Source organism: Aulonocara sp. 'chitande type north' Nkhata Bay, linkage group LG5, assembly GCF_057382095.1.
Source record: "Aulonocara sp. 'chitande type north' Nkhata Bay isolate Kocher_YH1m ecotype deep benthic linkage group LG5, A_spYH_male_GT1.1, whole genome shotgun sequence".
Lineage (NCBI taxonomy): Eukaryota > Metazoa > Chordata > Actinopteri > Cichliformes > Cichlidae > Aulonocara > Aulonocara sp. 'chitande type north' Nkhata Bay.
This window is the reverse complement of record NC_141348.1, coordinates 37,472,050-37,616,228: the sequence shown is the minus strand read 5'-3', so window position 1 is coordinate 37,616,228 and position 144,179 is coordinate 37,472,050. Positions and strand designations below refer to the sequence as shown.

The window sequence follows — 144,179 nt, the reverse complement described above, 5'->3', positions numbered from 1 at the left end:
GAACCTTCAACACATTAGAAGTCTGGTAGAGCTTATTAGCAAGCTGTGGTCTGAAGGAGGGATTTGACATGTCAGAAAGCTTTCTATACCATAGGTGTTAACTTCTCAGGGTATTCATGTCTTATATAACCTGCAATGCTCCTCTATCCTATTAAAGCTGTATTATCAGTGTTCTTATTTTTCTTGTAATCCGTTGCAGTTTTCTTAAGCAAATTTTGTTTTGCAAAACCTGTATGAGCACACTACAAAAACCATACACAGTCGATAATTGCCACATGTATAAAGTTTTTCTGTGCCCTGTCCATTAAGAGCAGTGTGTTGTTGGTTTCTTGTTGGGGTAGACAAAAGTAAGCTTCACATTTCTATCTGTCTAAAAGGCTGAGCTACTTAATTATTATCCTGGCTTGTTATAAATTAAGAATTTTGTAAAAGCAATTTTGAATAAACTTGATTGCAACATAAATAATTTAATGCTAAAAGATGTAAAGATAGTGCTAGTGAATTTTTGCCAGGGACCGTGTCTCTATCAGAATACCATCCTTGTAAACGATTTTTTATGATTTGCTTTTGTATTATGTTGTGGAGTCTTCATTCTATCATGACCTTGTTTACCACTCTGTTATTTTTAAATAGGACACAGCAAGTCTTTAAGGTGTAATCAGCTTTGCAAAGGTAGCACTGTCATGGATAACTTTAGTTGTGACAAATGCCCACACAACCAGTACAATCATGGGCATCCAGAAGGCAAAAAAAGACCACGTCAGCCTAGAAAAAAATGAAACAATGTTATGTAAGGATGCAAATTCAGGAGATGTGAAGCCGCCTTAAATCGTTATTTTTCGTTGATATAAAAAACTCAAAACCTTGGGTCTACGCCCGCTGAACCATGGCAGTTCGAATCATTTCTTACCTTTGCTCTTGTGATTTTGATTTTTTAAAATCATACATAGAAGCCGCCCTCCAAAAGCTAAATATATTGCTCTTATGAGTACCGCTCATGCATAATGTGTCAGCATAAGGAGAAGTTCAATACTGCTATTATGTTTTTGATGTTAAAACTCCATCACTGTTAGGTATCTGTCAACTTAGTCTTTTACTGTACTCAAGAATAAGCATAGGTTGTGGGGGAAAATATAGGGTTTTTTTTTTATTCCTGCTCCTCCCTTCTTCTTTCTAATCTTTCATACACTACTCAGTGTACATATTGTGAATCCATTTAAATAGCTAAACGTCTTAGGAGGATTTTTTGTGATGGTGCAGCCATTGCAGTTGGTTAAAGGTGGGCACCTGTAGCAGAAACAATTTTTCACCTAGCTCACTCGCAAGCTCAGTCAGCTTACAATCATTAATATGGTAGTGGGCTGAGACTCCGAAAATCTTTGAGCAGCCTTGAAGAAAATCCAATTATGATCTTTGATTCCTCTCCAGAAACAGATTACCTATCTCACTAATGACATTTTCCTTCCCATTCATGCCCTCTCTAAATGTGACGATTGAGAGACTGTGTGGGTGTTCCAAATGTGCAGGGATGATGATGATAATCTATTCCTTACAGGTCTATCAGATGGACAGCTCGCATTATGTATAAATGCTTTTCTTGAGATTCCCAGCTGCATGAGATGAACTTTATAAGGATTATTCAGACCTCTCCATAAATTAAGTGAGGGCAAGAGGGAAAGCGGATTTTTTTCTGTCTTTGCATGGAGTTTAATTCAAATGAAATGAGGGCAGACTGACATCCAAGCAGATTTTTATTTAAAACTATTGGGCCTGTCATCGGCTGTAACAGATGGGGAAAAGTCTGCCACTTTCACAGAGGCCTCTGTAGACAGAACTGTTTCCTTCTTTTCTTCTTTTTCCATTTTTTTAAATTAAAACAAACATTATGAATATTATAGAATTTACTTTTATTCATTTTTTAAAATTGTTAATAATATTTATGAGTGCTACCATAACTTTCATATAATGTTAAAAACAAGTTTTTAACATTATTGCTAAAAAAAAATATCACTTTTTAGCAATAAATAAATTCAAAAACCTGAGAGCATCATAATAAAAATTTGAATATTGGAAAGCTGTTTTCACAGAGGTCAGTCTAATGTTTAGTACAGCAGAGATATAACTTATCATTTTCTTGATTAAATACATTAGTCTGACACATTATTTAGTATTTCTTGCTAACCTTGTATTGTAACATATTTCATCAGGGAATAGATCCTATGGTGCTGGAATCATTCCCAGGAGATTCTGATCCGTATTGACAGCGTCACAAAATTGCTGCATCTCAAAGGTGCTCTATTGGATTTGGGATCTGGTGATCAGCATTTTCTCCCACTGGATAGTCTCTCCTTTTCAAAATATTTTCTTTACCCTAGAGATGGTTGTGTGGGAAATATTCAGGAAATCCATAGTTTTTAAAATACTTACACCAGCTTATCAGGAAACGCATTCAAAATCAGTAAAATCACCTTTCTTTCCTATTGTTTGAACTTCAGCAGGTCATTGTGACCATGTCTACATGACTACATTGACTGAGTTGCTGCCATGTGATTGGCTGATTAAATAATGAAAAGTTGGACGGGTGTACCTAATGAAGTGTTTCATCTGTACATCTGCTGTGTTCTTAGCTTCAGTATCAATGGCAGGCACACTATGTCCATAGGACTTATACATTAAACATTGAAAAGAAAAACAATTGCTGCAAATATTGAACTTTCAGAATTTTTAATTTCTTCTTGTGGGATTTCATGTCATATGTTGCTGGAGGATAGTATGTCACTCACAGTGTAGTATACCACAGTGTAAGTACAGCACCTGCACAGATAATCCTGCCAGTGTGCGCCTGATACTACCTCCAAAGCTCTGGCAACATTATGGGCACATTGGCACTCAGGTGGAGTTTTTCCTGCCAACCATTAGAGCTCCACACCTGAGGCTAAGTGAGCAGCAGTCACACAAGCCCCAAAAGAACCAGTTCAGCTTTTCCTTATGGTGACTTTTTGCTGTTTCTGCATTCAGACCACGTCTAATTAGAGTTTCTTTCTTATTCCCTGCCATTTACTTATGTGTGCCAAAATGTGTTAGTCTTACAGAACAAAAGGCTCAGTATATGTCTTTGGCGATTTCTTACAATAAATGTCAGCAGTGTTCATCTTAAAATTTTCAAAAGATAGCTCTGATTCAGCAGGCTTTCTAAGAATGAACACAAAGCCATGTAAGTTGTAGATTCAAGTGGAGAAGCAGACCAGTGGTCACATGAAAAGATGGACACATCAACGCGCAGAGGGCATGGTTAACTCCTTTTTTCTTGCTTGTCTTGAAGGATCAGGCTCTTCATTGGAATTCGGCAACGTACACGGCCGGGTAGTTAGCGTGTCTCCAAGGTTAACATTTTTAATGCAAGACTGAGGGATTCAGCGAAGTGCTCCTTTGAAGTTTCTTGTTGGAGTCAGAAGGGAGCAGGCTGCGAGGCTGTTGAAGACTGTCTGCGATATTGACATTAAAACTCAACACATAGAATGATGCCAATTGAAATTTCATAGTGTTCCCTTCGGGAAGCTGGGGAGTTGGGCATTCCAGTGTGATATGAATAATGAAACTTCCCTCGCTTTGCTCATTTTTTATTTAATGTGGAACTCTCCTTTGTTGCTCCCTCAAGTTCCACGGGGGCTGGTGTGCGAGAAATACAGGTGTAGAGAAAAAAAAAGAAAAGAGAATCAAGTTCCTATTTTATATATGCATGAAATTAGGCATGAAGGTTAAATGCTTATGACTAGTCTATTTTGAGGATTTTTGCATTACTGCTCCTTTTAGTGTAGTTTGTAGTAAAGCAAGTTTTGGAAATAGTTTGGATATTGTTTTCTAAAGGATATACAAACGATACCTCAGGGTATGATTGAGTCATACAGTGGAATACACACAGAAAGAAAATGTAGCGTACACTTTCACAGCATACTTTTGCACATTCAGGCAAACAGGAAAACTTGCTTCCTGTTAACTTACTGCTGATTTAGCTTACAATTCAGTAAGTGTAGGCACTTGAAGTTACGTGTGTTTACTTTGTTTGCTGGGTAGAGGTGGGGAGTGATGAAATAAATATACTTTGTACTTTGTACGATTTTGAATTTTCAGATATCTGTTACTTGACCATTTATTTTTCTGACAACTTTTTACTTTTATTCCTTACATTTTCAAAAAAGGCTCATTTAGGTTTAAGACAATTGAGGGGAAGTATTGATTATTTCACATCAATTTACATCTTCAGTAAGTCAGATCAATCAATCCAAATGGGAACAATAACACATAAAAGAAAATCTTGTTGGTGTAATAACCTCAGTCATAAAAAGGTATGCATTATTTATAGCACTATACTCAGGGGTTAAAACAGGCTGGAACGATCCAGAATTGTGTTTTTGGTGCAGATGTCATTATGTTGTGGTTCCAGTACTTCAACAGTTGTACCACAAAAGAGGAGCAATCATGAAGTTTTGTTTTAAGTAGCAGGTAATTTTAAGTCCAACCTTTCTAATGGCTCAACAAATATCAGCAAACTGTGTAGTTTGTCACACAATGTCTCTGTGAGCTAAAGGTGCATTTGCTGTATTTCCAGAGAGAGAAAAAAGACTGTGAGATAACTCACTCAGATGTAAAAAAGACACTTACTTAATTTCCTCCTTCATTATAGAGTTTTTTGAAGAGATACTACAGCCAACAAGATGTGTTATGAAGTTATGTCTTATAAAACAAACTGAAGTATACAAACTTTGTGTTATTCAAATGTTGCATAAAATACTAGGCAGCTTATTGGTTAGTCTGCAGCACTGTGGTGAAGTCTGGCCTGGCAGTCAAGTCGTGGCCTGTGTTACATTACGTGGCAATCAATTTAAGAATTCACACATTTACATTGTTGGTAACAGCAGTAAGATCTCATTCTTTTTAAAAAAAATAATAATAATAATACAGATGTGCAGGCTGTTAGCCCATACGGTTTTACCAGAATATTTTTGAAACACAAGTGAAGAATATCTGTTTGCTACCTCTGTTGCTGAGTACTTGTTCAGTCCATGGAAAATTGTTGTTTTGACAGCAAAATCTGGCATTCTTCTCTGCTCAGGGTCAGGCTTTGTTTTGTTGCCAAATGTATCTGAACACATACAAATAAAGGCTTTTAACCCTTTCATGCATGAATTATGAGAACCTCAGTCAAGAGTTTTTTTTTCTGAGTGATTTTATTCCTCTTTAGGCATAAACAAAAATGCAGTTGAATTTTTTGTTTTTGAACCAAAGAAAAGTCTATTTAACAAACCAATTACAGAAAATTCTAAACTGTACTTTCATAAACCTATGAAATAATTAATGTTGCTAATATGATGTATTCTCACACTTTAACATATTCCAATACTTTTCAAAATAATGCAAAAATGATGAACCTAACTCTTGACCAATGCACTGCTGACATTTTAGGATAGTTTACAAAAAAAAAAAAAAAAAACCAAAGCAGCAAAAGCCTCTTTTAGAAAGCAGCAACGTGTTTTCAGTATTACAGTCATTTACAATAGTTCCAGGGCACAAACCCAAAATAATATGTTTCCATGTTTTACAGGTGCTATAATGCCTATAAAACTACAGTATGTTGAGCTAAACAAATGAAAATCATCATCATCGTGTCCCTCTCATCTCCACTTCTCATCTATGTTGTATGAGAACTGGCAAAGTTGTTTTTCATGTGCATGTAGCATTGTGGCATCTGTTGGCACTTTTTGTAAGACTATGTGTAGTACCTGTCAATCTAGCTTTTTCAGAATGGGAAAGAAAAATAATTTCAGTGACTTTTATATTATAGCATGATTGTCAGTTCTGTGCTGATGATGAAGGTCAGAGGACAATGATTCGACTGATAGGGGGAAAGCACAACTCCAGTAGACCACACTGGGTACCACTCCTGTTAACAAAGAACAGGCAACTGTGGTGTACTGTCCTGTACTTGCATGGAGCCTCCAAAGGTTTCCCCTTACTGTCCAAAGACAAGTTCATTAGGTTTTCTTATAAAATTAAATTGGTGTGAACGACTCAATGGTTTTGCCTCTGTGTTTGAGCCCTACGACAGACATTTCAAGGGAGTACCCCACATCTTGCCTTCTGATGGCTAATGTTAGGTTCCAGATACAGCACAAGCCTGTATTTAATAAGTTGGGTGGATTATTATTAGACATGTTTTGATTTTGTTGTATCTGTTGGAGAGCACAGCTTATTATAATGGTATCTTACCCTTGTGAGAGTTGTGTGCCTATCGCAGAGGGATAAGCTGAGATGTAGACTTGGCAAAGGCGAGCTAAACCTCATGGTTAAATCAACAAGCTCTTTGCTGCGTTAGAAATCAGACTGAAACTCAGGTAGAAGAATGATTTCCAGTTGGTGATGTGTAATAATAATATCTATCCAGACAAAATAACACTTTTTTCTTTTTCTCTGTGAACAATAGTTGTTGGCTTTATGCATTCAGGCAGTGATACTGAGACTTTTGAAACATCTGTTGTTTTCCATTTGTCAGAAACACCTGCCCTACCTGCTCTCCTCTCATCCACTCTTCCTTCTTTTTCTTGTTACATATCCTGTGTTCTCTTTTTCGAGTCATCTGGCAGCGTTGCGGTGCAGCCTCCAGGGACTCCATACCCAGTTTTGAATCATAGCTCACCTCCTGAAAGCCTAATAACCTAATGAAAGTCAAGGGCATCTGTTTGAGACATGCCATGGCTGAGTGCTGGGGAAGAAAAAAAAAAACAGGAGGGAAACTGCCAGGGCATTGTATTGGATTTTGATTTAAGTAAACAGAAGTGCTCACCTATTTCAACCCCCATGTGTAGTGACAGTGAGAGCAGTGGAGCTTTTGGCTTTTGGCTTTTTTATGAGATCACAAGGTCAAGGGGCAAGGCAGTTGTTTGTGTCTCCCATGATATTGTCCATGAAATATTTGACTGTCATCGAGGTGATGTGTGCTACTACACATTATGAGAAATATGTCTGCAGGCTGTAATTTTGAAAGAAAAATTATTCCGTTAACCTTTTGTGATAAGGATGGATTCTTCGTGTGTGTCTGGTGTAGGAATACTTATAGGTATGCGCACAGTGCTACATCATGAGGTACTTTTCATTTCAGCTCCCAAAAGAGAGGAGGGCTGGCTGCTCACATTTAGGAAAATTTGGTATTAATCTAATGTCTTTGTTCGTGAGGTTTCCTCACTTTTAAAACCCTCTGAGACTGAAAATGATCCACCTGCGAGACTGTAAAATCAGTGAGTCATGCTAATTAGCAATTACATCCACAATCACCCATGTTAATTCACTTAGGAGGAAGTCAGTGTAATTCATTCTCATTTTCAGAAACTAGGACCGACATTAAATTAATGCACCCAAAGTAAGTGGCATTTAAGAAGAAGAGAATTCCACGCACACACAGTTATCTCTGTGCCATTTTAGTATTTAACACTGGAATTCCCAGCTTCTACCGTTCTACCTTTAAAAGCCGGAGAGCAGTCAAGTCAAGAAGGCTTCTACCTGAGACCCCCGCGGAGTCATCATTTTGCGTTTCTACCTTTAAAAGCCGGAGAGCAGTCAAATGCTGGAAGTGGAAGCTAAATTGGCTAGTCATTCATATGTATATTGGGTCGTTACCTAGGAATTCTGGAGGGAGGGGATTGGGGGAGAAATCAACACACATGAGTCTAGGTCCTTTGTTGCTGACATTTATTGATAAAAACAGTAGTTTCATTTCATGTTATTTCCTTTTTCATTTCAAGCAAGGAAGTGGATGTAGTTAGTAAGTAAGATATTTCAGACATTATTCTGACACAGAGGAGGAGATACTGGAATTATAATTAGTATCTATGCATGCATTTGTGATTTTGTTTGACCTTCCCATTGCTCACAATTTGAATTTGTTCACACTGCAGATGAGTGTCTCAGTCCCCAAACAAGCTCTCTTTTTCGGTGGAGAAGCAGTCTCCTCATCCGCAGTGAGTGTGGAGAAATCAACACACATGAGTCTAGGTCCTTTGTTGCTGACATTTATTGATAAAAACAGTAGTTTCATTTCATGTTATTTCCTTTTTCATTTCAAGCAAGGAAGTGGATGTAGTTAGTAAGTAAGATATTTCAGACATTATTCTGACACAGAGGAGGAGATACTGGAATTATAATTAGTATCTATGCATGCATTTGTGATTTTGTTTGACCTTCCCATTGCTTACAGTACAAAAAACCAACCATTTGTACACATATGTACTAATAATAATAAAAAGTGAGTGCAACACTGCAACCCATCACCCCGTCGTTCAGTGGTCGTTGATCAGTGGTCCATTGTGGCACCATTCAGAGCACTGGTACAATAGTACCAGCAAGATATGGGAAGACATTGCAAATGTACTTGGATTTTAGGTTGCAAGCCACCCAAAACTTGATCCCAAACTTGTCAGGTTTACTTGCAATATACTGCAGGAAACCCGTCACCCCGTCGTTCTGTGGTCCATTGTGGCACCACTGATCAACGACCACTGAACGACGGGGTGACGGGTTGCATTGTTATGTGGTCACACCCCCGTCGTTGATCAGTGGTCCATTGTGGCACCATTCAGAGCACTGGTACAATAGTACCAGCAAGATATGGGAAGACATTGCAAATGTACTTGGATTTTAGGTTGCAAGCCACCCAAAACTTGATCCCAAACTTGTCAGGTTTACTTGCAATATACTGCAGGAAACCCGTCACCCCGTCGTTCTGTGGTCCATTGTGGCACCACTGATCAACGACCACTGAACGACGGGGGTGTGACCCCGCTGATCAGTGTGACCTGACCCCACTGATCAATTGTGATCAAGGGTATATATATGATACAATCTCACTGCACTTAGCCTAACCCTTCATTGCCCTGAAGAATCCTGTGGTGTACGGACCTCCTCTCCAAGGAAAGAAAATGCAGAGAAGACTCACCACCCAGCAGGCGTTGGAAATGATCCTGGCGGAAGTCGACCCTTGTGACTCGGATGGAGAAGACCTAGAAGTTCAGCCGGATTCGGACTCAGAGCTGTCTGATCAGTCTTCCGGTTAGTTTCATTTCATGTTATTTCCTTTTTCATTTCAAGCAAGGAAGTGGATGTAGTTAGTAAGTAAGATATTTCAGACATTATTCTGACACAGAGGAGGAGATACTGGAATTATAATTAGTATCTATGCATGCATTTGTGATTTTGTTTGACCTTCCCATTGCTCACAATTTGAATTTGTTCACACTGCAGATGAGGAGACTGCTTCTCCACCGAAAAAGAGAGCTTGTTTGGGGACTGAGACAGCGAAAGATGGCACAGTGTGGCGTGAAGAACATGTGGGGACCCGTCTCCCTTTCACCCCTATAGAACCGTACGCTGCAGATGGAGAGCCAACGGCTAAGGCCAGGAGAAGTATCTTGAGTCGCCTTCAGAGCTTCCTGTGTTTCATCACTCTTGACATGCTTCGTAGCATTCAAGAATGGACTATTCAACATGCACAGCAAACGGAGCATGTTTGTTGGTTCATGGACCTCCCTGAACTAATGGCATTTATTGCTATTGTCATCTTGCGGGGGGTTTACAGGGTTCCATCTGTAAATGACTGCTGGTCAGCAAACCTGGGAAACCCACAGATAATTGGAACTATGGCACGAAACCGCTTCCAAGACATCATGCAACACCTACGCTTTGATGACAAGTCCACCCGCTGTGATCGAGCAAAGACTGATAAGTTCGCAGCAATTTCCAGTGTGTGGGGATCATTTGTCACCAACTGCATCACGTGCTACAACCCTGGTCTACATATCACCATCAATGAACAGCTTTTCCCATCAAAAACTCGGTGCAGTTTCCTGCAGTATATTGCCAGTAAACCGGACAAGTTTGGGATCAAGTTTTGGGTGGCTTGCGACCTAAAATCCAAGTACATTTGCAATGTCTTCCCATATCTTGGCAAGGACCCCAATCGTCCCACTGGGGAGAGACTTTCCGAAAATGTAGTTATGAGGCTGATGGAACCATTCCTGGACAAGGGCAGAAATGTTACCACTGACAATTTTTTCACATCGCTTTCACTTGCGCAAAAACTTCTTAGACGGAAAACCACCATCCTCGGCACAGTCAACAAGATTCGCAGGGAAATTCCTCAATCCACTAGACAGACAGATCGCAATGAATTCACCACTCAGGTATGTTGCAGGTCTTTTGTGGTTCTATGTTTATGTGTTTCATTGTGTGTAAAAGGGCTATGGAATTAACAATTTATCTTATTTCTTAGGTGTTTTCAACCTCTGCTGCCACGCTGACGGCGTATGCGGCCAAACGGAAGAAGACAGTATATATTCTTAGCAGCATGCACAGCGTGGTTCAGACCGAAAACACTACCAAAAGGAAGCCAAACACTGTCACCCTTTACAACAAGACAAAGTGTGGCGTGGATGTGATGGACCAGATGGTTCGGGAGTACACTGTCCGCAAAGGAACACGGCGCTGGCCAGTTGCCGTGTTTTATAACATGATTGACATGGCAGCACTGAATGCACATGTGCTGTATCAAGAATGCACCGGGACGAAGGAAAGACGGGTGGACTTCCTGGTAGCCCTTGCAACCGAATTGGCTCACTCTCATGTAGCTGCGAAGAAGGAAAGAAAAGAACAGTTGCTTCGGACACAACCCTCCACACCGAGCCCTGGAAAAAGGGCCACGTGTCAGGTCAAACACAGATGCAAAAAAAATCAGGCCACTGTGCGATGTGTTCACTGCTACAGGTACACATGTGGTAAATGCAGGCGACAGATACCGTGGCAGTGCCAGGATTGTGAGTGATTGCTGAAAATGTTGTAATGTACTCACTCAATTTTTGTTATTATTTGTAAACATGTGTACAAACGGTTGGTTTTTTTTCTATTTTCATCAATAAATGTCAGCAACAAAGGACCTACATGTGTGTTGAGTTCTCCCTAAGATGGCATACTGAAACACTCCAAGTGTTTGCAAGTAAACCTGACAAGTTTGGGATCAAGTTTTGGGTGGCTTGCAACCTAAAATCCAAGTACATTTGCAATGTCTTCCCATATCTTGCTGGTACTATTGTACCAGTGCTCTGAATGGTGCCACAATGGACCACTGATCAACGACCACTGAACGACGGGGTGACGGGTTGCAGTGTTGCACTCACTTTTTATTATTATTAGTACATATGTGTACAAATGGTTGGTTTTTTGTACTGTAAGCAATGGGAAGGTCAAACAAAATCACAAATGCATGCATAGATACTAATTATAATTCCAGTATCTCCTCCTCTGTGTCAGAATAATGTCTGAAATATCTTACTTACTAACTACATCCACTTCCTTGCTTGAAATGAAAAAGGAAATAACATGAAATGAAACTACTGTTTTTATCAATAAATGTCAGCAACAAAGGACCTAGACTCATGTGTGTTGATTTCTCCACACTCACTGCGGATGAGGAGACTGCTTCTCCACCGAAAAAGAGAGCTTGTTTGGGGACTGAGACACTCATCTGCAGTGTGAACAAATTCAAATTGTGAGCAATGGGAAGGTCAAACAAAATCACAAATGCATGCATAGATACTAATTATAATTCCAGTATCTCCTCCTCTGTGTCAGAATAATGTCTGAAATATCTTACTTACTAACTACATCCACTTCCTTGCTTGAAATGAAAAAGGAAATAACATGAAATGAAACTACTGTTTTTATCAATAAATGTCAGCAACAAAGGACCTAGACTCATGTGTGTTGATTTCTCCCCCAATCCCCTCCCTCCAGAATTCCTAGGTAACGACCCAATATACATATGAATGACTAGCCAATTTAGCTTCCACTTCCAGCATTTGACTGCTCTCCGGCTTTTAAAGGTAGAAACGCAAAATGATGACTCCGCGGGGGTCTAAGGTACTACCCCGAAATGACTGCTCTCCGGGGGTGTAAGTGTTAATTCAAGAATTACTCACACATTTTTGGACTCTCCCAGGTTCTATTGTTTAAAAAAACTTCTACCTTTAGCTATATTTATATCAGCATGTGAACAGTATAATAAGAAGCACTTACTTGATATACCACTTCTTTCTTTTTCAGCCAATTACAACCTCTTGCATTTATATCAACGGCAATCTTCAATAAGGGGCAAATTAATATTGCGAGTTATCGTAAATAAGATTGCTAACACCTCATCCAAAGTGTTGCCCATATAGGATTAACAATATATGTGTTCTGATTATTAATTGATTTTTCATCAGAAGCAATTTGTTTGTTTTAGAGCAGAGGTGGCCAATTAATTTCCCCCATCTATAACGCTCCTAGTTTCTCATTTGGCCCCTTGGGAAAATTAATTGCCCACCTCTGTTTTAGAGTAATTAGTTATTTAATTACTTATTTGCTTTATTACCAAAAGCTAGATGATAAAATTGGCACCGCCCTCATTCTAAATATGAAGCCACCCTATAGTTAAATACTGCATGCTTGCTGCTGAAATATGTGTCAATGGAGCCACCTTATATGGATGGGGGGGGCATGTCTTCCAATGCATGGACGACTTTTGAAGCCGAACAATACGGAATAAAATAAAAAAAACAAAAGTGTTTTTTTATACTTAAATACTTATTTTATGTCAATAATAACCATCACAGTTCTGCAATATATAATACAAGGCAGCATGGATGTGGTTAGCACTCTTGCCTCACTGCCACATAAACAAGCTTCAGCCTGTCTATGGTAAGTTTACATGCTCTCCCTGTGCCTGCATGGTTTCTATCCCGATGCTTACTCACATCATTTAAACAAGTTGTGTGTGTCCTGTCAAAATCATATTTTATACAATAGTCATGGATGGCTGATAAGTCATTTCTTCTCAGTGTCACCATCTATATCCAGCTTCTAAATTTCCATGCGTCTGTTGCTAAAATCCAAGTACAAAGGTTAACATAATTTAACTTTAAATTTTCAACTGGGTCTTACAGTTGACAAATATCATTTACATTTTCCTGATCCTTTGCCAGAATAAACTTTTCTTTATTTATATTAATTATATTTTGTTTGTTAATCACATTAGTATTAAATGTGACCCATAAAATTAAACACATTTGCTACAAAGGTAGCTGGGTTGCTTAGTTTTGGCATTTCATTTATAAGAACATCAAAAAGGAGTACAACAGTTTGGCATTTTATGCAAGTGCTGGTCAGATGCAATTGTCAGAGCAGGAGTTCTGCAGAGAAAAATCCAAAAAAAGACCCGATGTGGGATCATGAAGGTGAAGTACTTCATTTGCACATCTGCTGCTTGCCTGGTAACTGCAGAATGGCAATCAGAGTGTCTATGTGGTTACTAGATTTAAAAAATAAGTCATTATGGTTCATTTGAGATGAATAAAGAGGGGCGCACACTGTCAAGAACTGAAAAACAACCTGAAACCAATCTAAACATTTACTATGTATTTTCTGTAGCAATGCCTAATTGCAAGGACCAATTAAGAATAAATCCTGAGAAAATAAAGAAGGCGCACAATCCATCAAACCGTACTATCAAGAGATCGCTTGATAAGTTGCCCTGCCTAATCTAGTCAACATGGTAATTTTTCAGATTTCATCAATTTCCTAAATAACACCCAGTCTTTTCAATGGAGAACCAGCAACAGTGATTGCATTGAAATCCAAATTCTTCCCCTTCTGTGAGTGCCTTCTGTCTGAAAAACAGTTCATTAATAGACTTTCTCTAAAACTATATTTTTCTTACATTTTTTAAAACCAAATATTATGCTTGGTTTTCTTTTCCAATCAGACAGTATAATTATTTAAAGTTTCCATTTGTAATTTACACAGCACACATCCTAAAACATATTTCCATCTGTATTTGTAGATAAACAAAAATCCCATCAGTCTTTGCTTTTTAAGCCCAGAGTTATATTCTAGCTGACAGATTCACGGGAGATTTTCTTTGGAACCTGTGCTTTCACCATCAACCACAGAATGTGAACCAACAACCCTGGACAAGGAGTAAATTGCATCAGATGCTATCATCAATCACTATCTGTTGGCAACATGTCTTATAAACTTACTAGAGCCAAGGAGCTGTAGTTGGCTGGATTGTGTTGTATCTCAGTCACACAGGTCTCCTCAGAAAGTCTTGTGTGACGGGCCATGAAAGCTCTCATTGACAGACCTTCTGTGCTTCTAGGATTTTCAATTTAGAATTAAAAAGAACAACAAAGAAGCAACTAAATGCTGTGAAATTGTGATGGTTGTTAGTTTTGGGGGGGGGGGGGGGGGGGGGGGGTTGACGGTGGGGTGGGACGTTGTATTTGGTTTTTATTATACTCATATTTAGGAATTTGTTTCAATAAGTAATAGGCTGACTGTTGCTTTTATTTCAGGCATTTTGGAACACAAATTTTGGGGTTGTAGTCAGTCTTTCACACTGGCAGTCTCAGTATTTTTAAACTGTGATGGCATGGGGTGTACGATAACTGACCGTTAGCTCAGAAAACAGTGGGCAGAGTTTTCCAGCACTTGTGCAGCATGGTGTGCCTTAATACAGATAATACTGCATTACATGAAAAGCAGAACGGCACAAGGGTCTAAAATCTGAAAGCGATTCTCCAAAGTCACAGCTTGTTTTATAAGACAATGGTGGGTGTCCGTACATTGGGTTACCTTATAATTTCCTGTTTGTTTTATTTTGGAATTCTTGGCCTGCTTACACTGTTGTCTGTTTTGCTTCCTTCTTGTTAGTTTTTCCTTCGTTATGATTCGATGCCCACCTGTGAGTCACCTGTGTGGTGCTACCTGTGTCCAATTTATCATGTCTTTGTTTTGGCGATGACTTCTTACTGCAGGCAATGCCATCTAAGCCCAACAAACCCAGGATATCCTTCTGCTATCCAACTTCACTTACTCACTACTTTCACTAGCAACATCAGTCAGGCTAAGCGGTCACACAAGCTGCACAAAACTGTTCATCAACTCAATAAGTTAACCCAGGGTTCCACAGTCTCACATGAAAGGGGTAATGTTGTCTGACCAATCAACAGTGTTCGTCAAGTTACTTGAAAAAAGTAATCAGTAACTAATTACTGATTACTTCCCCAAAAAAGTAATCCAGTTACTTTACTGATTACTTATTTTCAAAAGTAATTAATTACTTAGTTACTTAGTTACTTTTTAAAAACACGATTTACAACCTGAACAGGTGATAAAGCAATAGATCTTTCAGCCCAATTCTACTTTTTCTACATAATCCATCATACAAAATGTAATCAAATGGAAAGGTCCCTTTTTAAAACTTGTTTTATTAGTTTTAATCTTTTAACTTTATGCATCAAGCAAAAATTTAATTATATGCAACATTCTCTGACTGGAAGAAATTTGTTTAATATTTAAACCTATTTTCTGCACATTCCAGCACATAAAATAATTTTTTCTGTGTGTGTTTACACACACTCTTTCAAATAGATGCAAGTAAAACACAGCAGAAAATAAATAAAGTCAAAGAATAGCGGTCCCTTTTGCTCTATTTTCACCTGTAAAGCAGGAGTAGGGTAGGCGGAGGTTTACCCTGGTGCAGGTGTGCGAAAGTCCGCGGTGATCTGAAAATGATGTGCCAGGAGTTGTGCCGTTCTTGGCCGCATCAGTGACCCTCGAGCTCCAGGCTAGCTATCGAGCTGGTAGGTAGCAGACGTCTCCGAAAACGTCGAAGCACTTTTGCAAATATGCGATATCTTGATAAACCGAGCAGATATTTGATGTTTACACAGCTACTTTCTCGCCTGAAAATATGTTAAAAGTTTATTTTGTGACCCAGAAAGATTAGTATGAGTAATTTTAAAACTTAGTTGCGGCCGCCATTGTTGGAAACTGGAGTTTGGCTGGGCCGCGCTATGAATTCTGGGATATGGTAGGCCACGAAGGACACACCCGACCCATCCTTCAAATTTGGGGAAAAGGAGGACGCATTTGTCGGCTGCATTCGGAGGAGTCTACGAATTTGGACAGCCTTCGGTGCGTCGCAGTGACGTAATCGGTCTACAAATGCGGCCTCAGGAGGATGCAGCCCATGAATTTGGACACGACCGATATATTGTCCGTTGTTGATCTGCACACAGCTGTTGTCACGAACGTCGCACTTGCTTACGTCACTGTCATGAGACATTCTCGCAAAAAATCACGGTTTTAGTAACGCAGTAGCGCAGCGTTCCTACGGGAAAGTAACGGTAATCTAATTACCGTTTTTGCAATAGTAATCCCTTACTTTACTCATTTCCTGAAAAAAGTAATCGGATTACAACTAACGCGTTACTGCCCATCTCTGCCAATCAACCAACCAAGGTCTATTGAGCAGAACAGCTGATTTTACTAAGGAAGATAAAATTATATTATGAGAAAAATATGAATATGAGGTAAATAAATAATGCAGGCAGAAAGCAACACCAGCATTAGAACGTGATTGCATGTGAGGGGAGATGTGCTGTACAGCAGTATAGTAATAAAAGCACTCACACACACATATTCTCAAGTAAGCCTGGAAAAGCCCTACCATATTCAAAGCCACTAAGGAAATGCTAGCTGGATACAGATCTAATATTAAGACAGATATGAAAGATTAAAGTAAGTTAATGTTTATGTGTGCATAAGACTTTACTAGTCTTGTTTTGCTTTTGTTTTGTTTTCTCAGCCTCAGTTGTATTAACGGTGTGAGAGAAAGAATAATTATAAAAATGTAATTCCAAACACAGACTTTACTTCCAAATGAAATATGAAACATAAACAGGTGGTCTGTTTGATAATCATGTATTAAGGCTTGTAAAACAGGGGGTTTGGGGGTGGGGAGTGGAATAAGGCTCTTTGTATTTCTGGACAAACATCTGAGGAATCTATCTGGATTGATGACATGATCTTCCAAAGAGCTGATTGGTCAGTAGGCAGTGATTTCTTATTTCCTGATCGCTTATCAAAAACTTAACATAAATAACATAAATGATCATAATGCAATAAATTCCAGTATTCTTGTTATCATTTTCAGTTCACATTCCACTTAATATAGTATTCATTCTTACAGCATTCACCAGACTACCATGCTTTAACAGGCATTAAGTGAGTAGTCATATGGAGACATCGCAATCAATCACTCCTCAAAGAAGTCCATAGAATTCCATAATTTCAAAGATGATGGTTGTTTCCCCCCAAAAAACAATCAGCAGTCAGATCATGAAATATGTAAACCAGTCGTGTTGTTGCACTGATTCATATGCAAATACATAAATGATAAATTGATGATATGACATGAATGATAAAGGTCATGATGAACTACGTGGCCGAATCTTCTTGATATAATAGTACAGACGTTGTTAGCTGTACTGTACTGCAGAAATGAGCATGGCTTTTGTTTCAAGTGCTCTGGTTGGAAAAGTTAATAATACTGTTTAACCTGAAGTACTGTCAAAGCATAGATCACAAGCAAAAAGCTTTTCAAAGCTTATTCTGGGCAAAAGTCAACAATCCTATTAGTCTTTTTTTATGTGGTGATATCCATTTAAATGTTAGAATATAGATGTCTTGTCTCTATTTTTTGTACTGTCCATCATTTCATTTCACTCAGGCTGACTGCTCCTTACATTTGTGATAGCTTGGGTTCATAAATATCTTACACTGTTACTTCTTTCTTCCTACACTCATTCATAATAAATTACTTACAGTGCTTGTGAAAAGAAGTATATACTGTATAGGTGTGCATGTTTATTTAGGTTTTGTGGTATTCAGCCAAAATATTTGTTATAAGAAATGTGTTTCTTAGCATCCGTTCATATGCAGCAGCTATTTCATTCATTCATAACAATCACGTCACATCAACTTTTTACATAATATGTTTATTTCTATTCTTTTCTCTGATTTATTTCCTATATAATCTAGCTTTTTCATGTCCTTTGTCTCACATTTGTCAAATTTAAATAAAAAAAGAAGTGGTGAATGCCCATTTAAATGTTATAAAAAAACACTGCCAATATACACAAAGCCCTGTCACTTTAATCTTTTGCATTTCTGCAACACATAAAAAGCATTCTGTTAGAGGTTAGGTGATAAGTTTGTATCTAAACATCTTACTTTTTTCTGTCATATGCAAAGAGATGTTATTTTGAATAGCCTGCATTATCATTTAACCTTGTGTCTACGTCATAACAATTCAAATCCTTCATCTTGTATCATCACTTATGGAAAAATACTTTTTTCCATTAAGTTCTCTGCTTTAAACAATAACAGCAGCATTCCTTTTAATCAATCTGACTTAAAAGCCCTTCACAGCACAAAAACAGCTACCCATAAGCTCACTAATGATCTACTGGCTGCCAGTGTTGAGGATTGTTCTATTTTAATCCCTCTTGATCTTAGCACATCCTTTGATACAGCTGATTGCTCCATTTTGCTTGACAAAAAATGAGCTGACACCATGGGCCCAGCGTTCATACATAAATCACTGAGAAGTCTTTCTTTCTCTGTGGTTTTGGTCAATACATTTTCATTTTTGCTTCTCACAAGTCAGGTGTTCACAAAGGTTTGATTCTAAATTGGTAATAAAATAAATACCTGATATCATGAATTCATCAATCATAGACAAATTTTAATTAAGAGCATTTATCATAATCATGTCATTTGACAAGGAAAAATCCCAACAATTCATTAATTCTAGTTTTTGAGCATTTTGTGTCACTTTTATTTTGGTCTTGAAATAAAAGGCAGTTTTTGTAACTTAACCTTAAGTTATAGGAGGCTGAGCAACAGCCGTGGCTGGAGACACTGCATTTTTTGCTATGTAAAATAATTATTTTAATACCCTCTCATCTCCTCTCAATGGTCAGTTTATATATCCGCAATTCCTCAATTCACGGACTGAAGAATGGACTGAATAGAACTTGATGGTCAAAGGAAAAAAATCGCAGTTGCCTCAAAAAGTAGGGTTTTTTTATACACTAATTATAGCAATACTTTAAGATTTACTAAACACTGTACAATGGATCAGTTTATTTGGAAAACTGCAGTATTATGAGATATAACTTTATAATTACTTTATTTTTTTCATTTACAAAACAGAAACATAAATATGCTTGCACTTGTCATATGGAGATTACTAATTTCTCTATGAGTATTTTTCACAGAGTAGTACCTCTTTTTTGACAAACTGCACCTTTGGATATTTCTGTTCTTTTCAATAGATCATTTAGTATTGATTTTTCAAGTATTAACGTGCAGACTTTCTTTAAGTTTCACTCAGTATGCATCTGTTCAACATCTGCCAGCTTGCTGCAAGTCTGAGCACTCAAACAACTGTGAGAATTTCACCAAGGTTGTCCACACGCTCGCTTTCGGTGAAATGAGGCTCAGTTCAGCAGTTACTACCTGCTCCACATTGTTACCCTGAAAGGATCAATATCCAATTCAGGCTACACTTGCTTTTGCAATAACCACCTTACAGACTGAATCACTTGTCCTAAAAAATCTGTCGCACCTCCACTGGCTTTGTCTGCGTCTGTCTGGCCTAATGAGATGTCTCTATGACAACGCCCACGCGTGCCAACATCGCCACTTTCACCATCCTTTCACCATCGTCACAGTGTCTGCATTAGTCAGATGCAGCAATAATGCTTCATCGTATGCATCCATGATGAAAATTGTGCTTTTCTTCCAAGTATTAATATATAAAACGGTCAGAAATTAGATGTAAACATGCTGTGACTAAGGGCAGGTAAAATATATCTGCATTTGTGTAGCTCATCTTATGATTTTGTTTTTGCTTTAGGCAGGGATGATACAGATGAATTCATAAAGGGAAAACAAACAACTCAGTATTCTGTATATTTATCCATAGGAACTAATTTTGGTCAAAATTAAATGACTTGTCAAACTGTAGCAAATTGCACTGCAGATGAGAGCCAATTTAGGGCTATGATGAAGAATTATTTGAGCACTTTTTAACACAATTTTTAAATTATAGAACAAAGTGAAAATGTCACACTGTATGTGGTTAAAATGATAATGGCGCTATGAAATTATGCTAATTGACTATCTGAGCTATAGAAATATAAATGGTAAAAGCTCTATTTTAATGTGAGCGGATTTGCAGAATATCTTTAGCATTTACATATTTACACACCAGCTGTCATTTAGGGCACCTGTCTGCCAGGAAGAGCAACTTGATGTTCAGCCCCTTACCCAGTAACATTGAACTGATCAACCTACTAATAAGCTGAGGTAGGTTAATGGTTATTACCTTTGTTATTAGCACTAAACCTCTTGTGTTTTTCTTTTTTTTGCTCACAGCTGCCTGCAAATCCATTACATGCTATATGCAGAAGAAGGGGTGGAATACCTTTGGTATTTTAATCATTGGCACAGGTGATACATAAAATATCAACCAGCTTCCTGTTGTGTAGGTACTTTTATTACAGCTGATTGTTTAGATAGAATTTTTTATTCTTTTTGTAAATCTCAAATGTCAATGTAAATGTAAAATTTAAAGTTGCAATAAGCACCCATAGCTTAAAAGACTTTCTTAAATTACTCAGCAGCTGAGGTGATGTAATACACATCCATCATGTGCCTCAAAAATTACACCAACTTACTTCAGATAAGCACTTGCTCGAACTTTCTACCAATATGAATCTACATATTTGCATATCATGCTTTTTTGATTGGCCATTGGACTCGTTTTGCCTAGCAGCACAGCCTTCCAGCAGCAGCTAGCCAACTACACACAACACAACTTCAACACAGAAGTTTAAATGAAATCAGGTGAGATCTGGTTGACATTAACAAGCAAGCCAAGAATGTTTAAATAAGACCACAGAATAGAGTGCAAGGATAAAACGTTTTCTTTAAAAAAAAACTAAAATACTCATCCATCCATTCATTGATTCATTTTCTTAAGCTTATCCAACACTTTGAATGCTGCTTATTACTTTTTTAGTATAAAAGGAGTTCAGTGAGCATAATAACTTCCAGCAACTATTCTTTATTTTGACATCTTGCTGTCTTGCAGGGAGCCAACACTCATAACATGGAGGGTTGCTATGAGCTTGGCTTTCTGCCTGCAGACAATACTAATGTGACAGTGTCTACTTGTATGAGTCAGTTTTTCTTCTAACTGTATTAGTTTTACATGTCATTTAATGTTAAAACACCATACTCAAAGGTTAATCTGTTCCTGAGCCCATCGTTTGAAAAATATGAAAAGAAAAGCCAAAGGTCAGCAGCATGGGGATGTAAATATTAGTTTCTTAAGTCAGTTTTCCAGCAACAGACACAGCAATGGGACAGGTGACAAATCCTTGTATGACCAAGTATTTTGACCTGGTGCAATGCAGCACAGAAGAGGCATCAGTGACCACAGGAGGGAGACAGACCGTTACATGTTAGCCGTATACGTACATTCACTTACAGTAAGGAGAAAGTTTTTACTCAGGTTAACATCACAGTTTAACATAGTTGAACAAATATTACTATGTACTATAATGATATATTACCACAACTATCCCATCCATTTAATGCTGCAATGTAGTCACAAAGACTGTAACTGTTAATGCTATAAAAAAAATTATTACACATACTGTGCTGCTCGCTCTACACTAAAACACATATTTATGTGTGCTACTGCAGAACATTACCATTATTATGCTCTTTCAGTTATCCTTTAATAAACCCTTAGCTGTTATAAGTCAGAGAAACACTTTCCTTATAGCAATGACAAGGCAAGTAACCACTTGTACTGATGGCACTGGGCTCACTGGAACTGCAATTGCAAGACAGAATGCAAGCTTTGCATCAGCACTGACATCTCCACCCAGCAGGGCATGACCTTTTAATTGAAATGCCTTTGGTGCTAAAACTAAGTCATGGAACAGGAGATTGCCTACATGCAGTTTTTTTTTCTTTGTACCGAGAACAAGTTTCAAGTTGTTAGAAAATGTTTAAATATTCTTCTGTGATTTTCAGTTTCCTCAGATAACAGACAACATATTGGGCAAGGATCTGCAGTCACTGCAGAAACATTTTTCTATAAAGCTCCTCTCGATTGCCTAATGGGTTAAGCTAATGGGTTAGATTCGTTTTGACATGTAAGAAAACAGGCCATAACCAAGTCCTTTATTGATTCAAAAGCTTAACAGGGATCCTCTTTGACTGTTTGAATAAGCTGAAATTCTAGATGACCAAAAAAACAAAAAAAAAACCTTCTACTAAATGACTAAACCAATGACTAAAGCAAAACTGAACTTGTTTTATTTGCGCCCCTAGCCTCTACAAACATCCTCACTGGGGTACTTCCTTTATTAGGATACTCTCAAACTGCAGTTAAAACTCTTGAGGTCTTTATGTATAATTTCTTATAACCCATTAAAGCCTGAACTGAATGAATGAAATAATTGGCAGAAATAATCTTTTTATTATTATTTTTGGTAAATGGAGTTGTTATAGAACCTTTGAAAAAAATACATAAATAAAATAGGATTTTATATATGAGTTTTATTTTCTATCATATTTTTCAAAGCCAGCATTTTTTTGCAATTTATTGCTTAAAAATGTTTTGTGCAACACACTGACGATTAAAAAAAAAAAAAAAAAACTCACATCAAATATAATACATGAGGAATTAGGGGTTAACTCTTAACAATCAAATCAAGAATGTTGCAAAGCCATTGCTATTAAAGCCAGATTTGTCACTAAAGGATTTAGACGTTATCCATGCTTGTATTACTCCCTTTTCATAGGATGGCCCTTTTCATAGGATGGCAGTTGATGGACTGGAATTGTTCAAAAAAACAGCAAATCACTCCTGTCTTAACTCAGCTGTACTGGCTACTTATGAAGTTTTTAATAGATTTGAACTTTAATTATTTGTGGGGGGTTTAGCCCTTTGTGGTTTAGCTCTATAGTATTTTACAGATATTTTAATTTTTGCTTTTGAGGTCCTCATTCCAACAATTTCTCTCTGTGCCCCCTTCTCACCTAAAAATGAATACAACCAGGTTATACAGCTGTTGTCCCTACACTCTAGAATATTCTGCCTTCCTATAGAAGAACCTGTTCAGCAACTGACAATTTTAAATCAGCTCTAAACAACTACTTTTAGTCACATCTGAGTTTGCTCATGGTTTGGTTAAGCTCTCTGTAACTATTTTCTATTTCTCTTTTAAATGACTGTTTTTACATTGTTAGGACTCAGTTGTGTGGGGTTTTTTTTTCTTATTTTCTGACTTCTTTTTCAGTCATTATTTTATAATGTCGACTATTTATGGGATTTCCATGTTTTGTAATTGGGATCTTGGAGACCTGGGTAGCAAATCTGGTGTGCCTGGAAAGTACTTTAGGTTACCTGTTGCTTTAAGTGTTACATAAATAAAATTGACTTGACTGGACTATGTTGATTTTTTTAGTCATAGCTGTTCTACCACTCATTAACACCAACACTGTGTATAGTCAGCCAATCACATGGCAGTATCTCAGTGCATTTGGACAGGAAGATCTGGTCAAGATGACCTGCTGAAGTACAAATTAGCATCAAAATATGGAAGAAAGGTGATTGAAAAGACTTTAAAAGTAACATCGGTATTGGTACCAGGTAGGCTGGTCTGAATATTTCAGAAACCAGTGATGTACTGTAATTTTCCCACACATCCATCCCTACAGTTTAAAGAAAATGGTCCACACCTCAAAACTTCAAAATTCCATTGAGTGGCTGTTCAGAGGTCTTATGAGAGAATGACCAGACTGCTTGAAGCTGGTACACCAACAATAACTCAAAAATTAAGTTTTTACAGCCAGGGTTTTTCAGAAGTGCATCTGGGTTACAGAAGCTGAAGGGGACACCAGTTACCATTGTTGTCAACTAAAATGGAAACAGGGCTACAGTTTGTGTAGGTTCATTAAAATAGAAAACAGAAGATGTGAAAAATATTGGCCAGTCTGATAAGTCAGCTGCAACATTTGCATCTGCAAGATCTGCAAGAGGGCCCGACTACTGATGCCCCTTTCCATTATCCGGAGGAGTCCCTTCCCTGAAAATCAAGCTGCCATTAATAAGTATTTGTCTTTAGTCCATATTTTTTACGGGGTTTAAACATTTCAAATTTATAGCTGCAAATATTAAGGAGTATTTAGCTTTCCTGTCTCAAATCATTTTCAAAGACAGAATAAATATACACCCAAACCTGTATTTCTGGAGTTGAATAAACAGCTGCAATCAGCAGCTGTTTTTTGTCAGTCTCCATACAATTTACAGGCTAATGTTTAATGGACATATCTTACATACTGTATAGCTCATTTTAGTTTTAAAAGCCCAGTCAGGCTCTTGGAAGAGGAGAAATTTGTTTTTTAACAGTTAGTGGGGTTTTTTCTTAGAGTCTCTATTTCAGCAGCTCACAGGCAGTGGCACTGGTTGTTTCAGAGATAATGTTTTTCCCAGGTGTTTTTCTGCATTTGAGAATCTTTTTTAGTGATTTTTATTCATCATAAATAGATTTCCTCTGTAGCGCTAACACATCTAACACCAGCCTTCAGAAACCTCTGTGCTAAATTATTGGGCTAGCAAAGCTTTTTTAGAGCTGACTAAATCTAAATGGGTCATTATAAATTAAGGTGAAGTTTTGACTTTAAGAAAATTGATGAGATTGAGTGAGATTCATCTTATTGTTTGATGGCATCAGATATGTAATGAATTTAAAGTTACTGTATAATTGTTATCACTGCAAAGAAACAATCCTTGACAGGGGGTATGTTACACAGGGGGGAGGGGATCTTTAGTATAACAAATACGTAGCATCGTTCTTTTCTATTTTTTACAGTGACCTTTTCAGTCAAATCCAATTCTCAGGTCCACCTCATCCCCCTGATCTCAGCAGGCTGAGGAAAGCTGGAGTCATCATCTAACACCGGCACCAGAAAGCCAGATCCTGACATTTAAATAAAAGATGGTGCTTCTCAAAGGAAATGCTGGACTTCATAGAAAATCTGATAACACCGAATGGCTTTTTCCTCGATTTCATAACGAGATTCTCACTTGAAGGAAGCATTATTTTTATCTCCTGTGCTACATTGCCAGAAAATTAAATATTTATGGGCTTCTTTCCCCATATTTACATACAATGTGTTTTATCTCTGTAGGTTACTTTTTTCAAGGGCAGTTTTGTTTTCTTTTTTTTTGTTATCATACCAATTCACTAACCTCTAAATTTAAATGTGCTGTTGGATTTCAAGTGTCTACTTGGAACTTCAGCGCTGAATGAAACAAGCACAAATTATGTAAGGTAAGTTCCCTTTCGGATTTGTGCACCTTAGACATTTGAAAGTGAGTCCATTGTCATGTAATGTCATTGTCAAAAGACAGCATCTGATGAATATTTCATCCCTCCTGCCTACAAAACCTTTTCTGCATGCATACAGATGTTCACTGCATTAAAACACTGTCGTGGCCCGCGGTGTTTCTGGTATAGAGAGTTTGGTATGTTCATGTGTGCAAGTCAGTGATAAAGCCACAGTTGGCTGCACAAAGTAAAATCTTTTTTTCAAGTTACTGAACAAACTGGGAGACCAGCCTTTGATTTGATCAAAGCAGCTGAATCTGGAAAAGCTTTTTCTTCCTTTTACAATATATGATCAAATTTATTAATCACTCAAACTTTAGTTCTGTGAAATATTTTATGAGCCAGATAATCGCACATTACCATAGCGATTTTTGACCTAATCACTATGGTCAAAACTTTGACCGTAGTGATTAGGTCAAATTTTTTCGACCCAATCACTATGTTTTCGCTATGTTTTCGAAAACATAGCTCATAAAAAGGTGAAGCATATAAGTCTCAACCCAAAATGATTCTTTGCTTGTCTACTCCTTGCTATTAGTACCAGCAATCTATTTCTGAATGTGTAAAAATGCCCTGTCCTTCTTGGCTCATAAGGAACTACTGATACATATGAGCATGGTGTCCGTTCACTGGTTTCCTCCTCTGCACCACCAGTCAGCTGCCTCATTCCCTGGAGGCCACCTTGGCATTATGAGGTATGAGAACAGCTCTTCTGGAGCCATTTGGCCTCTTGCAGAAAGGTTGCCACAAATCCGCCATGCACAGGCTGGAGAAGCTGTGAAGCAAGCCAGGATTTTACAAGAGATTTGTTGATGTCATTGTTGTTTTTTCCAAATAAATCCTCAGGCTATGAGCTGTTGTCTCATGCCTCTTTTCGCTGATGAATATTTCATGAATTCTAACTTCACTGGCCAGCGAGCACCAGGCCTTAATAAAATAACTGTGAAATGGTGAGGTAAATTACACCCTAAGTGCAGGGGCACCAATTAATTATTTATTAGGAGGGGTTTTTTTTCAGACTGTCCAGCTTCATACCATTACTGACAAAGCTTTTGACGGTAAGGTAGAATTAGCATTCAGAGGAAGTTCTCAGAGGCAAAAATAAAAGATTGCATGTACCTGTCATGGAAACAGATGTATGAAATGCAAATGACATTGCATTACAGGGTTCTTCAGTTCCTCAAAACGTTGTTTACTTCGTGTTTGGCTTCAAATTAACATTTTTATTTTCTGAAAAATGTGAAATTATTATGATGGATGTAGCTGTGTTGCACGCTACCACTTTTAATGTAAAAAGGACAAGCACATACACATTTCACACAAAACTGGTACATATTTATGTGCAGTGATGCATTCAGGATTTTAATTTAATAACTATGCTGACGCTACAGTATAGAGTGGGCTGTTGAAATAAAATGCAATGTAGAAATCTGTTTATAAATCTGAATCAAGCTTTAATTAACTACAAAAACATGTTGAAGAAACGTTTCCATGGTAACACTTCCGGCATATGAAGCGTTTTTTATTTTCGCTCTAAACTACATTCTACTTTTGCTACACTCTTCAGAATATTAATGAGAGCTTAGATGTTGATGTTATTTTTATTTTCAGCATGGACACTTGAGGTCCATTGTGGGAAGGCAGATGTACCTGTGCCACACTCTAATGCCCTGTATCTAACCATGTGAGTGAAAAGTGCAGCTACTTTGCATGGAGCAATTCTAAGTCAATTTTCCCAACTTCCTCAAGCGGAAAATGAGCCGAGAACAGATAAGATGCAAAAAGGCATTTCCAACTGTGTAGTATATCTGCTTTATGATGGCACACAGTGAAAATCCTGTAGGCTATGAGCGGGGGACTCACTGTAGTTTGAGTCACATCGCATAATTATTCTTCCATGATGTCCTTGGCAATGTACCTGGTTCATCAGACCATTTCTGGTTTTGATTCAGTTTTGTTGTCCTTTCATTGGCTATTACCCCACTATGCATAGCCCTCATTGAGCTACAATGTTAGACATTGCTGGACAAATGGATTTAGTGAAGCCAGGATAAATTCTAGTAGTAGATGACTAAAATAAATTGGTCTTTAACCCAATTAGTCAAACAATGATGACATTTGAATTATAATGAGATGGGAAAGGTTTGAACTTGACAACACCTGGATTGCTGCCAGGACCAGTAATTTAAAAAATTAATTAAATTTTTTTTTATATTCTCTGATTTTAACACTTGAACCACCAGGGGTCACTGTATACCTAAAACTACCATTGTGTGAAAACAACCCAGTATTACAATGCATTGATTTTCAAGGCCAGACTTCATTAGTCATTATGAAACACAGAAAGTAAGAAATAAAAGTTGTTGTCATTTGAGCTATTCAGAAATTGCCAGTATACAAAACTGTACTTTTCTTAAAGAGTTTACAAACTGTATGGGTTTGGGTTGGGCTTTTCGCTCCTTCATGTGTGAGTGGGTGGTATTGTGTTTGAAATACTGATTCAAACACATCACAGAGGTTCACAGAAATTAACAAGGAAAAACCCATATGTTATATCTCAGTAATTCCAAGCCATAATGTAAGGTCACAGGTGGTTAGAAAAACATAAAAAGGAAAGTTTACATTCTGTAAATGCTTTAAGCTAGAGGATTCATCTTCAAGCAGATAATGAAGATGGATCCTCTGTGCGAAAAAACAATAATAATAATAACTTTTCTGGGGATATGGACAGCCAGCAAAACCCCTCTGCTATTAGGCTTTTCTTTTTCTGCTAATTCACATTGAAGGTTAAACTGCCACCGATACGGGCTGAAGAAGGGTAGTTGGATTGTAACAAAGAGAGGGATGGTAGTCAGAACTAAGGGACTGCATTACCATAAGGCAATGCTGGACAGTTAAAATTACCTTGGAATCCCACAGGCAAATGGGAATCATGAAAAGGTCAAAGGAAAACTGGAGCACTGGGCCAGTGACCCCCAAACTGGGCAAGTGTCCCAGGAAAGACATCAGAGATCTCTGTTAAGAAGAGCACATTCCTAGGAACAGTGAAGATACTGGGCATGACACGCAAGCTAACAGGCCTATGGTACGGGACACAAGCTTGAAGGATAAAGACCATACACAGGGCATGTGGGGAATTTATAGATTCAAATTAAAACTAAACAGAGATAAGAAAAACAACAATTTAAAAAAAAAAAAGTAATTACACAAAATAAAAACAACTCTTAAGCACAGACCTTGTATAAAATCATGTATTTTCATCAATATTTTTAAGACTTGGTTCAAGACCAAATACCTCCAGGATCAACCTCAGTTTTATTTAGTGGAATGCATTTAACTAAGTTGGTGAACATGGTTATCACCCAGAGATCAGCATGTGAGTACTGTCATTGTGAGCATTTTAGCATTTAGCTCAGAGCTTTGCTGGGCCTAATTATAGCCTAACAGGGATTTATTGCTGTAGCTTGGAAGTCTTTTTTTGTGCGTTATACAACAAAGTGGGTCAGAGGAATACCTCCTTTTTGTCTGCTACAGTAGAGATTACACCAATTAATCCATCTAATACATAATCATTTCCACTGTTAACGCTGTTGCGTAAAAATTTTGTGTAATGGATTTCAAGAAAGGTGAACTACAGCACAACTAAACGAATAACAGAAGTAATGATGTCAAACAGATTTGTATTAAAGCTGAGGTGGAAACATGGTTCTTTGTTTCCTTTTGTTTACATTTTTTTGTTTTTGTTTTTTGTTTTCTAGAATAACTCTAGAAAAATAACTGAGTTTGACATTTAGTTAATCTAGAGAGACACAAACCCCTGATGGTTTCTAGTTCCAGGAGGAAAATTATGAAAACGTTTGTATAGAATGTTTAATGGTGCAATGCATAAAGTGGTATGCCCCTGCTGAGGCATGGTTTGAATACCCTGTGAAGCTAAATGCTAGCATATACATATTATTAGCCTGCTTGTCCAGTAGGACAAGGTTCAAGATGCCTCTCTTAAAATAGAGATGGGATAACTCAAACTAGGCTATAGTACTTTTCCAAGAAAATTTAAGTAACAGTAACAGACAATATAACTGCTTTATACCTAAAGTACAGTAATATAACTAAAGCAAGTTAACCTTGTAACTCTTTATGAGCCCTCATAATAGTGTATACGTGGCTATATCATTAATATTATGACAAGACACCTTCATATTATGTTAAAATGAATAATTGTATCATCACAAACATTATAATATTTATATAATACTGTATCGATACTATTGCCCAATGACAGTAGCTCCTTGGAAAAGAAAAAAACACAAACAAAAGTTGACTTTCATTTTGTTTGCACTGTTAAATAAAATCATGACCATATGTTTAGTATTTTTTTTCTATCACCTTAAATATTAGGTTATTTGTTAGGCAAGTAACACACTGAATTCACATTTTATACCCAAAATGTTATTCAGCAGCACATCTCTGAGAAGTCAGAAATGAATCAAGCTTAACCCCTAAAACAAATGTTCCAATTCAGAAAAGCAAATACCTGTAATTTAGCATCTTAATTAAAAAAAATAATTGTCATTTGGCTCATTTGTCCCAGTGCAGTGCCTGTTTAGATGTTTCATGATGATTTTGCTTTATTTAATGTTTAGACTTATTTCATGTATTATTCCTAGAACCTCTTTTTTTTATCTTTCATAGGTTGAATTTGGTATTTGCATTTTTTTAATAGTTTAATTATTCTTATTTTTAGTTCTTAGTCTCTTGTCTTAGTTAGGTCCCTCTTGTGTTCTGTTCATCTTGGTCTTGTCTCTGTGTCCTTCGTGTCCCCTGTATGTTATCAGTTCTGTCTCTGTCAACCTTTTTGTCTGTGTCTAGTGACTGTGTTCTGTACTCCCTGTCTTAGGTTGCCAGTCCCCCATTTTGTGTGTGTTACGTGCCAAGGGGTGTGGCTTTGCTTTTGTACTCTGTTTTGTGTTCTATTCATCTTTCAGGCGTCAGGCCTCCTCTGATTGGCCAGTTCGAAGTTGATTGGCAGGTGTCTATTGGCTGGACTGGGCTCAGTTGGCCAATCACACTCCAAGGAACACTACAAATGAGCCGCTCCCTGGCCAGCTGGTGGCTGCTGGCTTCTGCTTTGACAAACATTTGCGAACAAGCATCTTTATGTTGTGTGTGGTGGGAGGCTGGACAGGTAAGCCGGGGTACCCTATACACTGGTTGTAGATTTTACTCTGTTAGTCACACTAGGTTATGCGGTTGATGCCACCCTTGTATGTTTTCACTGACTTTTATCGAGTAGCTAGGTAGGCCTTTTGTTTTGCATTTTTCTTTCAGTTAGGCTAGGCCCTGGAAGCTACTGACCTCTTTTTGTTTTATTACTTTCTTTGATTTGGATCAACCGCCCAGTCCTCCTCCCCCACCTCTTTACTGTTGTTAAATTTGACTATCCAGGCAAGCACCCAATAAATCTTGCCTGATACTTAACTGTTCTGTGGTCTTCCTCCTTCATTGATTGTGGTTGTCCAGTGTTGCTGTCTCCTTCCTACCTTTGCCTCCGCCATGGTGGGGGGGGACGTAACACAAGTGGGGGCTCGTCCGGGATCTTTGTATGTGGTGGACAACCTGTATTAATGAGGACTGTGCCGTGATTTTAGGGTGTCTACGTTTCATAGTATCAGCCGGAGATGAGTTTCGACCTGCTTGGTTTTGTTAGTCAGCCTAGCGTTGACAAAGTTGACTTGTGTCGCAAAGACGACCTGTTGAGTATTGCTGCCCAGTATAACCTTTCCGTACCAAAGTATGGAGTGAAGAAGGATATTAAGCAGGCTTTGTTGGAGGGATTATTCGAGTTGGGGATTTTAATCAGCCCTGTTCCAGCTGGGGTGCCTTCTCAGGACCCTTCAGTTTCCCCTGGTGCCTCTGCTGATCTAGCTTCTCCAGAGAGAACTGATGAGCAAGCGCTGCCTGCTACACCTCCGGGTGCCCAAGTTAACTCTGATGCGGCTCCCCAAACTCTGCCTCGCTTTAAGCCTTTCACTCCAGAATCCCAAACATCTAGCAGTGATGCAAAGCTTAAGGTTCGCTTACTGCGTTTACAGTTGGAGGCACAAGAGAAGGATAAGGTGCGTAAAGCGGATTATGATCTCCGGCTGGAGGTCCGTAGGCTGGAGATAGAAGCTGAAAAGGAAGTCAGGTTAAAGCAGCTTGAAGTAGAAGCACTGAGGGTGTCATCAGGACAGAAAACAGATGCCACTAAAGAAATCCCGAAAGTCTCCCCGGAAAGTTTTAACGTTAGCAAACATATTGCCCTAGTACCTACCTTTCGTGAGACTGAGGTAGATTCGTACTTCAACGCTTTTGAAAAGGTGGCTACTGCTCTGAAATGGCCAAGAGACATGTGGCCCATATTACTTCAGTGTAAATTAGTGGGCAAAGCTCAGGAGGTAGTAGCTTCACTTTCGCTAGAGCAAAGCATGAAATACGACGTGTTGAAGGAAACAATTGTACGTGCCTACGAACTGGTACCTGAGGCCTACAGGCAGAAATTTAGGAACCATAAGAAGTCCAGCAGTCAAACATATGTGGAGTTTGCACATGAAAAAGGGGCTCTTTTTGATAAATGGTGCGCTGCTAACGGAGTTGGGGATGAGTATGAGTCGCTGCGTGAGTTAATGCTACTGGAGGATTTTAAAAATTCATTACCTGAGAGGCTCATAATGTTCTTAAACGAACAGAAGGTGACGTCCATGTCCAAAGCAGCTGTGTTGGCCGATGAGTTTGTGCTAACTCATAAGAATGTTTTTACCCCTGTTTCCCATCCAGATAGGCCCACAGCCATGCGCTCAGCACGGCTTGAGTCTAGTTGCTCTGCTGCGAGGCCAGTGAGGCCAATGAGGGGGCCCTCGCCTTCCCACGGTGAGCGTGAATGCTTTTATTGCCACAAGAGGGGTCATCTCATCGCAGAATGTCAGGCATTAAAGCGTAAACAGCAACTATCCTCACAACCAAAAGGGGTGGGATTGATTAAAGCCACAGAGACTGGGAGGGCATTTCAACCAAACACTAACCACCCTGACCCCTGTTTCAAACCATTCATTCTAGAGGGAGTGGTTTCGCTGACTGGGAATCCAAATGATCAACAACCAGTAAAAATACTGAGAGATACAGGGGCCTCTCAGTCCATCATTAGAGAAAACGTCTTACCGTTTTCTGAGGAGTCATTTTGCCAGTCCAGTGTTATTGTCCAGGGAGTAGAACTCGGATTTGTATCTGCCCCTTTGCACACTATTCACATTCAGTCTTCATTAGTCAGCGGAGTTGTTAAAGTGGCTATTCGTTCTGCGTTGCCCATACCAGGCATTGACTTCATCCTAGGTAATGACCTTGCTGGAGGCAAGGTCATACCCATTCCTGAAGTGTTAGACAGACCCGAGCTGAGCCGGGATTCTGACTCAGCCCAAGACCAGCCTGCCATCTTTCCAGCTTGTGTAGTTACGAGGGCCCAGACAAAAAAGTATGGTCCTGACTTGGCCGATTCCTTCATGAGGTCAGATCCCGTTGGTGATGTGATTAACTTTACCTCTGGATCTAAGGTTCAGGCCACAGTTCCACCTGCTGACAAAACACAACCAGTTCTGGATTTGCCAGTCTCCCGAGAGGAGTTCATTATTGCACAGAAAAATGATGTAACCCTGTCCAAGTGTCATTCCTCCACTCTCAGTCAACAGGATGCCAAAGGGAAAAAGCTGGCTTACTTCTCTGACAAAGGTCTTCTGATGCGCAGATGGACAAGTGAGGTCTCGGAAGACGCTGACTGGTCTGCAGTATATCAGGTGGTGGTACCTACTGCTTATCGTACCCAGGTACTGTCCTTAGCACATGACCATCCATGGTCAGGACATTTGGGGGTTAATAAAACATACACCAGAATTCTGAAACATTTCTTCTGGCCCGGACTGAAATCTGATGTTGTTCAATACTGCCGTACTTGCCATGTATGCCAAATGACCGGCAAGCCAAACCAAGTAATCCCCCCCGCTCCTCTCTGTCCTATCCCAGTAGTAGAGGAGCCATTTCAAAAAGTGATTGTTGACTGTGTGGGGCCTCTACCTAAAACTGGAAACCAGTTTCTGTTGACGATCATGTGCGTTTCGACCAGGTTTCCCGAGGCAATCCCACTACGGAGAATAACAGCTCAGATTGTTGTCAAAGCACTGTTGAGATTCTTTTCAACCTTTGGTCTGCCTAAGGTTGTGCAAACAGACCAAGGCACTAACTTTAAGTCTAGAGTGTTTGCCCAAGCCCTGAAAACATTAGGCATTGAACACATAACCTCGAGTTCTTACCATCCTGAAAGTCAGGGGGCACTAGAGAGGTTTCATCAGACTTTGAAGTCTATGTTAAGGAAACACTGTTATAGTTCCCAACGGGACTGGGATGAAAGTGTTCCACTTGTTTTATTTGCCTGTCGGGAAGCAACCCAAGAATCTCTGGGATTTAGTCCCAGTGAGCTTGTGTTTGGGCGTGAGATGAGGGGTCCTTTGAAGGTTTTTAAAGAGAGGCTGGCTACACCGGTTGACAACACCAAAAGCCTTCCAGAGTACGTCAAGACACTGAATGACAGGTTGAAGAGGGCTTATTCCTTAACCAGGAACGTATTAGCCACGTCACAAGCGAAAATGAAGAGACACTTTGATCAGCGGGCTGTTGACCGTTCATTTCTGCCAGGTGACAGAGTGCTCCTTCTCCTTCCGGTGCCCGGCTCCTCTCTCTCCGTTAGGTTCTCTGGTCCTTATGTTGTAGAGAGAAAACTCAGCAAGACTAACTACATTATTCAGACCCCGGATCGCAGACGTCCCACTCGGGTGTGTCATGTCAACATGATGAAGCTGTACAACTCTCGTGAACCTTCAGCTGTGCCATCTGTGGTCCAAGAGCAAGTGGTTACGTCTCCGATGGCTTCGGTGACCAAGGTGGAGATTACTCCAGATGAAGATGGGTTGGTGTTACGAGGTGCTGAGCCTCAAAGTGCTCGACTAGGTAATTCTGTGATATTGTCAACCCTAACACAATACCTGTCCCACCTTCCTGCTGAACAGAGCAATGATATTATAACACTCATATCGGGATTCCCATCTCTGTTCAGTGATATCCCGTCTCAAACCACTGTCATAAAACATGATGTGGTGCTCACTAACCCTACACCAATCAAACAGCGCGCTTATCGGGTTAGTCCTGCAAAGAGGGAAATCATAAAACAGGAAGTTGAGTATCTTCTTCAGAATGGATTTGCAGTGCCAAGCTCCAGCTCTTGGAGTTCACCATGTCTCTTAGACACTAAGTCAGATGGAAGCCCAAGATTCTGTACAGACTTCCGAAAGGTGAACTCTGTCACTGTACCCGATGCACATCCCTTACCCCTTATTGATGACTGCATTGATGAAATAGGGCCTGCAAAATACATCACTAAACTCGATATGTTAAAAGGGTATTGGCAAGTGCCTTTGACACAGCAAGCATCTGAGATTTCAGCTTTTGTCACCCCTGACCACTTCCTGCAGTATACGGTTATGCCTTTTGGCATGTGCAATGCCCCTGCAACGTTTCAGAGACTGGTTAACAAAGTGTTGGGAAACATCCCTAACTGCCGAGCATACTTGGATGACATTGTTGTGTATAGCAGTGACTGGTCCACCCACATAGCTACATTAAAAGAAGTCTTCATTAGCCTAGACAGTGCGTCTCTCACTTTGAACCTTGCCAAATGTGATTTCGCTAGAGGCAGTGTCCTCTACCTTGGCCAGCAAGTAGGTCTAGGGTTCTCCAGGAGGATACCCAGGGCATTGACCATCCTGTGAGTTACTTCTCTCGGAAGTTTGACAAACACCAGCTCAGGTATTCTACCATTGAAAAGGAGACCCTTGCTTTGTTGTGGGCCTTGCAACATTTTGAAGTCTATACAGAGTCAGGTCAGAGGTCAGTCCAAGTATTCACAGATCACAACCCTTTAGTTTTCCTCTCCAAGATGTATAATCACAACCAGCGGCTTATGCGTTGGTCACTGATTATTCAGAATTATACCCTCAAAATCCATCACAAAAAAGGTTCAGAAAACATTGTAGCAGACGCACTCTCCCGTGCTGTTTAGAGAGGTCACCAAACCCTAAGTTTGGTTTTTGAAGGGTGAGAGTGTTACGTGCCAAGGGGTGTGGCTTTGCTTTTGTACTCTGTTTTGTGTTCTATTCATCTTTCAGGCGTCAGGCCTCCTCTGATTGGCCAGTTCGAAGTTGATTGGCAGGTGTCTATTGGCTGGACTGGGCTCAGTTGGCCAATCACACTCCAAGGAACACTACAAATGAGCCGCTCCCTGGCCAGCTGGTGGCTGCTGGCTTCTGCTTTGACAAACATTTGCGAACAAGCATCTTTATGTTGTGTGTGGTGGGAGGCTGGACAGGTAAGCCGGGGTACCCTATACACTGGTTGTAGATTTTACTCTGTTAGTCACACTAGGTTATGCGGTTGATGCCACCCTTGTATGTTTTCACTGACTTTTATCGAGTAGCTAGGTAGGCCTTTTGTTTTGCATTTTTCTTTCAGTTAGGCTAGGCCCTGGAAGCTACTGACCTCTTTTTGTTTTATTACTTTCTTTGATTTGGATCAACCGCCCAGTCCTCCTCCCCCACCTCTTTACTGTTGTTAAATTTGACTATCCAGGCAAGCACCCAATAAATCTTGCCTGATACTTAACTGTTCTGTGGTCTTCCTCCTTCATTGATTGTGGTTGTCCAGTGTTGCTGTCTCCTTCCTACCTTTGCCTCCGCCATGGTGGGGGGGGACGTAACAGTGTGCCTCGTGGTCAGTTAAGTTCTGTCAGTCTCGTGCCCCCATCCTCCTGTGTCAACTCCTTTATATTTGGTCTATTTGTGTGTATATTATCCTTCAATTTAGGCATTTTCCTGTTTCCTCTGTATGTTCCCTGTCTGTCATCCCGTTGTGTCTCCTCCATCAAGTTTGTATGTTTTCATCTTGGTCTTTGTCTTCTGCTGCTTCCTGTTTTATTTTGGTGAGCTCTTGTCCCTTGTGTGTTTGAGTTTTGCTCCCTTGTCTCATTAGTTGTTGTTCAGTTCACCTGTGTTCCCATGTGTTTCCACTTCCCTTAATCACTTGCCGTTGTATTTATTGTCAGTTTTTATCAGTTTCCCTTAGTCCTTTGTCAGAAACCTCGTGGTTTCTAGCTCCTGTGTTCCCGCTACCTAGTGTTTACCTCCAGTTTAGGTTTCCATAGCAGGCCTAATTAAACAGCTTGTTTTGTATTTAACTCCGCCTACCTTTGCGTTTGGGTGATCACTCACCCCTTCATCACATAACAACAATTATGTGCTTTACAGTTTTTTCAGCTTTTTTTGTAAACCGGTGCATTTGAAAATTCAGAGATAACAGCAATTATTCTATTTCAGCATTAAAATGATCACTTTGGTCAAAGAGCTTGCTCATAATAGTGGATCAACCATTACAGAAACCTAAAAGATTTTGCTAATTACCAGTACTGTTAATTTAGGAGGGCTGTGGTATAATTACATTGGATGGTGGTCTAATAAATCTTGCAAGCACTGTATATCCCATCACAAAATTAGCCCTGCATATTGAAAAAACAATATTTATCCAGAGGTTTTAAATTTGATGTGTCGTCAGACTCTTTACATTCCTCCATATGTGATGAGTTTCTAATGACAGAGCTGTTTATTACCATAAACCCATCATATCACAGTACTGATTCCAAAGGACAACCTGCACTATGTGTAGCTGTGAGATACGAATAGTTTTAACAAAACAGCAGCATTTGATGTTCTGGAAATAGATGGTTTACCTGTCTTGGTAATAGTCAAGTATATGGAAAAAAAATAATTATTGGAATATCTTGATCCCTAAACAACAGTTGAAACAGTTTGTGGGTGGACATGGATATAACTCACAATCTCCATTGTACTGACTTGCCGCTCTGTGAAAACAGCAGAACATCTGAACTAGGCTCAGTCTACAGACCGCGCAGGAGGTGAAAATAATGAAGGGAATTCAAATGTTCTGCTGGAGCTATGCGCTTTTTCCAGCCTCCATTGAAGCTGGGGCCTGAGCCAAAGTGTCTCATAGTGTAATGGTGCTCTTGTCTCTCAAATTTTAGCGCTCAGTAGACCTGCCATCTGTCCAGTCTCAGAGGTTCAGAGAGACAGTGATCCAAAATAGAAGCAGTATTAGAAAAGGTCAGATGCTGAGTAAAGGCATCTGTAAAATTACTCTTGGCATTATTCCGTTTCACAATGACAGATTTAGTACAGGTCTTTAATGTCTTTTCTATACAGGAGGAATATGCTCAGTCACAAATGAGGGTATTTTCTTTTTACTGTTAGTAATAATAATAACATTAATGCATGTTGCCCCTACATAATCACATGTTCTATGCCCTTGATGCGTAAAATAATTGAAGGGAGCATTGAGAAAATGCCTCTTAAAAAAGATTTGATTTGGACTAGAGCCAGAGCAAGACTGCAAATAGCAGGAGATAAATCTGCTGATGCACATTTTTCTGCATCTCTTGTATGTTTTGTGCGAAAGATTTGCACAAAACATACAAGCTCAGTCATTCAAAAATGAACCTATCCTAACACCATCCACACGAAGGCATGCTCAGGCCTGAAAACTGTGATCTATGGTGCTGCAGCAGGAATTGACCCTCATCGGATAAACTGCTCCAAATTGCTTCCCTGATATATTGCTAGCCCTTGTTACCGCTCTCCCCCCTGTCAATTTCCCCCATTCCCCTCAAGGTCAGCTCTGCGTGATGTTGGACAGAGTAGGAGAACAGCGCTCCTGTTACTGCTCGCCTGCTTCACATCCAGCTCCCCAGATCTCCATCCTCCACCCCTCTGCCCCTGTGCTCCAATCACATTTCAGATACACTAATGACTACAACCACCTTACTGCAGCACCACAGGGGTTAGAGGGGAAAGAACATGTTGACAACATAAAATGGCACCAAATCAAGGAAATACAAGGTTTAGAAATACTATTAAACCCTAAAGACATTCAAGTGAAATGAATTTGAAAGTTGCTGACTGACACTTTGTCCTTTCATCCATTCACAATAGTTTACACTTTTGAAACAACAAGCTGTTTGACTGCTGTCTTTTTACAAGGACAAAAGTGTTATCTTGCACCATGAAAAAAATTCAGGTAGCATTTCAAATGGTGGACATAAGACTGACGTGACACCAGCATGAGAAATCCCTCGTGAATGTTTTCGTTCCTGTCATGAAGTGTCATTCCTTTGGTTATGTCATTTTGAGGGCAGAGTTGACACTGAGATGTTTTTGTTATAACAATTAGAGGTTTCTCTGTCATTTTCTTCCTTTGAACTATTCTCCTGCAAACCTTGAAAACCATCAAAGAAAATGTATCAGTAAATTTATACCAAACCCAGCCTTATAGAGACTTCTGTCCTGATCTAAAGATCAAAGAGTCAACGATGACGAAAGAAACATGAGAAAAAATTATTTTTTTTTAAAGTGACAAGACTACAAACAAAGAAGTAAATATTAACAGTACTGGTGACATCTGTGTGCTTATGTAACCAAGTATTATGCCCTGCTTGAGGATAATTGGCAGAAACTCACTGCGTATAACTACAAAAATAAAATATAAGACAGTTTAAAATAGCAAACTGCTGTTAAGTGATATAAAAATGTTCCCTTATGATAGCCACTACTGTAAAAATGTGTTCTTTTGGAGAAGGAGGCTCTTTATTTTTTGGCAATAACCATCGAATAGCAATTCTAAAGCTCGGATATTTAACAAGTTAGAACGTATCTTTGTAGCGTATCTATTTTTGTTCATTATTCACCTTTTGACCTTTTATATGACGTAGAGCACTTCGATATAGAGTGAAAGTATGGAGCCACCTTGTATTTCTGCTTCCAAGAAATCAGATCTTCTTGAAAAATTGTTTTGACGTAGTCTTGAGCAATTCTTTAGCCCTCCTGAAAATCTTTTAAAGTTTTTACTTTGGGCACTGGCTGATTTTAGTTTTTTTGGTAACATGTGAAATGTAACACAAGCAAAGAACTGATTTTAAATTTTATCCTTAGCTACTTTGGCAGTAGCATCCTGTAACAAAAAACATCATTCCCCTCCTTTTCTTGTTTGAATGTACAAAAAACACTAAATATAACACGTTTGACGATCATAAAAAAGTATTTTGCGCAAACAAGGTGATTCGCGAAGCTGAAAGCTTGACATTTCTTGGCATGGTGTCCTTAAAAAATTGGGGAAAACTGGACAATTGGAGAACAAAAGAAGAATTGGCAGACCTAAAACGTAACTTTATCTGACAGTTATGTCTTTTAAAAAAAATAGGAAACAAAAGAAATTGTCTTAGAACCCATTTTAAGGAAAAGGGGGAGAAAAATTTGAGGTATATAAAATTACACAAGAACTGTACTGAAAATCAGCAGCAACAGGGTTTATGGGGTGATGATGGAGTGACAATGATTTCTGTTCAAATCATGTAGCAGCAGTCCATTTTCCAATCAAAAGTAGTGCAGAGTTGTTTTGTTTTTTGTTTTTAATATTCTACAGATATAATAGTGATATCATTTTAAAGCTTCAGTTGTGCATGGTCCATTATAAGTGTTTGCGAGAGAAGCAGTGTTTTTCTCAGAAAATATCTGATGTAGCATTTGTTCATACATTAAAGCAAAAATGATGTATCATGCTATTCTGCAACCATAAGTGACAGCTGGAACATAATGATAAATCTGTCTATTCAAATGCAACAAAGGAACGTTTACTTCTCAGCACAGCTTGTTGCTTGTAAAAGGGAAACATGGCTTTTTTTCTCAAGTTTTTCCTTTAAATTGATATACGAAGACAGACCTAGGACATGTTATTGTTCAAAGAGAAATCCCAATAATTTAGCTGTAAGCAAAACAAGCACCAGGAAACAAGAATCAAAAGGGACTTTGTTGCTGTCCCTCCTTGTCTATCCCAGGGGTTCTCACATCACTTCCTAAAGTACTGCTTCATCAAACAATGGGACCCCTGCAATGAAGGAACATGCCACACCATAGGTACTTTATCTGTTTACACAGAAACCTACAGTGCTGAATGTTTGATCTGTGTGAAATCACCACCATAAGAAGAAAGACATTCCAAAGAAACCTGATATAACTCATAGAAACTTTTTTTTTTCTCTTTGTGCTCTAATAAACCATTTTTCCCACAAAAAATTAGGTTATTATGGCTGAAGGAAATCAGTTATGGATCAAAAACATTAGAGAAAGTATAAGAGGAAACTTTAAGATAAAACAGTGATATGGAGCAACCATTTTTAATAACTCTAGTAGGATTTAGATTAAAAATACACATTTTTAGTCTTTAATGTATTTGATCTTTCTTGTTTATTTGCATAACTATCTGTGCAATCTATCAAGCCAAGAAGACATTCACCCACATGTCTACTAGGCTGGGATTTCTTTGGGAATACATTTTGTATATACATACACACCAAATGCATATAGCTGTATGGATGTGTTCTCACGTTATCCTAAACTGTATCAAACACTCTTATTGTTCATTGATCATTATCAATCTCAATGCAAACAATACACCATATAAATCACATCAGACTTTTGCATATACAGGTGAAAATATGGAGTCAATTTTTTATATACATATGATCAATAGACTGAGACTATACTCTGAAGCTCACAAAAAACTTCTAATAGCACTATAGAGAAATGTTTACATAACTGGGTTTTTCTTCAAATTGCCCTGTATTTGTATAGCACTTTTCTAGTCCCTAAGGACCCCAAAGCACTTTACACAACCTGTCATCCACCCATCCACACACACACATATTCACACACTGGTGATGGCAAGCTACATTGTAGCCACAGCCACCCTGGGGCGCACTGACAGAGGCAAGGCTGCCAGACACTGGCGCCACCGGGCCCTCTGACCACCATCAGTAGACAACGAGTGAAGTGTCTTGCCCAAGGACACAACGACCGAGACTGTCAGAGCCGGGGCTCGAACCGGCAACCTTCCGATTACAAGGCGAACTCCCAACTCTTGAGCAGATCGTGGCTCAAGAGTTGGGAGTATATGGGACTGCACATTTTTAAATATGATTTCACAGTATTTCACTGATTAACAGCTGTTGTCAGTGATATTTTAAAAAGCCTGTCAAAAGCATGATAGTGAACAAGCAAGTGTGGGTGTGATCAATGGGCTTTTTTAATTATTTTAATTACAGAGGGAGAAAATCCAGGTAACACAACTGATAGACCTCGACATATAGCACTTTGTCCCAAAGGAATACTTTAATTTGAAGTGAAATGTGTATCTAGAGTATGGAAAAAAGTGCTTGTCAGATCTTAATTTAAAATGAAAGTGAGAATGTAGCTAGCAGACATGTACACGCCACATGTACAGAATGGTCCAAAGTCTTAATCTCAGGAAGTATTGTATAGCCGGATATATGTGTCCACAAAGGAGTACTTGAAGTACGCCATATGAGACAATATACTGTATGAGTGTGAGTGTGTACAGGTGTTTGTGTTTGATGAGAGGAAAGGAATCTTGTAAACCAACCAAGATCAAAACAAAGTTCATGTGACTTTTTGTTTTTCTAGTTTATCAGAATCTACTTCAGACTTGTAGCTTCTAATCATTTTACCAGTCTTTGGTGTGTTTTGCTATGTACACTGTGCATCTCAGAAGTGTGTAACAAAGTATTCAAATACAAACCAAAGACCTTTTTTGTAATTTAATATAATATCTGCAGGATGCAGGAGCTCTGGCACAGACATGGTTATTGGTCTATTTGTTCACATTAGGATGCACAGTCAGGCTTGAGCTTAGCCGCACAATTTAGTACAAATGAGAAAGATTAAATAATGTTATGACATTAATGCAGTCAGGTGTATCTAGAAACAACTGTGTGTGACTGCGAGTGTGGTAGCTATTGTAATCATTATCCAGGATATGAACCAAGAAATGCACTGTAGACATACAAAATGTAGTTGACTAGTGAAGCTTTTTCATTTTTGTCTTTAAACTTTGAAAAGAAGTATATACAAATTAAGAGAAAATTTCATAATATTGTTGCAAGTACTAGCAGTTATTTTTCCATCCTAGTTATGTAGCTGTTGTGGGCCATGGTAACATTCCACTATATACTGGTCTGAGCAGTACAAGCCAGTATACTGAATCAGAAATGAGCACACTAATATTTGTACCAGAAACTGATGGAGACAAATCAATAAAAAAGTTTGTTTTACCTACAGATCTTTTGTATCTTTTATATTTTTTTTCCAAAATAACCAACTGTATAGTACAAGTGGTTCTTCTATTATGTAGAAAAAGATTTTATTTTATTTTTTTTACCATTTGAGTTACATGTTACACTTCTTAAGGTAAGGGTTACAGAAAACACTGTAGACCAGGCAGTGTCTTGGGAATCAGTCACAGCAATGAACAAAGCACAATGCCAGTGTATGTTGTCTGAGAGTGCCCTTGTTCAAATGAGAACATATAGTGCTCTTACTACAGCTTATAAAAACTCTATATAGGCTGTGTCTCACATAGCTGAGCTAATCAATTCTAATCCCTTTGACAATGAATAAGGTATTTTACTGTAGTGCTCTCTAAACCCAAGAGTGGCCTCAGACATTTTTTTCTGCTAAACAGTGTGGAAGAATTATGACTTACAACAAAACAGCTCATAAAAGAATTATACATTATACAAGGTTTATATATTATAATTATTTATTATTATTATTATTATTATTATTATTATTATTATTATTATTATTATTATTAAATCTATCAATCATTCCGTTAACACAAAGTAAAGAATTTTTTTAACTCAGGGGATCATGCTTCACTTCATGCGTCAGTTACTCAAGCATGTGAAAAAAAATTATATAAATTAAGCAGAGTTTAAATTCATCGTTGACCACACTCAACAATATCAGCATGCTAGTCAGTTTTACTGTACGTGGCTGAAATTGCTATTATTATTACCTAAGAGTGCAAACACACTGTACTTTACTGTTGAAACTGAAATGTTGTTTGTTTTACACGACTGCGCTTTCCATTCTGTATAACCTGCAGCCAGCTTAGTAAACATAAACCCCTCGTCATGCTCAGGAACCTCTCTGCTTCTGCCTGTTTATACAATAGGATTAGAACAATTAACTCCCAAGGCAACGTCAGGTCTGACACGTAGACACAGATAACCAGATATTCTAGGATGAAATAGAAGACAGTGTGACGTCATTGTTCCTGAGCCTTTGAGTTGAGAGTTGGCTCTCTGAGAGTGATTATGCTGATAAAGGCGGCAGGTTCTGTACTTGACAGAGAATCCTATTATTTCTTTGGAGGGACTCCATAAGGAGACATAGAGATTGTACAGGCTATTGCAGGTCACATAAAAGATACAGTCAAAGCAACAAGAGAAGAGCATGTTGTGGTTTAATCTGACAGAATCACTTGAGTCCTTTTTGGACTGAAGGCAGAAAAAGCAAGTAAAATAGGCATGCTAACACCCCTGAGGGGGCTAATTCAAGTCATATATGGTGATTTTCAACATTTCCTCCTTTATCCTACTATGTGGTGCTAAATGACATTGTTCAAAAGGAACAATTAAAGCTGGAAATGTCATGAGTGTTGTAGAGATGTGGTCATAACACATTTTGAATTGATGCCAGTGTTATTCAGTCCTTATTATTTAATTCCATGATGACCATGAAAGTATAACAAAATCATTCATCATTTATTAAGAAGCTGTTGAGGTATATTTTTTAAAGCAAGAAAAAACAATATATCAGTCTTGTAGAGAAACTAAACGTTTGTTTGATTTTTTTATTTTTATTTCTCATATGATGGCAATGATGATATGCTATGTGCCAGTTTATTGTGAGATGTTTCTCTGAAAAAGTAAAAACTCCTCTATTAAACTTCATGTGGGAACAAAAACTTAATTGTACATTGTTCAAGTAATGCCATGTGCATGGCTCAAAGTGAAAGGATGCACTTAAATGTTAAAGAAAAAGTTCCTCTGTTAAGAACTGTGTATTCAGCCTTTGAACGAAACTAGCAGATACAAATTTGAATGCCTTTGTCCCCAAATCCATTTCTATTCCTCACACTCTGCTCCTGTGAATAAATACCAGCCCAGGAGAAAACACTGAATTGTAGGTGTTGCTCTATTGCATCCTCTGTTTGAAAAGCAATAAAAAGCATTGGAGGATGAAAAATGAGGTGAACTACACAAAGCAAGTTAACAATAAGAAATAATGTTTCAAGGGTGTCAAGAATTTGAAGGCATTTTGGAAGCACATGCTGTTTCAGTAACCCAGTGTACTCAGGCCTTTCCTGTCCCAAGCCCTGATACAGACTTATAAATAGTTCCTCAGGGAATCTGGGAGAAAGGCTCAACAAGGAATGACACAAAAGTCTTTCTTTCAGGTGGCTGAATAAACAATGTCCTTCATATTTGTAAAATTGATTTCCTATAAAATTCAAGTGAATGGCACTGATAACAGCATCTAATCTTCTGGAGCGCAGGCATTATTATATCCTCTTGGAGCACATACAGTCATGGATACTATAGAGTGCAGTATGTAGGGCCTTAGTCTGACCTTGTGTGTCAGCTCAGCACATGACAGAGGGGTGGAGAAAGCACCGTAGGGGCATGGCTCTACGTGTTGCATAGCCAATAAGATCTTGACTGGCCTCACCATTTAGCACCACTGTGTCCAGATTGTCCAGCTGTTTGATCTGGGCACTGAATGAACTCTACTTTATTCAGATGAAACAGTGACAGTGTTGAAACTTGTAGCCTGGCACCGACTCACTGATTTTTTGTGGACAGTCTGTGAAACAAATGTAGTGTTTCTTTTTTGTATTTTTTTAATATATATCCAAAGCCACTCAGTCCGATTCTGTGATGTCTGCACCGTGTTAACGTCCCTCAGAGACTTTATCTGCAGAGCTCATCTGTCCCTGTTCAAGAGCTCCTGCTAAGGTAAGATCCTTGATATACATATAATATTTGCCAGACATCATTTTTAAAATAATTACTTCAAGAACTAGTCTGTTTCCAGTTGGATATTCATAAAAAATGGATTGCTTTGTTAGTGTTATAACAATACTTATTATGTGAGAATGCAATATCCCTGAGCAAATATTTAACACATTATTCTCATCTATAATTAAACAGACAAATTCATTTCTGTCTAAAATTGGTACTAGAAAGCTGGGGTCAGAAAAGGCCTGAAGCGGGCAGAATGAATGAAAAGTCTTCCGCAAAAGAGCCCAATTTGGCACAAATTTAAAATTGCGTGGTTTCTCAACCATATTAAAGGTAATTTCTTTTTTATTTTCATTATTCTTAGTTTGACAATTTAATTCAGGCAACATATGGGTACATAGAGTTGAGACTAAAATTAATTACTAAGAAAAGGAGATACATTTACCAAACTTAATCTTATGAATTCAAATTAAATCAGTTGAGCCTCACATCTTTAAGCACAGGCACCAAATCCTTTTGTATATCTGCTGATGTCCTCTGCTGAGCCCACCCTGCTTTGTGCTGGTATGTGTGTTGTCAAGTGGCACTTTCAGGCCGCCCACTTTGGCTACTTTATTTAGACCTTTACAGCGTGAGGGGAGTTTGTTTTTATACCTCTGCATGTTTGTCTACTCCTTCCTGGCTTGAATGAATTGACTCTCGGCAGTTTTTACTGAATTATTTGATATTTTGCTCTTTATTTTAGAGACAGGCAGTCAATCCTTAGTGAGAACTTATCTGTTTTATTCATTATTTCTGCAGATTTACTATTCTATCCTGGGGTCCTGTCTGTCTTAACTTGTTCCTCCATTTATCATTTAATGTCAACTGCTGAATTTTTATTCTTTAAAAGTACAGATAGTCCTGTTTCTGTTGTAACAACATTTCCTGGCATATTATCCTGTTTAAGAGTCTAGACTTTATTCAATCTTTTCATTCCCTTTTCTCGTAATTTCATAGTTTCCAAAAGGAGAAGGCTCCTTGATCGATTAAAGGTTAAAACCTTTTTTAAAAAACTTTTACACTTAACCTAAACTAACTCAAATGTTATTGTTACCTACAGTGTGTTGAACAACATTGATTTTTAAAGTAGCATTTATTAAGAAAGGCCAATAAAAAACGTGGTGCAAACTTAGACATTTAGGCTTTGTAAAATAATATTGCTGTATTGTGGTCACTTCATGGAAAAATCTTTGGGCTGTCACAATGTTATTGGTAAAACATGATTAACTTTGATATGAAGCTAACCAATGGACAGGTAACATCAAACAACACTGAACTTTCTATGGATATGAAAACACAAGATTAAACTGGAAGCAACACATTAAAACAGAAAAGAAACTATGACAAAATATATATCTATTTTGAGTAGAAAACTAATACAGTTACGTTTTCTAATGCTGGTTGCAGAGAACATCATCAGAGTACAGAGCTGCAGTTAGGACACCTTTTTGTTTCCATGTTTGTGTCAGTTTGTGTATGTATTTGTCAGTGCAGAGTCTATGGATAAGCTTTTCAGCACAAAAGTTTTTCCATGCAGCCCTCCCAAAATCCCAATTGCATGTTTCTAAACATAAATGAATGCTCACTGGTTGACAAGTCGGCCAGAACATTGAAGTATGAAAAGTACAGACACAGTGCAGTTGGTTGATGGACCAATTTAATGTTCCTCAAAAACAACAGTCATTTAGCATTTTTACTTGCATAAAAAAACAAATACTCCTTGTTAGTGATAACCAATAATGTCACACACACAACTTATTTCTTTGATATGCAAAACTGATTTGATTTAGTGGCAGTGTAAGTTCTTATTTCTCTCAGTGTATTGCTGCTGCAAGATAAAGAAGGAGGCACATTTACAGCTGCACAGCAGATGCTAAAATCCCAGCTCAATAACAAAAGTTCTTTAAAACATTAAATATTCACTACGTGCTGCACACAACTGGTTTATCCAATAAGTTTTCAGAGTCCTAACCCAATTCATCAACCAAATCAAGTCCTCCTTGGCTGAAAAACGCTACATCATCAGCCATTCCAGAGCGTAGACCTGAGCTATTGAGCAGTGTGAATTCAACCTGTGTTCGTGGTCTGATCGATGTTCTCTCTGGATAGTCTCCCCTGTGTAAACAATACAGTAAGTTGTTTGACTCTGCAGATGGACTCGTATTCATCATTTCTAAAGTGAAACTGTGTGAGATCAGCGGGTGGGAGTTTAGTAAATGCATGCAGAGATCAATTCAAAGCAAAGCAAGGCCAGAAATGCCATGTTTAATCTTGAACATAGTTATTAAAGTTGGGGAAATGCTTTTGCAACATAATGAATCTTTTCATATACACATGTGGTATCGTCAAAGCAGGGTTACTCAGAAGTTATAGGTCGGTATAGAAGGTTCGTACTGTATAATGCATGACAAAGCTATATGGTGAAGTGGCCAAAAGGGCTTCCAAAGAATAGAAAAGCCTAGTTAGCGCTGAGACCAAGGAGCATGAAATGCATGAAAACATTTTGGAAAAAGGAAAATTAAAATCAAGACTGTGAGACAGTACCTGATGTGTATTTTTTCTAGTTTTCTAAAAACTAAAAAAAAAGTAACATCAACTTACTGAAGGTTAAAAAAAATAAAAGCAAATGTTTATTTGATAAACACAGTGTGAAAATGTGAAAATTACGCCTCTGGTAGAAAATTTGTTAGTTTGATTTTCCTTCTTCAGAAGCTGCCATGATAGGCAATGCCAAAGTAAAATGTACTAACAATATTACTAAACAAGAGAGGTGAGCCAGAAACAAAACCACTGCTGGTGTTTGGAAATACTGAAAACATTAAATCTGAGTTCTGTTTGCAAGGTCATACTGGTTAAGATCAACTTGAATATAAAGTTGATCTATTGCTGACGCTTTCTAGTCACAAAACTGATATAAGAATGTTTTATTGATGTCAAATGTTTCAAAGCTGAGGACAAAATATCAAGTTCAAGTAAAAGAGGACAGTAAATTGAACAATGTATCACAAATGACTGTGCAGCTGTATGAAACGGAAAAATGTTTTGTAATTTTCTATGTTTATTGATGGGTTGAATATTTATTAAGCACTTAATGAAATAAAGTTTTTTCAGCTTGTTTGCCAAAGGTCTTCTGTATTCTAATTCATAAACACAAATATCATTTTGTTAAACTGTTTTAAGAATTACAAGCAACTAATCAAAGGACTTTCTCTGTCACTTTGTTCTCTCCTAAACAGTCATTGTATCTGTAAAACTTCTTGAGTTTTAAGAGGAGATTTGCGAAGAACAATGCCACCAGCCGTCGGTGGTCCTCAAGGCTACACACCACCTGAGGGTGGCTGGGGATGGATGGTGGTGATTGGAGCCTTCATCTCTATTGGCTTCTCCTATGCATTTCCCAAGTCCATCACTGTCTTCTTCAAAGAGATTGAGGTGATCTTCAATGTGACAAGTAGCCAGGTGTCCTGGATCTCCTCCATCATGTTAGCCGTCACGTACGGCGGAGGTGAGCTACAGTACCATCCAAGACAAGCAGCTGAAATCAATACCCAGCTCTTAGCATGACCATACTACATTTATTCCTTTAGTGTTCTGTTACAAATAAGAAAAAAAATCATTTATTTTTGATGAAATACAGGCTTACTGTGTAGCTTTTCAGTCACAGAGAGATCACACATAATCATAATTACTGTGCTGAAAAAATTAAACTGGCAAAACAAAAGTTCAAGTGTTCCATTGAAATGCTGTTGCAACATTATCTTTCTCTGGAGCATATGAATGAGTTTAAGCCTTGCACACCTACCCATTCTTTTCTCTTGTGCTTTGAGACTGGAAGACCACCAGGGGTTTTGTTTGTGTTCTTGCACTGATGAGATGAATGAGACACTTCATGATGTCACTCTGGGCTGGTCAATCAGATGACGATAAAGCCCTTTTCAAGCTCACGATAAATAAACAGAGAGAGATCAGAGTTCAAAGAAGTCCTTCTTGTCCCAAAAGGCCATCTCCTCTGAAATCAAAACACTGCTGTTCTCTTTGCTCTAGTGTGTGATGAACTGGAAAAATGATGACTTAGGCATCTAGTCTCAAGGAAGCTTCGGGAAAGCTGCTTTAGTCTTCCAAACTAATGTGTGAAGTGGGAAGTGTAGCTCCATATAAAATACACTGTCAGTCAAATTTTATACATGGGGCTATGTGTAAAATTGTTTGTAAGATTTGCTAGCAGTAAAATAAAATAGGAAATACGGCCTCACTCAGCTAGCATTACACTGTGTGCATAATGGTGAACATATTGCATCAAAACATCCCAGGTGAAAACATCCCAAGAAACCAAGGTGCCACATGTCTGTTATTTACTCTGAGTATTAAGTTCCTAAGGCGAACAAAAACTTCACATTCAAGTTAAGTCCTCATTACTGTACAACAGAAGTATCGTGTTCCCCGTGGAAGAAATCAATGCTGCTTATTGTTCAGCAACACTTAACAAGCAGCTGCTTCTGGAGAGTGACATTCAGGCATGCAGGAACAATGGTTTAAGGTTATTGAGTTACACTGTAACAGTAACTGATTGTTCTCAACTTGCCTATCTTTACCATGGTGTTGCTTTTTATTTGTAACACATAATGGACCAAAGTGGATGTTTGTTAATCACTTCTTTTTGTTTCACTTGGCTCTTAGAGCCTCACATGCCCTAACAAGTTATGAGCTGCAGTGTCTTAGTATACGTGGATATGTGTAACTCCCTCAATTAATGCAAATGTTTGATGTAAATATACACAGATGAAGGCAAGCTATGCATAGTAATTGAGAACAGAGAATAAGCAAGGCAATGTTTGTCAGCGCCGTGAGCAGATGACAGCTGAGCCTCTTGCCATCTCTATGTTAAACATTCAGAACACATCAGCAGGAGAAGTTCATTAACAGCCCACTGTTGCGTACCTCTGTACTCCTTCAATTTTTGATTCATTATATTCATAATATTCTACATTGGTTTGTCTCCAACCTTTTTATCATAAGCAACCCACCCTGCAACGCAGAAGGAAAGAACTCATTGTTTGTGAGGAGACTGCCTGCATTACAATTTAAAAACCCTTTGTCTTGCACCGTGCTGGCAAATGAGTCTGGACAACCTCTAAACAAAAACTGTCAGTTTCCATTTGGGTTCATTGGCTAGTGCAGAGATTTGGCAGGAAGGCAGAAGTGTCTTCCATGTGGATCCTCATACTCATTTAGGCTGGTTGTTACATGTCTTAGATGGAGATGGTGTTTTGCGACCCGAGCCCTCAGTGCATTTTAGTCATTTGTCTACTAGTCATAGCAATTTTCCTGAGCTGATTTTGAATCCAGTATGCATGAATCTTAATAAGCTGGTTACTGTTTGCACAGTCAGTCTTTCTTTCTCTATAGCCAGTATCAAAATCTAATATTTATATATGTTATATATATATTTATATATATAACAGAAGATTCAGTGTTATTTTAACCCCAATGTACACACCAGTGAGAAAATCACCCCAGTACACTCACACAAATACCCCCACCCGCTTGTCTGAGCTGAGATATTTCTAATGATCATTTCAATTGTGTTTGGAGTACATTAAAAAGAGCTCCAAAACAAATTATTCTTCTGTCAATTTTTATGAATATCTGGATCAAATAAATGATTATTTCATTGCAGCTTTTGTGGTTTTTCTGACAGATCGCATTATTAATGGCTTGGGAGCACATCTACTGCAGTGCAGCACTGACAAAACTGATTGCTGAAGTTGTTTGAATTTGCTGAGACACAGCTGTGGCACTAGAGCCCTCTGGTGGTTAAAATTAGAATTGTGCCTTTGAATAGATGAAAAACATGTAGCGACATGATATATATGCTATATTTATATATTTACTATATTTGTTCTTTGTTTCTTTTGATTCAGGTCCAATCAGCAGCATCCTGGTTAACAAATATGGGAGTCGTCCCGTTATGATGGCTGGAGGATGCCTGTCAGGATTGGGCCTCATTGCTGCTTCTTTCTGTGAATCTGTTCAAGCACTGTACTTTTGCATAGGTGTTCTTGGAGGTACCTAGTTTTTAATATTTTCAAGTTTGTTTGTTACTAACTTGTTTTTTTTGTACACTGTTGTTTTTTCAAACACTGTTTCATGCTCATTTTTATACATATTTTTACTGAATCTTTCAGGTCTGGGATTGTCCTTCAACCTTAACCCTGCTCTCACAATGATTGGAAAGTACTTCTACAACAAGCGACCTATTGCTAATGGGCTTGCCATGGCTGGAAGTCCTGTCTTTCTTTCTACCCTAGCTCCTATTAATACTTGGCTCTTTGATCAGTTTGGCTGGAGAGGAAGTTTTCTGATCCTGGGTGGCCTGCTTTTCAACTGCTGTGTTGCAGGTTCCCTCATGCGACCTATAGGACCAAAACCCAAGCCTGCAGAGAAGACCACAGAGAGGAAGACTGTGTTGCAGACCATTAACAGCTTTATCGACCTCACTTTGTTCAAGCACCGTGGCTTTTTGCTCTACATAGTGGGAAATATTGTCATGTTTTTTGGCCTCTTTGCACCGCTGGTGTTCCTCTCTAATTATGCCAAGAGTAAACACATTGCCAAAGAGAAGGCAGCTTTTTTACTGTCTATCCTCGCTTTTGTTGACATGTTTGCCCGACCCTCAATGGGCATGGTGGCCAATACCAAGTGGGTCCGTTCCAGGATACAGTACTTCTTTGCTGCTTCAGTACTGTACAACGGCGTGTGTCATGTCCTAGCTCCAATATCAGAAGATTATACAGGCTTTACCATTTATGCCATCTTCTTTGGGTTTGCTTTTGGCTGGCTGAGTGCAGTGCTGTTCGAGACGTTAATGGACCTAGTCGGAACGCAGCGTTTCTCCAGTGCTGTTGGGCTTGTCACTATTGTTGAGTGCGGTCCTGTATTATTAGGTCCGCCGTTACTTGGTGAGTACCCCACTAATGATAATAACTACTTACTATATACTTACTATAACTACTTACTATACTAATACACTTGTATATATAAGTTATACAGTGGATTGTTAAGCCACTACATAAGTGCTTAATTTTATTTTTTAACTGGCTAGCAGAGGGCACTCCTTGAGTCTCAATAAGAAGTGCAACTGTATAAAAAAATGGCCTTGTTGGTCACTCAATCTTTTACTTCAGTAAAGACTTCGCTTATAGGTTTATGGTCTCAATCTCTAGTTTCAGCTGTTACACAACACAATATTGTCTTCATTTTGTAATTTTGATTTAGACTGCTAGATTATCCATCCATCCATTCCAGCTGTCACTGGGCGTGAGGTGTGGTCTCCCCAGACAGGTTACAAGCCCATCACAGGGGCAACACATAGACCCTTACACTGTTCCACTAGAATAGACTATCGCACATTATGTCATTGAGTGTAGTACCTTGTAAGTGAAAAGCCATGAGCATGTAGGGTCTGTAGTTTTTCAGTCAGTACCAGCCCTTGCACTACTATCAAAACACACAAAGGGTAACAGCTAAAATATCCATCTGAACAATTCTGAATGTGAGTGCACAAACCAAGACTTACATTTTTTATATACAGTTTATGCACAGAAACAAATGATCCTGTATGATGTCGTTTTGTCTTCACAGGGATGTTCAAAGATGTCTACCATGATTACAAGTACACCTACCAGGGCTGTGGGATCATCCTCATAGTTGCTAGTGTCTTCCTGTTTGCAGGAATGGGGCTGAACTATCGGCTGCTGGACAAAGAGAAAAAAAAGGAGGAGAGGAGAGGAGTGGTGGGAGTTGGAGAACAAAAGTCCAACAGGGACAATGCTGCCAAAGAGGTGGCAGAAGCTAGGAATACAGAGGACACTGTATAAAGTCCTGCATCAAGTCAATTTACAACATGGGTCAATTTATTGTCCTTAGTGAGGTAATTTTTCATCAAAAGAAACATGCTTTTTCAACAGGCAACAATAGCATTAATTCCTCATCAGTTTGATTATGCATTGTTTTTGAAGCCCACCATAGAACTCATAGCCACAATTATAAAAGTCCTTTAAACACAAATACACAATCCTCATTAAATATATACCTCTTATATTTATACTTAAACCTCATAAATATAGTAAATAAGCAATTTAAATTACGTCTGTCTTATTGGTAATAATCATTATAACATTCTTTATAACTTTATTTCCTTATTTCCAACCGGACGTGAAACCAGCGCTTAAAGAATTTTAAAGTGATGAGGAACGTTGAAGAATATATATAAATACAAGTCAATAAGTTAAGAGCATAATTAGGATCATGCTTTTGATTAAAGAGTCCCAAATAGGATAAGTTAGGGAGGTGCAGGAAAAGGTGTTTTGTTTCCTTTGCAGAAGATCTCGGCGACCACAGGAGGGGCGAGGATCCTGGAGATGTCGAGGCCTCATGGACCACAAGAGAGGGACCGAGAAAACCTAAGCTTACACATGGAGTGTTCTCGAAGGGGAGCTGGTGTTTATTACCGGACCAATTAGATGACATGAGGTTGTCTGATTTGCTGAGCGAGGACACAATGTATTGCGACCTCTGGTGTTCCAGAGGTCGAGAGAGGGAATGTGGAGCAGGGAAATTATTTTACTGTTATTGTTAAATAATTATTATCAGTACCATTGCATTGATAATATAATCTGCAGTATGATCATTGCTTTAACAATGTAACAGATAGCTTTAAGATGGCCTTAAGATGTTTATGATGATGTTAACTTTGTATTCCAGGTGCAGTTATAACTATTTTATACATATTGCATATCTGTGCTTATTTGAGTTGATGTTCAGGTTCTTTAAAGGTCTTAAGCTTCACTGACGTGACTGTTCAGGTGATACATGCTGAGGGAAAACTAGAACATAGAAGGAATTGCAATACATGCTTACAAAACACTTATATCAGGTCATTTTATATTAAGGTTTTAGTAGAGGTTCTTGGTTAAAACATTTATTTAGTAGAGGACATACACATAGTCTCAGTGAGCCTCTGGTCTGGTAAAAGGTCAGAAGTGCGAGAGGTGACATAGAGGCTGAGTGAGGTCAACACACACACATTAGTTAGATTTATTTATAGGAAAGAGTTTAGTCATGTCTGGCTGTAACTGCAAAATTGTCTCGGCAAGAAAGAGGAACAAGACAAGAACTGAAAGGTAGACAGGAAGTGCCAGCCATGAAGATAGAAGACGATGTTCTTTTTAAACTGTGTTAAAAGTCGTTGTGGTTTTGATTTGACGTATGTGTATATATCCTGTCTGTGACGCATGAAGGGGCGTCAGTAAATCAAGCCCTGACGGTATAAAATCTGTGTATGCTTTGAGGAAGTCGAAGACTACTTGCTGTCTGCGTACAGAGTGTCTTCCCACACGTGTGTAGTCATTAAAATCATTGTTTGACCAAGAGCTTCTGGACCATGGGTGGTTTGTACTCTCCTTCCTCAATTTTGAACCTTAACAATGTTAACCTTCTGAAATGTACAATCACATAATGAAAGTGTTTTGCTCTCGTTTGTTTGCTGTTACCAGTAGAAAGCTTTATTTTTAAGAGACACTTTCTCTTTTCTCACTTCTCTCTCACGACATTTATAAGACAGCATGAGCTTTCCAAGCACATCACAGCAAAGTGCAATTTTTTTTTAACTTTCAGAAGTATCACCCATGCCACTTTGTTTATTCCATAAGCACATTCATTCTCATTCTAAATTCTTTTAAATGTTATTTTTTTCTGGTTCATTGTTGATAATGCATTATGCCAATTATAAAATAATTCTGATGTTTAGCGGTTTGCCTTATGATGGAAAACATGCCACTGACTGCAAAAAAAGGAATTTTGTGGAAAAAGTCAAATAAAAGGCTGTTTAACAAGGATGTAATACTCCACTGTGTCTTGTGTCTTGTTTTTTCTTGAATCTAAGATAGAAATATGGTATGATATTTTTGTTATGTGCTAACATAATTTATTTAAAAATTAAATCTTAACGTCAGGAAAAAAAGAATAATTCTACATTATTATTTTGTTTGTAATATTTTTTACATATCAGTTTTGATACAAGAGTTCAGAGAATAATTAATATTCTCCACTATGTACCAAACTGATTGATGGTTTCAAAGATACAAAGTGCTGTTCTTATATGACATATATCACCTCCAACTGCATATCTGTGCTAAATTAGACCCTTGACTATAACGTATTACCTTCATTTTTCATTTTATAATATAAAATTTTGCTTTATTTTGCCAATTTTACACATTAAATATTAATTAAAGGGACACAGCATCCGCCCACCAAAAAAACAACTTAATTTTGTGTATATACCACTGCTACCACAAACATTATTCTTATATTATTATTATTATTATTATTATCATCAAGAAGAAGAAGAAAAATAAGATAATAAAAAAATAAAGTATGATATTTAAATAAACCTGAACGACACAAGAATAGTCTTCACTTAAACAGTTGGGCAAGAGTCCTTCCTCGCCTCGTGCAGGGTGGTCGCGTTATAACCGTTAACCAAGTTTAACAGGTAACGTTTAAAAAAAATGTCATAGTTTACACGTAGTACCTAGTAAATTACCACATTGATGTTTATTAAGTAACATTCTAAACTACTGACTATTATTATTGGTTTTTTATCTTGTATTTTGTGGGAATTAACGCTGCTCTAATATACCGGAGGTAACTGTTAGCTGTTGTCTGCGAGCCTAGTTGACTCACAAATAAAAAAGCTAATTACTGTTAGCTAACCAGCTAATGTTTAGGGTTATTTGACTTGTGAATATTAGGTAAAAAGGGAAGATAATAGTTATTTGTAGTCTTCTGGCATTTCTGTGGTGTTTATTAACGATGTCTTGGTTTAAAACACCGCATTATTAAATAACTAGGTTATTGCTGTATGGCTATTCCAGAATGGAGAGAGATCAGCGTTTTAGCTTCAAGCTGTTGGTGCCTCCCAGGGTGAATAACGGACCAATATCTGCGGTTCAACCTCAAGAAATAGTTGAAGACAGAGGCAATTTCATGAAAGCATTGCAACCTGTAAGTCAATAAATAGTTCGTTATAATTAGTTAATAATTAGAAGCTAAACAATGATGAAAAAACTCAAAGCACCACTATGCTAGCTCAGCAGTAACTATTTAACCTTAGCAATGACCATTGTATGTGTGTTGTCAGCAGCATTCTATGAGGCAGTAATTATTAACACACATGACATTAAATATTACTGCTCTTTTCCACCAGAGTTACAGTGAATGCTTTGACAAAGAGAAAAACATCCTGTTCCCCAATACAAACATGGTTGCACCAACTAAACCGCCCAAACAAGGTATTTGTGTGTCTTTGTGTTATTTAACAACACCAGTTCTATCACTTCCAACAGAAGAACTGCACTATAAATACTAAACTAATTATTGTTTCCCACTAAAGACTTTCTGAAGATGAAACTCATGCAACCAATGGAGAAAGACGGGGTAAATATTTCTATTGCACAGAAATGTGCAGCATGAATATGTCTGTGTGTGTCATTTTACTTCCTAAACTGTGGATGTTTTCCAGAATAATTGCAATCCTGGTCAGCTTTATTCAAAGCTGTTTGATGAAGTTGAGAAAATTAAGTGTTGGAAGGTTAAAGTTTATTCTGACACTGTGGAAAAGGAAAGAAGGCTCCAAGATAACAAAAGAACAATTGAAACACAGCGCAAGGCAATTCAGGAGTTGCAGGTGTGTACCCCACAGACTGATCTTATTTGATCTTATGCTTATCTCTGTCTATCTACTTATGTACAACATTTACAACAGGAAGAGATAACTTTGAATTCTTTAATGTATTTTCTGTCTGCAGTTTGGAAATGAAAGTCTCAGCATAAAGCTGGAGGAGCAGATTAGTGAAAATGAAGAACTGAGAAACAAGTATGTGTGATTTGTGAAACTAAGATAAATATGATGATCTGATTACATTTAGCTTTGTTTTGTTCCTTTAATTGTGAAATGCTAAAAACTCAATTTTTAAAATGCAGAAACAATTCAACATGGAACTTGTGCAATATACTCAAGGAAACCTTTGACTCGTCAGTTGAGAAAATACATTTATGTAAGTAAAAATTCTGGTGATCTGGAGAATACTTTTCTTTATCAGCTTTAGTAAGTGCAGAAATAAACGGTACATTGCTGTGAATGTTTTGCAGTTGAAGCTGAAAGAGAGGAAACCCACCACCTCCTTACTGAAAACAACGAAATCGTTAAGGTAAAACACCACAAAATATTTGCCAGTAGTAGCTTTTAATTTATTATATTTTGTTGACCAAAACATTGTAAAATGATGAGGTTTGATTGCCAGTTTATTACTTTTTCATTTAGAAAATGATTGCCGCATTTGAAAGCCTACGTGTCCGAGTAGAAACTGATCAGCAAGAGATGCAGAAAGGTATATATATATACATTTCTTCTTGCCGCTATTACGCCAAAATGTTATGTCTTTTACTCAATAAAATGCCTTAAATGTATTTAGGCTTTAAGTGGAACTAGATGAATTAGTGACACTTTGACCATCAACACAGCATGTTTTATTGTTTTTCAGTCAAAGAAGACTTACTGCGATTTGACCATCTACAAAAGAAATATCAGCAGGAATTTAAGATAAAACAGGAAGAGGTTGGTGGGGGCAAAAAGCCCTTCCATCAGTTTATTTGAGGAACTTTTGGCATGAAATATATTTCCACAAATTTTACAAATTTTGACACGTTAATGACTGACATGTTCTTTACAGATAACCATGCTTCAATTAAAACTTAAGGATAAGGAAACCCAACTACAGAAACTCCTGCTGGACCTCGATGAAACTCAGAAGCACTGCAATGAACTTCAACAGTCAACAAGTAACATCATAATTAGATCTGAAGATAAGCTGTGAATGTTGATTTTATAAACTTTGCTACACTGGTAATAAAAACAGTGTGTTCATAACAAGACATTTTTTAAATATTACTCAGTATTAAATATGCAGAAGTATTAGAGTCATGACAGTATATTTGGATAGATGCTCATTAACATGAGAAAAGGTGCTTAGTATAAGGTGAAAATGTTTTATTTCTTTTCCAGACTTCAGGTCAGGTTAGTACACTTTGTTTTGGGGATATTAATATTATATATGTGCTTTTATAGATCATCAATTTGAAGTTCTCAAAAGTGCAAAAGCTGAACAGGAATCTCTTCTTCAACAACTGAATATTGCTGAGCAGCGCTGCAGAGAGACTGAGGTGAGTATCTTGAGATTCTTTTCTTTGTACTGAAATTGGGCTCTTGTGTTGCATGCAATATGCTTTAACTGAAATATTAATAACCCAACAAAGAAAAATCAGGAAACTACTGCTGCAGCCTTGGAACAAAGTAAAAAAGAGTATGCTGAGGTCATCCAAAGCAAAGATCTCAGTTTACAGGAGCTCAACAGAGTCAAAAACCAGCAAGCAGAGGAGTTAGAGTGCATTCAATCAACCATTCAAGAGCTAAAGACTTCACTAGCACTAGAGAAAGAGAGGTATATTAAACTCCTTCATTCACAGTGTTTTCTAGATAAAGTACAGTGTTTCCTCATGTCATTATATTCTTGTTTTTACTTTTCTGAAGGGCCAAAGAGCTTGAGGATAAACTTATAGAAAACAACACTGAACTTGAAAGGAGAAACACAGTTTTAGGTAAGTCCCACCGGATAACATGTGTTGATATTTTTAGGTGATGTGGTTTCAAGTCGAAAGAAATATTTTACTCAACAGGGGAAACCTTTGACCAAGCTACAAAGAAAGATGGCCTAATCCAAATTCTCAAAGATGAACTGGTACGGTTTATTTGAAGGGAAAGTGTACGATTTCTCTCTAAAACCAGTCCTTGCATGCCCAAGTCTGTTACATACCTTCAAAACAATATGTGTTCTTGTTATTAGGACACAAAATCTAAATCCATTGAGTCAGTGAAGGCTAAAATTCAGTTCACTCAAGCTAAAATGGAGGAACTCATGGCTGAGCTTTCAAAGAAAACTGAAGAAATCCACTTGGTTAAGGTGATATAAGTAGATAAATAGATACATAATGCAAAAAGAAAAGACGATCTGTATCAGATAGCCTAATAAAGATACTTAAAATTGTTTGTCCTTTTTCCCTGATACAGAAAGAAGCAGAGAATGCTTTTGCTGAAAATGATTCACTGAAAAAGGCTTGTGAAGCTGCTGAAAAGGAAAAAGAACATTTACAGGAGAAGTCCACTTTGACTCAGGTATTTACATGTTTTTAATTTTGTTTCTCATCCCCTCACCTCTTATCCACTAGAGAAAGCTGTTTATGTGTTTGGTAGTAAAATATATTCATTGGGTTGAAATATACAATGCATTGCTTCTCTGCAATATACCTGCAGATCAAAGTGCAGGTGCTGGAGGAACAGCTGTGTACTGAAATGAAGAAAAATAAGGAATGCAACGTTCAGATGGAGCAGCTGAGGAAAGACATTTTGCAAAATGAGTGAGTTATTAATAGACAGCCATTTTATCATATTAGCATATATAATATTTTATTACGCTGTTGTAATATGTTTCATTTTTTATTTATGTCATTTTTAAGAGTAAAGTATGAAGAGTTATTATCAAACTTTAATGAGCTGCAGTCTGAGAAGACAGCCATTCAAGAGCAGTTTGAAAATGGATTATCTAACGTGCAAACTATTGAGGCAAACATGAAGGTTTGAATTTTATTATATTATTGTCATTTTTATTATTATTTGTATTATTATTAATTCATTTATTATATGAATCACAAATTCTGAAAACTGTTTTGACTCAGGTGAGTGAGGAGAAGGCATTAAAACTCGATGGAGAAATTCAAACGCTGGTGGAAGAAAACAAGACTTTACGGTGAATATGCACTTCAGAGGCTTAAAGATACTTTTTCCTGATTGGAATGCACAGTTTTTGAGATTTAAATATTAATTTTCCATGCAATAGAGATGAGTTAACTGCAGTCAAAACCAAAATCCTGGGGAAATGTGTACAAACAGAAACTCTGCAGAAGCAAATTGAAGAAAAGGTAAGCATCTTGACTAAATTATTAGTAGAAACAGGGCTTTATAAAGATGCTTATTCTAAACATGTTCATTATGACTTCTTTATGCTCTGTGTGAACAGTATGAGCAACTTCAGGTGAAAATCACAGAAAAAGAAAAACAGATCAAAGCTGTGGAAACAAAGGTGAGTGAAAAATGTGAAATTGCAAATACTGTTGTTATTGATCATTTTCTGGAACTAAACAAAAAATCTTTGCTTTTTAGCTGTGCAAACTCAGAAAACAATATGAAATTAAATTTAAAGCCCAGGAGGAATACAAGAAAGAGGTTTGTAATGACCATGAAACTCTAGCTATAAAAGGAGTGGAATGGTATTTATTGTCCTCACTTGTATATTTTCAGAATAAAATGCTTAAGAAACAAATGGCACAGGAGATTGCAAAATCCAGTGACCTTGAAACAACGGTATGGGGATGGTTTGCTTTGTGTTTTTATTTTCCAGTTGTTAATACGTATGTGAACTATTTAAGCTAATCAGTATTAGACTGGAAAATTAAGATGCTGCTTTAATCTTTAGATCAACAGCCTTCAAAATGAGTCCCAGAACCTTAAACAACTCAAAGGAGAAGAACATGAGAAACTGCTCAAGGCTCTTGAGTCAAAATCGACTTTTGCAGCAGAACTTGAGAAAGAGGTTACTTTTTTATTTTTCAATTTGTAATTTCAATTTAATTAACATTTACCTCCTTCAAATTGAATTTACAATAATAGAACCAATTTGTGTTGTAGGTCCAGAAACTTAGAATAACAGCAGCAGAAGCCATTAAGAACAAGGAGGCCACAGAACTTAAATGCCAGCATAAGATTGGAGATATGGTCACTCTGATGGAAAAACACAAGGTAAAGTTATTATAATGGCCTTTTTGCTGTCTGATAAATATGTCTCATGTATATTGTGTTGGAATGAACCCAACTTGTCACTACCAGAGCCAGTATGACCGGATGGTCCAAGAAAAGGACGCAGAACTTGAAGAGAAGAAGAAGAATGAGATGGAGGCGACTGCTCGTGAAAAATCACTGGTACCAAGAAACATGCTAAGTAGCACTAATAATGATTGACCAGAAAATATGTCATATCCTAACATTTGCATCACAAATTTCTCTAAATCAGGAATTGGACCTCTCAAAGCATAAGTCTGAAAATGAGAGGCTGAAGAAAGAGCTGAAGGCAGAAACAAGAGAGAAGGTATATCCTACTTTAAATCAGTTTATGTTGGATTTATGAATACAGCTGTTTGTTTGTCATACTTCTGAGAGAGACAGCTCACAATGTAACAAACACTTTGAATTTAGAAAAACCTCAGAAACAAAACAAGTGATCTGAAGCAGGAAATGTCTGTTGTGAAAAGGACTCTGCTGTCACAAGGGAGCGACAAACAGGTACAGTGCATGCAGCTCATAGGCTGCCACTAGATGGCATTCTTTGTCATTACTTTTAGTTGACCCAAAATTGTATGTGTACTACTACAGGTAGCTGCCTCAAACTATAAACAAGGGAAAAGTTCAGAGGTTCCAAAAGAGAACTCTTCAAAGAGTCACACATTTGACTTCTTCAAGGCCAAGAAAACTTCCTCCTACAGCAAAGATGGTCAGAGTTTGGCCACTCGTACAACATATGTGAGTTTTATCGACCAAAATGTTTTCAACAGATTAAGCACGTTTTGTTTCAGACATTTTTGTTTAAGGTAAGCTTAGAAAATCAGATGATTAAGGTTTTTATAACTACAGATTTCTCAAAATAGCCTTTTCTACTTCAGATATAGTACATCCTTGGTTTTGGGTATTATGAAAAATAAATACAACCCCAATTGAATTTGCTGAACTGGTATTTATTAGAAAAATAATCCATGGTACCAGGTTATAGGTAAAGACAAAAACAGAACAACATTCAGCTGAGTCAGGATCAGCCGATATTTGGTCTAAGTGATTGGTGGATCAAAACGGACAAATAGATTCATTTATTATTTTTCCATAATATTTGCGAAGATTTTAATTGCCATTTTTTGGTTTGTTTTTTTTGGTGGACATGGTGTTTTAGCCTTTCAATTTGTAGCCCTATAGCTATTCATAATGTTTATTATTCACCTGGATTTTATTTAGAGAAAGAAAAGAGATTTTAAATGTATTTATTGTGTATGAGTAAAAAAAGGTATATATTCATATGTTTGAATGAGAGTCTCAAATGTGCCATGGGAACTAAAAATGCACCAGAGTTGACAGATTTATTTAGAAACCATCAATTAACAAGAATAGCAGTGTGAATATGAGCATGGGTGTTACGCATTGGAGAAAACATTTAAATTCATGAAGAACATCTCTCAGAGATTAGTAAGCTAGCAGCTTTTATAGGGCCTGAGAATACTGGCGCCAGATACTCTTAGTCAGTTCACATGGAAGACTCTGCTAATAATTGCCTATAGCTGTAGGGAACGACTGCAAAACTTTGTGTGTGAGTGCAAAGCAGTACAATGTAACCTTATTACCACAGCCTTTTTCTGAAACAACTTTGTTTGAATTGTTGTTAAGGAATCTGCTACTGAATTTATCAGAGCATCATGTGGAACACCAAAATCCAAGGTAGACTGCAATTTAACCTATTCATAAAGTAGATATATAAAATGGCTATAGTGACAGAATAAATTATAACATAATTCATGTATCGATATGCTTTTATTTACTTTAAGTTTTATGATAAATGATTGCACTGACTTTGAATTGTAGTGCATCAGCAGTGAAGACATGAAAACCCCAAGAAGTCTTACAAACCATATTGCTGGAACAACAAAGATCAAAGTAATATAGTATACCATTCTGACATTTTCCAAAATTGAAAAAATATGAATATATTCACTGACATTTACTCCCCTATAGTCCTACAGAATAAGGACTCCCCCTTCTGAACAGTCAGCACAGTGGGGAAAGAGCGCCATTGAACTTGACCCCAAGTCTGACAGCTCAGATCAAAATGATCTCTTGGTAAGCAATGTTTTTTTGTTTTTGTTTTTTCGGGTTGGGGGGTGGGGGCTTGTTAATATTTAAAAAAAATAATGGCATAAACCTTGCAGGTTATGTGAATGTGATTTTACCATTTCTGCAAATTCGCTAGGACAGATTAATGTGTATTCCTCTGTTTCTTGTCTTGATAGACCTTTACAAATACACCTGCACATAAAAGTTCAGATTCACAATGTAAACTCCACATTCTCAAAAAGGTAATGTGCCTTTATGATCCAACAAAGTGGCATATAATATACTTACTTTGATTTTTAAAAATCCCTATATGTGTGTGTTATTTTTACAGAATCAGAGCCCACTCATTCATAAATCACCAGGAAACTCCTTAAAGCTGGCTGCAATGAAAAGAATGAGAGATGCTGGTTGGACAGCTGTTACTGGCTGTGACAAAAAAAAGAAGAAGACCAATGAGAAGATTTTTGCCTAAGTATGGCTGTTAGGTCAGATTAGCAGTAATAACAATATTGGTAGAGGTGGGTGACTTGAAATACAGTTCTATTGAGAATGAATAAATAATACACGATTGACTGAATAACAAATAGACTAAAAATAACACAAAAACATGAATGGAATATGTTTCTATGGTTCAACTAAAACATAGTGTCAATGAGAAGAAGGTTTTAGTGTTAAGATGCCAGCTTTTAGTAAGTTTATTTATGGGTGTTTAGGATTAAATTTCTACCTACTACAGAGTCAATGTCTTTACTTATGTATTACTTTGCTGTTGTGCTAATGTTTGGAATAACTCATCTTTAATGTTAACGTGAAATCTAATATGTTCTATCACAAGGTTATGTTGCTGATCTTTGACAATTTCTAGTTGTTACAAGTTACTCTGTTAATATATTTATGTATTCTGGTGTTGTAAAAATAAAAGCAATGTTCTCAAAAATCAGTTTTGTACTTGTTTGCATGTCCTACCTATTCTCATTTTCCTTTTCTAAGGACCACTTTTCTCTTATAAAGACCATCATAGGAGTTGTATTTCAGTCTTGAAAGTATATTGGTTACATTAGTTCAGTACATTGGTTTTACCCACTCCTAAACTGTAGATTTCAGACTATAGAAACTCTGTGTCTTTAATGGAGAAACTCAAGGTGGAATTGAGACTGGTCTGCAGGAGCTGTTGGTACGTTGTCGTAGATTGGATGGCCATCATAAAGTCCTCCAGAAATAACGAGTGTGTCATCATCTGCCACAAATGTATCTGTTTAAAATTAGATTAGTATTTTTAATTGCCAATAGTAAATAAAAGGGTTTGAACTAATTGTTTGATGAAGGAGAGTCCCTTACCTGTGTATTGAGCATTATTGAGAGGTTGGTGCAAGTACTGTATTTTCTGTTTGCATTTGTGAAACATAAGAAAAACCAACAACACAGCAAATGCTCCAAGTACAGTGCTGAAGACAATAGTCATATTCCTTTCAGAGACATTGAGGCCCACATCTAGCAACAAAGTAAAACAGCAAGAATTACCATAATCAGCAAATTATATAAAAAAAAAAATGAATAGTTGTTGATAAAACTGCAGATAAGAATGGAGCCTTATGCTTACCTTGTCTGGTTCTGTTCATGGTAGTATGAGTTGCATTTTCAGTTGTAATTACTGGAGTACTTGGTGTACTTGAGTTACCTACTGTGGTCTGGATTGCTGCCGTTGTTTGTGCAGTAAATGTTGACATTTGAGTGCTAGAGCTTGTAGTCCTCAGAGTTGTACTGTTTGTTAGAGGAGTCAAGGTGGTTGCTGACTGAGAAGTCTGGTAGTGACTTGTCCTCTCGGTTGTTGCCGCAGTGGTGCTAACGACAGTTTTGTTATCCAACTGTGTGCTGGTATATAGTGTTGTCTCCTCAGTCAAATTTGAGATTGGTGAAGTAGAGTCAGACTGAGTTAGTGTCGTAAGGGTCGTTAAGCTAAAGGTTGGTTGAGGAGTGCTAGTCCCATTTTCTGTTTGGGCCACACTGAACAAAAGGGCCAGATGGCAGTAAGCCAGGGCAGTAAACTTTACATCCATGGCCTTTTAATCTGGAACTAGAAAGAAAAACATTAGCTGAAATCAAGACTGAACAAGACTAGATGTGATCTTTTTAGTTAAATTACACAAACATGTAAATCCCTCTTGTGAAATTTTAAGTAAATTCAAACCGTTTAAAAAACTAATTCTAAAAAAAAAAAAAAAAGAAAGAAAAACCAGCTCACCTTGTTTAGTTAATAAGAGTGAAAACAGCAGCCTAGTTTAGTTTAATTCTCTGGTTGAAAGTGTGCCTCCATGTCTCAACTGACTGTTCACTTCCTGGATTGAGAGTGGCTGATACTATGGCAGGTGAATGTGGGCAGGGCAGTTTTACCCTTAAACTTCCTCTACTGTTTGTTACTAAGGAGACAAAGGCATTGTTGTAAGTCGGTCCAGAGATCAGCGTCTGTTTCTTTATGGCAAACATATTTTACAAGCCTTAAAGAGACAGTTACCAAAAAGACAATACAAAAGACAATACATGTATATATATATAGAGAGAGAAAAAGGGGTGTGTGTACAGTTCATGCACTAAAGTTTTTAGAGTTTTTTGTGTATGTGTGATTTAAGGGTTTTTTTTTTACTGAGTACACTTTTTTTACAAAATATTTTATTGACAAATTTGTTACCAGCTTGTACAGGCAGCTCATAAAGAGTGCAATAGTTTCCATATAAAAGCAACTCTGTAATAAACAAACAGCCATTGTTCATTGTTCAAAACACTTCCTTCAATGGAATAACAAGGTTGTCTAAGTGAACATGAAACGGGAACATCTCAGCCCATGGGGAGCAGAAGTTGTGGGCATCTGACTTGAATAAACAATGATTTCTTTTTCCATCATTGTATTAAATACACTGTTTCTGTCTTGTTGAAATATGTCAGTAACATAAATACAATGATTTCTTGAGTGATTCAATTTTAGATTTTCGACACATGATTAGTATCAATATAAATACCATTATCATCAGATGCTAATAAAGGGGTTATGCTTGTGCTTTATGTGTGTGAGTATATTTTCTTAAATTTAATTAAAATGACCCCAAGACAGAATATGTCATTGATAGACTAATATTATAGTCTTGTGTTTTTTTCAACATCTTTGCTCATCACGTCGTCTTCTTTGAATCCTGGGTTGTCAGCTCCCATGCAAATGTTTGCTGAAGGCTTCTCTGTGATGTCTGATTCCTGTATTGGGTTAAAAACATATTATATTTATAACACCAAATTTTTGTTTATTTTGGAGAGGGTTGCTGATATGTTCTTCCTTTGTTTGTTAGGGGGTAAGCATCATACCTTTGACTTATTGCACCAGCTGAAGCAGATTAAGTCATTCTTCCTCACAAACAGCTCTGAGTTCATCTTGTCTTGCTTACATCCACCTGTATATGTATAAAAAAAATACATACTCCCTCGATTTTATCCTTGTTTTGATATAATTGAAATACCATAATATTATGGACTAGATTTCTGCAGTGCTTAAAGTAAAGACTAAAAAGTAATATCTCACCTGTGATCACGCTCACAAGCAGGCCAGACACAATTGTGGTCAGAACGCCCAACAGAGAAAAGTAGACGTAAGACAGAGAGTACCAGGTGTCTGCTAAAGGAGGCCTATAACTGAAATGAACAAAAATCACTCATTTTAATATACTTAGACTATATATAAAAATTTATGTTTAAAGCAGACAACTGTTTTCAACTGTTGACAACTGTGTTATGATGATCTAATGTTGGCAGTGTTTGTTTTATGTGTGACTCCTCCCACCAGAGGATGGCTGTGGGTTTTTTCCCCTCTCTCTTAGGAGGTGGACACCTGGGCGTGCCTGGTAGTTGGGTGGAGTCTCTTCCTGTCCTTGGATTAGATAATTGGCTAATCACCTCCCGTACTTAACTACCAGATGACAGCCACCTGGCCCCCTCCTCTCTCTCCTAACCTCCACCATCCAACAAAGAACCTGTGTTTTGATTCGTTGCTGTGTAGAGTTTCTTTGACAAAGTGATTTGCAAGTATAACCTCGTGTGTGTGTCTGGCGTTAGTACCTCAATTTTGTAAATAGCTGTAAATAGATTTGTCAAGTAGCAATCGTGTATTTTGTTCACCTTGTATATATCCTTCACTGCAGCAGCCTAGTAGGCGTGAGAAGCCATTTTTGTTGATTACGTTTTCTCCTGTTTTTCATTTACTTTTTCATTTTTCATTTACTTCACTTTTTTGTACAAAAAGTACAAACTTCCAGAGAAGTTTGTACTTTTTGTAGTTGATTCGTGAGGTTTAATTATGCCTTTTTAGACAGCTATTAAACAGCTGTTGTTGTTTTGTTTTTTTTGTTAAATAAAAGTTTACTGTGATTTTTACTGTGTTGCTGAGTAGCAAAAGAAGGTTTTGCATCAGTCTTTTATGTAAAATGACTCACTCAGGCTCTGGGGTCAGAGTCACTGGACTGGTCCAGGGAGTTATTGTTGTATAGTTTTGGCCTATTGTGTTGTTGCAGCCTGCAGTGGTGAGTGGAAGAGGATTTGTCTTTTCAGCTGTTGGTGGGTAAATCTGGCCTCCGATCCCCACCCACAGAGTCAACACTAGACCAATGATCATTCCCACAAGTCCTCCCTGAAAAGTAAATATGAACACAGTGAACTACTTTCTCTAGGACGTCACATTTTTATTACTTTGGCAATATTTTTTTTAATGTGTTATCAGGTTGTGCAGTTGTGCTAGTAGAAGTCTGAGGGCAAGGAAATACTCACTATTGAGTTTGATGTGCGAAAAAACATGCCTAATAGATAGAGACCAAGGAGCGGTCCGCTTATCATGCCAAATATAGAAAGAGCAGCCTGAAAAGAAAAGGGGGGGGGGGGGGAAAAGACAAGAAAAGAAAAAAGTAGTTTACCCTGTAGTTTGCAACTTTCACCTCATGGTGAAGCTGAAGAGCAATAAATGACTGCAGTAGTTTGTGTTCATGGTGATTCAGATTACCTGCAGGACGCTTCCCATCAGGGAAGCTACTCCAGCCATTCCAATACACACTCCTCCAAAGAAAACACCTGCGAGTAGAAAAATATAAAAGATCCAGCTTACAACGTTCGCAGTGCAAATTCAGTTGTTCAGATAGGCAACATGTTTTACAGTTTTCTAGAGCAAATGTTATTATGGTTATGCACACTTAACTCTGTTTAAAAGCAAATGTTTATTTGGTTTTTTTTTCTTCATATAATTCAATTTATCATCATAACTTATGGAAAAATAAGTCCACAAAGGTGATGTGAGGCCAGTAGAAATCATGTTTTTTTCCTACCATAAATGATTTAGCACTTTAAAATGGACTGCAAGGAACAAGATCATTGTGACCTTGTGCAAAAACAGCATATTGATCCATACTAAAAACTGTCTGTATGACATAAAGAAGAAAAAGATAAGCTATGTGCTGCAAAAATATTTTCATAAATGAACGACCTACACCATAATTACACCTTCTGAAAACAGTAACAGTACCGACTGTTCTGTTAGGTCTGTTAATATAAATGATTAACAATTGTTTTTTATGACTTCATGACTTGTCTGTTTGCTGAATTGACAAGACTTCCTTTGTTCAGAGGTATTACGCAGGCTCAAATGATTATCTATGATATATTTCTAATCATTTCATAAGTTATATGGAGGAAATGCTTTGAATCCTTTGCTTAAAATAGCAAGATAAGATTGTTATCTCGATGTCACTTGCTCTCTTGCAATCTCAAAGGGTCTGGGATAATAGGAGTCTGAACAGTTGTTAGTGACTACTTATAAACAAAGAGCTGTAAAGTCTTATTATTAAGCTGCGTTATTACAGACACGATGAAGCTTTTATTCGGGGTTTTCAATTCAATTCACTTTAATTAATATATATATAGCGCCAAATTGCAGCAACAGTTGCTTCAAGGCTTTTTTGGACTATTTTGGAAGTTTTTTGTTTCTGCAACTTACTCAGGCCCATGTTCATCCAGCTCACTTGCTTCTGTGTGAGGTCTTTGTACACTGGTAGAATAAAGTCTTCTACCGTGACAGCAACTAGGGCATTAATGCTGGAAGACACTGTGCTGAAAAATATACAAAGGTAAGCTTTTAGACTTGGAACACAACAGTCAGGCTGATGCATTTAAAATGATAATTACACACAGAGAAGCTAGTTTCAGGAAACAGATGGTACTTTATGGCATTATCTATGTCTAGTAATGCAAATGCAAAAATATTATCCTGTTCACTACTTAGTGACTTTTTCTCAGGCAGCAACAAAGGCAGTTCTTTTCTAAGAATGTTAATTTATCAGGTCTTGATCCCTGCACAGCTCTAAAATAACATGTTTTTGTATGTCTAAGGCTCTCACCTCAGGGTACCACTATATGCTGCAGCCACAAACAGGCCTGGAATTCCAGGGAAGTCTGCCAGAATATCCATCACAAGGTATGGGAACAGCTGGTTGATAAATATAACCCATGTTTTGTTACACATAATGCTTTGTTGCACAATAAAAGGAAAGGTGGTGAGGACTAAAGAGAAAACTGCAGGTTTACTTACTTGGTCAGGGGTGGCAACATCACCGTTTGATAGTGGATCACAATTCTTGTAAATGGAGTACATGGTGAGACCAGAAAACACAGCCAGAGTTACAGTTATCCACAAGCCAACCATATTCACATACAGAGACCTGAAAGATGAAAAAAGACATGTCAGCACATAAAATTTTGCTCAGACTCAGCAATGTACTGTTTGTATTGAATTACAGGAACGCTCACATTTTGGCATGTCCCAGGGTTTTGCAGGAGATATAACGCTGCACCTGGGACTGGTTGATTGCGTAGATTGCCGTCCACATTATGCTACCGCCAACTACTATGCTCCAGAAAGTATGTCGTTTCAGGGGATCTGGATCAAAACTGTGATAGAAATGTCAATAATATGAAAATATATTGAAGGTTAACTTTGAGGACTTCAGCAACACAAACCTCTAACGTGGAATGGCATATAGAAGCCAATTAGCAGGCTTCCCATCCATGATATTTATTTTTGGATGCAAAATATTTTTAGTAAATTTCCTTGGAATTAGTAATCACAGTTTATGTGATTCAAAAACCCTGCCCGTTTTTTATTGTAAAATAAACTCACTCACTATTGGACATAAGTCTGCTTGTGTACTTACTCAAAAGCTTGTAGTCGGCCTCCTTCACCAGCATCTTCCCAAATCTTTGTCAGGCCTCCCTGCAGTACAGCTCCTCTAGCTATAACAGCCACAAAACCTGCCAGCATGACCACCATCTGAAGCACATCTGTCCAGATTACTGCTTTCAGACCACCCTGAAGTAAACATTGATGTTAGAGTAAGCGTCACATTGTAAAGGTTTTTTGCAGAATCTGTCGAGCTGATTCCTTAGTAAGAGTCACAATAATGTTTGGATGTGTACAATTATTAATAATCAAGGAGCCAATAACTTTATTTTCAGTCATATGTAAGTGAAAAACTGCTTATTAAAACCTCAATGAACCAAAACGTTTATCATTAGAAATACGATACCATACCACCTTTATTTATAAAGCACTTTAACATAAAACCAGAGTTCACAAAGTGCTGTACATGCTAATAGCATAAGTAAAGAAAATTAAACACAACAGAGGAAGAGCCAGACGGCGAGCCACACACACTGGCGCCATCTTGAAACTTAAAACCAGCTGAAAGCATCCTCTGGCGTAACAACGTTTTCAGTTCATGCTTCTCTAAAACAACTAGTTAAATAAATATAATACTTTTTTACATTAGATGGTACCAACCAAAGTGCAGTAGATGATGCACACCACTCCCGTAGCCACCAACACTCCCCACAGATCCAGTCCAGTGACTGAGTAATAAGAAATAAGCTTCATTATGGTTCTGTCTGCATCCTTTTTTTTTTTTTCAGTTTTTGGGTTTTGGTTGTTTTTCTAAATAAACCTTTATATAGGATAAACATGAAAGAATCATTAGTATATTAACTCAGGACTAATATTCCACTAAGAAGAAGTAGAAGTTTTATGAGCAGGTGACAGTTTAGTGAGGCTTAAAGCTAAAAGTCCTTCAATTATCAAGATGTGTTTTATTTGGTTTTTGGCTTACTTTGATTTAGAGCAAGAGCTGGAGCATAGATAACCAAACCGGTATACAGTGCCTGAGGAAAAATGTCACCATTAGCTGATTACATGGAAAAACAACAAGCATATATTTTATATTAATGCTTTCTTGGAAGTGGAAGAAACAGGTTTACATAAAGTCAAACAGAAAAAAACAGCAGGTGCTGTTTTCATTTTACCTTTAACATTTTAATCATTGGTGTTTCCTCAACTTTTCATTCCTAAATAATTTCAGTTTTAATAGTCAAAATTCATAAAGTAATTGATCATATATTTAATCATTTTAAACTCTTTGCTTACCGTCTGGACGATGTACATTGATGTCCCAATTATCCGAATGGGGCGGCTGAATCGCAACTCCAGGTACTAGAAATGAAAACGAACCCTGGATATCAATAGAAGGATCTTTTGGTCCACAAATTTGCTAGATTGCTGTACTGTGTACTGTATTTTTTAAAAATAAAACTTCCAAAAAAATACTTTAGATATTTCTTTGCATACTATGTTGAAATCACTTTTAACAAGTAATGAGTAACCTGTAATGAGTAACCTTCATTAACCAGCACCAAGCTGTGTACATTATTTTTGTTGTTTGCTTTATTGATCTTTGGCATTTTAAGTTATTTCCTGATTCATATGTTCACCAGTGTTTCTACCATCTCCCTACCTCATAGGCACTGGTGACCCCCAGTCGGTAGAAAAGAGGAACAAAGAGCTCAGCACTGATTGCAGACATGATAGCATAGGCGAAGCCAAAAATCCAGAAAGCAGATCCAAACCGGTAGGACTCAGCAGGTGTACCAATGACTGTGATGCCAGACATAAAGCTGGCAGTGAGCGACATGGCAACTGGCACAGCTGTCATTTGCCGTCCACCCAGTAAGAACTCCTCGCTGCTAGCCTCCTTGCGACCTCGGAAAGCCTGGAATAGGCCAACGCCAGCTGCCACCAGAATTATTCCAGCAAACACCACATAATCCCACACAGAGAAAGTTGCCACTGGACCTCCTGTACCCACCATGGTTGATTCAGTAGGAGAAGCAAAGGGTCTTCCTTTGACACACAATATTGAACTTCTGTCAGAATTCAATAACTTTCAATCTTGCAAATATAGTCCTTCCCCTTTAAATTATCCTGAAATTGCCCTTAAATCCAGTTGACATGCAGTGCATTTCAGAATCAATTGTCAGAAATTTAAATCCGCTGCGTAGTGGAAAAGTTATAGCTTGACCTCCTCAGATTTTACAAGAGTTTTCTTGGTTTTAGTCTTCAATTATTTGCAGCTTAGCCACTTTAACTATAAGAAAACTTTCTTCGACGGATGAGAACATTGAGGTAGTTCAACTGTCTCCCTTGTTGTTGACAGAAATCTGGTCCACTCTGGTGGTTCCTAGTGACTATAAAGATTAGTTCACTTTAGTTAATAATCTATCAAGGCCACTACACTAAGTAGTAAAGCCTTCTGTATTTTTCCTAATTGTAAAAACTGATGAGCCTCTAGTGTGTCTTCTTTTATGACACATTATCACGTGGTGTATTCTTTTCGGACAGAAAATAATGTTATTATGGTGTCACTTCTTATTAAAAAGAAATGACATGTTGACACACCTATGAGGAGTCTGTGTGCAACTCATGGTTATTCAGTATTTATTGGTCATGTTAAGAATTTCAAGAGGAGGAATGTGGGTTAAATATTTTGGGTTTTCTGACATTGTGTTTTATTTGCCATACATGTCATATGTGATTGCTAATCCCTTACTTAGCATTTCAGTATTTGATTATCTCTCCAGTAATGCATAGAAAGGCACAAAAGTCACACATCTAGTGTCAGTGAAAAGCATAGCTACAGCAAAAAAAACTGCACACTAGAGAGAAAAAGTAAGTGTAATCATTTGCACTTGCTAGTTCATTAAATATTAGCGGTTTCATGGATGGTTTCATTCAAGACGTCTTTTATGAGAGAATCAGTTACTCTAAATTCTTAAAAAGTTAATGTAAAATTCACTGTTTATGTATGTGCATTTGAACAATAGCTGGGGAGAACGAATGATCAGTTTAAGGTGGAAGCTAACATTGTATTTTACTGTTCAAATGTTCAATGTATCGTAATCATCTTGTGAGCAATATTCCTGGTCACTGATAAACTAAATGATGACAGCAGGTTAACCATGTACATATACTTTAATGGTAACTGTAATTAGAGCAAAAGCTTTTACTCTAAAAAAAAAACAACCTTTTGACTAAAATGAAAAAGAAATCAGTATATCCAGCTCCTGCTCTGTACTTCTTTGTTGTCTAATATTTTTATATTTGCATTGATCTTAGTGGGCTACAGATACACAGAAACACAACAATGGCATTCAAAACAGTTGCAAAATCACTTAACGTGTCCGAGACTTTGACTATGTTCGACAATCATTAAACTAAATTACAGATAAGGAGACACAAAGTGAAGGTGAGAATTGCACTCTTCCTTTGTTTTTTTTTAAAGATGTTATCATCAGGAATTCATTCTCTCTATCTTTACAGTAACTTTTGCTTTAGTAATACAAAATCGGGTTGTATAACCCTTTTTGATTGTGTTGTACCAGTGTCATCTCTGGACTGTGACTGTTGAGTGTTTTGAGCGACTCACATTGTTGCATGTTTTTTGGTGTCACTTTAACACTGCCGGTGTGCAACTCTGCATTATAAGAAGTTTTCAAGTTAATTTTTACATAAATGAGTAACAGATTGGCTTGTTTGGTAAAGAAAACATCTCGGGTTAAAATTTGAATGGCCCTCTAATAAAAAAAAATGCGTTCTTTAAAGCAGAAAATAAGCTTTTTGTGTGTTTTGTGACATCTAGTGTACAGTAGCTTAGACTACTTTGCACAGAGCCACATGGCTAATGCACGAACTTTGTTTACCAAGGAAATCATTATTCATGTAATCCACATAATGGACTGAAAATTCAACAGATCGTTTTTTGTCACAGATAGATAACATGCAGTTTATGTAAAGATAGATTAAGATATGTTTGTATAAATACTGCTTAGCAGAGATGTTTGGACTCAGAGCATCATTAGGCCTGAAAGTGCCCACATCTATCAAGCAGGTGACTCATGCATACAGAGGGTAAGAAAATAATATTCAAGAAACCAAACCTCTGATCTCTCTTGTATGTTGTTGACTGGTCTCTTTACCTTTTCTTCCCAAACAGGACCAAAATAGACTAAGATTGACTGAGACACATAACATGGAGGTTACAGTGTTCAACTGCTGGCTCTTTTTTCTGATGTTTAGCCCTGCTGTTCCCATGTGTTTGCCCACTGATTTCACCCTGTATGTGGAAAAGCCAGAATGTGAGTTCTGTGTTGCAATAAACACAACCATCTGCATGGGATTTTGCTACTCAAGGGTATGTATGTCTAATGTTAAAAAAAATGAAAAAGAAAAAAAGTCTACATGTTGTTTTTGGTTATTGAAAACTGGAAGTGCTTAGTAAATAATCGTTTTTCCATATCAAAAATTATATGACAAGAAATATGAAACAAAATATTAGAAAGAGATATCTAAAAGGTAGTAAGAATATGTGATTTTTGGCATATTTTTACATAGTTTTATTTAGTTTTATTTTAGCATTTTTTTTACATAGTTTTATAAATGCTTTGGAGACTTTATTTAGATGTTGGATGGGCTTTACACTGAAAGCTTACAATTTCCTTTGCGGTTTTAATGTTGTAAATTACTAAGAAATTTTTAAAAAAGCTGGCAAAAAACCCCAAAAAAAGGCACTTCATAATTTGTCTATTGCAAATATTCGACATAAATAAATAAATACATATCAAGACAGACTTCTTATTAGCCAATGTTATCAGACTTTAAGCTAGATAGTCACATAAAAAAATATTTCCAGCACTTTTTCCCCAATGTTATCTAGATTCTATGTAATCGTCATTCGTTTAGTTTGATCTCTGTGCTTATATGTGATAACCAGGACAGCAACATGAGGGATATTCTTGGCCCACGTTTCCTTGTCCAGAGGGGCTGCACCTATGATAAGGTTGAATACCACACTGCTATTCTGCCTGGCTGTCCCATTGAAGCCAACCCTGTCTTCACCTACCCTGTGGCTCTCAGCTGCCACTGCAGTGCATGCAGGACTGACACTGATGAGTGCGCACACAGAGCCAGCATGGATGGAACAAAGTGTACCAAGCCTGTTAGGCGTATCTACCCATATCCTGGCCACAGCAACTATGTTATCCCTTTTTGACTCACATGTTCTTGTTCCCATAACAAGAACACTGTTTTAGTTGTGGAAGTACATGACATCCATATTCTGAGAAAAGACAAGCGTCATCATATACTGTCAGATCTGTACCGTCTGTACCTTTCCCAATTGTACCAGCTTTTTAAATTCTGCCTTTGTTAGCCAATATGTCTGTGCTGCAGGCTTGCTTTTAACTTTACAATGAGGGTTGATCCTAGTGCATTTTTCCTGTTTTCAGCATCGTTATATATCCATTTGTACTCTCTTGTGAGCGTGACTCTCAGACTTATTGTGCTCGGAAAAGGGCAGTCTGATTACAACTGAATTAAAGTCTCTAAATAGCTCTCTGACTAAGCAGTACTTGACTTAATCACATCCTGTGTAAGACTTTAGCTTTCTGTTTACTACACAAGGCCATGACACTCACAACATCACTGACTATATTTACCTTGATAGTCATTCTGGAAAACCACGAATTGTTGACACAACTAAAGCTGTTTCCAAAAAAGTTATGACATTGTGTAAAATGTCAATGTGATAATTTACAAATCATTTAAAGCCCATATTTAACTGAAAACATTCAAAAGAAAGCATAAATGGTAAATGGCCTGCATTTGTGTAGCGCTTTACTTAGTCCCTATGGATCCCAAAGCACTTTACACTACATTCAGTCATCCACCCATTCACACACTGGTGATGGCAGCTATATTGTAGCCACAGCTGCCCTGGAGTGCAATGACAGAGGCGAGGCTGCCAGACACTAGCGCCACCGGGCCCTCTGACCACCACAAGTAGGCAATGGGTGAAGTGTCTTGCCCAAGGACACAACGACCGAGATTGTTGGAGCCGGGGCTCGAACTGATTACAAGACGAACTGCCAACTCTTGAGCCACGATCACCCGAGCATAAGGAATAAGGAAGCTGATGGTGAACACTTTAGGAAACTTCTAATAACTGTTGAGGTTAATTTGTGACACAATTGGGCATGAAAAATGCATCCCAGAGTATTCTGTGAGTCATCAGTATATCTTTCTTTTTCTTAATTGCTTATCCAGTTCAGGCACCATTAATACTCAACGCCCATACAGGTCTTGCAACACCGTCCTAACATGAAGTCTTTTTCGGGGTAAGCCAAAACAAAACAAAAAAGCTAAACCAGAGTCTACATATGTTCCAAAAGAACGCCTTAATGAAAGAAGTGACTGGGAGCTAATGTGGTAAGCCTACAGTCTATTACCATTGACCCACTAAAACCATTTTAATTATTAAACAAAAATATTGTCACCTTTAAAAGATTTGCAAACTTTTGCATTTGGTTTTTATTGACAGTTTATAGAGACAAGGGTTAAATGTCTTGTCCTTGAGGTTGTTAAAATACGTTACTAGATTTTTTTGGAAACAATATAACTAGAAGACTCAACAAAACCAAATTTAATGTGTGACTTTGTCCACTGTAACTATCAGTTTGATGCAGTGTTTATATGTGTATTTTCCAGTGCACAGTGGAAATTTTGGGGGACAGCTGCAGCTTATTTATAGCTCAGCAATTCAGAGTGTGAGAATGCATGATAAGTCTTTCATGTGGAGCTCTTTGACATTTCTCTTTCATGATCTTATATTCAGTCTTTACATATATAACAGGCTTTCTCTTTTTTCTGATAGCTTCTGTTTAAAATGTCTTTGCACTGGTGGAAGTTTTTTTATTGGCTCTGCAGCCCTCACTGATTTCAACACTTTACAACATTTTAAAGAGAAGTGAGTATAACATGAACTACAAAAGAAGTCCTGTGACCTAAAAGCCAACAAAACATCTGATTTAAAGACCTTTAAAGGCTGTTTCTCACTTTTATTCATCAACATAACCCCTTATAAGAAGTTTAACTACACTAATGGTTGACATGATTATGGTGTTTCAAATCTTGAAGTAACCTTGGAGCATTTTGAATTTTGGGGTAAGAACAGGATATGACGCTCTTATCTCTATGAAGGGAAAACAAGGAAGTGGGACACGTTTACACAACAATGACACAGGTGTTCTGAGCCACTAGTCGGCTTTGAGCTTGTACAGCTTCCCACAACCTGATACTCTGTTTAACCTTGCAAAAAGTCAGCTGACAAAATGGCGCAGTGTTATCCATTTTGGGATGAGGCATTTCAGTGTCCTGACTTTGTCACTAAATATGAAATATTGTGCTACATATGCTCCCACTCCCACCCCTCCTAATTTTGATGTGTTGAGAAGGTAAAATGTTTTTATCACATAGAGTTATCTTTGTTAGTATTAAAAATTGACCAGACATGACTCCAGAATAATCAGTCTGGTATGGCACAATGGTCTGATGTGCTTGGCTGAAAATTTGTAGTGGTGTAGTTTTGAAAACCTGAATACCCTAACGGATAAAAGCATGGAATTTGCCTCTGTCAGCATTCCAAAGCAACCAGCTATGTTGTGCACATACCGATTACGCGTTCATTCAGACAAACCATAAAGTTTTGCTTGTGTTGTGTTTATTCAGCTAGATAAAATGTGAGAACTTTTTGTAGCAATGGAATCACCAGTGGGTCCAGGAAAAGTCATTGGTGGTTGGTCTGCTTGTCAAACACTTCAGTTTAGTATAAAATTAGATTGCAAAGGTTGTAGAATCAGTCACTCTGTTCAGACCAATTCTTAAAACACATTTGTACAGAAATAGGTTTATGTGATGTTGTCTTTTTTTCGTCTTTTTATCTTCATTCAACTGTTTTGAGCATGATGAAAGAAAGTATTATGATTTGTCCTAGTGACCTTTTCCACTGACTTGCTCCTCTATTCTAAATTTACTTCTCGTTCCAAAATGACTTTGTACTTATTCTGTGAAATATCTTTATTCGTGCTATAGATATTACATATCCCCCTGACTTTGGTGATTCCTTAAGCTTTTCTTTCTTCTTATAATATAGTTTCACATCACGTTGCCTGTATAAAAGACTGTGGATTTTCTATATTACAGGTTCTCAGAAAAACTATTTTTTATTTGTTTCAATAACGCTAATATGTCTGATTGAACTTCACATTTTTAACAACACTGAGTGACCAGATGATCATCACTAGGGCATGTTGTTACAAGTTATTACAGTGAACAGTGAGCAGAGAAGAAATGACTATATAGTGGTTACGAAAGAGACAATCGCTTGCCAAAATTGACATGACATGCAAGGTATATGCACCTCCCTCTATTATTTTTTTGGCTGTAGGTGTTAGAGGTAAACGACTTCCTGGTTTGGGGATGTGTCCACAACTTTAAAGCCTCTAGATCTTTCACTCCGGAATTTTCCAAATTATGTGGTTAAAAAATACATTGTAAAAACCTGAAGCCTTGTCTGTAGAATGCACTGCTCTGACTAAAACCGGGAAACATTCCTTTGAGTAATTTGATATGCTGTCTTGTGTCTCTCATTTAAACTTTAAGGCCACGTTTATTTTACCATAAAGAAAAACTTTTATGACTATAATATGGGTTTATTGATGAAGATACCTTTTCTTCGTCAGCAAATTATGACTCTGTATCTGATTCATCCAGCTGGACACAGTCAGACCTGCTCATCACAGCATGTTCAACCTATTCTAAGACTGATAAGAGAAAGGGGTACATTTTCCCACCCACAGCTATCTTGCTGAAGGGAAGTAAAGAGAAAATCCTGACCGTGAGTGGCAATATTAGAAAATAGAAAGCAGAATTTATAAATATTTCAGTGCATGAGCTTTTATAAACAATTCATTATATTTTTTTTGAACTAATGATGCTTTTTATGTTCAACATCTTGATCTGCTCAGCAGAAAACAGTGGTTAATTGTGATTAAATAAAAGCAAGTTCAGTCATTTAAAGAAGCACCGTAGTTGCCCCTGGGTGCTAGAATAGAGTAGAATCGAATCGAATCGAATCAAATAACACCATTAGCAGTCGGACAGCACATTTCACAAATCTCAAAGCCATGGCGACTTTAATAGGATTAATCCACTTTTAACTTGAGATTATTCTGAGACATGGGGAAGGACTTCTTTACTAAGAATGGGGTAATCTCTCCCAACAAAGACCAGTTTTAAATAATCTAACAGTGAGGTTTTGGTTCTGATAAACTGAATGTTTAAACTTAACAAAAAAATAGCTTCTTTCTTTTTGGGCTTAAGCAGTGTAAAGCTGTAATTGGTGAATCAGCTAATGATTGATGTATCTACCTTCCAATCAAAATAAAGTAACAATATAGAAACTTGTGATTGGCTTTAAATCAAGCGGCAGTCAGATAAGCGCCAGCCCCTTAAAAAAAGCCAGTGGAAAATTCCAGCTACTCTGACCCTCAGCTTTATTAGCGCTTCAACTAGCGGAAGAGACAGAAGTACTGACTATTCGCTCGAAACAATCAAACAAGAACTACTGCGAGATCATTTATTTGGTAAGTTGATCCGTAATAATCTATATTCAATTAGTTTAGAAATGGTTTTAAATTCACTGCTTGATTCTTTGTCTCCAGTTTATTCGTTATTTCTCATAATGTTGACGAATGAATGGGCGTCTCAATGACAGTAGCCTTCAAAAGCCACTTTCTTTATGTGGAACTGAAAACAATGCGGTAGTCAATATCTTTTTTTTTTAACCCAAAGCGTGTATTATAAATAGTATAAACTCCATTGGCCAGTGCATTTTTTTTAAATTATATTTTTTAATGCAATTAAAATGCTCGGTAGAGGGATATATTTGCATGGAAACGTCATCTCGTATATTTGCATCGATATTATCCCTCGTAACTCACATTCATACAAAGTATCTATATTTTATGCCTCGGCCTTCAGAAAGAGTTACTTAGAAATTCAGCAGTAGCCGCCAGATTTGAATCTTAACTTTATGAAAGACGGTTACGCCCATATATGGAGTGCGGTATGTGAGCTTAAACACGCCCACGGGTTGCACTACTCATAGCGCAAGTATAGCACATCCGCTGCATCATGGTCTTGTGACTGTGCGGCACATAGATAACCTAAAGTCCCTCGTGGGTGGAATAAGCTTCTCTGTAAGGTCTGTGACTACTTGGAAACCTACTTAGTAACTCCCTTTGCTTTCTCTGTCTAGGACTCTGCTCATTCACCTCACTGAAGAACACCTGAACCTACATCACCTGATTTTTGCTTTTACTTTTTCATACATCTTCCTTTGTCACTCTTTCAAAGCTTTATCACTTTGTCATGTCTCAGCAGCAGATCAGGTAAGCTTCATGCACTATTTTATTCTGTGCATGTGTGGTCTAGTGGTACAAATGTTTTTTTTATTTTTATTTTATTTTTTTTATTATTATTTCATAATGATTAGATGAGCTTGGTGACTTATATTAGCATGATTTTTCTGCTTTTGTGTTTCATGTAATTGTAAACTGATTATCTTTGGAGTATAGCTTTTAGCCTTCTAAACAGTTTATAATCATAGTCTGTCTTTCAAAATTATAAGAATAAACACAGCATCATTAAAGTTGTGACATTATTTATTTACTTATTTATTTTTATTTTGCTGTCTCTCTTTAGCCTCCCAGCCAAACTCATTAATGGCGGCATTGCTGGCATTGTTGGGGTTACTTGTGTCTTCCCCATTGACTTGGCAAAGACCAGGTTGCAGAATCAGAGACGAGGTCAGCAGGTCTACAAAAGCATGTGAGTATTTCTGCTTAATGTTGACTTAAGCAACACACAGCCCCCAGGTATTATACCTACCACGCCCTGGTCAGTGCTATTCATACTGATCTCACAATGACAGCTGTGCATTGAATTGTAATGACTATGTAGGTTTTAAGAAATTCCTCTCTAGTGAGGTCATTTTACTCACTTTGCACTGCTTTATAGAGTGGAAATTTACTGAACTGCGTTCTCTTGTAACACTTAAATTTCCTTAGTCCACCCCCTGTTGTCTCAATGAACTGGCGTGTTTTGTCACACCGGTAATATTTACCTTGCTTTCTTCTGTAGGATGGACTGCCTTGTCAAGACAGTTCGATCAGAGGGATACTTTGGAATGTACAGAGGTAAGGCTTGTACATATTTAAATATTAAGAAGCAGTAGGATAGCAGAGGTAGAAGTTCTGCAAGAGGATTAAATATAGGAGAGGGTAAGCTCTCTGTTGTGAGGTTAACATTGATACGGTTACCACTGGCCACACTTGTTGTTTTAACAAGTACTGAGAGACTGCATTTTAGCTGTGTTTGGATGCTTTAGATATATATCTATCTCTTAGTCCAGTTGTAAAGGAGAAGTTGTCAAATGGTCTCATGAAAAGTATTACATTCACTGTAGTATAGTATGTAATATTGTACTTGTTAAAACAGAGAGCATATACTTTCATTATTAGTGTATCACTTAGAAAAGGAAACTAAGTCTGCAAAGAAATTGGAGACCTCTTAGTTTGGGTCTCTGTCTGTGTGAGGAATGTTTGTTTGCATCTGTGTTTTTCATATTACAGACTTGGGTCCCCCTGGGATATTGAAGGCTAGCCGATAAGGCGCAGCCACGCTGGAGGCAAATCATTAAATGGTTCTTACAATATTGCTCTATTTAAAACTCTAGGCTCAAGTTTTTGTTTTGCCATCTATTTGTTCTGTAATTTGACTTGTCAGTAACTACTTTGCTGTCTTCTTGCTGTCCTGTCAACTTTTGGATTATTGTTGTTTTCCAGACTATGAATTGTGTCTTTGCAGACTTTGAGCTTGCAAACAAATCTGTGGTGAACTAAAGATTAATTTTTTTGCATATTCAGTCCCACAGAACATTTAAGTTTGCTCAAAGTCTTCACACGCATAGTCAAGGACTCAGTCTGTCCTTTCTCTAATGTTTTTTTTTTTAATTTTATTTTATCTGTCATCACTAACCTACTCACTGACATGCATCCTGTCACTAAGATCTATTTCCTTTCTTGAAGTCTTCTCTACACAGTGTTGCTTGTTGTCACACCCTGATTCTGTTTATTTCATAGATTTCGTGTTTGCATCTTCCTCTGGATCTTCATTGCCCTATTGTTCCTTATGTTGTGTTGTTATGCTTGTTTCTCATTTTCCTCCTGATATTTTGTTTACTACTTTCTTTCTTTTTTTTTTTTTTTTAAATTGACATAATCCCCCTTCACAATTATTACTTAAGCTCAATTAAACTGAGTATATGTCTTGTCTGTGTGTAAATTAACTGTACAGTTAACTCTTTACATTCTGATGTTGTAATGATAGTGGCGGGGTATGTTTTTGTACATGTGCTGAATGGAAAACTGGATTCTGTCTTCAGTGCTAACTATTTTTTTTCCCCTCAGGTGCTGCTGTAAATCTGACCTTGGTTACCCCTGAGAAGGCAATCAAGCTGGCTGCCAATGACTTCTTCCGGCACCACCTTGCCAAAGACGGGTAAGCATACTCTGTGAGAGGATCTTCTTGGAAATGGGCAATATGTATTTATTATTTTTAAAGGTGGTTTATTTAAAACATGTCTCACTCTTAACAGAAAGGGGCTGACAGTGTTCAAAGAGATGCTGGCAGGCTGTGGTGCAGGCATGTGCCAGGTCATTGTTACTACCCCCATGGAAATGCTCAAGATACAACTACAGGATGCAGGCAGACTTGGTAAGAAGCATGCAAAGCCCTTTTTAAATGCATCAGTGTCAGTAATTTACATTTATAGCTGTGTTCCTCATTTATAATTATATATATCTTATGTGTGTGTGGGTTTTTTTTTTTTTTTTTTGTACAGCGGTCCAACAACAGAAACCAGTCATGATGACTCCCACAAAGCTTGTGGCCACTAATGCAGTGCTCAGTCGCTCTTACAATTCTGGCATGGTCATTTCTGCACCAAGAGCTGTGTCGGCTACACAGATTGCAAAAGAACTCCTCCAGACGCAGGGCATCCAGGGGCTCTACAAAGGTCTGGGGGCCACACTGATGAGGTAAATCACTTCTACCGCCACGATGAGAAGCTGTGTGTGAACCTGACAGGGCAGTTGAACTTCACCAGGATTTTAGTCTGAAAATATTTTGTTTACTTTCTTCCAGAGATGTCCCCTTTTCTATTGTTTACTTCCCATTGTTTGCTAATCTGAATCGCCTGGGCAAACCAAGTCCTGAGGCGTCGTCACCCTTCTATTGGGCCTTCCTCTCAGGCTGTGCTGCAGGATCCACTGCTGCGGTGGCGGTTAACCCCTGTGATGGTGAGTGGTGTTTTTATTTATTTTTGCTTTTTTTTTCCGCCCTAAGCTGGATCACCCAGTTGTCTCCTGTTGAATAGCAACACTGGAATTTTAACAATCCCCCCCCCTGCTCTCTCTCCTTCTAGTGGTGAAGACCAGACTGCAGTCATTGAACAAGGGGGCTAGTGAGGAGACTTACAGTGGAGTGGTGGATTGTGTAAGGTATGACAGTGAATCATTTTTACAGTTGCATAAATTGCACGTCTTTTTTTTTTTTCCTTTTCCTACCTTTGTGTGTATGAATAAACTCGTTCCTCTGTTTTGACAGTAAAATAATGCAGAAGGAGGGGCCTTCAGCATTCCTGAAAGGTGCCAGCTGCCGGGCTCTGGTCATCGCACCTCTGTTTGGCATTGTACAGGTTATGTACTTTGTTGGTGTTGGTGAATACATCCTTGACAACTCACCCCTACGCCTCTTAGGACCATGAGACCATATCATCTTGCTGACTAGCTATGCATGGGACCTGGTAGAAGACCTAGCTGCTACATGTATTCAGTTTACAGCAAGAAAAACAAGTAGACAGAAAGACCTATGATTTCACTATCTTTACGGTCAAAACGTGGTGTTGCACTTAAACCCTTTTGTTACTTGTTCAGTAGGCTGAAGCCAGTGTTTGCGCTTGAAGCTGTTAGCTTTACTGCATTGGGGCCTCTCTTGACCCTAAACAGTTGTTTTGTTTCCCTCTGTGAGGGAAGGGAGCTTGCTTTCTTGATCACGACTTTTCTTTTTTTTTTTCTAAAACTTGGTTTTGACGCTATTTAAAGTAGTTTGTTATGAGAGTTTGTAGTACTTTATTTATGTGTTGTTGTTTTTTTTTCCTTCTTTGCTGTCTCATGTTGCTGAGCCTTAATCTAGAAACAAAAGTCTGAAAGTTCACAGGGCCCAGTTTACACAACTTGCTGGAAAGGCTTTTTTTGTGAACTGCTTTGTGTACATGTTTACTTTAACTAATCATGAACCTTCCTAATGAAATTGGGACCATATGGCTTACCAAACCATAAGCTGTGTCCTACACTTGACATTAGTGCAGTAGTTGGTTAGTGCTATGTGAACTGTCATAAACTTGAGATGCAATCATGCACATTTTATGTTTGTCTACGTCCACACACACACTTTTTATATTTCATCTGAAATGTTATCCAGAAGGTCCTTTGTGATTCATGCCTTAACAAAGCAGTTTGAAATGTAGTTTTGATTCTGCAAGGCAAAATTGACAGAATATGAGCATTATTACAGTTACTGTGAGCTTATTTTTAAAAGGAAAAAAAAGACTGTTACATACCAATGATTGTGATGGCTTTTTGTACTTGTGTATATTAATAAAAAACTTGAAGTACCCAGTCTGTACTGTTTGACTAAGTACTGAGGGCTATGAAGGTATTCTGAATAACTGCTGTAGTTCAGAACTATTGCTTTATGACATATTCATTAATGTAAACATACTACATTCGATTTTTCTAAATGTTCCTTTACGAAGAGTTTGTTCGACTCTGGCCTCCTGCTGACATCAGTGATTTCCTTAGTAAGGCTATCTCATGCACACACTCAATCGGAAGAAAGTTGACTTGTTTCAGAGTGAATGAACTGAGGGGGTGTACCAAGGCTCACCATAAACGTATTATACAAATCAAATATCTGGAATCCCAGATGCTGAAAATGAGAAGAACTAGTCCCTTGTTTTTAGTCAAATGACAGCCAGATATTGCAGCACACAGTGCTATTTTCTTCTCTGCACATTTGTACATTCATGCAATGCAGCTGCAGTTATTTCTGTTAAAAAGGCTGTCTGAATCTGATCCACACATTCAGGAAGCTTTACTACCAGGAGGGCATCAAATCACGGTTGAGCAAGTTCACATGCTGAGGTGAATGATTTAGTCCACACTAACTAACGGCAGATTGAAGTCAGTGTAATATTTCACTTTATCGGTTCATTATTGTCTTTGAAAATTGTAAAACATACCTTGGTGTGGTGGAATTCCCCACTTCTCTGTATGAGCAAGTACTAAGCAGGCCTTGTGTAGAGACATTTTGTCCAAATCCCATGACGCTTGATATTTTCTATAAACTTGATTTATAGAATATACTACCATCACTAGTATTTTCAGTAAATAGTATTATTAGTCAATATCCTTTAACTCTTGCCTTGTATGTGACTGAAATTTGTCATCCGTGGACCTAAACAGAACATTGCTCACATGTTCAGGTACTTCACTAACCACAAATTACAATGAAGTTCTTCTCAGCTTGTTCCACTTTACAAGAAGTGCACATGTGATTCATCTCCGAGGACAGAAGCTGAAAACATCTAAATAAAAGCACCCAATGTTTTTATTACGGTTAACAGTATGACAAACTATATTATTCTATAATTCACATCTTATTGGCACACCAACAAAATTTACATCCACAATAATTCACACAAAATGCAAACTAGCTCACTGTTACATCCCAAACATGCTCCAGAAGAGGTCAGCACAAAGCATTATTTAGCTGTCAGATGAATTTGGAGATTTACAACGCCGCAGTTTATCATGAGACCATCCTAACCCTTTGGCTTCAAATCATGTCTACACTTCAGCTATTGTGCTTTACGGTAGAAATACTTGAAAGTGGTGACAGGAAGCAAGCACTGGTGCAGTGTACATATTCAAATCAAAAGATATAGGCAAACAGTCCAGTAGTAGGAGGCTTGATCGTAACTAAATAAATAGGCACATGACGGAATTTTACTCTGCAAATTTACTCTGCAAAGGTAGGCTAGTCCTCAAAACGCTAAAGCACACAAAGTGAAAATAAGGATCCATATTTACAGCAATACTCCCCAGTCACAACATTCCTGTGTCAAAGAAGGCTTTGTGTGCTGTGTTGCATCTACAACGGCAGCACTTTGGCCTTTGCGGAGCACCGGCAGTCTAACAAAGACATGTTAAAAGTGAGGCATGTCACAGAGTCGAGCTAAAAGCAAAGCATGTGTTATGGAAAAGAAGAGGGAAGTGAATTTCAGTGCTGGTGGACTCAAGAAGAAGGTGTGATGTTAACGATCCAGCGTATCGTGTTGCATGTGGTCCGTGGATAAGTGGGAGCATTGAGATTTGTTGTTCTCTCTTTGTGATACTCGGAGGCCCTCCCCCACCGCACTTGTTTGGACTAAGAGAAGTGACTGAAATGTAACTTTGGTGTTTCCCTTCTCATGCAGACAAGTTGATTATGAAGGGCTGTGTAACCATATGATCAGGCGACGGTTGGGGGGGGGGGGGGGGGGGGGGGGGGTCAGCTCACCAATTATATAACCTCCCTGCTGTTTCTGATGGCACAACACAGGACCATACTGAAGATCATTCCTATAATCTGAAATCACAGACACATATTGTGGTTACCTGAGGAATATCGGTCACAATTAATTAAAAAACTCAAACTTTTCTCACCATGACTCCTGCAATACCAATCCCTATGTATCCAATGATATACAGCTTTTCATCGAAGAAGTCTGTTATTGCAGTCAGGCAGTCCTAATATCAAGCAAAAATAGCAAGAAACATTCATATCGATCATTCTGCACACAGCAAAGTAGGTTCATCACAGCAAATAGTGCTTCATTTTAAAATGGTGTTTTACTGCCCTCATGTGACTATGAAGTGTCCCTGCAGGCAGAGGGGTTTACCTTGACGTCTTCTGGGAAGTCTGCACACACATCACTGTTTGGCTCCAATGTGGAAACTCCGCAACAGTTCAGCTGCAAATATAAAAAGAAGTAAAAACAAAACAAAACACAACATGATTTTAATGGTATTGATTGCAACCCTGAACATGATGGCGAAGTTTTACTCACAGCTTTATAATAAGTCGTTACTATTGCAGTTCCATTTGGACTAGAGTCGAGGGTGGAGCTACTGTAAAACTTTTGGACTTCTTCAGAAATCTGTTATTAAAAGAAGAAAAAAAAAAAAAGGGTTAGTTATGGGATTTAAAAAAAACGGAGAATATTTTTTGTTATTTTGTATTTAATCATCAAATAACTCCACCTGTTCCTTGTTTAGGAATCCAAACACACCAGCAGTGACTTCTGCTCCAAAGATTATCACAAGGCAAGCAAAGAACTGCAGAACAGAAACAAGGACTATTATCGCCCTCCTGACCCAGTATGAACCTTCCAGATCCCTCAGGTCATCTGGATCCGGTCTTTTATCAGTTCCCAGAGTCAGAACCAGACACGGAGAAGCTGCATTCAGCTTTTATGCTCCTTATATCTGGAACAAACTCCCAGAAAGCCTCAGATCAGCTGAAACACTCAGTTTATTTAAATCCAGGTTGAAGACTCACCTATTCTCAGCTGCATTTGAATAAAGCACCAAATCTGCACTTAAGCTTAAATTTCAAAACTTACATTTTAACTACTGATTTTATCTCTTTTGATTTTATATACTGTTTTGTTTGTTTGTTTGTTAACTAGTTAGTTAGTTTGTTTGCTTGTTTTAATCAATTTTAAATCATGCTTTTTATTTGTTTTTGTTTCTAATGTCTCTGTAAAGCACTTTGAATCACCTTGTTGTTGAATTGTGCTATACAAATAAACTTGCCTTGCCTTGCCTCTAGTGGGAGTCATCCACACACGCAACACAAAAACTAATCAGTGATTGGCCATACAATTTTGTGGGCTGTTCCTGGTGATTTCTTCTGAAATCCCTTAGAAAGAAATGTATAATTCTGCCCTTTTATACAAATGGAGAAAACAAGGGCCTTGTTGTTAAAAAAAAAAAGATTACACTAAACTAAAGTTAATATTTGTCTATTATTCATTTGTTATTAGACAGCCTAATTCTATACATCTTCGCGATCACTCATCAGAAGCATACACATCAAGTTATTTCAGTGTTAGTACCAATTTAACGGTAATATCAATTTAAGCCTCATGGAAACAAATATAAAAATAATACAAATGCAATGAGAGGTGACGCTTTGAACCCACCAATGCAAGAAGACACTGAGACTCACGAATGGCCCCAAAACAACCTAAGAACCCCACGACCATCATCAACGCACCAGCACCAAGAAGGATGTACACGGCTGAGGAGAGAGACCAGACGATAGATCAGTGCATTTAAAATGAAAAAAATGGAAAATTAATGTTTTGTGTTTTATAAACAAGAAGATTGTGAAAGACATATGAGAAGCATCTGATCGTGGTGTTCTCAGTATCACATGGCTGCAGTTTATAGTTTCCACTGAGGGTGTCAGCGTGATGCAATGGTTGCCTTTGCTGGAGCAGAATTTATAAAAGGATTGTTTGTGTTGTGTTTGTAGGTGGAAGTATCTTCGGTAGCAGAACATCTCTGAATAGACTCACACAATTCAGTCTATTTATTAGGCTACTTTAAACAATGAATTTGAAGTTTTTCATGATCTGAAACATAGAATCTCTGGCACAAATGAATTATGTTCTTAACGTTACATTATAGCATCTCTGATCACTTGAAAAAAGGTGGGTTGAACAAAACACAGTTCTGGACTCTTTCCTGCTCTGGGCAGCTACAGAAATAGCTTGAAGTCCTGTCCGTATATAGAGTAGCTGTCTAAAGCATAGGCAGAGTCTGTTCAAAATCATAATCAAATTTGAAAGAAAACTAATAGGCCTAGAGAGCCCACTGAGAAATTATGCTTCTAATTGACTCTTTTGATGCATTAGTAGGGTTTCCAGTTACTTAGACTTTGTCCATTCATGCTCCTGCAGGGTGAAGAAGCACACAGATGCCATCTGTCCTCCAAAATCTAATTTTCAGAGGGCTTGATTGCTGCAGATTTTAACTGCGTCTGCCACCATCTATGCTCTCCTCAAGCCTGAGTGACGTCACCCTCTCGGTCTACTCCCCTGCTTCTAGTCCTTGCAACTGAGCCCCCTCGCACTGTAACTATACACCAAGCAGGTCCCTTAGGTCCATGCTAAGGGCCTAATCGGTGACACAGGCAGCAACCACTGCAGCAATTTAATTAATCCACATGGGGCAAATGCAAGCTGTTGTTTTCTTGCTGTGCGACAAAAGGGAAGGTAAAGACGAGGCGAATACACTGCTGAGCTGAAGGGATCTATAGGGATACAGAGCTTCAAAGAAAGTTGTCTGGGTAAGCAATGGAAAATATAATGGACCATGAAAGCTTTCAATTTATATACAATTGTCTACACAGAAGTGATCTCAGCTGCTCATTTTTTCCCCAACACTTATACACTTACTTTAATATCTGCTCTTTGCTCTTCACTCATTAAATGCAGAGGTATCTACCATCTACCAGACACCTGCCAAGTGCACTTCCTGCTTCACGTATCTTTTAGAAATACAAATTATTGAGTATAAACATCTGTAACATCTCTCAGTTTAGCTCCATCTCTATCTTATATACACATGTAATGGCTGTTTACACACTAGAGAGTAACAAAGGTGATAGAATGGAAAATGAAACCCTCAGAGAGAATGCTGCCACTTTGCCTTATTATGGTATCACTCTGTTTAGTCTCATTGCTAGAAGTGGGAGCAACAGTCAGTTGTTTTGCCCAGGAAGCTTATAACGTTTGGCTGCAAAGGCACAAAGTTATCCTCTGCAGAACCCAAGTGTTTCCAGTTAAATGCCGGATTTATGGGCTTGTGTTGTCCATTTGCAGAAAGAGCAATTGTGGGAATTCAGCCCATGCAGAGGCTATGGAGGTGCACTTGCATGTATTTCTCCGAAAGACACTGAAGGAAACTGTGGAATTCACCACAAATAAGAAAACACACCAAAAAATAAATAAAAAATACCCCCAAAACCCACACACAAGTAATTCAGACAGTGGCTTGGTCAGCTTTCTGCTTGACTTCACTACAAAGAAATTCCTTGTATGCTATAACCTCAGTTTTTTCTAGAACAGAGACTAAGTTTAAGGGAAAACACTACAGAGTGCAGCCCGCATTGCTGGTTTATGTGGACTACCAACAAACTATCTTGGCGCCATCTTAACACAGCCACAAACATCTGCATTAGAAGGCAGGAGAAGTAGAAGATTTATATGATGGAGACATGAGTTTTGGGTTTGTGAGCCCACTAGTATTAGAGGATCCCTACTGATGATACAGTAACAACTGATATCAGGCATACAATTGGCTCATAACTGGCTGACAACTAGACCTGCCATCAGCATACTCCTCTACCCAGTTTGTGAAGCATGTTTGTCTCGTACAGTAGCCAGAAAAACAAGATTTCCAGATCACACCCACCCTCTGAGATTTTTTTCCACACAGTTACATATTAGTCATAGTCACAGCATCTCGTTTTAGAGGTGGCAATAACAAACTCTCTGTCTAGCTCTCTCCTTCCCTTCTGAAGCCTTCCAGGGTTTCTGCCAGTTTTTTAATCAGCTATTTTACCTCCAAAATATTGATCAGACCAACATATGCTCCGGTTTTAACTGCACTCCAAATGTTCTTTAATCAAGAAAATGTAATTCACATTACATTTGATTTGCTTAACCTAAAGTGAGAAATATAATCACTGCAAATGGGAAAGTGAGGAGGGGACGGTAAAGAACAGTGGGACAGAGAATTTGATTAAAATGACTCATAAAGATGTAACACAGTAACAGAGAAATTCCAGGATATTTGCATATCAAATAAAACCAAGCTGGAGAGAAGTTACCTCATCTGGAGTACACTGCATCAACAGATGACTTAAGTAACATGGTACTTTTTATTTTCTACTGTATCTTGAAACGTTTTAGGTTGTAATCTTGGCAATATGATCGTAAGTATAATCGAAAACACTGCCTTTGGTTGCCCTGTGCTGCTTCCCCCTCCCCTCTTCTTTGCTCTATTTTCATTTTTTACTAGGTTTGCAAGCAGGATATAGTCTTCTGTCACTGGCCCCACCCAACCTGCTACTCATGTCCTGAGAGAGGCAGCCAGTTCCACGAAGGCAGAGCAGAGAGCTGATGAAGTGAAGTCACCATTTTAGGTCATGGCTTAAACGGGAGTAACAAGAATAGGCTTCATTCTAATCATCGGCTCCCACACACTGTCAGAGAGAAGGCCTATTGTATGGAGTGCTGAACACTAGCTGTTTGTCTTGTCTACTGTATGTTTTAATAATCTACTGTGTGAGCTTTGCAAAGACACTCTTATACGATATTTCAGCAAACAGACAGAGCTGTTCATTAATCAGTTAAAGGCTCTCGTGCATCGTTTGTACATTTTTCTGACTGGTCGTTTTTATGTTATTTCAGTCGAATCAAAACCAAATAAGCATTTATGTCAAGATTTGAATTTCTTTGTATCCCACGAACAGGAGAATTGCCACTAATGGAAAGTTTCAATCAGTTTATCACATTTCACTTCCTCTGTGCGCATACTTTAGCCACTTTCAAAGTGAAAGTGAAGAATTGAGGGCTTCGAATGACAAATTCCTTTAAACAGGCCTAGTAACTGTGGACATGTTTTAACTTACATGTTTTATTAAACAAACTTTCCTTGTGGTTTGTGCAAAGAAGTAAAACATCTCGATGCGCTGAAGATAAAATGTGGCTGTTAAATGTCAAGCAGTACTTGAAGGGTTCTTCATACTTGTAAGGGATAACAGTACCAGACATTCGGTCTCATCCGCATGTGTAGCCTACACGTGTATTTACTTCTCTGTATGTGGGATTTTTTAGGGCACCTTTAAAATGTTACACATTGAACATTTATTTAACCCTTGTATGGTGTTCGGGTCTGTGAGACCCGTTTTCAGTTTTTCTCAAAAGAAAAATTAAACAATTAATTCTATTTTCAACCTGAAATTCATTGGCTTTGGCTTATTTTCTGTGAAGAACATAAATCCGAACTAATTTTCAATGACCTCATACTGTACCTCCCCCCACGCATTTACATTACATACAAGGTGTTGGGGTCCACTGGACCCAGGTCTAATAAAAGTGTTGAAAGTGCAGGTCCTGTGTTCCCACACTCTGTCTTCCTCCTTTCTGGTGCTGCTGATAGTGTTTTCTTCCCCTCCTGCTCCGCACAAAGTTGCAACATTGTTGAAAATTCAACTACCAACACCGTCTGCTCTGACATCTCACACATTTTACCCTCTTTCTCGAGGGATCCAAATTTTATTTTCTCATACCCTGTCCCACCTGCAAATTAGGGGCATAATACTATAAATAAGACTTTGCCAGTGTGGTTCTTTATCACAACTGATCAAGATGGCAAAAGATTATCTGCTGCGAGGGCCATCCAATTGATTTTGGAAGAGAGAGGGGCTTCGGATGATGATGTTGACAAAGAGGTTTCAGAATATTTCACATTTCTGAAAATTCAGAGTCTGACAGTGACTTTGAAGAAGAGGATGAGGTTGAGCACCATTTAGTAACAAAACGAAGACGAGTACCCCATCTGCAGCCAGCTCCAGGACCAGAACAAGCCCACCAGACAGCAAGTGAAGAAATATGGATGTCAATAACTGGTGAAATTGAATGGTCTTCTTGCACAAGAAATGAGCCACCCTGCAGAGCTGTTACTGTGATAAGCCAGGGCCAACACGGCTGACAGTTACTCATGTGCAGGACATCAAGTCTTCATTTGAGCTTTTCATCCCAGATTCCATCCAGAAAATTATTCTGGATTGCAGTAATCTAGAAGGAAGGTGTGTTTTTGGAGAGAGGTGGAAGGAGATGGACCAAATTCATCTAAGAACCCCAAAGGCCTACTTTGGGGTTCTTATCCTTGCAGGAGTTTTCAGGTCCAAAGGGGAATCGACAGAATCCCTGTGGGATGCAGAAACCGGCAAGAACCTTTCCGTGCATCAGTGTGTCTGGAAAACTTCCACAAAATTTCCAGGATTATCCATTTTGATAACCGAGACGACAGACCAGCTCGACGGCAGAGAGACAAGCTAGCTGCCATCAGGACAGTGTGGGATAAGTGTGTGCACCACCTCCCCCTGTTTTACAACCCTGGGCCTAATGTCACCATTGATGAGCAGCTGATCCCATTTAGTTGTGAAACATATTGCTTCACGTGTAAATGTGTTGTCTTTCCACTCACTCCACTTGATTATAACTGATTTATTTTTTTATAACATTTTATTTAAAAAAAAAAAAAAAAAAACGAGAAGCACATTAATTCATAAATGTGATCTAACAAAGGGAAAGGGAAAAAAATAACCATGTTTACTGTTCATATGTCTTGTAATTGGGATGAAGTAAACATCTGTTGAGTAATTTAACATAAAATTGTTTGATAGTGTTAATTTGGAAAGCCAAAACTCTAGCGGGTCCACCAGACCCATGAACACTGGCTGAGTAACAAAAATATGAACACCACACAAGGGTTAATGTAGATAAACATGTAGGGATGTTTCATCTCATTTTCAAGGGGGTCCATGTAATCAAGATGGTGTAATCAAGATCCATCAAGATGGTGAACTGCTGAGAAGAAATTGGATCCATTTTGGATTTTAGTTTTTTTTTATCCACATCCACATATATGTTTTATTCTGCAGAAGATGAGACAGGCATATGTATGAGGCTATAGAATCTCTGACATACCTATGAAGAAGGTGTAGGGGGCGCCATCGCCTGTCAGGAGGTCCACTGTGTTTGGGTCAAACCTAAGCCACAGTCCCACCGCCAGCACCAACAATCCAGACACCTGGGGATTGATAAATTATACAATCAAAATTATTTGTGACTTTATAGTTCTGTTGAATTTGATGAGTGGTAAGTAGCAGTTCTTCTGTTTGTGCAGAAATAATTTCACAGTTAAACAGTGAGCACTTTCATGTTTTCTTTTAGTCTTTATTTATCACGAGGTAGTTACGATTCTGCAGGTGATGCTAAAGTGGCTAATAATACTCATAGGCTTCCCCCCCCCCCTCCTTCTATTTAACAGGAGGGGGGGGGGGGGGGGGGGGGGGGGGGGCAAAAAAGTGTCTATGCTGAGTAGCATCTTTCCTCTCCAGGAGAGCTTGGCTTACCATAACACATTTGATTGAAACCAGGTTTTACTCTGAGAAAATGAATCATTTTAACCTCCTACATAACATTATTTAATTTAAACATCCAAAAATAAAGCCAAAACGAATAAAAGGACAAATGTGGATTAAGGGTAAAAGATATTGTCTGTGTCATAGTTATATATTAATCCTAACCATGTTCCTTATATGTTCTTTCAGGACAAGTGTCACATGTTATATGCAGATGAAAAAAAATTCATCTTCAAAATTTTGTAAAAGCATGGAATCCCAAGCAGCACATCTTCAGTAACACTCTCAGATCCTTTTCCTGACTTGCTCTTCAGATTCAGCCAAACTAAAGAGTGGAAGTGTCTTCTGTTAGTTCAATTCAGTTCAATTTTATTTATATAGCGCCAAATCACAACAAAAAGTCGCCTCAAGGCGAAGGAACAAAACTCAAGCTGCAGCTCCAACCCTCACTGCAGGAAACTCAGTCCGGACTGGGCCACTCTTTTTTTTTTTTTTTTTTTTTTTTTTTAGGAAGGTTTAGTGAGGTACTCTGACAATAAAATGATTGAAAATAAGGCCACGCTGCAACAACAGCCCATGCATCCTCATGGCCCATCAAAGTACCACATTTGAACACAAGAATTAGCATCAGAATCAGCGGTCCATCTCCCATGGTGCATTTCAGCCACAGGCTGTGCCAGCCTCACAGTGCCTGGGTGATGTAACTCACACTGGCATTGGCTGCTTGTTGGCTCTGCACCCCAAAATGACAGCGTACTGTACGCCCCTTTTGGCTACAACCACAACAGCTATGCTTTCAGTCCCAAAACTGCCGAACAAAGAGGCTGCTGTCACTTTGGATGACACAAGTGATCGTCTTACAGAGCACAAATGAGTCAATGCAGCCAGTTAAACTCACACTGTATCATTTAGCAGTAAAATATTGAGTATCTTTTGCAAAATAATGAAAACCAAACAAGAGTAAACCCAAACAGGCTCTTTGTTAATGACCTAATAAATGTATCTATTTATCTAAACACATCACTGATTGAAAATGATAATGGGGGGGGGGGGGGTTTCTTGCAGCCTCAAGTAGGGGCAAGAGTTTTCCTTGATGTTCCCAAACTCAGGGTTGATAAGTGTATGAGATACATTTGTGGGGTGAACAGAACAAAAAACAAAAAAGGCAAACCTAAAACCTTATTGGAATACTTATATTCTTTGATTCACGCAGAATATAAAAGAATACAAAAAGAATGAATCTTGATCCAATGTTTAAGGTTGCATACTACAGTCTACATGCAAACTGACAAAATATTAGAAGCTTAAAAGTACTTCTCTGACACATTTAGCCTTCTAAACACCAAGAAACTTATGTCATATGAGAAGTCACTGGCATATAATCGAAAGTGAATCTGAGTCACGGGGAATCTTATCTGAGCAGCACTGCAGACCAAAACAAAAACCTTTCATGATGTTCCCCAAATAGATTAACCCCGCATGTAAAAGAAAAACAAAAAAAAAGCACCCTTCACACGCCTGCAGCAGGAAAGTCACACCTCAACGTCAAATCATGAACTGGGATCTGTGTTGGAAAAGTAGCTCTGGTGTATTTGTTGCAGCATGTACTTGGTGCAACAATAAATCATGACCAACTCTAAAGCAGCAGCCACTAATGAACGCAGATGAAAAGAAGACTCTGGGTTATATAACTGAGGTTTGGTTTGAGAATTTTGGGAAACAGTGTGGAGTCAGAGGGAGACGGTGTGAACAGAGCAGGTGCATTGAGGCGGTCTGCCAGACAACATTAACTCCTAACTCTGTATGGAATAACAAAGGCTGCTGTATTTAAAAGCCATACCAAATAATATCAATAGACGGACTTTCAGCCTTCAGTACATTGAACGTGTAAACAAGGCTAGGAACAAACAGGTTTTTCACAAGGCAACGAAACTCCACAGTCGCTTAAAAATAAACCGAATCAATTTCACTTCCTAAAGAGAAAACAACAAAACAAATAAATAACCATAAAAAACAACAAAAACGGTGATCCGGCTTTTTCAGAGAGAAACAACGTTAATTCTTGGCAAACCGCTGCCGAAGCGGACTTACCCAGAAGATGATGTTGAAAGCGAAAAGCAGATATTTCACACATTTCATCCCACCCTGCACTTTGCTCATGATGCCACCTGATTTGTCGGAGTCTCCGATCTATTGCGCGATTCCTTCTTATTTTGCAGCGTCTTTCAGCTGGACATCAACCCATGCAATGAAGACCTGCGCCGTTACACCATCCAGACACGAAACATGCGCACAAGTGCTGCTGCACGCCATCTGCACACGCCCATAAGCGTTCGCGAGTGCTGAGGTACCCAAGGTGGGGTTCAGGGACGATCTGGGATCCCTGAGAGAGACACCAAGAGGTCTCCCAGCGAGAGCAGAGAGAGGGGTTCATTTGTGTGTTCGACACCAATGATTTGGGCTTAAAAATAAATAAATGAGGGGAAAGCCGGTGGTATGGGTTAACCAGCATTGTTACGAAGATAATATTTCTTACAACATGGTTGATCATATGTTTTGCAAGTAAAAAGAATTTTGTAATCGTGACTGAATACCGAATTACACAACAATACATGTACAACTGGTGATACAAAAACATCTGTTTGCAGTATTTATTTTAAATTCTACTTTGAAGTGAATATGGTAGATTTGAACTTCAGGTTAGTAAAGTCTTGAGGAGCTACTGCACATCTTGGCATAGTCTTGCATTACATGAAAATTATATCAGTGTGACAGTATGGCACTTTGGATTCCACTACTTATGTGTGTGACCTTTACATTAGACGTTGGGCAAGAATTTATCATGGAGACACTTTTAACATTGTCCTCTGCCAGTCACTGATATCCCTGTTTGTGTGAAAATAGCTTCTTGTGTGCACCTACAACACATAGCCAGGATTTTGGAGATGTTATTATCTGATCTCTTATGTAGACCTGTTGTTCTTGCTAGGACGGCATATTACAAAAAGTTTGGCGGTAAAACAAAGAATAAGCCATGTTTGAAAATGGGCAATAGTTTCGACTTTAAATTAGATACAAATGTAGCAGGTACACAGTCTATAAATAGAAAGATTAAGCTTTGTAATTTTAAAAGCTATGTCCAGTATGTAATCTTTCCCCACATGACTAGTCAGGTGTAAGACTAAGTAGCAGACAGTTCTCAGGAATACATTTGAAAATATGGAACGCTCTTAACAACACGTTTAATTTTGAGTGTGCCATTCATGATTCCTCTTTAGACTTGCATACCCAAATACTACCACTGATAATGTTAAAAAGAAGATAATCATTAGGCATCTCAGTATATTGACGTTTGAAAAAGAACCTATAGTATAAGATGGAACAACCATTAGGTGAAGGTGGGAAGGAGAAACTCCATTTTCACAGGAAGGAACCTCTATCAGATGGCTCGGGCAGACGCTGTCATCTGCTGTGACTGGTTGTGAGTGGGGAGAAAGAGGAGAGAAAATGGAGAATGGAGGAAGACAAGAAAAAACACAAACTATGAGGCAAGTCTGGATTTTATTTACTGTAAACCTACTAATGCTTTCACTTTGTGCGAATGTAGGACCTATCCCGGTCCTACATTCAACCATTCATTTGCTTTTCTCTTAATAACCAATATTTTTGTATGCAATGTTTTTAAGCTTTCTTCTTTTCTTACTTACTTTCTTTGTTAAATTCAAATATTTGAATATATTCTTTTTAATTTTGCAGTGCTTTTAAATAATAATACATTTTAAATCTTTGCTTATGTGTCTAAGTGTTGTTTTTTTTGTTAATTCACAACAACATACCAATAACCAAAATGATCAGCAGCAGCAGCATTGACATGTTTTTATTGTACTTTGGCTAAACACATGCAAAAGTAATGACATTGAGCCTCATGTTAAACTAACATAATAAACATCAAATATGTTATATAGTCTGTACATGATCTCAGAATTAGTGTGACAAAAGACAAATTTCTTTTGGCCTGAGATAAAGTTAATGTACTAAAATACAGATGGGTTTAAATGCTTGACCCCTACAGAGGATGTAGTTATGCTGTTGGGATCATTATGTGAGACTTTAGGACCGCTCTCTTGGCCTGGACGAGTGATTGAAAACCTTCAGCTTCGAAGTGACATACATATCTTTTACTAATCTCCAGTGGCTCCCTGTGGCTTTGACAAAACAAAGCAACAAAAAAACACAATTAAACATTTTTTTTTAGTTCTGCATCATTGTTATATGTGTATTATAGACAGAATTTTAAGAAAGAAAATAGTTTTAATATTTTATCAGCTAAAATGTAAAATCTTAGTCCCTGTCTTCAATCTTAGACTCTTAATTTTGTTTATTCTTAGTAAAGGTGCATATGGATGTACATCCTACATACAAATATCTACTCCCATGTCCCCCTATAATTTAACCACAGGCTGTAACTTTATTTAAAAGGCTATGTTACATTTACTATAAGTAAAAGTTGAATTATTGTTGTTGTTGTTGTTGTTGTTGTTGTTGTTGTTGTTGTTGTTGTTGTTGTTGTTGTTGTTGTTGTTGTTGTTGTTGTTGTTGTTGTTGTTGTTGTTGTTGTTGTTGTTGTTGATGAAAGCAGAGATTTTGTAGCAGCACACTGGACAGAGTTTTCCACTAACATCTTCAACACACCTAAAATGAAGGAATATAATTTGGAATAATCCAGCCAGATGTGGGGCTTAGAGAATCAACACCAAAGCACAATGAAGCTCTTCTTATGACACATACTAAGACACCTTAGTTGATGCTGTCTCATTCACCCTTAAATAGAATGAGTCTAAATGAACATTGCCTAAAAACAAAGTTAGAGTGAACATCTTTCATAAGTCAGTGCTTAAAACATGAACTCTTTATTAATATAATATAATATATCATATTAATAATAATGCAAGCTGATTCCTGTGAATGAAGAGTATGTATGGAGATTTGCCAGTGCTCTTCTGTGCCTTCTTTGCAGGACGGAGGGAGGTCATCTCGGGGTCACACGCTTTGTGACATGCAAGCTTCTCTTGTTTGTAGTGCCTTTGTTTGCTGCAGTGATGTGGGAGGGAAACAGCGACCCTCCCTGTATGTCTGCCAGAGTATCAGTGAGAATCAGCATGGGTGGATCATGAGACACATCACATCACTGCCTACCACCTCTATTTTCTTTCTCGCTCTCTCAAAAAAAAAAAAAAAGAAATCAAACAGGACTCAACAAACACAAGGAAAAAAGTATGACAATGACAGCAGTTCTCCTTTTTTTTATAGAGATAAACAGATGGCATTGTACACACTTGAATTACAAATGATTAATAGTTTCCATGTGACCCAGAATAAGATCATTGGACTGGATGGGTGTTAACCCGATATCAGTTCGGTTACCCAATCCTGTCATGAATTCAGGACTGTAATTATCACTGCGGAAGTGCATCCAAACTGAAACGATATCCTCAGGGTATAATGGAGCCATAATCCCATTATCCCTCCACCGACACACTGTCCTTACCTCCTCACCCTCTTCTACTGTTCTTGATATGTAAATGAGGTGCAAAAATGTAACCTGATCTCCATACGGTGCAAGTATGAGTCATCCTATGAGCCAAGAGACACCAGAGGTGAAGTGCAGTCAAATCTCACTTTATATTTTTTCTTTGAACAGGCCGTGCTAAACCTCTAATTAGAAAAATGGCCAATTACTGTTTCAAAAGACAACTTTAGTTAGAACAAATAACTGACGAAAATAGCAAAATACAGTTATCTTTAGTTCCTTTGCAATGCATATAAACAATGTCACTCAAAATATTTAAGTACATTTCCATACCCCTAATGTGCACCGCTAGAGTAAGAGAAAACCTGTACGCAACAGAAAAACGTCTATGCGTTTCATTGTCTCCATCCAGTGGACAGAGCTCGAAATATCAAGTCTCTCAGCTGTGGTTTGCAGACACTACTTATGAAAGAGGCCACTTTGTTTCGGTCTTTATGCAGTTATCTTTATCCTTGCCACAATGCTCACTTTGAATGGATCTTAAATTATAAATCTATTAGTTGATATGAACAATTTATGCATTTTAAATTTTATTCAGCCTTTACTTTTACTGGACCTTTCAAACAAATTTCAGTATCTTAGCAAGGTAGGATTACTGCGTCATACTACACAATTATATCTATGAAATTATGTAAGCTCAGGTACCTTGTTAGTACATTCATAACTTAATCCATCCTAAAAACGATATCCGGAAATAACCAATAACAAAAATAAAAGGCTCAATAATAACAACAGCATTATTTTCTTGTGTTCAGGACTAATTTTAAGACAAAAAACGTTATGAATGTATTAAGTAACAGTAGGTCAAACCATCTAATTAAATTACACCTTCTGGAAGATGTGGGTGTAATTTTTTACTGAATGGTTTTTTTTATTTTATTTCATACATTTTAGTTACACATACACAGTATTTTTCCATTTCATTTCAGCCATATTGACTCTTCTCCACTTGCCACAGGACAGCAGCTTGGGGACTCCCGTCAATTTCGCGTTGCTCAATAAAATGAAATAAACATGTTCAAAACAAAGAAGCGCTACTTTTTCCGAGGGCTTCGCATGGGCCCTGAACTAAACACGAGGCATGCGCATGGACATGCACACTGACGTCTGGCATGTGGTAACGTAAGGCTTTTTATAACGCGATTATAAAAACAAACAAACAAATATTTTCTTAGAAACCATGGAAAAACGATCTATAACAAAATCAAATTAATATTTGTCCTATTTTGTTCATTTAAGTGAGCATCAGTGCTGCTTTTAGTTTGTGGAGGTAGTGTATGAAACGTGGGGAACTAGCTACAATTTATTGCCTGAGCGGAGTCTAATATCTGTCAAATCCAACATGTTAGGAGTCACGTTTTTATTTGTGAAAGTATTATTTTTAGGAAAAATTTCATGTTTCCGTCTTGACCTCTAGGGGGAAGTGTTGCATTCTTTTTAGCAGCTGAGCCCTGTTGCTTTATCTTAAAACTCAAGGTTTCCAGGAATACAACCTCATCTGGTTTTTGTTTGCATTTCTACATTAGTTCCATGTTCGCTCAATCATATCAGACACCTCAAATACCCGATGGGACACAAAATTAGGCTGCAAGCCTACAAAAATCCCAATCGATACTGCCTGGAGAATAATTTTGTGTTCGCTGAGAGCACTGAAATATCACTGGAAAGGTATTGTATTATCAATCATTTTTGCCCTGTGTTTGTCTTTTCAGTTTTGTTTCATATGCACTGTAGAATGATAGCAAGAGAAAAACACAAAGCAAAGCCAAAAAAAAAAAAAAAAAAGAATGGCGGTAAAACGAAGCCATATGGGAATTCTCTTTTTTTCACTTCTGTCAGGGCTTTCCTTTTTGCTGAAGGAAGCAGCAAGCTTCCCAGAACACTACAGAAAGCACACAGTGCATGTTTGTAAATGTTTAATAAATAACAATATCAACAACAACATTTATTAAAAAAAACACTTTTGGTTTTATCAGGCCTGGGTCAAATTGTATTTGCAAAGTTGTGGATTGATTTAGTCTTCTTCAGTAAATGGGCTGCATGACAGTATAATGACTGGCAGAAAAGAAGCTTGACTGTGTTGTTGTGCCAAAAGTCCTAGAGGCTGCTACTCTGTCATAAGCTGAGCTGCAGTTTAAGGTTAAGGCAGGTTTAAGCCTGTGCTTTCTGGAACCAAATCACATGGTCTTTTAAACCCAAGGTCTGTGTCTGTAAAAGCTGCAGCTTTAAAATGTTCCTGTGATTTAGTCTAAACCCAGCAGGCATTAACTAAACAGCAGTGAATGAAACCTTCTGCAATTACCGAATAGCTGTCCAACATAATAAAAAATCAACGTATAAGTAAAGGACATATTTCTACTTTTAATATCTTCAAGTGTCAAACTAATGTCATAGCGCAGTTACATTAGAGGAGTTTGGGTTGGGAGATCTGTTCATAACAGCTATATATAAACTACTGCAGCATTACAAGTTCAGTTCAGGCCTTAAGCACTAAGATAGCAATTTCATCTGCATCAAAATAAAAGAGAATTATATGAGCAATATTTGTATTTATCAAAAGCGATACTAGACTACAAATGATCAGACACACACAGCATATTGTTTTAGAGGTATTTCTAAATTCTTTGTTGAGCAGTTAGTAATCAAGGAAAGTCAGACAGCTGAAACCAGTTTCCTTAATTACCATTTTCAGAGTCTGAATGACATATGGATGTTTGGAGCAGATCTTATAATCATCATTCATCATGTAAAGGTGCCATTTAGCTGTGGTTCTGCTGCATTTTAGGTCTGTATTTGTAGATGTGGTATAAGTGATAATTTGAAAGTAAAGTATAAAAGCAAAAGATCATCCGCTTGTACCTGTATGCTCTGCCTTAACGCAATGAACCAGAATTAATCTTTCATGCTTTCTTATACACTATAATGTTCTCCATTTGAATTGCACTGCATCAGCAAATTTACCTCCCGTCTGCAGTTTGGTTTGGTCTTTGTTTCCATTTCCTGTCATTATGGCATCCTGGCATTTGATTGTTGCTCCTGGATGATAAATATTTATTATGCCTCCTATTTACCTTTGTAAATGTATGGAGCTAAAAAGTTTCCATAGAGTAAGAGGGGGGAAATGCTATTGAGGCCATGTTTTATTACACTAAGCTACTACTTTTTCCTAATGTTTTAATTAGTTTGTTTCCATGTTTAGTTTATTTTTGTGGACTATTTAGGTGTATAGTCAGGTAGTATGCACATCAGACCTCCCTTCTCGCTGTTTTCTCCTTTGGAAAATTTATGCGCTTATGAGATGACTTTTTCGGGACTATGCAACGCTTGGAAAATGATGCTACAAAAATTCAATAAATTCACTCATTTGGAGCATGGCGTTGCCACTTTTACATTACTGGTTGGATACACCAAACACAAGAAGTGTATAATAGAATATAATTTTATAATCTGGAGAATTTTTACACCAACAAATTAATTCCAAGCCTTTGGCATTTAAAAGATGCACATGTTTGTGCTTGAAACATCAGATACAGCAATGCTGAAAACAGAGAGGAAATGGTTGGAATGAGCCACAGAGGAAACAGTTGTGCACTTAGTATAGCAAACATAACCCATGAATGTATGCAATATGTGTATATGTACATAAAAATATTTCCTGTCTGTATTTTAGAATATTTTTCAGTGTAATGCTTAAAAGTTATGATAAATCCAGAGCACGCACACTTGTCAAACTGAGCACGTAGCTGCGTATTGAATTTCCATAAGCTGAGTCTGATATAAACCACAACTAAAATAGATACCGGCACAGCTACACCCCCTGTAGCGTGGTACTTCAAACAGTTAAAAAAAAAAAAACCCAAAGCAAACAACCAAAACACAAAACCAGCTGCAGATACTCTTTGACCCAGGTCTGGTGTATATACATGCAGTCTTGATACTTTGACATATACTAATAATTTACTTTGTGCAGAGGTTGAGAAGTTTTTGGTGATAAATTATGTGAAAAAAAAAGTCACTTCTGCCTGCCTGTTTGCTTGTCTGTGTATGTAATGCATTTGGGTTTGTGAATCTGTGTGCGCGTGTCGTAAGTCTTCATTGCCGCCAGGACTTGCGGCTGAGCACGCACACACAGGCCACGTTAATGCGTATGTGTCTCCACGCCACCAGGTTCTGGAATGAAGTCAGCGCTCGCACAAAAGTGTGCGAATTAGTACAGTAGGAGTTCCAGTGTCTCGCATCAATTCCTAAACAGCCTGAGCTGCCTGATCGAGGGCTATGACATGTCGTCTCGAAGAAGTACTGCTTCATGTTGACATTGTTGATTTTCACGTCTGGGAGGACTGTCACCTCTCTGCCTAAGGTGTCCGTGGCTTTGGTCTTGTTGACCACCCAGACACTAATACTCTCACATACTGAGTACATCCCGCGGTGTTGAGGCTGCCCTGCTTGCCTTCGGGTCCTTCTGCCAGCACTCTGTGACCCCGATGGCTCTGCATCAGGGGGCTGAGAGCTAAAAAGCACTCTGGGTGAGAGGTAGTGGCGCTTGGTGAAGAGTTTGGGATCAACAACCGGGATAGAGTCTGGGTTGTCACTTGGAGTGTTTTCCTGTGCCGCTGTGGTGGTGGTGTACAAGTCCCCTCTGGTTGCGGCCACAGCCTGGGCACTTAAGAAGAGGAACAGGACCAGCATGGACGACCTCATGGGCACACGACCTGAGGGTGTCAATAAGAACGGAAAACACATAGATGTTACAGCGGATATGAAACATTACATATGAAACATAGAGCTTCTTCAGCAGACATGTAGTAACATCAACATTAATATGTATAGGATGCTTCCAAGTGATATTCCCTTTCTTTTGTTTTCTTTTCGGTATCCAGTAACTCCTGAGGGAACTAGGTGGTTCTTTAGCAGTTAACGCGTTTTTGTTGTGCTCACCATACGTATTATATCACTGTTTATGGGCTTCCTGAAGCCGTGACAGGTGGAGGTTTGAAAACGAAAACAATGAAAAATGCTATAATGTTCTTTAGAGTTGTGGGGAGGTGTAGAATGTAATTGATCACCAATTATTTTGTATTGTATGCAATTGACATGTATAATTTTGCAGTTTTAAAATGATGTGAATGTTCTTTTGCTTACCTAGATAAAAATAGTGAATTTTAATTTTTTTTTTTTTTTTTTTTTTTCTTTTACAATGTAGTATTAATCTCCACATGCACTTATTCAATCCTCAACATGTTGAACTGTGAGATTCCCTTTATGTACGTGTATGCTGGAGCTCTTGTTTAAAGCAGAAGAAACCCCAAACATCTTTCCTGACATTAAGTTTGATGACTTACCGTTAACAGTTTTTACATGCACTACTTATTAAAAGTCTGTGTTTGGCATTGCTAAGGGTGGAGTCTGCAAATCCTGATTAGGCAGCTGCTGCCAAGGCTGCAGAGTCCTTGAGCTGATTTATACATGTAAACAGAAAGCAGTACAATGTTTCATATCTAATTTAGCAATAATATAAAAAAATTACTAACTCAATTACATCCACAAGATGACAGTGAACTCTCTTAACAATCTGTGGCTGCCTGAAGACATTCTCTGGAGTTACTTCATGTGTACACCATTTATTGTCCCAGTGATCACTGCAGCAGGCTATGGCTATGAGTCACGCACACTGTTGTATTCCCTCTCTTTTATTTCACACAGGATGTGATAGATTTTTTAAATTGATAACATGTGAATTGTGGATATTAAGCAATGGTGAGTAAGGATAGCCCAGGAATTTCCTATCCATGAAGGTCTTAGAGATTTTTATTCTTAATTCTGAGCTATTTAAGACCACTACAACACTCGTATTTTCTTGTATTTTTCCTAGTGATAGCAGTGCACTTTAGTGGCTGCGGCAGTTATGAAGTGAGAAAGTCAGATGATGTGGTGCACAGAGCTGAATGAATGACGGTTAAGGTTGAGTTGCAGGAATGGGTGAATGGGTCAATAAAATGCCAGACTTTAATATAGAAGACTGTTGTTTGTTTACTGCAGTTCATTTCCTTGGTCAAACCCTCATTCAGTGTCTCCTAAAAGCAGTGTTTTCCAACCATTCTTATGGCACATAGGTGTGCCGTGAGAAATGATCAGGTGTGCTGTGGAAGATTATTTGGTTTCACCTGACTGGTACACCAAGCGACCGGTGTGAGTAACGGGAAGAACAATTATATTCTCTTCCACCAGAGGACAGTACAACTTCTTGCTCCAATTTAATGGGTTACCAACTGCCTTTATAACCGAAGAAGACGAATAAAAAAATTACTTAGTCATGTTGCAAGGGAGATAACTCAGCATGGAGTTGCAAAAGGTAAATATTTGAAAAGAAAAAGTAGTCAGTCTGACCTGGGTCCTGGAGAAAATTCCAACCCAGATGAAGGTGCTAGTGTGAGTAGTGGTCAGAATAAAGCAAAAAAGGTATACTGGGAGGAGACTCAAATCCAGCCTCTGGGAGTCACAAGCTACCAGGTCCAGTGATCAATGAGGAAAGAGGAAACCTTTATGGATACTTGTGATTAAGACTAAGAAAATAAGAGGAAATTCCTGCACCATCCTTACTAAATTATCATTTTGTTTGGTGATGTGCCGTGTGATTTTTCTAATGTGAAATATGTGTGTGGGAAACACTGTTCTAGAGTATGACCACTCAACAACCTGGTTTTATTTTTGTAAACCTGATACTCTTCTTTCAAGGTTTGTGAGCTGAAATGAAACTTAACTGACGTGAAAAATACTTGCTTTATTTGCCCCTTTCAGTAAGACTAATCCGTGGATACGGGTTATTTGACTTGGGTTGAAGGACTAGTTGGAGAGATTATAAGTCCCATATTTTGTACTGTCTGCTTCTTTAATTCCCAAGAGATCACCACAGTGGATAGATACACGTTTATTTGGGACAGACTTTGTGCCGGATGCTCTTCCTGACATTTCTATTTGTGTGGGCTTGGGACTAGCATTAGCTTGTGACTCCCAGAGGCTGGATTTGTGTCTCCTCCTGCAGGTTTTACATGTCACCCTGGGTCAACACACCTGAATCAAATGATTAGTTCGTTACCAGGCCTTTAGGACATGTTGAAGAGGTAATTTAGTCATTTAAATCAGCTGTGTTGCATCAAGGACACATTTAAAACCTGCAGGACACCGGCCCTCGAGGCCTGGAATTGCCCACCCCTGATCTAAATTGTCCAAAAAAATGTACACAGTACTGTTTATTAAAAAAAGGAAAACTAGACAGAAACAGTGCTGAATTAAATGGTGGAAAATTAAAGAATAACCTACCCAAAAAAACAAAATTACCCATCAGAGTAGGCGTGACACATAGGGAAATATATAATTGACATTATTGTGACGTGTTTGATGTCATTTTCTTTTCATCGTGTCATGACTCACCACAAAACACAGAACAGAACATCTGTGCTTAATGGCTTTTTTAAGTTGACAGGCTGTGTCCTTCATTTAATACAACAGGAATCACAGGCATGTCAACACCTGTGATAGCTACAATAGCAGGCTCTGTTGGGCAGGCTTATTATATGCTGTGTTTGCCTCAGGTAGCAGGGTGAGCACTTGTGGATTAAAATTGTTGGCAAAACAAATCAAAAGAAAAACTATAGCCTGTGCAACAATACATAATGTGAGCTAGAACTAAAATATTATAGGTTTTTAAGGTCTGTCTAGTTCAAGTTATTGATACCTGGTGCAACATTTTGACATGACAAAATCATTACTGCATCATTGTTGGAAATAAACAGACAAAGGCAGTGAAGATATGCCACACCTCTTTTTTCTTTTCTTTTCTGCCTTTAAGTGCCAATTTAGATTACTTTAGGGGACAGAGGAAGATCACTTTATAGCATAGCAAACATCACACAGACTAAATTAGCAAGGAAAAAGCTTAAGATGAGAACAATATCTTCCCAGGAGCAGCATTGCTTATAGTAACAAGAAAAGTGAAAGACCAGCAACAATGCGGTGTCTATGTTCTCTTTTAAATTCAAAATTATACAGACATGTCAGGGCTAATTTGACATTCGTAAACACATTAATGGCTCAAATGTACCCAATGTGTGACATGGCTTATTGGCACATTGAAATTGAGCAGAGTCAATTTTTTGTAATGTTTCAGATTTTTGGAAGTTGGGGAATAACACAGGAAAATAAGTGCTGATAAGCTTAAAAAAGAAATTTCAGAGCTGAGTGAAACAAACAAAGAAACCGCCACCGGTGCACCAGTATTGTAAAATGCCTAATCTAATACCTCCAGATGATTTCGTATTTAACCCCATTCATATCTTCTATTTTTTATACTTTGGTTATTGTCTAATATTAAAATGTGTTTAATATTATAATATGTACGTGTGGCACATATGCACACAAAAAAAGAAAAAACAGAAATGGGACAAAAACTTTTGACAGCACTATAAACCTACAGGTCTAGAAGTAGCAGCTGTTGCTACCACACAAACCGTAATTAAAATAATCTAAAAACCATAATCTCTCTTTGACATCTGGCTACATATTTTCCAGCTTTTTCTGCACATCAACGTTTAAATGAAAATGTAAACACTGGCTTTACTGGTCTCCATATTTACTTCTGTGCAAGAGCAAATGTGAGTGACGCCTTTGTTATTGTTTTTCGGCACATGCAGGTCAGTTCAGGACAGTGACCAGTTTACACTGGAATCTGATATTAGCAGCACTGAATGGATAATGTGAAAAAAACAAAAAACAAACAAACACTGAGGATGCAGTGTGAACACAGCCATGCTGAATAAGCACAGTGTTGCTAGCTTTACATATGTATTATCTACAACAGACATCTACAACAAAACAAGACAAACACATGAAAAAAACTGATCTGTTTCGAGACTTGTTTGCATTTACACATATATATACCTTTTCAGTGTATGCACGTGAACTGTACCACCTTTGTGGCTCCTAGAGGATGTGATTAGAGTTCTGTGTGTTATGGGCACCTCCTGCCATGAGGCCTGGCTGTGGCTGCCATCCAGCACACCTCTGCCTCTTCAATCCTGTTGACAGACAAGTGGAGAAATTGTCTTAGCCAGCTCGTAAACCCACTGTAAACACATTCTTTACAAGACAAATAAGGGAAGAGAACATTAATGTGTTTTCCCCTCTCACCACATCGTTACATACTGAAACATATTGAAATCAAGAAGCAGACCTCCATCATGTACATTATTCTAGGGGGTGGAAATGGCGTGTTAGTTTAACGTTAACACAATAACATTTGTCTGAATTCTTGGACACATGAGCTTTGACAGATTTTCTAGACTTAAACAGTCTTGTACCTTCAGACAGATAGCCTCAAACATTTAAACTTGAATGAATATTTACGAGTAAGTCAGAACCAGATCACTATGGAATTTGGTATTTTGTACAGTATATGAGTGCATAACAGAATATTTAGACACTCTAAGCCATTGTGATAAATCAAAACATCAGTTTTACTGTCTTGTCTCGCTCTATTTTATCACTGCATTTTATTATTGATTTGATTTGGTACAGACAGCCGCAATTCATTTTTGTGCAGTGATGAAAGGCATTTGAGCTTGATCATCCATCACACTAACCAGACGCAGAACATTTGTTCCTGTTGCCATATTACTGTACTCGTGGGTTCTAATATTAAACCTGCCAAGGAGAAAATATTTAAGAGCTCATTCCAGAAAACACTGTGTCCCGAAACTTAATTGTAAACGTGTTTTCATTTTAAGCTATGCCTTTAAATCATGGTTGAGCAAGTTAAAAACAGTAAGATATGGCACGTGTGCAAAATGACAGAAATGTAAGCAGCTTATATAAACAGAAGTAAATGGGCTGTTAATCAAAATTACTGTGGCGTGCTCCTGTGCAGAATCTGCAGCAGCACAGGAACTGTTCAGCATCTCAAAAGAGCTTTTCTCCACCTGTCAATTCAACTTGTGACCCTGTAACAGCAGCATGAGCTCTTTTAGAAACAGGAAGCTCACTAAAACTAGACAATAAAGTTATAAAATTCTGTTTTGGTAATGTCAGAATTTGACATAAACAACATGAAAACATAAATACCCTCCCAATGAAGACAACATTGACTTCATTGTCATACCAACAATAGATAACAGTAAATAACATTTCTATTCATGGAAATTAACTTTTGATATATGAAATCTCCTGCAGTTTGAGGTTTTCTCCTTCAGAAAAGAAGTTTTAAAAACAGCAAATTAAGTTAGCTAAAATTTGGTTTTAAACAATCTAACAAAAATCCAGATACAGGGAGTGCAGAATTATTAGGCAAGTTGTATTTTTGAGGAATCATTTTATTATTGAACAACAACCATGTTCTCAATGAACCCAAAAAACTCATTAATATCAAAGCTGAATGTTTTTGGAAGTAGTTTTTAGTTTGTTTTTAGTTTTAGCTATTTTAGGGGGATATCTGTGTGTGCGCAGGTGACTATTACTGTGCATAATTATTAGGCAACTTAACAAAAAACAAATATATACCCATTTCAATTATTTATTTTTACCAGTGAAACCAATATAACATCTCCACATTCACAAATATACATTTCTGACATTCAAAAACAAAACAAAAACAAATCAGCGACCAATATAGCCACCTTTCTTTGCAAGGACACTCAAAAGCCTGCCATCCATGGATTCTGTCAGTGTTTTGATCTGTTCACCATCAACATTGCGTGCAGCAGCAACCACAGCCTCCCAGACACTGTTCAGAGAGGTGTACTGTTTTCCCTCCTTGTAAATCTCACATTTGATGATGGACCACAGGTTCTCAATGGGCTTCAGATCAGGTGAACAAGGAGGCCATGTCATTAGTTTTTCTTCTTTTATACCCTTTCTTGCCAGCCACGCTGTGGAGTACTTGGACGCGTGTGATGGAGCATTGTCCTGCATGAAAATCATGTTTTTCTTGAAGGATGCAGACTTCTTCCTGTACCACTGCTTGAAGAAGGTGTCTTCCAGAAACTGGCAGTAGGACTGGGAGTTGAGCTTGACTCCATCCTCATCCCGAAAAGGCCCCACAAGCTCATCTTTGATGATACCAGCCCAAACCAGTACTCCACCTCCACCTTGCTGGCGTCTGAGTCGGACTGGAGCTCTCTGCCTTTTACCAATCCAGCCACGGGCCCATCCATCTGGCCCATCAAGACTCACTCTCATTTCATCAGTCCATAAAACCTTAGAAAAATCAGTCTTGAGATATTTCTTGGCCCAGTCTTGACGTTTCAGCTTGTGTGTCTTGTTCAGTGGTGGTCGTCTTTCAGCCTTTCTTACCTTGGCCATGTCTCTGAGTATTGCACACCTTGTGCTTTTGGGCACTCCAGTGATGTTGCAGCTCTGAAATATGACCAAACTGGTGGCAAGTGGCATCTTGGCAGCTGCACGCTTGACTTTTCTCAGTTCATGGGCAGTTATTTTGCGCCTTGGTTTTTCCACACGCTTCTTGCGACCCTGTTGACTATTTTGAATGAAACGCTTGATTGTTCGATGATCACGCTTCAGAAGCTTTGCAATTTTGAGACTGCTGCATCCCTCTGCAAGATATCTCACTGTTTTTGACTTTTCTGAGCCTGTCAAGTCCTTCTTTTGACCCATTTTACCAAAGGAAAGGACATTGCCTAATAATTATGCACACCTGATATAGGGTGTCGATGTCATTAGACCACACCCCTTCTCATTACAGAGATGCGCATCACCTAATATGCTTAATTGGTAGTAGGCTTTCGAGCCTATACAGCTTGGAGTAAGACAACATGCATGGAGAGGATGATGTGGACAAAACACTCATTTGCCTAATAATTCTGCACTCCCTGTAGAAGCAAAAGGTCTGTTTAATTCACAATTTTTCTTCTATTGTCAGTAATTCCCTGAAAACATAATATTGGACTTTGGCTTCCAAAGGATACATTGGTCAGTTTCTAAAAGGTCTATATGTGCAGTAGACGGCTGCTATGAATTTTAACAATAGTACCTACTCTTGTGTTGAATTGGATAAACTTTTCAAAGTTTCAAGCTACTTAACAATACTATATAAGAGTAGTATATAAATGTATATCCATGTAAAAGCGAAAACTATAAATCAACCAGTCCTTTGTTCAAGTAGGGCTGGGCCATATCATGCCGTTCACGGTAATGCCGGTATAATGTTAGGTAATGATAAGAAAATTAAATATCGTGATAGAATATGGGTAAAATGCACATGCGCAGTGCCTTTGTTTTCATACACACATGGCAGAAAAAGCATGGTGGTGACACAGAATGAGAAGGGCAAACGCGGATCGTTGAATGAAACGGATGAACCAGAATTGGTTTGTAAAAATGTGCAACTTCAGTGGTGTGGAACTGGTTTGGCTTTCATCTGTCAGATACACACCAAAGCACAATTTTTGGTAGAGCACGCAAGTGGGCCTTGGTTATTAGTGTGTTTTTCGGAAAATAAGTCGCTCTTAAAATCCTTTGATTTTCTGAAAAATCAACAGTGCCCCTTATAATCCGGTGCTCCTTATGTATGAATTCTGGTTGTGCTTACTGACCTCGAACCAATTTTATGTCGTACATTTTATGTCAAAAAATGTTTTAGTACGACTTTGTTAAGCTACAAACCCGCACCGCTTGATGGATTGTTGGAGCATTACAGCTATTGTAGTCAGGAGCCTTGCGGAGTGATACGTACTGTGCTTCAACATAATATTACCGTATTGTGTGTGTGTATAACCTCTTTTTAAGTTTTGTGGATATTATACATGGTTATGCTGAGGATATCTTGGCCAATTTCCACTGGAAATGCCTTTTGGTTAAACTGTCAGCAAGGAATTTGCATAAAAAAACAGCTGCTTGTTTAAGTGAAAATACATTGAGGGATTTATTTATTTTGTCTCACGTCAGTTATATCGTCAGTTATATCCTTATCGCAAATTTTCAAATAGATATTGCGATGAATATTTTTGGCCATATTGCCCTGCCCTATGTCCAAGTGCAAACAGGGTTGAGAAGTTTGGTTAGTTTTACTTAAAGCTGGGCTTGACAGCAATGGACATTTAATGTGATAGGTGTCAAATTACTCTGAGCTCTAAATGTGCCTAGGGGATTTTGAGGTGAATGGTACACTGAGCATATACAACATCATGCCATGACTTAGAGTTGGATGTCTCAAGACCGGTCTCGAGACCATTTTTACGTGGTCTTGGTCTTGTCTTGGTCTCAGATCGCTCAGTCTTGTCTTGGTCTCGCTGTCTCTATCTTGCTGTCTCAGATCGACATAGTGGTTGGGAGATTTGGAGTCAACAAAATCCATGACACACAACGTAACATTCGATAATGTGTCATGCGCAAAAGCATCAGCTCTAAGAGCCGTGCTTAGAGAGTGCTTTGTAGTGAATCAGAAGAGCCGACTCCCATTGAGCGAGAGCCGGCTCCTCACTTAATTTCCTTTCGCTGCTCAGCTCTCACACAGTGGCTCAGCTATGCTCCAATCCCTCCCGATTGTAGCCAATCACATGCGAGGATATAGGATAATATCATTATGTGAAAAACAGAGAGGGTGAGAGACGCGACAGTCAAGTGGAGCGTGCGTCTTTTTTGTCTTGGTCTCGGTCTTAGTCTCGTCTCGACGTTGTCTTGGTCTTGACTCGGTCTGTATTGGTCTTGATACCCTCTGGTCTTGGTATTGTCTTGGTTTAGGCGGTCTTGACTACAAGTCTGCCATGACTTGAATAAAATAAGTGTAAATCTTTAATGAACTTGTGATCATAGGAGCAACTTGCTTTGCCCAAAGGCCCCTTTTCAAGATGACAGGAGGCTGGGGGCCAGCTAATAAAGAAATGCCCATTCATTTTCTTAACCTTTTATCCAGTTCAGAATTACAGGTGATTTAAGCAACAAAGAGAGCACGCCCTGGATGGGTCGTCAGTCTTTCACAAGTCTAATGCACAAACACGGGCAACTGCACACTCTCACATTTACACTTACAGCCAGTTAAGAATAATCAAATAACCTAACATCATGTCCTTGGACTGTTTGAGTTTTTTTCTTGTACCTACACAGTAAAGGGAAAAGACACAAACAGGCAGATTTGAACCCACTGCCTTTTAGCTGTGAAGCATCGGTGCTAATGAGTTGCTGCTATGCTATGCTATGGAGAAAACACCTTTCATTCTGAAAGGGGAAAACTAACTTGCCTAATAAGTCTCATGGACCCTTTAGTCATTTATCAGGGAAAATTAATGTGTCAGACAAAGTGAAAATAATTGGGATGCTTGAGATATTTGCTTAATATGCAGATTAAAATACATGGTTATTGAAATGCTGTTTGTGATTGAATTTAAATTTTAATGTGGTGTGACAATGTTAAGGCACTTTTGAATTCAAGTTGCAAGATAATTGCAAGATAATTATGTTATTCCTTTATGGCTCAGCGTCTTTTTATATGATGTTTAAAATATTATTCTAGAAATATTATTATTTTTAAGTATTTTCTTTTTTTAAATTACATTCCACAACTGCAGATGCATATTACATGCAAATGCTTTGGTTATTAAAAAATAATACAGTAATTATTAACTGATAATGAATTAATGAATTAAAAATTATAATTTATGTATTAAAATACATAAATGATTGGCTTATGCTGCGTTTAATGAGTGAATAAAGGTCGTTGTTTCAGCAGATTTTTGTGAAAATGGCAAAATGTAATTGTGCTTAACAATAATGGATTCGTGTTAATGTCAATTCTGTTTAACAGTGTAGTTGAGCATATCCAAAAAGATTGTGATCATTTTAACAGAAAACAAATGTGAATTATTTTGAGGATCTGAATTTGGGTCAGTGACACACAAATTTACAGCTACTGACCTGTTAAAAAATAACATGCAGCCAGATGTGAAAAGTGAACGTGACATCCGTTCAAGTTACTAGGTGGGCTATAAATATGCATCTGACACAACTGTACACATTAGTGTGCGCTGGGGCATTGCACATCGCTCTACTTATTGAGACTTGAAGCAGATGGGTAACAGCGGCACATGGCTATACGGGAAAGATGTGGATTTGTGTTGACTCATCACTGCCTGATGACTGAGTGGAATAAAATTGCCCCGTCTGTTTGATGTTAACACAGTGAAGAAAATGGTATTTCTTGGCACACTTTACCGTTGAATAAACTAGACGCTTTCAATTGGATAATGTGCTCTGTTACATTGGCTTTAATTTGACTGGAGCCTCCTGGAAAAGCCTGAATACTTCCCAGACCATAGCCGATGAAATACCACAGGAATGATCAGGATGTTTGTATCATCAGTAAAACACTCACTGAGTCTGCATGAGCATGATCCCAAAATGGTATGGCCTTTCTCATTTCTCATCATCTCCTCTTCACTCTGTCCTGTGGCGGTGAAGCAGAAATTGATCTCGGCTGAAGGATATTTTAATTCCTGAAATGCATCAGGAGGAGCTATGAGTAAAGTTAAACAGGTGTGTCCTTATTTTGGAAGTTTTGCCATCCGTGCCATATAAAAGAGAAATAGCTGAAACATAAATCATGAAGGGAGGATAACTCCACTTTTATGTTTGTGTTTTGATGTTAGTAAAGATGATGATTTTTGCCTCTCTAGTCTTCTTTGTTTTATTGTATAACATTTTATGACTTTATAACTGAAAAAGCTCTAAATAAATCTTACTTACACTCCATATTTTAAGTAGCAGGGACTAAGTGAGTGAAAGAGGCACAGAACGAATTCATGATATAAAAACTGAGAAAACAAATGAGCAAACTATCTGTCCTTTCCAATTTTGTTTAGGGCAAAATTGAAGGAAATGGCAATCAAAAAATGTATAAATTGTAATGATTTATTTTTCCAGATTTTGGGAGACTAAGTAAATTTAGTCATTAAAATTTAAACTTAACCTAATTTTAAATTTGGGACAATAGTAGAATAAGTTTAAAATTTAAGCTTCATCTAAGTTTACATTTTAAATGCATTGAAATTTTTTTAATGCTTCTTATAAGTAGTGTTCATATGTATTACCCTATCTGGTCTCATATGTATTTTTGCTGCTCTAACAGTTAATAAGGTTGGGATCAATAAAAGTTCATTGATTGTACTATAACTTTTATAGGACTATAAATTATGCCTAAGCAATTAAGATAAAATGGATGAGTTATTGATGGTCTCGTGGACCATCGAAAACCTTCATAGTGATTCATGCTCCCTGCTTCTATAAAACCATATTATAGTTCAGTAATCCAACATCTCCCAATTTTTATATTTGAGAACAGCCAAGTGATCAAATTAAACTTTAAAATCAGAATTTTACTGTCTTTAATGATCAGTATAATAATGACCATGCGCTATTGATATTCAGACTTGCGGGGGGTTTTTTTTTTTCAGTTATTAAAACCACCGCTGTACTGACCATTGTTTATGTAACATACATTATTTTATTAGGTACATCTGTTCAACTGTTCTTACCGCAACATCTAATGAGCCAATCAAACTGAGCATCAAAATGGGGAAGAAAGATGGTTTAAGTGACTTTAAACATAGTATGGTTGCTGGTGCCAGACAGGCTGGTTTGAGTTTCTCAGAAACTGCTGAGCTGCTGAAATTTTCCCACATAACCGTCTCTAGGGTTTACAGAGACTGGTCCTAAAAAGAGAAAGTATCCAGTGTGTGGCTGTTCTCTGGCAGAAAATGCCTTGTTGATGTCAGATGTCAAAGGAGCATGGCCAGACTGTTTCAAGCTGATATGAACAGAGCAGTATCTCAAATAACCAGTCGTTATAACTGAGGTATTCAGAGGAACATCTCTTGCACCAATGAACCTTGAAACAGATGGGCTACACCACCAGAGGACCACACTGGGTGTAACTCCCGGCAGCTGAGAGCAGGAAACTGAGTCCTGATTTCTACTGCTTTTAAAGCTAGGGTTAAATTAGGCATAAACAACATGAAAGCATGGATCCATCCTGCATTTTATCAGCAGTTCATGGTGTCGGTTGTGATTCACTGCATACTTCTACCCCACAGTGACCACAGTGTACCACTGTATCTTGTGATGGTTGCTTCTAACAGTATAACATGTCATGTCACAAAGCTGATTTCTTTACTATGACAGAGTTTACTGACTGAGTTTACAAATGGCTTCCACAGTCAGATTTTAATCAGATGGAATACAGTTGCCCCTGGGATCCCAGGGGCTATGTTGTCTGGGGGCTTTTGCCCCCTGGTAGGGTCTCCCATGGCAAATTGACCCTGGGTGAGGGACCAGACAAAGAGCGATTCATAAGACCCTTATGAAAAGGACATCGAGGGAACAGTTTACCCTGCCCGGGATAGGGTTACCGGGGCCCCGCCCTGGAGCCAGGCCCGGGGAGGGTGCCCGAGGGCGAGCGTCTGGTGGCCGGGCCTTAGTCCATGGGGCCCGGCCGGGCACAGCCCGAAGAGGAGACATGGGCCCATCCTCCCGCAGGCCCACCACCCGCAGGAGGCGCCATAGGGGTTGGGTGCATTGTGTGCTGGGTGGCGGCCAGGAGCGGAGGCCCTGGCGGACTGACCCCCGGCTGCCAAGACTGGCAATAGGGACATGGAATGTCACCTCTCTGGTGGGGAAGGAGCCGGAGTTAGTGCGTGAGGTTGAGAGGTACCGGCTAGATATAGTCGGGCTCACCTCTACACATGGCTTGGGCTCTGGAACCAGTCTCCTGGAGAGGGGCTGGACTCTGTCTCAGTCTGGAGTTGCCCCTGGTGAGAGGCGGCGGGCTGGGGTGGGTATCCTAATATCCCCTCGGCTTGCTGCCGGTACGTTGGGGTTTTTCCCGGTGGACGAGAGGGTTTGTTCCCTGCGCCTTAGGGTCGGGGAACGGGTCCTGACTGTCATCTGCGCTTATGCGCCGAGTGGCAGTTCAGAGTACCCAGCCTTCTTAGAGTCCCTGGGGGGGGGGGGTGCTGGAGGGTGCTCCACCTGGAGACTCTGTTGTCCTGCTGGGAGACTTCAATGCTCACGTGGGTAACGACAGCGAGACCTGGAGGGGCGTGATTGGGAGGAACGGCCTCCCTGATCTGAACCCGAGCGGTGCTCTGTTATTGGACTTCTGTGCTAATCACAGTTTGGCCATAACGAACACCCTGTTCGAACATAAGAGTGTCCATAAGTGCACGTGGCACCAGGATGCTCTAGGCCGTAGGTCGATGATCGATTTTGTAATCTTATCAGCAGACCTGCGACCATATGTTCTGGACACTCGGGTAAAGAGAGGGGCTGAGCTGTCAACTGATCACCACCTGGTGGTGAGTTGGATCAGGTGGCGGGGGAAGACGCTGGACAGACCTGGTGCACCTAAACGCGTAGTGAGGGTGTGCTGGGAACGTCTAGCAGAGGCCCCAGTCCGCGAGATCTTCAACGCACACCTCCGGCAGAGCTTCAACAGCATTCCGAGGGAGACTGGGGACATTGAGTCCGAATGGACCATGTTCAGCGTCTCCATTGCCGAAGCTGCTGCATTGAGCTGCGGCCGCAAGGTGGTTGGTGCCTGCCGTGGTGGTAATCCCCGAACCAAATGGTGGACACCAGAGGTGAAGGGAGCCACCAGGCTGAAGGAGTCCTATCGGGCTTGGTTAGCCTGTGGGACTCCGGAGGCAGCCGACAGGTATCGACAGGCCAAGCGGAATGCGGCTCGGGCAGTGGCTGAAGCAAAAACTCGGGTGTGGGAGGAGTTCAGAGAGGCCATGGAAAAAGACTTTCGGGCTGCCTCGAAGAGATTCTGGCAAACCGTCAGACGTCTCAGGAGGGGAAAGCGGTGCTCTACCTGCACTGTGTATAGTGCTGGCGGAGCGCTGCTGACGTCGACTGAGAAAATTGTCAGGCGGTGGAAGGAATACTTCGAGGACCTCCTTAATCCCACTGACACGTCTTCCGAGGAGGAAGCAGAGTCTGGGGATGAGGGGAATGACCCGCCAATTTCCGGGGGCGAGGTCACCGAGGCAGTTAAACAACTCCTTGGTGGCAGAGCCCCTGGTGTTGATGAGGTCCGCCCCGAGTTCCTGAAGGCTCTGGACGTTGTAGGGCTGTTCTGGTTGACACGCCTCTGCAATGTTGCGTGGAGATCAGGGGCAGTACCTGTGGACTGGCAGACCGGGGTGGTGGTCCCCATCTTCAAGAAAGGGGACCGGAGGGTGTGTTCCAACTACAGGGGGATCACACTCCTCAGCCTCCCTGGGAAAGTCTATGCCAGGGTGCTGGAAAGGAGAGTTCGTCCGTTAGTCGAACCTCGGATACAGGAAGAACAATGCGGTTTTCGTCCTGGTCGCGGAACACTGGACCAGCTCTTTATCCTCTCCAGGATACTTGAGGGTGCATGGGAGTTTGCCCAACCAGTCTACATGTGTTTTGTGGACTTGGAGAAGGCATTCGACCGTGTCCCTCGGGGTGTCCTGTGGGAGGTGTTGCGGGAATATGGGGTGTCTGGCCCATTGCTACGGGCCATTCGATCCCTATACAACCGTTGCAAGAGCTTGGTTCGCATTGCCGGCAATAAGTCGGACTCGTTCCCGGTGGGTGATGGGCTCCGCCAGGGCTGCCCTTTGTCTCCGGTTCTGTTCATAATTTTTATGGACAGGATTTCTAGGCGCAGCCAAGTGGCGGAGGGCTTTCGCTTTGGTGGCCTCAGAATCTCATCTCTGATTTTTGCAGATGATGTGGTTCTGTTGGCTTCATCGGGTGAGGGCCTCCAGCTCGCACTGGAGCGGTTCGCAGCCGAGTGTGAAGCAGCGGGAATGAGGATCAGCACCTCCAAATCTGAGGCCATGGTTCTCAGCCGGAAAAGGGTGGAGTGCCCACTCCGGGTCGGGGATGAGTTCCTGCCCCAAGTGGAGGAGTTCAAGTATCTCGGGGTCTTGTTCGCGAGTGATGGGAGAAGGGAGCCGGAGATCGACAGACGGATTGGGGCTGCAGCTGCAGTAATGCGGACGCTGCACCGGTCCGTCGTGGTGAAGAGGGAGCTGAGTGTAAAAGCGAAGCTCTCAATTTACCGGTCGATCTACGTCCCTACCCTCACCTATGGCCACGAGCTGTGGGTAGTGACCGAAAGAACGAGATCGCGGATACAAGCGGCAGAAATGAGCTTCCTCCGAAGGGTGGCTGGCCTCTCCCTTAGAGATAGGGTGAGAAGTTCGGCCATCCGGGAGGGGCTCAGAGTAGAGCAGCTGCTGCTCCACATCGAAAGGAGCCAGCTGAGGTGGTTCGGGCATCTGACAAGGATGCCCCCTGGGCGCCTCCTGGGTGAGGTGTTCCAGGCATGTCCCACCGGGAGGAGGCCCCGGGGCAGACCCAGGATACGCTGGAGAGATTATATCTCTCGGCTGGCCTGGGAACGCCTTGGTATTCCCCCGGATAAGCTGGAGGAGGTGGCTGGGGAGAGGGAGGTCTGGGCCTCTTTGCTTAGGCTGCTGCCCCCGCGACCCGGCCCCGGACAAAGCGGATGAAAATGGATGGATGGATGGATGGAATACAGTTGTGATGTGGTGGCACAAAGATTTGCACCATGGATCTGCAGCAAATGCGGTCTGTTTCTAGCACCTTCTTCAACCGGTGCCACTAAGAAACAAGGCAGCTCTGAAGGAGATCTTACCAGGTACCAACAAGATGAACATAAAGTGGTTGCAAGGTGTAAGCTAGTTCTACCATGTGTCATGTCTCTTTAATGGATGCCTGTTTCAGCCACTGACCTTAAAAAGGATGTGGAGTTAGAAAATATTTTAAGACCCAAAGCTGGCCACTTACTAAAGTTTCATCAGTTATCCAATGCTATGATTCACTCAACTTGAACAAGCTAAGTGTGCCCATGCGCTTAGATCTGCTGACAGTTTGTGAGCTGTTAATGTTTGGGTATTTTGCTCATAGACTACATGTATGAGTATTTAGAAGAGTTTATTTCTTTGTGTGGCTGAGCTTAATTATTTTTTTCTTTGGTTGTTTTTGGTATTTCCATGTTTATATGTACAGCTATTGTTAAGAGAGAGTTTTGAGTAGGCTTTTGAACTTTTGCTAAGACTTTTGACACTTGAAAGGATAATTTATTGGCACGTTAAAAATTATACAACATTGGAAAAATCTTCTAATTTGAAAAAAAAAATATAAGCTTTCCCATATGGAAAAGAAATAGAAAAAAACTTTCTCACAAGACAGCTACAAACTTTACAAGATTTATATATATATTTTCCACATGGGTTAAGCCAATCAACTTTGGTCTCATCTACCGTACACTGTTGTTCAAACAAAAAGCTCAATTTTATTGTTTCACATTCAAATTGGACTTTACTGTGATATGATTATGACTAAAATACACCACTGGCCCAGCTTGTGTAATATTCAGAGCTCAGTAGCTGCAAAATTGCCTCAGTTTACTGGTACTGTATTCCCTCAGAATAGCTGGATGCGATTTGTGGTTTGGCCATGCAGCTGCTGCTACCATACCTTCACACCCCATTCGTTTTTCCATATTCTTATTTCCCGATTGTAGACTTTCATAATAGCTGCTTTGTGCTTATTTATCTAATGAGGTTTTGGAGCTGGTTAGCCACTGCTGACTCTCTACTATACTGAGCTTTGTGTATGCTGGTTGGGGTTACACAGGGATTCGGGAAGAGCTCTAGTCTTTATCAGAATATACTGTGGGATATCCAAGCTTCATTCAAGCATGTACACCATCATTTCTGAAATGCCACTTGTTGCTGTTCATTTTTCATGTTCTATAATGTTAGAATTTACAGCAATGACTAAAAGCAGCATGTGCAAATTAATACACAGACATTTACAAAATTTGCTGATAAGTCATTTTGTCAGTCAATATCATGAACTAATATAAAACTCACCTTTGTATTTTTTCTCCATTAATTTATTCCAATTATTTATGAAAAACAACATTTTTGTGGTTAGGTTTACCAAGCTATTGGCCTTACTTGCAAGAAGTTTCAATCCTGGTGATGGTTTCAAGATGGTACAGTGGAATTTGCTGCCTACATCTCTGAGATGAATATAGTGCTCTTGGCACTAATCTGGGACACAGGTAATGTGCTACTTCACATAAACTATATAAAATACTCATTCAGAAAATTCAAATGATTTCCTCCTTGTCCTTTTTATTGTTTGTGTTTGGGGACAATTACTTTAACAAAACAGGCAAAAAACAAAATCCCTAAACAATTAACTGGGATTAACACCTCAAATTAATTTATAATAAAAGTTAATGATGCTTGCAGCCCTACCTTACATATAATGATGTGCAGAGGTAATGAGCACTCTGCTTCCTCTTTTACTTGATGGCACACTGTGCAAGCTCTGCTGCAACACTGGCAACATTTCTTCCTCTTGGTGGTGTGAATTAATGAAATCAGCAAGCCTGCCATTTATATGGTTTGTTACTCATGAATGGAGAGGCCACCCATAGCCACTGACCTACAACTCATTAGCTCTAATGGAGTCAGTTTAATGGACCCTTTCTGGGTTGACTGACAAGCAGCCTGTGGTGGCACACAACCCAGGCTGCAGACCAGGGACAATCTACCTCTTGCTTCATTCATATGGTAAAAGTCACACAGTCTCTCTAGTAACCTGATCCTCTTAGGCGCTCATTCAAAGAGGAAAGGAGGTGCAGGCGACTTTATCTGAAAGCCACCAATGGGCTTTGAATAACATGCTGCTGATTATGTTGCTGTGGTCATTCATGCAAAACTGCTCACCAGTTGAAGCTGCATTTGTGCAGACTTTTTACCCTCAGACTCAAAATTCACTAAAGTTGCAGTCATGGTAAAATTTTGAGCTTTAAGTGCATTAATAATTTAATTACCAGGATTTTACAATTGTTTTGTTTTATGTGTTAAGTTTCCTTTCCTCGACCACAGTGTGGCTGTAAAAAAGCTTAATAGGTAGTGGTACTGTGGACAACATTTAAAATCAAACTAAACTAACTCATAAAGGAAAACAGTAATTTCCCAATACTTTATTGCCAAAGGAATATAGATTGTGGTTGTCACCATTATTTAATTGTTCTTGAAAAATAATTGATTTCTGTGCATTTTTTCCCCACACTGCATCAAATTAAAGTTGATTACGTCAATTAAGCATCATGAGGTGGAGGGTGGTTCCCTATTTTTTTTTAATTTTTTTTTTTTGCTGGGAGTTGGCAACCCTATTAGTTAGGTTGCTTAGTCTTTAAAATACCAGAATAGGGAGGATGGAGTAGGTTTAAGTTTATTAGATTGATCAGTATTGCTGAACTATGAAATATTTTGGGTGCAGTGTATTTTTTGCATACAGGTATAACAGAATAGCTTTAGTGTTTTTTTGTTTTTTTTAACTTGAGTATGAACTTATACAAAAAGCAGCACGATATTAAAAAACAGTTTTATTGATTAAAAAACATACTATTTCGGATTCATATCGGTATCGGCAGATATCCAAATTTATGATATCTGTATCAGACATTAAAAAGTGGTATCGTGCCATCTCTATTGTGAATATTACCAGATTATTATATTTCCAAATTTCCTGCTAAGCAAAACAGATAAAAAGAAGTCAGTTTTAGTTTGGATGTATCCATAAATAGATGTAGCTTTAATCATGAGTTTTGACATCTCAGTATATAAAGATTTAGTTTCATGACCATTACAATATGGTCCAGGTTTTTCTATGGCTAGCAAGCTTTATAGATCACCCTCACTAAATGATGCTCATTTTGTTCTGGAAGCAGGCCTAAAATAAGATGGAAATTTCTACGTTTCAAAAAGAGAAACAAGAGCTAACCCTAGTAGCTGTCCACTAGGGAAGGAGTTAAACTCTGAACCTCCATTTTATGCACTTGTCAGTGCAACAACATGATTAGATTGTATAATTTCCAGTTCGGCTGTTGATTGGAAGCACGGACAGGACAACAGCCATCCAGTTTCCATGTAGATGTCTGCTAATTTTTGGAGTATCATCCCCTATAGTGTCAATGGAAGCACCCATTAAATTTTTAGCCCTGGTGGAGGACTGTACTCTTCTAGTTTTCACATTGTCAGATTTTATTTTCTCTTTGAACAGTTCTGATTAAAACTTTACAGCTTTGTACATGGATTTTTGTGCTGTCAAAGGTCCGACTGGACTGTGGAAGCGAAAAGCAAGTATTTATGAATAAATTCTAAAACCCTTAAGATATTTTTGCTCAGTTGTCACCATGCCAATATATGGCGCAACATTAGATTTTTGTAACTGACAAAACATTTAATTCCCTGTATTACCCGTTTCTTTTTTTTCTGAGTCACTCATACTTAATTGATGGATACGAATCCCTTCATTAACCACATATGTTGCTCTGCTGTGGTGTTTTCATGGATACGCTAGGAGAGGCAGGAAGATGCAGCAATGACCATGTCTAAACATCTCTTAACTTGTGCAGTGCTTTCACTCAGGGGTAAATGGGGCATATTTTGTTTCTATGGTTACTGTAGAGTATTTTCCTTCCTACGGCTATTTTGTACGATTCACAGCATGTAGGTACACTTGAAGAAGTTACATTAAAGGCCAAAAAGACACAGGATCTTCTCTGCCGTTACAAAGTTATACTTTTATTTTACATTTTATGGCAAAGTTTTGATGTAGCTATATTCTCACTAACTATACAATAAAGAAGGGCTAAAAACACACATTCAGATTTGATAAGAATAAAAATATCCTATGACTGTGTTCCTGCAGTGTAAATATGAATGATAGTTCAGTTCTTGGATTCTCATTGATACTCCCTTTGGAGAAATGGTTGTTCATTATGAATACAGATCTTGCATCAGGCCACCTGCTGTGTATTTAAATTGGAGTCTTTTTGTCAACGAAGCAGCACACCCACACAGGAGCAACAGCTGCAGATGATAATTGGGAATATAGATAGTAAAAGTAGCTGCTGAAAGAATGATATTAGTGAGTGAAAGATTTTCAGCAGACTGCAGCTTTGGTTGGGTAACATCAAGAAATCTCAGCTGAGATCTGTTTTGGAAATCTGGAGTAAACAAAATTTCCGCCCTTGAAATGATGATGAAATAACTCCTTTACACCAGAGCTTCAAACTAACTTTGCATTAGCATAGAATGAGTTTGGATACTTTCCATTGTTTATTTTCCTCAATCAAAATGAGTAAAGAGTGGGCTAGGGGGTGTAAACAGTAACATTTCAAATGTTGACTTTTAAGACTACCAGCAGTATAATTAAAAAGCAGTGTAATGTACAGTACACATCTATCTATCTATCTATCTATCTATCTATCTATCTATCTATCTATCTATCTATCTATCTATCTATCTATCTATCTATCTATCTATCTATCTATCTATCTATCTATCTATCTATCTCCATTGATTATGCAAAGGTTCTGGCCACATGCACACATTTGATTATTGCAATATTCAAATATACACGTGATGACAATATTCAAAAGGATGTTGTGAATGAATGGTTTTTCCATTAGTGCAAACCTGTCTCAGCTTGTGCACAAGTGAAACATCTTAATTTTTTTTTTTTTTTTTTTGGCAACTGCTCAAAGGAATCATGTTAAGAAAGATAATGGCATGCAATTGAAGGCTTTGATTTCCACGTTCTCTTGACTGCTGTCCTGTTGCATCTAGTTGAGGCGATTTTCTGTTTTACTGTTATCAGGCAACTATGTGCGAAACCATTTCAAACGCAGCATGACCTTTGTTTTGAGAAACGGGGCTTGCAGTCGGCTGTGATTTAAGGCAGATGTGTGGAAGTCTCCTTGGCGCTGGAACTCAAAAGACCACATCAGGTCCAAACTGAGACTGAAATGTGTCGTGCCAAAGAGCAGATCAGAGAGGGTCGGTCTATCAGCAAAAGTTAAAGAGTGGATTCAGTCTCTTGCTCCAAAGCTTTTAGTGATGGAACAGACTGAAACTTTAGAGTTATCGCTGAGAATACACACACTGCAACATCTGGATGACTATAGCAGCCTATTGTTTATGTTCGTGTGATAAGATACACAATCTGCTCAAATTATAATGCAGCTTTGTGATTTAGTATTTACAAGCTAAGCAGTTAGCAAAAGAGGTCTTGACTTGGACCATACTTCCTTTGTGACCTCTCGGATTAAACAGCAGACCTAACATCTACACACAGACACACAACATAATCTGTTGAAGTTCGTGACATCAAAGATAAGTGAAAACAGCTACAGAAAGAATGCATCATAAAGTCGTACTGCATCTTTCTTTATATTTCCCAAACCCAAGACATGAAATATAATCAGGGACTACAACAGAAACAACCACATGAGAGTGGTAAATGGTGGATTTAACAAGGACAGTTTCATTACTCACTGATGGTTGTGTTTGGTCTCAGTGCACTGAGGAAACACAGCTGACCCCAGTCTCTATACACAGTGTAACTAAACACAAGAGACTGAAGGAAGGCACAGGCTCTGCTCAAGTACTCCAAAAAACTTAGCAAGATATACACTTACTACAGTGACTGCTGGGAGGTGTCAGCATCATCACGTTCAACATTGTGGTGGAAGTTTAGCTTGTGCTTAAACTATGGCAGACCTTGTTAGCCTGAGATGAACTGTATATCACTATCAAGTTTACTTGTGATTTAACTTCAGTCCATTTAAGATTAGCCTCAGTGCACCAGAGCTGTTTCCATCTCTTTGACTGATAATGTTTGTTTATTGTTTTTATGTTAAAGATTGCAGCCAGTGCAATTACTGCAGAACATTAAAACATCAATTGCCAGATCAGATAAGCCTTCTACGCCTGGACTGAATAGCTGCTTTCATTTCTCTGTTCATTTACAGACTCTTGCTGCGACCAGCGTTGAATCTGTCCCTGTCATAATAAATATTATGCAGATCTTTTAGAGTGGCAGGAAGATTATTGTTTCACCTTTTGAGATTTTATTTATTTATTTATTTATTTATTTATTTATTTATTTATTTATGTGACTGAAAAAAAATTTACTCCACAAATAAGAGGCCCTCTTGAGCCTTTGCTGTTTGTGTCTGTCAGCACAATTACCAAAAAGGGCCAATTCGAGCATCGGATTTCATTTTTAATGTTTAGCAGTCGTGTTTCTCTAAAAAAGTTACCCACAATATGTTTTTGGTCTTAAAAGAATCCAGCCATCACTTATATTTGGTCCATAGTGTTCCAGTGACTTGATGTAAAAAGTCTTTTGAAGTTATGCATTTGCAGAGTAAAGTATTTTAAGCACCGGTGTAACAAATATCAGGAGGTTCTGAACTATCGCTGTTGCTTTGTCACCTTGTGGAAAAAGTGACTGGATTTCCTTTTCTGGCTTTTGTTTCCATTTTGCGGCAAGCTCTTACCAAAGTGACTGTTTAAAGTTTTGGTTCAGTGAGCGTGTGATATAGCTGCACCTTTATGGCCAATCAACTGCTTCTTGCATACACTCTTACACCTTTGTGGCCCTTTTTTACTGTAGCCACTGATTTCGTCACAGCAATTTTCTGAATCCCTATATTATGGTTGCAGCTTTTCCAAATAAATTCTCCTCTGCTTTTATGCAGAGTAAATAACGTAACATCAAAAAAGCTGCAGTGTATATGTAAAAATGCACGCATGTTGCTGTATTTAACGGTTTATTTTTCAAGCAAATTTGACTGTTTGTATGTGGTCTCTTTTAGTGGTCTTCTGGGCTTTTGCTTTGTGTGTTTTTACTGGCTCGAATCAAAAGGAATTTTCCTTCACACAATTAGTCCATACCTGATGACTCAGGCAAAATACAAGCATGGAAAAGCAGCGGTTCCAGTCAGTGAATACACACGGGACAAGCTTATTTATCTGTGTTAGTAGTTTGGCACTTTGGCGGATAGTGGAAAATGGTAATCATCAGCATCAATTTTGATTTGAAAGATTTTTTAAATAAATAACTAAATATTCTGAAAACATGCTGAAGTAATTGACACTGAAAGACAAAAGAGCATTATTTCTCTTTCGCTGTCAATTTAGAGTAGGCTCTAAATGAAAGAGCTGATGTTACCGATGGGTTATGGAGTTGACTTGTAGTTGCTGTGCTGGATAAGGAGAATGAATCACAGTTCACACACTGTGTGTGTGTGGCTTTATTGAAACTTGTGCTCTCAGATGATGAGGCACTCCTGCTTGCAAGGGCACTTCACTGGAGAGAGGCAATACAGCTTAATCACAGGCACAGGCCTGTTTTAGCTGCTGCTCAAATCCACACATATATAGTTTTACTTTGTTAACACCCAGTGTGTGACTGGCTTGGTTTATCTGTTTTCCATTTGCTGTTTGATAGTAGGTTCACGCGGAAGTTATGTAAGGATTTCCATAAAAACATGAATAGAGGTGGGGCTTTGCCCAACTTGGAAGTTCTGAACTTTTAGGAAATTTAACTTTTAGGAATATTTTGGAGAAGCTATTTACAATTGCAAGAGAGAACACAACTGGACAAATTTGCATCTTTACGAATCCGAAACAAAAAACATTGCACACCTAATGGATATCCAGTTATCCTTCTGGATCCAGTTAGTCCATTCATATTGGAATTTTTCAAACTTGGCAAAGACATACAGTCCCAGACAGCTCTTGTTTTTATGTGCCATGTTAATGCACTTCCTCTAACTATAGTGAACTTCATGTTCTCAATGTGATATCAAACTGAGGAGCTCCTGCTGAGTAATTAAGAGAAATAATTGTCTGCAGTTGTACAGCAGAAGGTTTTAACGGTACCCCCTGTTTTTCTGTGCCTTGTAAGTGGTACCGCGCTCCTTGAACAGTGCCCGAGTTTATAAAAGATGATGAGACATGTCTGCATAGAAGGATGGATGCTGATGCAATTATATATGAAAGGTTGCCAATCAGGTTGATGCCAGTGAGGGGCGGAGTAATGGAGGCTTCCGTTGCTGTAGACAATTACTGTCATGCTCTTTTTGAGGATAGAAGAAGAGGAGGATTCTGGAAATATGTGTTTTGTGTATTTTAACAAGGTCATATACAATGTTAATGAACAAGGGTGAAAATAGTATAAAGGTAGCATCACTACTTATATTCTAAAAAACTGCTCAGTATAAAACTGTCTGTAAAGTTTACTTCCATTCCACTATAATTAAAGTCAAAGTTGACAAAGCTGTAGCCATATACATGTAACTGCACATCATCCAGAGACAAGCTTTACTGATTTGAGCCCTCTGCTTTATAAAGCCTGCTTCAGTTGCTGAGTGTGTCACGAACAAAGTAAAGAATTCCAAAAAGATTATATGCTAAAATATAAAGTATGAAGTATTACTAAAGAAGATAGCAACAATGCCCAAAAGTACTGAGAGTTTCCAAAGTAAACTGAAATGTGAACTTTGAATTGAGCTTGGCACCAAATTGGTTATTGTTCAGAGTCAATGTTAAACTTGGTATTGATAGAATAGAAGCCGTTTTTATATATCTTGTGCTTTTGGACTTGTGTGTGTTATTTGTTTTTGCATGGCAGCAAAATATCAAAGGATATTACCATTGCAACTGTGTACATTCAGATGTAGTGCACAGCTTCCCAGGGAGCTGCTTTGTAGCAACATCTGTTGTACACCATGCTTCCAATTATTTGGCACAAACTACTCACGCTTGTGTATTTGATATGAAACTGGTGTTTCAGACATACATGCAAGTTCCAGGAATTCTTTTTTGTCATCAACAAGCTAGGACTGGACTTCATTTAATTGGCAACCATACAGAGAGCTGAGAAGAACCAGACAAGTACCTGTCAATCTAAAGAAAAGCTGAATCATAACAAAATTCAAGATGACAGTAATCCAGAATGCAGCTGTATGTTTTCACCACCACATCTCTACTGTAGACACCATTTGTTTCACTTTCTGTTCTTCTAGATTAAGGTATAAGTAGGTGGTCTTGACAGAGATTTTTATTTATTTTCTGGGGGGTTTTTTTTGTTTTTTTTTGTTTTTTTTTCAAAAATGAATAGAAACCTTCACACACTGGTTCTACTCCAATGGGCCATAAAGCATCTGTAACCTGTCTGAAGAATTTAAATCTGGACTGCCAGATTCTGTCCATCCACCTGTGGAACAGATTGCTCAGCAATGTGGATATACAGCTGCTGTGCTAAAAAGCAATTCACAGATGTCACATTCCGTCTTGCAGCCTGTGATAGACATGTTTTCCATTTTATCACACAAACAACTGATCGACTGATGGGGAAAAAAAATATTCAACTGATGATTCAGAGATGAAAGTATTCATTACGTGCAGACTAAATCTGGAAGCGTTACGAAAACATCTAGAGAGTCTGTGCAACCTTCTTTTCTGGGAAAGTACCTTATCAGGTCCTGTCACCTTGATTAGCACATTAGGTTAAAAGTTCAGACACAATAGTAAATAAATTAAAGATGTGATGAAATACATTCCTTCCATCCATCCAATTTTTATGAATTAAAAAAAGCACATAATTGGCATACTTAACAATATGCTGTTCCTTAGCATGAGTGAAGTTCAAGAAAGCTTGGACTTTTTATTTTTACTTGCTTTAAAAGTAGAAAAACTCAGTCAAAGAGCTGCATGGTAATTTTTATTTTTATTTTTGGTATAGTGAAATGTGAAATGTGCAATTCACTTGTATTTTTATTTTTTATTCCTATTTATTCTATTTATCCCCTTTGTATATTTTATTTATATTTGTCTCTGTATTTATATATGTGTGTGTGTGTGTGTGTGTGTGTGTGTGTGTGTGTGTGTATATATATATATATAACAGTTCTGTAACTGTAACTTTGGTCGTTGCTGTGCTTTTTTTGGAAGTCGAATTTCCCAGAGGAACCCACCCGAGGGATTAATAAAGTTCTATCTTATCTTATCTTATCTTATCTTAGTCAGTGCTATTTTATCCACAAGCACACTTGTGGTCATTGCTCATTGTCCTACGTCAGAAAACACAGCAACAAGTTCTCTTTAAAAGCCTTATTGACTCAACTACACTATTTGAATCAACTCCTGCTGCTTCTCCAAAGACACTCCAAAAGACTAGAAGACTACATCTGCTCCAGATGATGGAGTGTAAAATTGAAAATGATCTTCCAGTGATAGAAAATGAGCATTTGGCAATGCAGCGAGAGCTTGAGAAAAATTCATCTGTTTTTATTTGCTGACCTTTTCACATCAAAATGCAAATCAGTTAATCAGTGAGACCAAACTCCTCTTAAGAAAACAGCCTCTAATTTCATAGCTGCTTACCAATGTAAACTCGCTACTGCTCCCACTGTTTGAGTGAAAAGACGTCTTTTTGTATGCATTTTGGTTTTCATGTCAGCTGATAACAGTAGACCAACTGCTCTGTTCCTCTATGTATTATTTAGCTCATTTAGTTCTGTTAGGAAACTCACTTGGAAGATGTTCAACGCTCCACCAAAGTCTGAGTGAATTTCTCAGGAATGGGTTCAATAGAGGAAGGGAAATGAGTTCTTTAATAGGTCCAAAATGAATCATATGTTAGTTTTGGTTAGATTTCTAAAAGCAAATTTTATCTAAAAAGCATAGCGAGTTGTCTCCAGTTTAATCACCTGCTATTATGCCAAGAATGCAATAATTTGTCTTAACTCTGTGGTATACATAATTTGAGAAAACTACCCTGCAGCTAGCTTCTTGTTTCCAGTCCAACATACCATGCAAATACACAAAGTCTGCAGGAATGCTTTGAGAACATTACCTAGCCCAAGGAGACGAGTGCAGGTCTGACCGCTGCTGTTGTAACCTGATGAGGCTAAGCCTCAACAGTATCTGAGGAGATGAAGCAGATGATCAGCTCCCTGTTAAACTTCAACACTAAACCCCTTTTCTAGGAATCTTCAGCAGGCATTTACAGTAAAATAGAGAAACAGGAAATATTAAAATCGTCTTGGGCTGCATGTAAAAGTTTATCTTGTGCAATACCTGTTCTCCACACTAACAAGAACAATCTTCACAATTCTACAAATTTCCTTTGTTTGTAAATTGATTAGAAATTATACATTACACACTAGACTACTTGTATGTAGATTAGATTAGATTAGATAGAACTTTATTAATCCCTCGGGTGGGTTCCTCTGGGAAATTCGATTTCCAAAAAGCACAGCACCGACAGAAGTTACAGAGTTATACACACACACATATATATAAATACAGAGACAATATAAATAAAATATACGAAGGGGATAAATATAATAAATAGGAATAAAAATAAAAATAAAAATAAAAATACAAGTGAATGTATGTGATCTACCTTGAGGCTATAGTAGTTCCATGCAATGTAGATGATGATAAAGTAGTTCTCTACCTGAAAAAAGCTCTAGTTTCTCTCACTGTCGTACGACTCCCCACGCTTACTGAAATATATTCCAGTTTGTGTCCAACTCCAGAGAAAGCCAAGAGGGCGAAGAGCAAACTCTTCTGTGAATTATCCCACACAGTCTTTTCCGAGTCTTGCACTTGTTTGAAAATTGTTCTGAAAGTAAGTGAGAAGCTCTCAGAGGCTGCAAGCTCTGTGTGACTCGCCAGTGCTTCAGGTCCTAGTGCCTGCTTCTCTCATCCTCTAATGGTTCATAATTCTCTGTATTGTGTGTTTAAGTATAATAGCTCACATTCAGTTGTCAGTTTGTCAGTTACTAGTCCAGTACAGATTGAAATATGTCTACAACCATAACTAAGGGTATCCAAATTACTGTTTTATTTCTTGAACTTGATGATCCCTTAAGACTACTGCATTTGACAATTTGCATACTATTGATCATAAAACTGATTTCACCAATAAGAGATTTTAGCCAACGGTGCCAGTTTCAGTAATTATGCAAATGTATTGTTTATAAGTTTGGGCAAACTTGAAGAAGTCACTTGGGTGGGCGATGAAACTTCTCTTCCACTGAAAACACAATGTCCAGATGAACAGAATCCGCTTTCTAGGATTTCTTTGGCTGGAAGATTGAGCATCAAGACGTGTCTATAGTAACTACTGCCTTTGTGGCAGGGTCAAAATAAAAGGACCAACCATAAACATGGTTAACACATGTCCCGTGTGTTTGATGGGGTTTTTCAAAGCTTCTGTAGCAACTAATGTACAATGCTGTGACTGAAACAAGCCAATTCAGTTGTCCTCCAGCCGTGACCCTCTTAAGGCATAAATCCACTGCAGGTGACCAGGGAAAAGCAAGCTAAATGCATCTGATTTAGGAGGTGAAATAAGCAAGAGTTTGTTGATCCTTCCACTCCAACTGTAATATCACCAATATTCAACTTGAATCTCACTCTCTCTCTCTTTTCTAGGTTTGCAATTATTAAATAAAATGGGCTAAACATCAGCATTTTAGAATCGTTATTGTGAGCATGTTGCCACTAGTATTTTTCCATATTTTTCCTAACTGTTTTCCATTTGCTAATTTGTTACAACAAACCGCCATTTACAAGTCTCTTTTGGCAGCTACAGTAGCTCACTTCTGTTTTTCTATCCAAGCTGAAATTGTTTTAGAACCAAATTAAGAAGAATTAAACATCCTGCTCTGGAAGCTTCACAGTTGGTCTGTATCTCATTATGTAGCTGCAGAGGAGTCATCCTCTGATTATGATCTAGTATAAAAAATAAAATCTGTCTTCTCAAAATTTCCCACAAGTATCGTCTCAGCCAGTTTAGTTTTGTAATGTTCTTCTTATTTTAAAGTGAGATAGCAGATGTTACTTAGAGACAGATGTTATTATTTTCTTTGCAATTAATAGTTTTCCATTGCAGATGTGTTAATTTGGCTAAGATTGCTCTCTGTTTTACTGAACTTTTGAACTCTAATGCTGGAATAGATAATTATTTTGTCTTACAAAATAGATGAAAAACACTTTGATTATATTTAGTATGTTAATTTAGTCTATTACATTTCTTCATCAAGTCACTGCCAGTGCTTATTTTCTCCCAGAAGCTAAATTTGTTCAAATTTTCTTCTTTAAGCTGATGTAATTGTTAACAGCAGCCCTTATATTGAAATGATATAAAGTTACAGAATGTTTCAAACACAGAGAGAGTGTGAGCAAATAGTGCTAATGTTTCAAGAAGAAATTTGTGCTTAAAGGTGAGATAGTGTAAACTAATCCAGGTGTGGAAAAAGTACAGATGTGGCAGTGAGTGTTTGGATCTGTGTGACCTTTCTTTCCCATCTGACCCCAACAAATTCGACAAAGTCACTGGATAGTCTACGCTTTATTTTTTTTTCTTTTAAGTTAGATAATAATCCTTTTTTTTTTTCATTTAAATAAGCACTTCACCGTGTACCTATTTATGTTACTACCACTCTTACACATCTGGATCCAATGAGAACATATGGAAGCAAAATCTGCTCACCATATTACATTAGGATTACACTCTGGCTTTGATTATTGGTCTAAACTTTTCATGGCATCACTGGTATTTTTAGGAGTGCCATGGCAGTGATCTGAAAAGCAACCTTCTTGTTCTCCTATGTTTGCACAGGAGCCTCCTTGTAGCTTTTCTGTCCTACATAATGACTTGGGCCCAATTTGCCATCCATCGACAATACAATTCGTCTTCACTTTAGGGTATATGCATGACCAGACACCCCCGAGAGACCTATTAGATGAGTGGCTTCTTCCTGCTTTGGAGCTATTGGGCCTTGGGGATTTGGGACCTGGCCTGCCACTGACATCCTGTGAAACTCATTTACATAAACCTATTTAGTCACTCATGCCAAACCAGGCTCTTCTGCTGTTCATCATGGTTTTTGGACACCTTCAGACATGGCTGGGAATTCGTGTAAAAGACTGGAATAAACGTAACCGAAACGTAACTGTTTTATTAGGCAGCTCAATTTTTCCAGTGGTTAGACATGACCTTGCAGTTTGGACACATTTTTGTGTGCTGTACTTACCAGACAGGTTGTGGGAGTGAAAGAAAAAAGCATTTTAAATGACATTTATTGTTACATATTGTAAAATCTCATTGTGTTAGTATTTTAATTTGGCACTAACGCATGGCCAGTCCGTGATATCCAGATGTGGGATCGGTTTGCATTTTATTAAGGGTAAAGAGTCTTTCTTCCAGTAACTGTGGTCTTTTCTGAAGGTCAGGATGGGATATACTGTACATATACTGTACATTTATTGCGTTACCTTTGATCAACGTGATTTGAGAATCCAGATCTGTTCTTATATAAGTGGATGCAGGCTAGTCATGGAACGATTTGCTGTGTTATTAGAGATAAGCTATTCAGTGTGTGCATGGGACATGAAAGTACAAGTATTATAGCTCATGTTTACAGTAGCTCCAATGGGAATGTGAAGGGGTTGTGTGGTTTAAAAAAACCACACTTATTTCAACATGCGTTCTGATAACAAAAAAATGAATCAATTATAAATACATGAAGTGTTGAAAACAAAAGAGTAATAACTTGGGCCCCACTTTATCCCCTGTTCTGGTATAAACTTGGATGTATCCTTGTGACCTTACAATAATCCTCCAGGATAGACAGGTTCTTGGTAAAGAAATTAAACCCAGGAATGGAAAAAAGTATTGATACACATGCGGCATTAAAATAGTGGATCGCTTCCAAACCTAAATTAGTTTTGGCTAACACTGTGTGAACTACCAGTAACCAGAGTATTATTTGATGGTGGACCACAGTCCGTCAGTCTGTTGGTTTGTTAAGAATCACAGTAACTCCCAATTTCTTCAAAGAAAGAAAGTGTGCGCGCTTAGGCAATCCACATCTGGCCTTCATCAGCGACATCAGCTCAGGCCCGGCATTTCAACAGACAGCTGACTTTGTTGAGCTGAGCAGGAAGTGAGGGCTTAATCTTCATTCTATGAAACATTCAGATTTGATTACCACAAAGACAAAGCAGAGTCAGATGAGGAGCAGGTCATCTTTCTCAGCCAGAATTAGTCATACACTCTGTTCCAAAACTTAAAATATATTGTTAATGTAGCCGCAGTTAATTTAAGGATAGGCTACATTACAGCCCACAGTAGCCTACTTAATCTGAAACACACGTGCTAAAAATAAGAATCTTTTAAAATGTACCTAAGTGCTTTTCACAGATTATCTCAAGCAAATTGAGCCACCTGACCTAAGTAGTGATCTGAAAGATCTGTGCTCAGACCACCAGCCAAAACCAGGCTAAGCATGTGCCCTGTGACCTCCACTCAGCCCAGCTCAGATTAGCCTGGGGCCACCAGGCAGACAGTCTTTCAGGAAAGGCTCTCTAACCTCAGAGGACAATGGCTGTGTTGTCTATGACAGAAAGAACCATTCCTGCATTGGATTAAATTTCTCTGAGAGTAGAAGAATTCAAAAAATGTATCCTCTGTTCTATATAATTTCACGTCAAGCTTTTGGAGCCTTTACTGTCTTGGCTACTCGATAGTTCTTAAATCCATGATTCCAGCTGTGACAACATCTGGAATTTAAAGTCTCTCCACAATTTCCCTTCATTTAAAATGTAATGGCTTTATATCTTTTTATAGTCTACACCAGGTCCTCACATGTGTGCATGTGTTGTGTTCGGGCTGTACTGTACTTCCTGTTCAGCCATGTCTGTTTCTGTTAAATGACATGACTCTGAGCACATCTGTGTTTACAGCTGTGTGATGATGATCGAGGGATCTATTCTCTCTTGTTTGTGTTTGTTTAGAAAGAGTTTGGTGTGTGTTGTTGGTGGGAGGTTGTGTCGCTCAGAGAGAGCTGACTGCTGACAGATGAGTTCTCATTTGCCACAGATGTCATGCGGATGTGCTGATGGTGTTTCATTATTTTTCTCGCTGGTTGCTTCGCTTAAGGCGGGAAGAATATGTAATGTCACACTGTAGATATGCTTAAAACCTGTCTCTTATTGTGAGATCTCTTTAGAACAATATACAGTTTTATTTCTTTATCTATTTTGCTTCAACTACATTTACTTCTGTTTTTTCATTAATGTGACTCATTTTTTGCAATTACAAATGGCATCAAATGATGGGAATATTACTTCAAATCAAATCAAATCAAATCACTTTTATTGTCACATCACATGTGCAGGTACATTGGTACAGTACATGTGAGTGAAATTCTTGTGTGCGAGCTTCACAAGCAACAAAGTTGTGCAAAATACAATAACGTAAACAAGCAAAATACAAGAATGGCTAAATCTGAAACTAATAAATATATGTACAATATATAATAGTATATGCATTTCTGGATGTGTATACTAAATGTTTTTCTACGTGTGTGTGTGTGTGTGTGTGTGTGTGTGTGTGTGTGTGTGTGTATACACATATTTTACAAATTAAATAGAGTAAACAATAAAATAAAATATATAAAAATATACAGAGTTGACACATGTGCAAAACAGTGGCATTACTGTACAGTATGGAGTGCATAATGTTAAAGTTCCAGTAGTGAAGCTGAGGTGTCTATGACGTGTTCAGCAGTCTGATGGCCTGGTGGAAGAAGCTGTCTCTCAGTCTGCTGGTACGGGACCGGATGCTGCAGAACCTCCTTCCTGATGGAAGTAGTCTGAACAGTTTATGGCTGGGGTGACTGGAGTCCTTGATGATCCTCCCCGCTTTCCTCAGGCACCACTTCCTGTAGATGTCTTGGAGGGAAGCTCACCTCCAATTATCCGTTCAGAGCACCGCACTACTCGCTGGAGAGCTTTGCAGTTGTAGGCGGTGCTGTTGCCATACCAGGTGGTGATGCATCCAGTGAGGATGCTCTCAATGGCACAGTGATAGAAGGTCCTGAGGATGCGGGGGCTCATGCCGAATCTTTTCAGTCTCCTGAGAAAGAAGAGGCGCTGCTGCGCCTTCTTCACTGTTTTGTTTGTGTGTACTGACCACGTAAGATCCTCAGCCAGATGTACCCCAAGGAACTGGAAGCTGCTCACTCTCTCCACAGCAGCGCCATTGATGGTGATGGGGGTGTGTACTTCTCTGCACCTCCGGAAGTCCACTATCAACTCCTTTGTCTTTGCGACGTTGAGGGTGAGATGGTTGTCTTGACACCAGTGGGTCAGGGTGCTGACCTCCTCCCTATAGGCCGTCTCATCACCATTGGTGATAAGACCCACCACTGTAGTGTTGTCCGCAAACTTCACAATGATGTTGGAGTTGTTAGTGGCTGTGCAGTCATAGGTGTAGAGTGAGTACAGGAGAGGGCTCAGTACACACCCCTGTGGAGCACCAGTGTTCAGTGTGATGGGGGATGAGGTGATGCTGCCCAGTCTGACCACTTGGCGTCTGTCAGACAGGAAGCTAAGGATCCAGCTGCAGAGGGAGCTGCTCAGTCCTAGATCCTGCAGTTTCCTGTCCAGCTTCGAGGGAACGATGGTATTGAATGCTGAGCTGTAATCTACAAACAGCATTCTCACATACGTGTCTCTCTTCTCCAGGTGTGACAGGGCAGTATGTAGTGTCAGGGCTATGGCATCATCAGTGGACCTGTTGTGGCGGTATGCGAAGTGTAGAGGGTCCAGTGAGTCGGGTACTTCTGAATATTTTTCTTACAAATACATTTTTTAATTGATATCCTTCTCATTTCCCACTGGTTTCAACTGCTTTCTTCTACTTCAGCTCCTCCAGTCATATCACAACCTTGAATTGAGTAAACATGGATGGATGGATGTTACTAACATGTTATATGATTTTTTTTTTTTTTTTTTTTACTTTTTTGCCACCATCAAGGTACAAATATGAAACTGATTTAAAATACAACCAAGAAAATCTGGACAATTTCAAATGGCATATTTGTCACCAAACTTTCATTAATCATTTCCTTATCCTCTTTTTTAATCTCTTGACCCACAATCTTAGACATATTACTATGCATTAATAATTTGCGACCATGACTCAAATGTTTTTGTTTGTTTAGCAAAGAAATGACTGCAGAAAGACAAATGAACTAAATGATGCAATGAAGCATAAGCACACAGTATATAGATTGTCTTTCACAGTGGAATTTAGTCAAGATGGTCATTGATTTCTAAAAGATCTCAGTGCCAGAAGATATACGTCAGTCAAAGTAATACTAAGCTACAATAGGGGTTTGTGATATTGTCTGCTACTCTCTACAAGGCACTATATCTCTGAGCTGGCTCAACTCCCACCACTGATGCCCTCCGGCACTGATTCAGTGGCCACTGTCCAACAGTTTAGTGCTGAAGGATGGTACACTGACTCAGTCACAGTTTGACAGAGGAGTCTGCTGTGACATATACCACGATTTTTCTACGAATATTTGCTGTCATGGACTTGGAATGTTTCCCAACATTAAATGTACTTGTTGTAAATTGACTGTTTAATTCAGCACAATTTCCTCAGTCATAGATACAGACTTCTTTGTAAACAACAATAGATGCAATTTCCATTTTTTCCAATTTTTGCACTTCTTCACTCTGCTCTACAAAGACCATAAGCTCTGCTCACTCAATCATATTGGAATTGCATTTTCATTGCATTAATTAACTTTACAAAAACATATTAGCATATGTAATTGCTTTTATTGGTTGACTAAATTAATCAGAAAAAAAAATCACAAAAAAACATTTTACAAACTCCGTTTTCCTTTCCTCTATTTTAGCTCTCTATATTTGATCCAACAAGTCCTTGGGTTTGCCTTTTGCATTACTTTTATATTGAACAATGAAGACCTTTACAGCCATCATAAAAGCCTGACAAGTAGTTTAAAGCATGTCAGAAGAGCCCAGCCCTCTCACCAGGCCTATTTTCATATCTGTCTTCAGCTAATCAATTCAAAGATTAGCCTTGAAATCAAATATGGCTGATGCAGGTCAGTTTGTGCAAGGGCTGGCAAGGTTTTAGCCCCTGGTGTGGGTTAGTGCCTATTATACTATTGCCCCAAGGCATTAAGGACCTCCCACTACCATGCGAACATGCATGCATCACACACACACTCACACACACACACACATGCACACACATTCACACACAGAGGATCAGGTGACACTCTAGTCTTTGAAATGTTGTATGCGATCAAACCTTCCGCCTTTGCCAAGTGAGTAAAATGCAGGCCTGTGTCTTTTTTATAGGAAATTCTCTATACTATCATCTTGCAGTTGCAGAAACACGAACTAAATGCTGTACACTTATGGCCAACAAAATGTCATTTTTTTCTCTTTCCCCACCAAAGAGCCCCTCACAGAAAGAAAGAAAGAAAGAAGATAACATTTTGTCAGCAGCAACAATGTATGAGGCCAACTTGGAAATGATTTCTTAAAATGTAAAACTAGACTTTCCCTCATAGCAGCTCTGTGCCTTTGCGGTTATTTGGAGAGTCTCTCTGTAATTATCTTTCAATCTGTTAGCTATAATCATGTTGTAGTATGTTTTAGACTACTGGGAAAAGCTTCATGTTCCATGTTAGTGAACAATTCTCAAGTGACAGTTTTGGATATTGTGTTTCAGAAGTTGGTCTTGGTCTGCTTTTCATGTCTGCTCAGTATCCAAGGAATTTATTGTCATATTGGCCCTACAACACTTTTTTCTAGTGTTAGTTTTCATTCCCTAACACATGTTAACTGTAGTTTATTTGATATAACACTGTCTTTCCCTAAACTTACACATACATATCCACATCCTGATGGAGGCAGGAGAAAGGCATCAAGTATATACAGATTCAAAGTAACCTCTATGGGTACTGCTCACCCCCCCCCCCCCCCCCCCACACACACACACACAAATTTTAAGTGTATAACACATTAGATGGAAATCATTGGGGATTATTTTTAAAAAGAGTGATTTCAGAATAGGGATTGCTTTTGGCATGAAATGGCATATAGTAGAGCAAATGTGGTTATTTTTCAAAGCAGTGAGTGTCATGTTAAGGTTTGTACTAAATTCAAAAGGAACCAAAGTACATGAACAGTGGGGGTATGCAGTTTAATTTCCGATGGGGCTTCTAGATTTCTAGAATGGTAGAAAAGTGTTAATAAATGCCTATTTCAGTTTCATGCCAACAATATGTTTTGTTTTTTGTTTTAAAAAAAAAGGATGGCCAGAGAAACATCTTAACCAAGGCAAAATGCTGAAAGCCCGTGTTGAAGAAGACTTTCAACTTTTGGGATCTCAGACATTCCCTCATTACAAAAATACATTTATGTGGTAGAAATGACAACGCTGGTTTAGTAAAACCTTTGTTTCTGAACGCAGTTTCCCAGCAGATCTTCCTTACTGAGGCCCAAGCTCATTTTACATTGTTTCCCACATAAAGACTTTACTTAGGCAGGCAATCCCAGTAACAGCTGCCAAAGTATATTTACACAATCATTTAAGCATATATAATTTAATTTTTTCATCCCTGTAAGAGAACAATGCTATCCTCTCTGGAGTTTGGTAATGGACAGTCCCCTTGCTGCTGTTTTGAAAGATAGCTTGAGCAGCAGCCTCTGTCACCTCCGTACCACTAGACTGGCCAGTTCACTGAGGTGGTGTTTCATAGTCCTGTTCAGTTTCCTGTCCAGTGAACTGTTGTAGCAGGTGATAGCAGTCCTTCCTCTGCTCCTTGAGAGATCGACTATGAGCTGAAGTGCCACTCCAGCCTGCAGCAACCTGTGAACTGGTACCACTACTGCAAGCTCATTCAGGCAAAGGAAGATGCTGCTCATTTAACTCAAAGCCAAAACACATGCTGCACGTATTACAACACAATTGGTTCATAGTTAAAGAGCCTTGAAGTTAAAATGACCTGCCTGCAATCTTGACCTTTTTGGCATTTGGCACATTATAAAACACAACAGAAAAAGGCCCTGGACTGTTTAGCTGCTGAAACCCTATATCAAGCAACAATAGCAAACATTTTACTTTTAGCATGACAACAATTGTTCTCCTCAGTCTCCAGGGTGTTCTTAGAAGAAGTGATGCAACTCAGTTGTAAACATGAAACAACTTGCTGCCATTAAATATAACTTAGATGCAATCTGTTTTTGCCATCTTTAATTAGTTAAGATGCTTAAATGGTTTTCAAATGTTTGCATTCTGTTTTTATTCAGATTTCTGAAAACATCCAACGTTTTGGGAAAACTGGGTTGTACTTCTGAACACTGCCAGGTCTATAATTCTAAATAAAAATATATACTTCAATAAAATACCCGAGGGAGTTCTGAAATGTGTGTTGATCACCAGAAAACTTTCAGCTAGGACAGCTCCTTCTAACAAATGTCATACCTAAGGTAAAGCTTTAGTCAAGCTAAATCAATTTCAGTTCATAGTAATAAGAAAATAACATTATTAGTTGTCAGTATATGTGAAAACTGTTGTATTACAAACAGAAAAATCACTACCATGCACACAAATAAGATTCACTATGAAAATACATATATTTATTCATATTTATGTCTCATGACACAAACTGTGAAACTCAAAAGTAGCTAAAAAAAAAACCTGAAATCTGTTAAGCACGTTATTTAACTTTATTATTGGGGGTTCTTTCCTAAACATATGGCACTGAATCCATTTTTACTTTTTGTACTTGATGTCATGCAACTAAACTTAATTAGGCTCACGTGTACCATGAAAAATAAATACACAAGATAGCTCCCAAATATTTGGCAATCTGGACACCAGATGTGTCCATTCTGTATTACATGATAGTCAACATGGCTGCAGACCCAGTTGGAGAAATGTATGTTCTTAAAAACTAGATGTAACGTAGATGATTTATGAGTTCTCATTATCTCTGGTCAGTTGTTGGTGTCTCAGTGGTCCTGAATGTACACTGTAACCTTCTGGAACATAAAGGATATCCAAACAGGTGTTATTACTCAGTCAGTTCACATTGCATAAATTCCACTGCACCTTTGTGTAGCATGCTCAGCGTTACATTTGTGTCCTTGCTTTTAAACATCCTGAGCTCTAAGGCTGCGGTGAGCAGACTCTCAGTTTAAATATTCCTAATATACGCTGAGGTTGGTGGGTCACTTTTCCACATGGGAAAGGGTTATGATTAAAAGCATTTCCAAGCTTTTGATGTCATTTTGAAATGATCTTTCTCATGTCTGTTTCAGTCCAGCAGCGCTGCTTCTGAGAACAAGATGGCAAGAATACATCATCAGTCTTCCAGGAGTGTGAGGGACTGTTGAGTTAGTAAAACCTATCTGCTGCCCTCCTGTGGATTCATGGTGTCATTGTTTAGTATGTATAGTTATAACTTGATGGTTTTC

The 144,179-nt window shown here is 38.4% G+C and overlaps 8 protein-coding genes and 1 long non-coding RNA gene across 11 annotated transcripts; 4 read left to right on the top strand and 5 right to left on the bottom strand.

Moving 5' to 3' along the window:
• The first annotated feature begins 45,212 nt into the window (after positions 1-45,212).
• LOC147331222 (monocarboxylate transporter 1-like) lies at positions 45,213-55,437 on the top strand. Its single transcript, XM_086293386.1, has 5 exons — positions 45,213-45,483; positions 48,768-49,036; positions 51,453-51,596; positions 51,717-52,490; positions 53,173-55,437. Exons 2-5 carry the CDS (start codon positions 48,820-48,822, stop codon positions 53,406-53,408), a joined length of 1,371 nt encoding a protein of 456 aa, XP_086149512.1. The 5' UTR covers positions 45,213-45,483; positions 48,768-48,819; the 3' UTR covers positions 53,409-55,437.
• LOC147331221 (uncharacterized) lies at positions 48,552-56,052 on the bottom strand. Of its 2 annotated transcripts, none has more exons than XR_015129164.1 (5): positions 55,986-56,052; positions 53,214-53,285; positions 52,962-53,028; positions 49,334-49,471; positions 48,552-49,041 (listed from the first exon to the last, which is right to left on the bottom strand). It is a non-coding gene; the product is annotated as an uncharacterized LOC147331221 (long non-coding RNA). The 2 variants fall into 2 exon arrangements; XR_015129165.1 differs by having other exon boundaries at positions 56,012-56,052.
• Positions 55,957-64,574, top strand: sycp1 (synaptonemal complex protein 1). 2 transcript variants are annotated; one of them, XM_086293384.1, is made up of 35 exons: positions 55,957-56,086; positions 56,469-56,598; positions 56,801-56,885; positions 56,987-57,030; positions 57,116-57,280; positions 57,402-57,469; positions 57,577-57,650; positions 57,745-57,803; positions 57,917-57,983; positions 58,137-58,210; positions 58,326-58,434; positions 58,721-58,815; positions 58,909-59,093; positions 59,183-59,250; positions 59,329-59,390; positions 59,496-59,612; positions 59,720-59,824; positions 59,963-60,066; positions 60,166-60,283; positions 60,385-60,455; positions 60,546-60,627; positions 60,726-60,788; positions 60,869-60,931; positions 61,007-61,069; positions 61,182-61,298; positions 61,394-61,504; positions 61,592-61,684; positions 61,776-61,850; positions 61,958-62,044; positions 62,135-62,281; positions 63,191-63,241; positions 63,386-63,457; positions 63,536-63,640; positions 63,811-63,876; positions 63,966-64,574. In XM_086293384.1, exons 2-35 carry the CDS (start codon positions 56,470-56,472, stop codon positions 64,104-64,106), a joined length of 3,135 nt encoding a protein of 1,044 aa, XP_086149510.1. In that variant the 5' UTR covers positions 55,957-56,086; position 56,469; the 3' UTR covers positions 64,107-64,574. The 2 variants fall into 2 exon arrangements, with proteins under 2 accessions (XP_086149510.1, XP_086149509.1); XM_086293383.1 differs by lacking the exon at positions 55,957-56,086 and adding an exon at positions 56,093-56,238.
• LOC147331219 (uncharacterized) lies at positions 62,102-66,168 on the bottom strand. The gene is made up of 4 exons (XM_086293387.1): positions 65,877-66,168; positions 65,235-65,708; positions 64,973-65,125; positions 62,102-64,886 (listed from the first exon to the last, which is right to left on the bottom strand). Exons 2-4 carry the CDS (start codon positions 65,689-65,691, stop codon positions 64,759-64,761), a joined length of 738 nt encoding a protein of 245 aa, XP_086149513.1. The 5' UTR covers positions 65,692-65,708; positions 65,877-66,168; the 3' UTR covers positions 62,102-64,758.
• Positions 66,169-66,287: 119 nt separating this feature from the next.
• On the bottom strand, positions 66,288-73,291 carry slc5a8l (solute carrier family 5 member 8, like). Its single transcript, XM_086293385.1, has 15 exons — positions 72,496-73,291; positions 72,129-72,194; positions 71,815-71,866; positions 71,493-71,560; positions 70,867-71,021; positions 70,463-70,603; positions 70,245-70,374; positions 70,054-70,142; positions 69,654-69,766; positions 68,667-68,734; positions 68,438-68,524; positions 68,107-68,300; positions 67,200-67,309; positions 66,986-67,071; positions 66,288-66,877 (listed from the first exon to the last, which is right to left on the bottom strand). Exons 1-15 carry the CDS (start codon positions 72,847-72,849, stop codon positions 66,764-66,766), a joined length of 1,827 nt encoding a protein of 608 aa, XP_086149511.1. The 5' UTR covers positions 72,850-73,291; the 3' UTR covers positions 66,288-66,763.
• A 1,591-nt stretch (positions 73,292-74,882) lies between these two features.
• tshba (thyroid stimulating hormone subunit beta a) lies at positions 74,883-76,333 on the top strand. Its single transcript, XM_086294305.1, has 3 exons — positions 74,883-74,945; positions 75,031-75,228; positions 75,808-76,333. The coding sequence occupies exons 2-3, from the start codon at positions 75,067-75,069 to the stop codon at positions 76,084-76,086; spliced, it is 441 nt and encodes a 146-aa protein (XP_086150431.1). The 5' UTR covers positions 74,883-74,945; positions 75,031-75,066; the 3' UTR covers positions 76,087-76,333.
• A 4,027-nt stretch (positions 76,334-80,360) lies between these two features.
• slc25a55a (solute carrier family 25 member 55a) lies at positions 80,361-85,669 on the top strand. Its single transcript, XM_086293380.1, has 10 exons — positions 80,361-80,515; positions 81,190-81,322; positions 81,636-81,761; positions 82,074-82,129; positions 83,402-83,492; positions 83,590-83,708; positions 83,836-84,031; positions 84,138-84,292; positions 84,418-84,493; positions 84,600-85,669. Exons 2-10 carry the CDS (start codon positions 81,303-81,305, stop codon positions 84,757-84,759), a joined length of 999 nt encoding a protein of 332 aa, XP_086149506.1. The 5' UTR covers positions 80,361-80,515; positions 81,190-81,302; the 3' UTR covers positions 84,760-85,669.
• A 1,910-nt stretch (positions 85,670-87,579) lies between these two features.
• On the bottom strand, positions 87,580-97,653 carry LOC147331215 (CD9 antigen-like). Its single transcript, XM_086293381.1, has 8 exons — positions 97,413-97,653; positions 94,885-94,987; positions 89,302-89,399; positions 88,358-88,432; positions 88,165-88,254; positions 87,997-88,068; positions 87,761-87,844; positions 87,580-87,683 (listed from the first exon to the last, which is right to left on the bottom strand). Exons 1-8 carry the CDS (start codon positions 97,479-97,481, stop codon positions 87,618-87,620), a joined length of 657 nt encoding a protein of 218 aa, XP_086149507.1. The 5' UTR covers positions 97,482-97,653; the 3' UTR covers positions 87,580-87,617.
• A 5,141-nt stretch (positions 97,654-102,794) lies between these two features.
• Positions 102,795-109,952, bottom strand: ngfb (nerve growth factor b (beta polypeptide)). Its single transcript, XM_086294304.1, has 2 exons — positions 109,849-109,952; positions 102,795-105,623 (listed from the first exon to the last, which is right to left on the bottom strand). The coding sequence occupies exon 2, from the start codon at positions 105,610-105,612 to the stop codon at positions 105,004-105,006; it is 609 nt and encodes a 202-aa protein (XP_086150430.1). The 5' UTR covers positions 105,613-105,623; positions 109,849-109,952; the 3' UTR covers positions 102,795-105,003.
• Positions 109,953-144,179: the final 34,227 nt, after the last annotated feature.

Coding starts and splice junctions, on each gene's coding strand:
- LOC147331222 (XM_086293386.1), top strand. CDS start 48,820: ATGCCACCAGCCGTCGGTGGTCCTCAAGGCTACACACCACCTGAGGGT. Junction 51,597..51,716: donor TTGCATAGGTGTTCTTGGAG/GTACCTAGTTTT, acceptor TGAATCTTTCAG/GTCTGGGATTGTCCTTCAAC. Junction 52,491..53,172: donor ATTAGGTCCGCCGTTACTTG/GTGAGTACCCCA, acceptor TTGTCTTCACAG/GGATGTTCAAAGATGTCTAC.
- sycp1 (XM_086293384.1), top strand. CDS start 56,470: ATGGAGAGAGATCAGCGTTTTAGCTTCAAGCTGTTGGTGCCTCCCAGG. Junction 61,505..61,591: donor CTCTGATGGAAAAACACAAG/GTAAAGTTATTA, acceptor TGTCACTACCAG/AGCCAGTATGACCGGATGGT. Junction 63,242..63,385: donor GTGGAACACCAAAATCCAAG/GTAGACTGCAAT, acceptor TTTGAATTGTAG/TGCATCAGCAGTGAAGACAT.
- LOC147331219 (XM_086293387.1), bottom strand. CDS start 65,691: ATGGATGTAAAGTTTACTGCCCTGGCTTACTGCCATCTGGCCCTTTTG. Junction 65,126..65,234: donor CATGAACAGAACCAGACAAG/GTAAGCATAAGG, acceptor CTTTGTTGCTAG/ATGTGGGCCTCAATGTCTCT. Junction 64,887..64,972: donor CAATAATGCTCAATACACAG/GTAAGGGACTCT, acceptor AATTTTAAACAG/ATACATTTGTGGCAGATGAT.
- slc5a8l (XM_086293385.1), bottom strand. CDS start 72,849: ATGGTGGGTACAGGAGGTCCAGTGGCAACTTTCTCTGTGTGGGATTAT. Junction 71,867..72,128: donor CAATGTACATCGTCCAGACG/GTAAGCAAAGAG, acceptor ATTTTTCCTCAG/GCACTGTATACCGGTTTGGT. Junction 68,301..68,437: donor TTCGCACATCAAACTCAATA/GTGAGTATTTCC, acceptor TTTACTTTTCAG/GGAGGACTTGTGGGAATGAT.
- tshba (XM_086294305.1), top strand. CDS start 75,067: ATGGAGGTTACAGTGTTCAACTGCTGGCTCTTTTTTCTGATGTTTAGC. Junction 75,229..75,807: donor TGGGATTTTGCTACTCAAGG/GTATGTATGTCT, acceptor TGTGATAACCAG/GACAGCAACATGAGGGATAT.
- slc25a55a (XM_086293380.1), top strand. CDS start 81,303: ATGTCTCAGCAGCAGATCAG. Junction 81,323..81,635: donor ATGTCTCAGCAGCAGATCAG/GTAAGCTTCATG, acceptor GTCTCTCTTTAG/CCTCCCAGCCAAACTCATTA. Junction 84,032..84,137: donor CTGGGGGCCACACTGATGAG/GTAAATCACTTC, acceptor ACTTTCTTCCAG/AGATGTCCCCTTTTCTATTG.
- LOC147331215 (XM_086293381.1), bottom strand. CDS start 97,481: ATGAGCAAAGTGCAGGGTGGGATGAAATGTGTGAAATATCTGCTTTTC. Junction 88,255..88,357: donor GATTCCTAAACAAGGAACAG/GTGGAGTTATTT, acceptor TTTTAATAACAG/ATTTCTGAAGAAGTCCAAAA. Junction 87,845..87,996: donor ACTTCCCAGAAGACGTCAAG/GTAAACCCCTCT, acceptor GCTTGATATTAG/GACTGCCTGACTGCAATAAC.
- ngfb (XM_086294304.1), bottom strand. CDS start 105,612: ATGAGGTCGTCCATGCTGGTCCTGTTCCTCTTCTTAAGTGCCCAGGCT.